Source organism: Leptosomus discolor, chromosome 3, assembly GCF_034619465.1.
Source record: "Leptosomus discolor isolate bLepDis1 chromosome 3, bLepDis1.hap2, whole genome shotgun sequence".
Taxonomy (NCBI): Eukaryota; Metazoa; Chordata; class Aves; order Leptosomiformes; family Leptosomidae; genus Leptosomus; species Leptosomus discolor.
Window position 1 is genome coordinate 68579790 of NC_141393.1, and position 111261 is coordinate 68691050.

Consider the following 111261-nt stretch of genomic DNA (forward strand, 5'->3'; position numbering starts at 1 on the left):
AAAAGAAACTCCCCAAACTGAAAATGACTCTGTGGTACTGAGTCGCAGATGACACTTAGCCACACCGCTCCTTATGGTTAAAACGAGGGCTAGTAAGTATTTACTTCACGGAGCGTCATGGTTATTAACCATGCAAAGACTACAAAGTGCTTTGGAGATGTAAAATCTGTATCAATGCTACCTATTATTGTCAGCTGTGATGTTATCAGCCTCATGCAGTATCAGGAATACATTGTTTTTCAGAAGGTAATTTCTTTTGAAGAGGTCTGGCACCGTGCATTAATGAGGCATCAGTAACAGTTACTGTCCTCCTGGTGATTTTGGTCTTCTAGTCAATCTGCCATCTCATGAGCTGTTCAAGCAAGGGATAAAAAAGACCAAGGAACAAAGGCAGCAATGAGGTTACAGTAATGTGCCTGGCAAGAAACGTGATATTTCTAGAAACACTTCTGAACTAACTTTAAATATTCACCATATATCCATTTCTTGAAGCTTCTTCTAAGCACTGGCAGTGCATTGCTCCACATCCACAGTGTGCTCCAAAAATCACACAATCAAATAATTGCTGGCTGAGCAGTCTTACATGCTCTGCACTACATGTCACAAGCATGCTGCTGTCATCTGCTTGAAGTACAGGTTCTGTCCCAGAAGGAGCCTGTGGACAAATCGGAGACTCCTGAGCCTAACTAAGTGTTGAGTCAACTGGGCAGTTTCTGTTTGTAACTCAGGAAAAATTAACTAGCAGTACTCTATCAGTAGCTTGAAAATTAATTCTGGGAGTAATCTTTGCTCTTCTTCCAGCTCACATACCTTCTGTGTACCAACGCTACACAGAGAAACAGATTTGTGTTAAACTTTTAGCTGGTATTTAGAACATGGCTGGTATTAGTTAAGGTATTTGTTAAGTTCCTAGAACAAGAGGCCTGATTGAGGCATTTGGAGAGTTCTCAAGAATAAGGGACACGTGCATAACATGTTAGGATTTTTATGCTTTTATTGCAATACCAGAACAAGTTGTGGAGCTCAGCTCAGTTGTAGCTCCCCTGGGATGTCTGCAAAGGCAATGTGTAGTGTCCACTAGATGGCTTGTGGCATTGCTGCTCAGCATCCCTATAACACCCTAGACTTCACCTGCATGCATGAAAACCAAGCAGCCACCTCTTAGCCTTAATGGAGAGATTCTGGGGAAAGACAATTTAAAAAAAAAAAAAAAAAAAGAGATAAAAGAAAGATTTTAAAATCCAGTAAAGGCTTCATGACACAAGATAATTACTCTGCAGTAAACATTGAAAGCTTGTGAGTGCTGAGCCGTTTCAAGGAGAACATAATTTCTTGGTGCAACATGTACAAGCACTCATGCTTTTATCTCTGACTGACAGCTCTTAAAATGCACTGTCTGCACAGATCTTTCATGGCACATTAAGTAGTGTTTCAGTGTTGTCTTAAAAGTTATTTTGAATCATTACTATGATTTAAGTTAGAATTTATGTACAGTGGATGCAAGTTAGCTTGGGGTACTCACTTCCTTGTTCAATGAGAGTCCGTGAACATAAAAGCTTTCTGGGGAAGTATGGTTTTCCACAGATTTTGCCCAACAGCACAGAAGGGTTCACGTGCAGCCCTTGACAGTGAAATTTCATCTGTGAATAACTGTTCTTTCTTCCACCATAGCTGAAATAAAAACTACACACACATGCACACACCCTCCCCCAAATGCTGCATCCCACCACCTAACTCAATCCTTTCCTCAGTGCAACCAACCTTTTGTTCTGTCTTTGCTGCTGCTTCGGCATTATCCTCATTCGAACCACTCTTCTGACGCTGCCAGCTACTGGTCTAAACATTGACACCTACCAGGAGAGCAAGCAAATTGAAGGGCTCTGTGCGGAGGGAAGAAAGGGCCTGGATGTACGGTGTTGTAGCAGAAAAGATGAGTGTCTGTATGTAGAGACAGCCAGCTCACTACAGCATCTCGGGCATCCCAATTGTTTTATTTGGTCCTGTGTTTTTGTGCTAGGTACCCTGTGTAACTAACCACCCTCGCGGATCACAGCTGAGTGGCCGATCCTTGTGTACATATCTATTAACTGTGAACAGCAACGCATTAACTGTGCTGAGGTTTTGCAAGAACTGTACTCATCATGGTATAACCCACAGCCTTTTCACAGCCTCCATCAGAGTAAAGCCAGAGATGGGGAGACATGGAATAAGCGGATTATAGGACTTCTTCAGTAATTGTTTTCCCATCTGATGTATTTCTGTAAGTACTACAGCTGCACTGCCCTTCCCAAGCATCTGTTCAAGGCACAAGAGGTTGTAGAAGAGTATGCTAATAAGAACATTAAGGATGGTGTTTGTTTGCCTTTTTCTGTGGAAAATGTTGCCTCTACCAAACAAAAATGATGACAAGTCTTTGCATCTGCTGGGAATTGCAAATTAGTACTCAGCTTGCACAGTGTGATCACTGATAAAGTACATTTGCTGAGGTAATACGAGGTCTCTCGACAGCACTGGTGATGATTCAGGCTTTTAGGCATTCATCTGCAGGTGGCTCAATAGGAGTGTTTTGCCACCAGAGTTCCAGGGTTCCCTTAATTCATGTTTAAGAGACTAATTTTTTTCGTTGCTAATTTGAAATCTTACTAGCTTATTGGACAGCAAGGGGGTTCTCTAGTTTGCAGATGGAAGTTTTTTTTCCTGTGTTTTCTATTTTCTCTCCCTGAGATGTCTGTAGCCAGAAAGCTGACATTTAGATAAGGGATAGCAAATCCTGCAGAGCACAGTACTATACTGCAGTACCTCCACCAATGCCTCTGAGGTCGACCTCATCCCACCTTAGATTCTTCTGATGACTACTGTACTATATTTGAATTAGAATAACCACCATGATGGTCCAAAACAAAATAAAGGCTACATTAGCGAGAATAAAAAAAAATACCCTTATCTTGTTTTTCTAAGATGGGCAGCTAAAATAGGAGGGAATTAGAATCCATTAGACTCATTTAGGTTGGAAAAGACCATTAAACTTCAGCCTTAGCAGTGCTTCCTCTCCATGCTCTTTGCTTCATGTGCTAGTTTCCCCTTATACCTCCTTCCCCTCTGTCTCCTTGCCTGCTCACACTGCCACTCATGCTCAGAACACTTTGCCAGCCAGTGAGTTCCTGGCACCTTCATTTCCCTTTTCTAAAATATACTGAAAACTGTGTCTTCTAAAGTTGCCCTTGTTACAATAATTTATCTCTCTGTGATTGTGCTCCTGGTATTGCTTTGAGCAGTACACCCTTCTGAATTTAGTCTTTGATCTTGTGTGGAAACCTGAGGGTACAACTTCTTGAAGTATTGGTGCTCTGTGTTACAAATTTAGGATGGCAGGGATCCAGCCGTGCTCTGGCCCAGTTTGGTAAATGCCTGTGTACACTGGCCATGGATGGTGTCATGTTCTATGCAGTCGTCCTGAATCATTAAATCACTTTTAAAAGTGAAGGTTTGGTCTAAAATATTATTGTTTCGTCCTACAGAGTCCAGATAGATTCTTCCTTGGCAGGCTTTTTTATTTAATTACGCCAGGATTGTAAGTGATTATCTTTCAAATGACATTGTGTTCCTTCCTCACAGTTATATGGTACTAAATATCTATGCTTTTCAGCTTCCAGCTTTAATGTTATTTCTTTTAAAAAATGCTCAGTAGTGTGAAACTACTCTAAAGAAAACTATAATCATGCAACTGAAGCAGGAGAAAACATCAGGGGTTTGTAAGATTCTTCTGCAAATGCGTTTGTATGTGTGTGTGCGCAGAAAAGACTGGTACCCAAGACAGCAGCATATACATTTGTAATCAGATCTCACTTAAATTTAAAACTTGTTCCTTCTGTTAAACATGCAAATATTTCCATTCTTTTTGCAAATTCTGCCTCTCTGCTCATTACCAAACCTTTCAGAAAAGATGTAAGCCCAAATCTTCCTCTGATCAGGTTCTTAATGTGTTTTGTGTGGTCTTTATTTAGACTGTAAACTTGCTGAAATGTCTTATAAAAAAACAACTACACTGTCTCATTTCACATCCAAATTCTTCTCCCATACCAGCTGTGTGTGTTTGCCTAGCAGCAAGTCTTCTGTTAATGAATGACTTGTTCTCATTAGCTTGTCAGGCTGGATATGTAGCTTGTAGTTCCCACTCACACAGAGCAGTGCTCCTTCCCTTGTAGCTTCTGGTAAATCAAACAATGGGATATACAAAGACTTGTGTCTCTGACCTTTGTACTTGTAATCATTAACTAACACAGAATGCCAAAATAAAGTAACTAGCTGCTGGTTAAGTGTATTTAACATACGCAGAGTCCTATGGGCTGCCTGGCGTGGGGATTGTGGCAGGCTTTACCATCGGCTGCCACTTCTAAGCCTTCTTTAAATGAGGGGGAAATTAGTTCCCTGATCAGCAGAGCCAAAGGAGTTGCACTCGATACATTTGTTTTGTGAAGCTGAGGTCCCAAGTGGATCTCTCTGATACCTTGGAGGTTTTCAAAATGAGGCCCTGAGCGGCCTTATCTAACTTCGAAGCTGGCTGTGCTTTAAGCAGGAGACTGGACTAGATGGGCTCCAGTGAACCCTGCCAACTTAAATTCTTATTCTAATAAAAGTTGAGTTAATCTGCAGGTTTCCTCCATTCAGAGCATTAATTAAGGCTGTCCTCTAAGTAAGCCGAAGTTTTTACAAAACAATATTTCTGGAACCTCCCCGTCTGATTTGCATAAAATTGGCCAACAGGTTCAAAAGTTACTGGGAGGTAAAAGACAGCTGCGGCAGACAGACAGACACTCCCTTCCCCACACACATAGGACAACTGTATAAACCTTGTTTTATTAAGAAAACCTTTCTTCCCTTTATGTTTGTGCAGGAAACTTGTCAAGTGTGCATCTAATGAGGCCTGAAGTCATGCTACGTACTCCCAGCTGCAGCCAACCTGAAATAATACCTCCCCAGAGCCAGCAGCACATTTCATACAGCTGAGGCATTTACTGTGCAATCCGAACTATGCAGAGAAGTTGAGACATTTAGGAGTGAAACCTGGGCATCTTCTTTCTGATAGTCAGAGATTACATCGTTGTGCTCACACGAGCGTATAATTACGTCTGCCTGGTGCCCTGTCTGTCTCTGCCAGCAGACACAGGAGTATGTCTGTTACCTCTCTGTGTCGTCCTCAACTTTCTCATACCCGAGAGCGACAGAAAGGGGAATTTGACCTCAGCGTGCTAGAGACCGCCTGGCTGTCTGCCTTTCCCTTTTTGTCTGCTCTTTCTTAGGATGCAGTCACACTACAGAATTACCTTGAGTCATCTGTCTTGGAAGTTTTTCCCATGGGTTGCTTGTGATAAAGGGCAGACGTGCTAGGTGCATTAATAGTCTGTGCTGCTAGGGGAGACGCTGATATGGCATGAATCCACTGTGGACTGTACATGCTTCTGGGATTTCCCTCTACCTCAGCCAACTTCACATCCCTTCCCCCCTTCTTCTGCAAGGGACCAGTTCTATAGCTTCAGTTCACAAAGCTTGCCTGATCAGCCAAGAGACTCCTTTAGCAGCCATGGCAGCAGATTATTCTGTTTCCTTTCCTCCCAGTTTGCAGAGAACACACCTGTCTTTCTCTGCTTTTGATGACCCTGGAAAACATTACTTCTGTGTTCCTGGGAAAGAGCTGCAAAGCACTTCTATTTTCTGCCTCACAGGGAAGCAGAAACTGTGAAATTATCAGCATCCTCTGTTTGTATGTTCCCTGGAGCTGTCTGTTGACTGCGCAGTCTGAAATAGAGATCCGGCCTCAGGGATTTGCTAATGATGCATTCAGTCTCAGCATGGCACATGCTCATTCCTGGGGAGTTACTGAGTTAGCATTTATAGTTCTACACTTTTTCTCCGACTAGATGAAACTCTCTGATTTTCCTTCATCACTGAGGTCTTGCGTGTTGGATTCTCTTCTCATGACAGCTTCCTTGGAATGCCACCAGAAAGCTTTCAGCCTGGATCTTTCCTCCTAAAATCATAGACTACAGTAGCATCATGCCAGTGATTCTCCCATAACTTGCTGCCTGATCAGCCGGCAACAGGAAAATGAGGTCTTGTTTGACACACTTTCAAAATAATAAAACAACGACTTCTGCGCTGAAGACGGGTGATTGTTGTTGTGGGCACTGGAAGCTTTTTGCAACTGGCTGAATAAGCTTACGAATAGGAAGCAGTCGGTGAGGAAAGCACAAGTGGAAAAACTGTGGGGAGTGAGCATCGCTGTTTGTTTTGATGGTGCTAATGGGGTCCTTACTGTAAAGAAATAGCAGTGGTAAAGGATGAAATGAATTCACTTGAGGTTCACCCAGCTTTCTGGTTCGTCTGTCAATTCGCGTTTCTCCAGCCACTTTATGCAATGAGGGATTTTTTGTGTGTGGGCAAGGGTTGAACTAACAGGAGCACTTCTACCATATTTCATATTAACTTGCTGGTGAAGACAAGACCTCTCTTGCATGACCTACATGCCTGAACTTAGAATCCCTCTCCTGGGCCTGCCATCTTCAAATTCAAATCCTTTAAACAAGCTCAAGTTTTCATCTCCTCATCCATATTTCCAAAGCGTGTAAGCCTCAAGGCACTAGGCCAACAACGGAATAGTGCTGAGCACAAAGATGTTTTTGTAACCACATCAGCCCAGCCCAATGCAGATCAACTGCAGCAAACCCTGTAGATTGCTTCACCTCCCGGTGTAGTTCCATTATAACCTCCCGTTTTGCTAGTCCTCAGCTGATAGCAAAAGCTTCTCTTTCAGCTTTGTAACTCTGACTTTTATTTTATTCACTTTCAGTGAAATGCTGTTGAGAGCTGCCAGAGACTCAGCTGTGACATAGATCTATCTGAATTCAGGGATTTGGAAGTGTTCCTTCATGCTTGTAATCTGCTTCAATAAGCACCGCATTGTACCAAGTCTGTACATTCTTTAATGCTCTACTTGTTGCTATGGTCAGAGGTGCCAAGTTTCAGTACGATTCTTTTGGGAGACTAGACAGAAATCTGGATTTTCTTTCTTTCTGTTTTGTTTATGCTCCTGGCCTCTAGCACTGTTCTCCCTTACCGTCACCCAAAACTTCTTTCCAAGGCAGGAAGGTTGGAAGCCACTGCCCTCTCCAGTCTCTCAACTTGTATAACCAGCAGAAGTCCCTCCTTCGCCTGATTCATTGCAGCAGAGAAGCGGACACATGGATGATTCCCTCTCTAGCTATGGGTTTCCAAAATCAGGGAGAAGCAGAAATGAACAGATGGGAATGGCCTTGAGCAGAGAAGAGGGAAGTTTTTGGCAGGGGAGCTACAAAGGCATGGTGTTATCGGTCCATATCAATCTTGGGAAAGGTTCTTGCAGAAGGGAGAGCAGCAGGACGCGCTGCCTCATTGCCATGGAAACAGCCAAAGAGCTGGCTGGGCAGATTTAGAAATGTCTTCTGCTTGGGACTACTTTCAGTAGATGTCATCTATCTTTGCAGAGATTAAAACAAGGTGGAAAAGAAGTGTCCGACACTGAAAGCTGAAAAGTTTCATAGTTTAAAACGGAGAGTCAATATTCCATGGCTTTATGAAGATATGTGTTCTCCTCTGAAAATATGTCCTGGTTTTGATAGGAATTATTTTTCCCCCAGTCCTCATATTTTTTGTTGTCTTTTCTATTTATCAGTGATCTTGACGAAGGGATAGAATGCACCCTTAGTAAGTTTGCAGATGACACCAAGTTAGGTGGGAGTGTTGATCTGCTTGAGGGTAGGGAGGCTCTACAGAAGGACTTGGACAGGCTGGATCAAGGGGCCAAGGCCAACTGGATGAGCTTCAACAAGGCCAAGTGCCAGGTCCTGCACTTGTCCCACAACAGCCCCGTGCAGCACTACAGGCTTGGGGATGAGTGGCTGGAAAGGTGCCCGGCAGAAAAGGACCTGGGGGTGCTGGTCGACAGCTGGCTGGACATGAGCCAGCAGTGTGCCCAGGTGGCCAAAAAAGTCAATGGCATCCTGGCCTGTGTCAGAAATGGTGTGGCCAGCAGGAGCAGGGAGGTGATCGTGCCCCTGTACTTGGCACTGGTGAGGCCACACTTTGAACACTGTGTGCAGTTTTGGGCACCTCAATACAAGACAGACATTGAGGTGCTGGAGAGAGTGCAGAGAAGGGCAACAAAGCTGGTGAAAGGCCTAGAGAACAACTCTTTTGAAGAGTGGCTGAGGGAACTGGGGCTATTTATTCTTAAGAAAAGGAGGCTGAGGGGAGACCTTACTGCTGTCTACAACTGCCTGAGAGGACATTGTAGAGAGGAAGGTGCTGGTCTCTTCTCACAGGTAATTAATGATAGAACAAGAGGGAACAGACTGAAGCTGCACTAGGATGGGTTTAGGCTTGATACTAGGAAAACTTTTTTACTGAAAGGGTTGTCAGACATTGGAAAAGGCAGCCCAGGGAGGTGGTGGAGTCACCATCCCTTAATGTATTTAAAGGTTGTTTAGGTGAGGTGCTTGGAGATATGGTTTAGGGGTGTACTTGATAGAGTAGGGTTGATGGTTGGACTCGATGATCTCAAAGGTCTTTTCCAGCCTGAATGATTCTGTGATTCTATGATCACAAAGATCAACCATTTTTGGCATTATGATCCCAGCTGCCATTTCAACGCTCCTAGACTTCTCTATGGTGTTCCCCATGTGTCTTCAAGCACACTGGCTACATATGTGACATTTCTCTCTAAGATGTCTCCTCTATGACCCTAAGGATCTCATACTTCCTCAACAAGGCTGATCTGTTCTCACCATAGCACCTCAATGTTTTTTTTCCCCACACCTTTCAAGTCCAATACCTTTCCCACAGCCTCATAATGCTATTGTTGAAGACAGTCTAAAAGATTACAATATATATATATGTTACAGGTTGTGTATGAAAGCCCTGCCCTAAGAACATGCCTCTGTTTCTATGTCTGGGTGTCTGGGCAGTGGAGAAAGCCATGGAATTCTTGCACATTTGAAAAGTGAAAAAGTTGATTACTGCACATAGAGAGTTATTAGTCCCCATAACCTGCACTTTGCAAAGTACAGAATAAGTAGGACTGTACAATTACCTGCAAACAACTGTCTTGGGAATCACCCTGGACCCATCATTCCATAAGCACTGATTCTCTTCCCTGTCCATCAGCAGTCCGCACCTTTATACTGTAACAAATAAAGGGGAGACAACAAAATGGTAGAAAGTACTGGCTTACACTGTTTTCTCCACCTAAGCACCTTAGCGGCTATGGGGAAAGTGATAACAAACTATCTTGTATTTACTTAGGAAAAAGAGAAAGGATGCACATTTCTATGAAATATGGAGAGGAAGAGATTGCTACTACAGACTAGTAAGCAGTCATTAAACTATGTGTAAAATGTCTACTGTTCCACCTGCTGTGTCTTACCTTCATAAGGAAGGGTCCCAGCTGTGTAACTCAGCTGGCAATCTGTGAAGCCACAAGGAACATGTACAGTTGCTACTGGAGGAACAGGAAGGAGACGCTGGCCAAGTTCAGTGCTGCGTTTCCACAAAAATATTTAGAAAGCCCTTATATGCAGGAGAGTCAATACTAGTAACTAGACCTGTTTGTTCTGGAACTAATCTCTCTGAAGTCACCCTTCCAGGGCTGGCTGCACATTTAATGCCATGTGTTCCTGCTGAAACAACTTCAGAGACCTTCTCATTGAGGCAGTTCAATATTTTCATGCAATTTTAATAAGCAGCAGAATATGCTGCAAAATAAATCTGAGATTGGTATGAGCTGGTGTCACAAGGAGAATGATGATAATACATAATGTGGTTGGAACCCAGGTGAAATAGTTTCTGAGCCGGCCAGAAAGCTGCTATGTTGCAGAGGGTAAAAAAACAGTTTCAGAAAACACAGTCTAGCTTAGCAGAGTTAGAGTGTAGTTGTATCTGTACAGACTCAGTACCTTTCATGATTTGATGTTTAGCCAGATTAGAAGGATCTTCTCCTTTCTAAATACACTGAAGAAACAACCTCCTCAATTTAAACAAACAAAACCACAACTATTACACCAGCCCAGCTGGCAAGATTCATTCTATTACTTCAAAATAGTAGGGAAAGGAAAAATTATTTGCTCGTCAAAAAGTCATGCACATTTCCCTTTTCAGCAATGGAATCACAGTGAGTAAGCTGGCTGTTGCACCTCCTGCTCGGATGTGGCAAGAAGCTCGACACTTGAACTTCTGAGCTTGGGAGAGGAAGCTAGCAACCTGCTGGCTGGCAGTAGCGCGTCACTTGGGTTTTTTAAAGGATGATTTCAGTCCGGTAACAAAAATGATGTGATGTTTGAGTAAGGATACCACTGCCCTCTGCCGGGAGAGATGAGATTGCTTCTTTCCGACTGTTTCATCTGCCAGCAAAACCAGCAACTTCATTGCTTGGAAAGTAACTATGCGAGGAATTGCTCGCTGAAGTCAGTTTAATTCCTGCTGCTTCTGTCTTTCCTCCAAAGTTTTCTGATCTGAAGCTCTTTCACCAAATATTTTGAAAACTCTATGCCTCATACAAAGTAAAGAGGAGCAAGGGTAATCACATGCAAAATCTTGACATGATGATAGCAGGAACTGTGAAAACTTGAACTAAGTTTTTAAAAAGCAGTCTTTATGATTTACAAACACTTCAGACATCCTCAGCAATGTGATATCTGCTGGAGCTAGTTTTCAGTTTTCCTGCCAAAATTCAATCATGCATTAGCAGATCAGGCTGAGGTCCTCCACAGTTTCTTGAATTTTTTTTTTTTAACTGCAACACTTGCCTGCCTGAGTTTTGGCCTCAGTCTTACATACACACCATTTTTTCTGGTTATGCAAAAATGTAAGCTCGTTCGTTGCTACATTTATAACCAGCTCCACGTTATAGATCTAACATTACTGTCTTTTTTTTTTTTTTTAAGAAAGGAAAAAATTTAAGTGACCATGTAACAATATTTTTAACCATGTGAGGGAGCTCTTTCATTTAGACATTAGGATGTTGCTATTGTGCATACATATGGGAAATTATAAACCATACTTTTAAACAGCTTATTATGGGACATTACACTTTGCTGAAATACGTCAAAGTATTGAGGCTCTCAGGTGACTGACTTTAAAGCCTCTTAAAGAATATCTAAAGATAGAAGTTTTAAAGTAATTAGTCATTCTGGTCAATAAATGCAGGCATCAGAAACAGCCACAGCTACTTACTCCCTGGGCTGACACCAAAATCTTAGAATAGAAAATAAATTAGAGTTACACAGAATTAAAAGTAGTCAGCGTTAATCACATCTGTCTTGCAGCAGTGCCAAAAGTGGCAGGAAGGAACAGAGCCAGGCACAGATTTTACAGAGGGCTTGGGAAAGCCTCAACCCTCTGCCTCACCTCCCCTGCTGTCCCCACCTCTCCGTAACAGACTGGCCATGCTAATGCCTCCCCAGTGCCTCCCCTGGGCCACGCGGACCCCGCCAGTCATCATGCGGCTGTGCCTGTCCACCCCTGGGCAGCGGGTGTCCACAGCAAAGGCTTCTCCGTGTGCTCCCCCGAGCGAGGCACAAGGCTGGCTCAGCCAGCGGCCACCGTGTCCAGCGTCGAGCGTGCCTACCGCCGCTCAGAGCGGTGGTGCATCATGTGTGCATGGCAGCTGTCAACTGTTACAGACTGCCTGGGGGGGAGCGAAAGGGAGGAAGGGAGCAAGGAAGACAGTCTAAAGGGGGAAACAAGCAGGGCTGCAGAAGTCAAGTTGCTGCCTGGCACTGAGTGGGTGAGGGCAAGCAAAAAGTTGGGGTGTCAGGGCCACAGGTTCCCATGTCAACTAATGGGAACAACTCCTCAGTGATTCAGCCAGGAGTGCTCAGGAATGGTTGTGGTTAGGCAATCGTTGGGCAATGCAACCCGTAGGATTAACGTAAAACACTGCAGAAGATGAAGGTTGCAAGCACCGTGGTGACAAGCAGAGTAAATGATGTAGCTGATGAAACACTGCAGCAATTTGGGCTGATGAAGACAACAGCAGATGATGGGCGTGAGTGGCAGCAAGCAGAGGTGGCAATGCCTTCTTCCAGTTTCTTGTGTAAAGTATGGGAAGAGCGATGGCCAGAGCGGCTGCTTCACTTTTCAGCCTCGGTGAGCTGCAGTTAAACAGAAGGGAAGGCAGGCTGTGAAACAGCTCTGCTAGGGAGTGAGCGAGAGTCCACTCTGCTGCTTTGGCCTGGGAGATTTGGCAAGAAGTGCCGATAAAATCTGGTGGTGCCTATCCACCACCTCTTTAAGGCAACATAAGAAAAGCAAACCGACTAGCACTGAAGGTTACATGCACTTTTCTTTCTGTTAAAGGTATCTCATTTCCTACCACCCAGAGTTAGGGCTTTGCTAATTTGATGAAAAAGTTTAATCAACAATTTGTTGAACATTAGGAAACTTTTGGATGTGGTGGGTTTTGGGTTTTTTTTTTTGCTTTTCCTCTTGCTCACCCAGCCAATGCTGGCACCACAAGACACTTCAGTGTGAATAGCTAGCACAGCATTTTCAGTATGAGGGCACCAGTGATCATGTATAGCCTGACTTGAGAGAACCTCTAAGCAGCACTGTGTTAAAATCGACTTCTTAAGAGCAGGGGCAAAGTTACATGAAAATTCCTGGTGCTATCACACGTGCAACTATTTGCATTTCAGCAGGAATAGGATTTTAACTTTTTCTTTTTACAACAGCTTTCCTATTAAGCAGCATGAAAATTGGGTGGTGGGATAATAGCGTGAACACACATTGCAAACTGAATCTATTTCAGACTTTTCACTCAGTCGCTCTGCTCCGAGTACCCACAGGTTACTTAAAACCACTTCTGAATAGTTCCAGCAGAGTTACATGTTTAAAACATTGTGTCTCCGGTATGTGTTGGTCAAAACAAATTTATTTTATTAACAGGTCTGATAAGGTGAAATGTGATAAAATTGTTTTAATACCTCATCATAGCTTCATAGCTTGGTTTGGGACAACCTTTAAAGATGCACCTGAGCTATCATGCATAGCACAGCCCTGAAGTCGTGAGGAGAAGGAAAGCCACGTACTTGCTGGCGGGGAATTAGTGGCTTAGTTCTAAGTTTAGAAAAACTTTCCCATTTACACTGTGAAATGCAGCTACCAAGAGGTTACTCGAGTGTGTTTGCTGATGTGTTCCTGTGACTCACTGCCTGTCACGAGCCTGTGTCTGCCTGGGGAAAGAGAGAAAGCAAGGGCGCAAACCCCAGTTTTTGACCCTCTGGAGTACAGGCTGGGATTGGAAGGAGACCTCTCCAGCCAGGCCCCCTTCTCAGCTACCCCCCCTTACTGGTGAGCTGCAGCTCACACTCCCCAGGGTAAAACTCGTGAGGGTGAACAGCCCCTTGGCACAAAACCCCACTTCTTGGGGGGACGGGGGTGCTACGCAAGCCGGCAGGCACTCCATTTTTACTTCCCTTTGAAAATACTTGCCCTCGCTGGGGAGAACATGTGTTTGTGCCCAACCCCGGGCCCCGGGGGACACGCTTGTTGAGCAACCCCTGTGTTCCTTCTGAAGGACAAGGACAGATAAAGCCACCGGTCCTCCGGGCCTCCCAGCCTTGACTTGTGTGTCCTCCCAGTTCCTTGAAATAACTTTTCCTTGTGCCGGGGGAGGGGTGGGGGTGTGGGGAGGAGCGGGGGGTCCTCGGGGGGGAGGACGGGCCTGTCCGTGGGTGCTGGCTGAGCCCCCCCGGGACCTTGGGGCTGGCCGGTCACGGCCGCCCCACGTCCCCGGGGACAGGTGCACCTCTCCTCCGCTTTACTTTCCGCCTCAGGAGGACCGGGTCGGGGGGAGGCAAGAGGCCCCCGCCCGCCACGATGCCTGACAGGAAAGGGGGGCGGGGGGCGAGGAAAGGCGGGAAACTCGGAACTGGGGGGGGTGGGGGTGGGGGGGGGTGTGCGCACCCCACGTGCGCCTCACGTGCCGCCTCCCACCCGGCTTCCCGTGGCCCCCGCCCCGCGCGCCCCCTCTGCCTCCCCCGCGGAACGTCTCCCAGCCAATAGGCGGCGGCGCCGCTCCCCCCTCCCTCTGCGCGGTGACGTGCGCGAGCCCCGGGAAGAGGCCCTGTCGCGCGGGCGCGCGGCGGAGGCGGGAAGCGGTTGCGGGCAGGCGGCGCGCGCGGAGGCAGCGGCTCGGTCTCCCTGAGGTGACGCTCCGCGGGGTGAGGGCGGCTGTTCCTCGGCCCCGGCCCTGGCCCTGGCCCCGGCCGGCTCCGCGGGAGCGGGTCCGCCGCGTCCCGCCGCCGGCTCTAGGCCCGGCCAGCCCCCAGCGGCACCGGCGTCCCCCCGGCGCGGTGCTGCCGAGGCGGGGGAAGCTGTGCCCAGAGCCCTTTCGCGGGGCCGTGCGGCTCGGGGGAGGGGGGCAGCGCTCCGCAGGCCTCCGGGTGCCCTCAGGGCTGGGGCTTGCGGGGGGAGGTGGCGGGTGGGTCTCGTTGCTGGCAGGGAGCACCGCCACATAACACTTCCGCGCTTGTTTCCAGGGAGTTAGTGGAGAAGAGAGCTGACTCTGGTCTCGGCTGTGCTCGGAGCCTCGGCGGTGCTTTAAGCAGCTTCCATTGTAATCTGCAGGCTTCAGGGTTTTTTTTTTGTTTGTTTGTTTGTTTTTGATTTTTCCTGCTGAGTGTTCTGAGTGAGTTGTGGAATGACCTTAACTTTTGTTTTGGTACCCGCCTGGGTCGTGAAGAGTTCTGCTGATACCGAGGAGGCAGCACACTGAGTCTGCTAGTTAGCGGTATGCCCAAGGGCCGAAGGAAAGCCTTGGTGATCTGAAAGGTGTTTGGGATAAGGTTGTTATTATTTAGCATAAGCTTTATCGGAGGTACAAGGTGTGCCCTCACCGTGCTACCGAGCCTTTTGAAATGCAAAGATGTATTTCCTATAGGGTGTTGCTTTTCTCCTAAGGCATGCTTATAATTACCAGTGTTTCGAAAGGGACAATGGAGAAACTCATTGTTTCTTTTACCGGTCTTGCCTATAAAATCAGGGAGTTTCTGCTGGGAAAATTGATAATGGGACACATTTGTAGTTCTAGATGTCCTGCAGGTGCCTAGAGTGCGGTGAACAGAGTGACTGTTTGCTAATTATGAGAAGTGACTTCCTTTCGTGAAGGGGGTGCTGAACATTTGGGAGTTATCCTGGCATTGTGTGGTTGATTTAGTTCTAGCAGAGATTAGAGGGAAGGTCTGATGCCCTCTACGCACTGATGTGCTGATAGTTGCTTAGGTACTGTAATGTTATGCCTCTCTTCATATGGAAACTAGACTAGGAAAACGTTTTTATAGATTTCCCCTAGCACAGTTCTTGTTTCTGTGTGAAAAAGGCTTTGTTGTGATCACTTAGCCTATCTGAACGGAATCATTCTTTAAGTTAGTTGCTTTAACTTCTTTTTTTTTTTTTTTTCTCCCACACGTGATTTTTTCCTTCCCTCATCCTGAAACTCTTTATTTTTAACTCCTTTCTGTTAGCCTCTCAGTGAAATACTCCAACCACTGCACTGGAGAGGAAGGAGTGCCTTCTTCACCTCTTGAAGAAGATGAAAAGTGTCCTGAGAAAAGAATTAAACTTGTGGTCTTTGTTAGAGCTGGAAAACCTGCACCTTTACGGACAGGTGTGGCTCACAAAAACAACTTAACTTGGATCAGGAGGCAGTGGAGAGCCTTGCTAGTGGCCCAAGGAGTAGCTTGTTAGGGCATGAACTTATAAGGCAGCTTGATTTCCTTCCTCCACTGTTCCGTAGACCCCATTGTGTGATCAGGAGTGATCTGTTCTTATCCTTTGGTTTTAGGCATCTCTTGTGTAAGAGGAGAGAGATTTAAATGTTTTCCTTCCAGGATCTCCACATAGTTGTAAGCCCTAGGTGAGCAAAACAATCCTTTGCTCTAACATGATGTGGCCATGCCTGTACCTGGAGCCTTGTGGGAAGGTTGGGAAGTAGAAAGAGTAAAGTCTTCATGATAGTAACTGATTCGTGTTTAAAGGCAGGATTGCAGCAGTAACTGCGTTCAGAGCTGGTAGAAGAGGGTATGTCCTGCCAGCTACCTTTCTGTGCTGCTGAGTATCGTTACTGTAGGAAGATTTACCATACTATTGCCTGATTTGTTCTGTTCTTTGTGTAAATGCTTTTTGCATTATGTAAATTTCATAGTATGATCTATCAGATGTTGTACAGAGCCAGCTGGGAAGCTTGTAATTTTTATGGTCTTTGTTTTATAGCTTGTAGACCTGGCTGTGGTCTCCTGAGACAGAGTGAGCTAAGAGAGGCAGTGCTGCAAGAAATGGTGTTGGTGATTGAATTAGTGATTTGGTTTTTTGTGTTGCAAAAGGCTTTTTTCCCCTATGTGCTGTGCTGCCCGAAGGGAGAATGGGAGACTGTTGTACAAGAGAGACAAATACAGGAAGCTGAGTCCTGAAAATGTCAGATCACAAGTGTCGTTTCCCTTTTGCAGAAGTGCCAGCCTCAGTATTCTGAGGAAATCCATCCTTAAATAATGATGTTCTGCCTTCTTAGCTTTTCTACAAGTGCATAAATTTTCCTTGCCTGTCTCTTAACAGCTCATCTGTGCTGGTGTGTGTCTTCTGCTCACTAGCAACAAAAAACGTGTCTGTTCAAGAGTATTTTGCCAAGGTGAAAAAAAGTATATCAAAAAGGAGAAATGTTTGTTTGAAAATGTGGTTACATGCATGCCTGTGTGGTTCTCTGGAAGTCAGTTCTGAAAACTGTCCCTGGTTGTAGCTACATCTGAGAGCTTCTTGAGCTGAATTTCATGGAAAGTATGCTGGAATGTCACTTTGATCAAATCAGAATCTTCTTCTCCCCTTTTCATTATCTGAGAGTTTTCTGTGTTCAGCCTGGCTCTGGTGCTTCAGGTGTTCCCTGCTAGCAGCTCTGTCCCCAGCAATGACCTTTGTCATTGAATCTGGCGTAGTTCAAACCTGATTCTCTCTTCCTGTTTTTCTGTTTGCAATGCAACCGCTGTCTGGCCAAGCAGAGTACAAGGATCTATTGAGGAAGCTGCTCTTTCAGTAAGAATTGAAGACTTGACAGGAAGGGCCTTGGCTCAGGCAAAATAATGTGGGTGATTCTGCAAAGCAAACCTGCCACATCTCTCAGAAGACAAATTTTGCTGTCTGACTGACTATCAGAACGCATTTGCGAGGCATTTTGACCTTTTAAAGATTTCACAAAAGCTTAAATAATTTCAAATACTTCTGTCTGTAGAGAGAGGAGGGAGCTTGGGGAGACATTTTGGTAGTGGTGGGTGAACCTGCTTGGCTACTTTGTTCCTTCAGTGCTTGTAGTAAGGGAGAGGTGATATGATCCACAGTAAATGAGAATACAACCGTGTGCTTAACTTCCCCTGCCCTTGCTCTGAATTCATAATGGAGGGAAGAAAGTCTACCTTTAGTGCCAAGAAGGCTATGTAAATTTATTTTTAAACAATGTAAAGAGTAAATGAGTTTCTTTTGTCATTGATTATCTGCTGTCTCTTTCTGATCTAGCTAAGCAGCAATGGCAGGTGAAGACTGTGCAAGAAAACGCCAGTCTGGCTCCACTACAACCCGCAAGACCCCTGAGAATGAAGAAACGCAGAGGAGACCTGAGAGTGAGAGGTCATTTCAAAATTCAAGCAATGGTGAGACTCTTCTGCTCCGGATTAGTTGCATCTCTGGCATGCAATCTCCTCTAAGGTGTTCTTTCTAGCTCATGGCTCTTGTGTCTTTGCTCTTTCATTTTGTTTTTTCTGCTCGTACAAAGGCTGCCAAGGTGGAGCTCACCGTGTACCAGCTGCACTTCTTCTGCAGTACAGCACAACCTAAACCTGCTGAACTTTCCCTCAAGGGCTGTGTACTGCAGTGCTTACAGGGATCTAGAATAAAGAAAGTGATTAATTGTCATGGGCCAAACGTGTGTGATGAGGCAGAGGTGGTTTAATGCTCTAAATGGTGCAAATGCAACAACAATTTTGAGTAATCCTGGTAAATGCTTTTTCTGGGGACTTCATCTTGCTTCCTTTACAAGCTTGATGTATGTGGCTTCTTCAAGATTGAACAAAATGGTCTTTAATCTACCAGGCTGAGCTGGTGTATCCATCCTGACAGACAGATGGAGGTAGGATGCCACAAAGAATGGTTCTCTGCTCCTATGGGGTTCTGTTGATGTCAGAACAGCTGCCTACTATCCAGTCTCAACCTTGGCTGCCATAAAATAGAGGAATAAACAGTTGGGTTTGTATTAATTTATGTTGTGGTCACCTTAAAAGTTATGTGACTTATAGTGGTTTTGTGGAAGGGTCACTGCTGCCTATGTCGCATCCCTTGAGTTGCAGGGACAGTGGTGTGGTGGTATGAGTGGTTTTGCCTGTGGACTCTGTGGACACTGTGGCTGTCGCTAATTCGTCGATTATGCTGTACAGCGTTCCAGCCCGGCGATGAGGAGGTTAGCGATGAAATTGCAGCTTCTTTCCTTTCTCTTTGTGAGGCAGAATAAGCGAAAAGCTAAACTAGTTTATCACCGTGTGCCACATGAGTATGGGTTCCAAATCCTAGTGCCAGTGACTCAAGAAGTAATTCTTACTGGTATCCTTCTGAATGTTGTCACTATTTCATAGTACTTCTTTCAACTGAAACAGGAGTTAGAGCAAAGTTAAGTTTAGGACAAGTCAAACTTTTTCTTGCAAAAAGTACGTTGGAGAGAAAGCCATCCCACAAACTACTTAGAGGGTTGGGGTTTTGAGCTGTTGGTGGTACTGCTGTTTTAAGAGAGTCAAAGGGGACTGTTCCATTAATGCTCCTGTTAGAAAATTCCATGGAGGTGATGGCTACTGGAAAACAGTTATGGTGGGTTTAGAAACAGACTTCTACCTTTTTATCTATGGAAACATCTTCACTGTTAGGTGTGAATTTGAGTTCTTGCAAGCTTGTGGTGAAGAATAAATATAGCTGTGATAATTAGCACTTGATAGGTGGATGTGCCTGTCTTTGAAAGCCTTTCGTTTTCATACCTCTGAGATGCGGCATAATGTCAGTGCAGGTGAGGTACTGTGGGTGTGTAGCAAGGAAACATTCTGGGGTAGATCTCTTGAAAGTGTACTGGGCTTTAATGCAGGTACGTGCGCCTGGTGGGCGGCTTAGAGCAATGCAGCGTGTTTTTAACACCGTACAAACTACAGTGAAGGACAGTGGGGAGGAATCCTGGTTAGTTAAGACTAGGTGTTGCTTACCTTCCAGAGTTGCTGCTAATTCAGCAGAAGTGTCATAAAGACTTAAGTGTTACCCGTTTTTGCAGACTCTTTGCTCAGCACAGTCGTGGGGACAACATACCTCTGGCCGGGAATTTCTCCATGCAATGGGGTTAATCAGAGTCTCTGTGACACAGAGGTTGAAGCTTTACAAAGTTCAAGTGTCCATGTGTTCTGGATAGTGGCCTCTTCATGTAGTCCAGTATGCTCATGTAAGTAGGTAGGGCTTTTTGTGAAAGCACAGCTGAGGGGAAGAATTTCTCAAATGAAGTCACCATAGACTTCTTTTCTCGCTTTCTTTTTCACTAGCTATTCAATTCTGAATAGCTGTTTCTGAGGTGTTAGTCCTGACGTGTACAAAGGCAGCGTGAGGGTAATGATCTGCTGTGTGGCAACACCCTTTTTATACTGGGTGTTTTGTAGAACTTTAGACAAGGTTAATGTTCATTGCAGCCAAGGGATTCTAGCCAGGTCAATACAGTGTCTTGTATGCAAGTAAATATTGTAGTGTCTTTGTGGCAATTATTTCTGTAGAAGACCTAAATTGCTGATGTGATTTCCCACCTTTGATCCTCCCTGATTAGCAAACATCATCTGCTTTTTAACTTCAGAGTTAATGTGTCAAGGGCCAACTGACTTGTTTCCAGCAGTGTGTGAAATTTCTGTGGAAACTTCTAGGCCATTAATCCCTTCTTCATTAAAAGGCAGATGCATTGGCTGATCTGAAATTGTGTAGAAGAATAATTTTAATCCATATATTGTCTTTAGAGATACATTAGATCCAACTCCCATTTGTGTAGTTTAGGTTATTGTTTTCTTGCCTCATCTCTTCTGCTGAAAACTGTCTCATTGCTTGCTGAGTTCTAAGGCTGAATAGTTTGTACTTGAGTACCTCAAAATTTAAAGCAATGTGGAAATATTCATAGTTTTGAGATTGCCAGAATTCTTCTGTCCCTTGATGTGTTTGTCTTGCAATCATTCAGCCTGTAATTTCACTTTGACAGAGTAGCTGAACTTCAGTCTCATGTGTCACTTCTCCTTGAATTGGCTCCAGTGTCATAATTAAACAACTGATTTGGTCCTGGCATAGAGTCAACAGGTGATCTAGGCAGCAATAATCCCCTGTCAAAAGCCAGGCTTCCTTAATAAGATTAGTCTTAAATATTGTCAGCTGGAGACACATAAAGAAATATAAAACTGTTCTGCTTAATGGGATACTGGTATCAGGCAGTACCAGTTGCAGGAAAACTTACCTGGAATGAGCGTAATAGAGAATCCATGAGCAGATCTTAAAAGGTTGGAGAGGGCATGGCTCTTAAATGTGCATCTGAGTGCCTCTAAAATGCTAAGATTAGACAATTCAAAACAGTAAACTGATGGTTTTGGAGTCTGCCCTTGTTTCCTTAGAAATCAGAAAAGGATTAGAAGTGCCTCTGGAGACTGATCTGCAAACAAACTCTGTGGCATATCTTTGGTGTGAGTAAGCCTGTCTGGTAATGCTAGTCTTAGAAAGGAGTTGCTATCTTCCAATGAAGAGGTTACTATTGATCATTCTCAGTGCCAAAGTCCATGACGCTGCATGAATTGTGTGTGCCTACTGATAGATGTAGGAGGGGGGAGCTCCGAAACAGGGAGCAGTATGGAAAGCTTTAGGGTTTGCTGCCTGACTCACAGCAATAAGTGTTCATTGTCTCAACAAGCTATTTCTTAACGGATTAGAGAATTTGCAATTAAGCTGCTTGAATTGAGTATCTTGGATGTGTTTCCAGGAGATGGATTAAACAGAGCTGTCTTGTCTGAGATGAACTGGATTCCGGTAATTCTAGGCATTCTCGTGTTTTGCAGCCTGTGGGTTTGGTGAAGGCTGAGCAGTTTCTTGTGAAGATCCTGTGGATGTGGTGGCATGATGTAGAGAATGCTGGTGTGTCCTTCTGCTGGTGAAGAGGCTGTTTGGGTGCAATGTCTCTGCAGAAATGACTATTTTAACCAAATTTGTTGCCCAGCTGCAGCACAGTTGCCTATGGCCTATGCGTTCGTTAAGCAGATCAGCTGAGCTCTGGGAGCAACTAGTCATAACTCGCCTCTACCTGCTAAATTGCCAAATAAATTACCATAAGTAAGAATAAGGCTTATTAGCATCAAATTATTAACTATCACAGAATCACATCATATATAAAATAGTATTGGTTGGAAGGGACTTTAAAGACCATCTAGCTCCAACCCCCTGCCGTGGGCAGGGACACCTTCCACTAGACCAGGTTGCTCAAAGCCCCATCCAACCTGGCCTTGAACACTGCCAGGGAGGGGGCAGCCACAGCTGCTCTGCACAACCTGTTCCAGTGCCTCACCACCCTCACAGTGAAGAGTTTCTTCCTAATATCTAGTCTAAGTCTACCCTCTTTCAGGCCGAAACCATTACCCCTCATCCTATCACTCCACTCCCTGATAAAGAGTACCTCCCCAACTTTCCTGTAGGGCCCCCTTTAAGCACTGGAAGACCACTATAAGGTCTCCCCAGAGCCTTCTCTTCTCCAAGCTGAACAACCCCAACTCTCTCAGCCTGTCCTCGCAGGGGAGGTGCTCCAACCCCTGATCATCTCTGTGGCCACCTCTGGGCTCACTCAAGCAGGTCAATGTCTGTCTTGTGCTGAGGATTCCAGAGCTGAACACAGCACTGCAGGTGGGGTCTCACCAGAGTAGAGGGGGAGAATCACCTCCCTCAATCTGCTGGCCACACTCCTTTTGATACAGCCCAGGATGCGATTGGCTTTCTGGGCTGCGAGTGCCCATTGCTGGCTCATAGTCAGTTTTTCATCAACCAGCACCCCCAAGCCCTCCTCCACAGGGCTGCTCTCGATCTACTCGTCCTGCAGTCTGTGTTTGTGCTTGGGATTGCCCCGACCCGGGTGCAGGACCTTGCACTTGGCCTTGCTGAGCTTCATGATGTTTGCACGAGTCCATATCTCCAGCCTGTCAAGGTCCCTCTCGATGGTGGAATCCCTTCCCTCCAGCATGTCACCAGCACCACACAGCTTGGTGGTGTCAGCAAACTTGCTGAGGGTGCACTCGATCCCACTGTCTGTGTCAGCAGCAAAGGCATTGAACAGTGCCAGTCCCAATACTGACCCCTGAGGAATGCCACTCATCACTGGTCTCCACTTGGACATGGAGCTGTTGACTGCCACTGCTACTCAACCATCCAGAGTTGAGTGCGACCATCCAGACAATTCCTGATCCACGGAGTGGTCTATTTGTCAAATCTGTGTCTCTCCAATTTAGAGATGATGATGTCATGCAGACAGTGTGGAATGCTTTGTACAAGTACAGTAGATGGTGTCAGTTGCTTTTCCCTTATCCACCAACACTGTAACCTCATCATACGAGGCCACCAAATTTGTCAGGCACGATTTACCCTTAGTGAAGCCGTGTTGGCTTCACCTCCTTATTTTCCACATGGCCTAACATAGATTCCAGGAGTATCTGCTCGATGATCTTGCTGGCCAAAGAGGTGAGACTGACTGGCCTGCAGTTCCCTGGGTCTTCCTTTTTTCCCTTTTTAAATATGGGGGTTATGTTTCCCCCTTTCCAGTCAGTGGGAACTGCACCAGACTGCCGCAACTTCTCAAATACGATGGATAGTGGCTTGGCAACCTCATCCACCACTTCTCTCAGGACCTGTGGATGTACCTCATCAGGTCCCATGGACTTGTGCGCCTTCATGTTCCTTAGATGGTCTTGAACCTGATCGTCTCCTACAGTGGGCAGTTCTTCGTTCTTCCAGTCCCTGACTTTGCCTTCTGGGTCCTGGGGGGTGTGGCTGGAGCACTTGCCCATGAAGACTGAGGCAAAAAAGTCATTGAGTACCTGAGCTGTCTCCATATCCTGGGTAACCAGATCTCCTGTTTCCTTCTGGAGAGGGCCCACATTTTTCCTAGTCTTCCTTTTGTCATTGATGTACCTATAGAAGTTTTTCTTGTTGCCCTTGATGTCCCTGGCCAGACTGAATTCTGTCAGGGCTTTAGCTTTCCTAACTTTTTCCTAACTTTTCTCTGGCTGCCCGGACAATTTCTCTGTATTCCTCCCAGGCTGCCTGCCCTTGCTTCCACCCTCTGTAGGCTTCCTTTTTGTGTTTGAGTTTGTCCAGGAGCATCTTGTTCATCCACACAGGCCTGCTGGTGTTTTTGCCTGCCTTCCTCTTTGTTGGGATGGCACTGCTCCTGAGCTTGGGGGAGGTGATCCTTGAATATTAACCAGCTTTCTTGGGCCCCTCTTCCTTCCAGGGCTGTGTCCCATGGTGCACTATCAAGCCGTTCTCTGAAGAGACCAAAGTCTGCTCTTCTGATGTCCAGGCTAGTGAGTTTGCTGTGTGCCCTTCTCGCTGCCCTAAGGATTTTGAACTCCACCATCTCATGGTCTCTGCAGCCAAGGCTGCCCTTGTGCTTCACATGCCCCACCAGCCCCTCCTTGTTGGTGAGAATAAGGTCCAGCACAGCTCCACTCCTCACTGGCTGCTCTGTCACTTGGAGAAGGGATTTATCATCGATGCATTCCTGGAACTTCCTGGATTCTTGTGCCAGATATTGGGGAGGTCCTCCATGAGGACCAGGGCTGGTGAACATGAGGCTGCTCCTATCTGTCTAGAGAGGGCCTCGTCCACTTGGTCTTCCTGGTTGGGCAGCCTGTAGCAGACTCCCACTATAATGTCACCTGTCCCTGCCCTCCCTTTAATCCTGACCCATAAGCTCTTGGTCAGCTCCTCATCCATCTCCAGGCAGAGCTCCAGGCACTCCAGCTGGTCACTGACCTAGAGGGTGACATCCCCTCCTCATCTCCCGTGCCTGTTCTTCCTAAAGAGCTTGTATCCTTCCATTCCATGACTTCAGTCATAGGACCTCATCCCGCGAGGTCTCCATGATGACAATGAGATCATATGCTGTATTGTGCCAGATATGGAAGACTTCCCCTCTTTACAGTAGCCTTGCACTAGGTTGACTTTGACAAATAATTTTTTCAGTGCTTTTGGAGAGGGGGCCCTGGAATCCAGGTATCTGACAGTAGTGAAATCTTTCTGCCTATGTTGCTTTAACCTCTTGAGTGGTAAGTCGTCTGATAAAGAACTAATGAAGGTAGTATTTGTAAGCCCTTTCAGAGAAGGGCAGTATTGGGTACAGTTTGTATCTGTGACTTTCTGTGAAGATCCTAAAGCTAAACAGATCCTGACCCTCCTTAGGGGGAAAATGCTTCTGAACTGTGAATGGTGTGCTTGGCTGTTCTGAGAAGTGTCGTCTTTTTTTTTTCCTCTTTTGAAGTACATGTGGTGATAAACTGAAGTTTGTTTGTGTGCTTTTCCCAGCTTTTCTGCAAAGAGGCGTTTTTGTCTTGAATGCTGTGCAGGGATTTAGATAGTAGTAGTCTCCCTTGCTTGTTGCAGCTGCTCAATAATAAGCTTATTGCCACAATGCAGGAACAGTTTGAGTGGCAACGGCTTGGAGTCCTGGGCTCCAGGCAGCCTCTGTGGCTGGGGAAGTCAGTACGGGCTGGAACTGTAACACTGCATGCAAGCCACAGCTTTACTCAAGTGACTTATTCCCACTTGTGCCCTTGGTGGTAATTGCGGACTGTAGTGGTTAAATAAAATGAATGTCTTTTAACACAGTTAATTTTGGAGCGCTTGCTTAATGGAGAGCTGGCAAGTGTCTTACGTAGGAGCTGGGTTTGTTGGATCCCAAACAGCAACACTGACAGTGAGTGGGACGCTCCTCTAGTCATCTCAAATGTCACTTACCTGTAGCATGAAAAGGGACGAGATCCTTTAAGAAAGGTAGTTTGTAAATCTTTTATGAAACTTAAGTTGCTCAAGTTTTCAACAATAAAAAGGTTTCTCAATCTTCAGGTGATCTTTTATTAGCCTGGTTTCCTATGGAAACACAGCTTACATTTAAATTGCTCATTTTATTTACTTCTGACTTTTGAACCTGCTTGGCATTTGGGCTGTGCGGAGGTGTTACATCCTACAAGATCAGTTTCTACAAGCCCAAGACAAGTGGTCAGCTAAAGATCCTATCAATGTCTTTGCTGATGGGAAGAGAACATGACTTTTAAGTGTGTTCCCATGAAGTTACAACTTCTCCCTGTGAGCAAAGCTATTTCAAAGCAAACCCTGCTTCAGTCTCTGTGAAATTTGTTACTATTTCATGCTAGTCTTCAAAGAAGATTTTTTTTTCCTTATAACTTTAAATGTATTTCCCATTTTCTTAAGGCATATCCCATCTTGTTTTCAATGCTAAGATGTGCTTGCTTGTCTTGTGTGGCCTTGGGTCCATTTTTGTAATGATGTTGCAATGCCAAAGTGATACAGAGGGACTGAGTCTTAATTTTCAGTGTCAAAGGAAAACGAAGATTGAGACTTCTGAGCAGTGCACAGTTCCTTTTAGACTCACAATCATGTGATGATTCTCTTCTCAAATGACCTCACAGAATATAAGTAACAGCTTGCACAACAGAAGATAAATGATTCAAGGTGGTGATGAGTTATGTGTTCTCTGGTATTTGTCTTGTGACGCAGCTTGACTTTATGGGGTAATGCAATGTAGCAGAACGAGTTGTTTCAAGGTAGGTTTTCTTCTACAGGAGACTTTTGTTTTGGAAAAGAATCAACAAGCTTAAAGGTGGTTTTACTTCGTTATATGAGATGCATATACTAAAGACATGGAGACCTTGATTTGAAAGCCTTTTAAGAGATGCTGTGTTCCATGTCTAGTCTATGCATACACACTGGTGTGTGGGTGAATAAAGTGATAGGAGGGACACTGTACAATTTTAGCAGTTACATCAGCAGGTCAGAGACTGTCCTCGTTTCCTGTACAACCATTAAAACCGTACATTAGGTATCTGTAAAACTATATACACCTTTAAGGCCTTGTAAGTCAAAAAGGGGGTTTTATTTCTGAAGTGAGCCGCTCCTGGGTAGTTATAACAACTGAGGCTTCAAATGCAAGATCTGACAGGAAATATATGGTCAAAGCAGTGGCTATTTATTTTTAGCTTGGCTTACAAAGGAAATAGTGCAATCCCTTAGGTCTTATGTGTCCTGTCCTCTTTGGCCTTTGGACGGCTTCAAGCAAACTTGATAGTCTTGAAGACTGGCAGCTGGATAAGAAGCACAAATTCTTACCTTTCTACAGGAAAAGGTTAGTTGTGCTTTGAGATCAAAAGCTCTGTCTGGTCTGCTTGCTAGCTGATAAGCACGAAGTGGTTCTTAGCATAGTAGTAATGGGGGGAGTGGGCTATGAATGCAGTTGTGGAGTGACGCAGTGAGGGAGGGGAGCGATTGAGATGATATGAAGTGGATACAGTTCTGCTGCTTGTGGAACAACTTGATTTTTTAATTTTTTTAATTATTTATTAGGGGTGAGAGCAGGGGGGCAGGAATTGGTTTGAGACCAGCAAAGCGCACAAGCTGAGTGGGGCAAGGGACTCTCTAATGGTATCTTAAACTCTTCTCTCAAGTTATTTTTCCAAACTGCTGCTGTTTGGCAAGTGTAACAACGTGGTGAGCTCAGATGCTGAGGTAATCTTTTGGTCTTGGAGGCGAGATGCTTAGCAACCAGGAATTCTATTTTTGTAAAAATGGATCTTTGCAAGCAGCCAGAAATTCATGATGTTAAGCAGTTTCCTTGTTTGCTGTTGCGTTACAAGGCTGCGAAGTAATAGCTGGTGGTGGTGGTCTGTTTGTAAGTCTATAGCTTGTGTAGCAGTTTTTATAGACAAAAAATGATCTTCCTGCTTGATTGCAGGGGGAGGGAGGCGAATTAATGCTGACAACTGAGCATGGCTTCATTGAAGATTAAGTTTTTTGTTTCCTTTAACTCTCTTCCAGTATTGGAATTGGAGTAATCTCTGAAGCAGGTCTATCTGAACTACTTACAACTGGGTGCTCATAACAGCACCTTCAGACTAGCGTTCATCACAGAAGCACTTGCTTCTGTTACAGCAGCGCACTGTGCGTTTGTGTGCGTAGGCCGTGCACGTACGAGGAGGACAAGACGAGGCTGCATTACAAACTTGATGCTGCTGTGAATCTGTCGTCTTGTCACACAACAGCACAACATTGACACCTCTACTGCAAATCTGTTAGCCCATGCTTCACTGAAAATGTTACCAGAGAATCAGTGCAGTATCCTCTTCTAAAAGTGGTGGTCTTAGCTACTGAATGTGAAAGCTGCAGTGCTAGCTGTGTGTTACTGGGTAAGGTACTGTTGTAGCTGTAACTGCCAAAGGACACGCACAAGGCAAGGTTTGTTGCTATGTTTTCACCCTGACTAGTATTTTAGGGGGGTGGATATTGCTGCTTTAATCTTGTTTTTCCTTCATGTGCGAGACTCTCTGTTTTAAGTAACCTTATCTTCTGTATTGTTGTTCTTATTGGAGAAGTGAAACACCAGCTGGCTCACCAGCATGCTACAACCATTGCAGACAAACCTTGTCTTAGAACTTAACTAGTCTGAAATGTCTGATTTCTATATGTTCCTCTTGATGTAACAGAGGCACTCAGATGTGCATAGTTCTTTATGCAAAAGAAAGGTGATATTTGGGGCTTTGCATATGAGCCAATGGTATTAGTAATGATAACAGTCGGATGATGTTCATGATATGGTTAGACCTGACTGTTAGCTTAAGCAATGAAACATCCTGAGGAATACAGACTGATGTCTAGCACTTCTGGAGGATGAAAAGAGTGGGAGCAGCCAGGTTTGAACACAGAATAACTTTCCAACTTGCCTGTCTTCAGAGCTGGTTCCTTTATTTTACAGATAATCGTGACTTGACTGCCTTGTCTATTGGCAACGTAGAGACTTCCAGGCAACCTAATCTTGCGTCCAGTTCGTTGTGTGCAAGATAAAGCTCTGATAACAAATCAACACACTTGGATATGACCTTCTAAGCGTTGTTCTGATTGCTGCTTCAAGGCCGAATATATTTAGGGACCTTGGGAAGATTTACAGAGTTGTTGATGAAAAATAAAGCTTTTGAAAACCCAGCATGTTGTTAGCTGTTAACTGCCTTATAGTGCTGTGATCCTAAATGGCCGTTTAAAATACTTGGTCATAGTTTATTAACTTCTGCAGCTTAGTTTTGAATTTACTGAGACCTTATTAGCAGTCAGAAGCACTAATCAAAAATCATTGACTGAGCTACTGTATGTTGTGCTTTCTGTGTTTTCAGATGTACAACTCGCATTGCTGAAAATGCAACTGTTAAATATTTGCTTTCCTTCCTTAGGCTGGGTTGATGTCGACCATGTGATAACAAGGAAAATGCAGCTAATAGCAGAAGCTGAGGTAAATACACTTTAATGCTCGCTTGTGGGGAGGAGCGGGATAATTGACCCTGAATGTCGTCTGGAGAGTGACTAGTCCTGGAACACAAATGTCCCTTTTCAGTTGTAGCTTGAGTGCAGTGACTTTTGTACAGCCCCCTTTCTCTCCTCCTCTCTTCTGACTTTTCTCAGGAGAGGGGCTATTATCAAATGCAGTTCTGTCTTTCTTGACCCCATCAGGTTGAAGTCTAAAGATAAGAATGAACTTTGAGGCCTGTAAACAAAATGGAACTTCCCTCACCACTAACTGTTGGCAGTGTGATTATCAGCTAGCCTGCTTGCATATTTGGTCTTTAAAATGCTGTGTGTCCTGCTGTCCATTGAATAAAGGCTAGTGTGTAGCCTGTATCCCACAACTTCTGTTGCCCTGGCTGTAGAGATGACCTTCCTGAGCCTTGGTCCCACTCTTCTTGTCAGTGAGCCATATCCTCAAACAAAAAAAAGCACTGGGTATTTCCAACATCACCTGTGTCTGTGTGAGCTGCCATTGTCTTAGCTTATGTTAAGGTGATTTATGCCCAAATTAAATGAAATTGGCTAACAATGAACTGCACCCTGCTTGTTAACCATTGTTTTGTAGCACACATGTTCTTCAGGGCAAATCGTCCTGCACTCTTGCTTCACTTTATTGCAGAGAATTCTGTGGTAAAGATGAAGTAATCTAATTGTGTCAGCCTTATATGGGAATATTAGGGCGTGGATGCTTACAAGACAGAAATATCTTACACCTTTGAGATGTTTTCCTGTTTAAAAGTCTTTTTTTTTTTTTCACCTCTGTAGGTGGTATGTAATAACTGTGTAAGTGTATTTAAATGTCTTCTGCAAAGGATGTACTGCTTTTTGTGCTGAAACTCCTAAAATTCAGCACATTGGAAGGATAGTCAGCTCCGAGTTTTATTTTGTACATTGTCTTCTCTGAGTGATTCTTGTGGAGGACAGGATAGAGCAAGCCTCATATCTTTTCTCTGCAGACAGAATGGCCACTGCAAATCACTTAAGTTGGCAACAGATGCTTGCATGAGAAAGCTTTGACTGTTAAGCATGTTTAGCTTTGTAAGCTCCAGGGAACACTAGTTGGTTGCAAGAGGACAACTTGATCTTGGATTTCTTTCTTCAGGAATGTCTTTTTGTTTTTATTTTTTTTTTTCTAGCCACCAGCTTTGAGACACACTAGTTTGTGCAATTCTTTTCTGCAAAGAGAATTGAAGAAGACAATTAGTGGCACTTTAATTGTTGAAGTTTCTCCTGAAAACACGGGAGCTCAGGTTTTAAACACTGAGTTAGGCAGCTTGCAAATTTGTTAAACGTGCATCAAAGCTACAATAGCAGCTATAAGGCTAAGTAAAAACCTCTATCTACTGCAAAATTCTTGAGAATTCCTGGAGTGCCTGGCTCTTTCGTTGTGTGAACCACTCATCAAAGGCTTGGATTGAAGTTTACCTTCTAGATGATAGGTATCTGAGGTCTAGACAGATACTTGCCTTCTGAAAAGTGCTGGTCACTGACAATGCCTGGTGATTTTAAATGGGATTTGTAGGTGCCAGGTGTTATTCATGCACAGGATGCCTTCATTTGCAGTCCAGTCTGAAAATCTAGTCCTTTGTTCATAATAAACTGCATTGAGAATGGTGTGTTCTGTCACTTGCTGAGGGCTGGATGTTGTTATGTTTCAGTGACTGAAATTACTGAATCTGTTAGCATGAGTAAAATGCTGGTGAACTTTTGTAACTTTCTAAGTGAGCTACAGGGTTACTTTCCTCTGCTTCTCTGTCTTCTCATCAATTACTGGCCAGCTTCTGCCTGGCATAGCATTCTCTTCATACTTGCGCCCTCTTTTTGGTTTTGTAATGATCAGATTCTTTTGTTTAAAACTTAATGGTTACAGCTGAGTGAATCTGCTCAGTTCCTGCCTGAAACTTCAAGCATACTTCAGGAAACTCTTGGTTAAGTACTCTCCATTGGGGGAAGATGTAACAAGGGTGTATCTGGGCCCTGTCCTAGTGAAGGCTGGTGGGAGGTGTGTTGTTTTCATTTCTTTGGTGATGAGTGGAATGCGCTTGGCTTATGGAGCATTAACTGTTGCTCTGGCAATTGCTCAAGTAGATTGCCCTTTGAATGGCAGTAGTAATAGCTGATAATATAGCACGATGTGTTTGTGCAGTTTTGTTGTATGGAATTGCAGTTACTGTAGGGTCTATGCTCTGGCTGTATTTTATTTAATCTAATGAGAACTTGTGCCTTTCTCTCCCGATCCAAACACATGCATATGTTGGTACCAGCCCTGGCGGGTTGCATTAGGAGGAGGCAATCTCAGCAGAGTGCTGACTAAAGGGAAGAGGTAGTTTAAGGAAATAATTTTTGTTAAATTTTTGCTGAGAGGAGATTAGGCTGAAAAAAGGGGAGAGACTTAAAAGACAGGCTTTTAGTAGGAATGAATAGTGCTTTCTTTGGCATGGGAATTTGAAAGCTCCAAAAGGAGCAGGAATTTCTGTTTGACTTGTTTGGTAGGGATATGTGCACGCATGCTGTAAAAGCAGGCTGTGCCAGAGAGGACACCGGTGTCCTCTCTAACAGGTTGTTCCAAAGTACTCAATGTTGGCGGGTTTTCCTCCTGTTTTTAAAGGAACAAGTCCACATCTCTTGCAGGGACAATCCTCTGCCTCCCAGAAAAGCAATATCTAAGAGCAGCCAGCTCCTAAGAACTTCTGTTTCATTAAGCAGTGGTGACACTTATTTATTCTATACTGGCAGCTGCCAATTAGGGGAAAAATGTTTTTATTCAGTTAAATATTAATCTGCTCCTGCTGCTGTGGCTTCTGTTTCAAGAAATCTCTCTGAATCTGACTGGTATGGAACAGGAGGAATGTAGAGGTTGATGCATCTTGACTTCAGGGTCTTCTGGTTTTATGTAGTCTCACTTCAGATTGTCTTGTATTTCCTGCCAGAGAGTTAAACTGTTGTTGCATTAGACAGTAGCATTTTGTAAGAAAACATTATCTACTAATATATTTTCTTAGCCTACAAGTTTTGCTTGTAGAGAGGGCTTTTTAGCTTAGCTTTTTGAGTGATCTACTATATAAAATCAATGCAAGTGTCCTTGAAAAATGAAGGATATATTATGGATGACTAGGGTCCATCAGTGGAAACAGACTCCTTAAAACGTAGCTGTGGAAAGAGGTCTATGTAAGGGGCAAACACATCACTACTGCAGCTTAGAGCTAACAGTTCCTGTTTCAGTTATCTGGCTTTTCCTTCTTTTCTTAGACCTTGAGCCTGTTCCTTTTTAGCAAAAACAATGCTGTACCAGCTTTCTTCAGCACAGTAGCTAGGCCCAGAAGCATAAACACCTGCTGACAAATAAGCTCAAGTGTCACAAATGCCTTTTTGAGGAAACATCACTTTTGTGTACAATTTCCATGCTCTTTCTTTCCCACCTTGAAAATGAATCTCTTGGTTTTTACTTTTCAGCTTTAATCATTAGAAAGTTGATAGCAGTCAGGAATTCTGAAGATGATCAGGGAAACATGTTTCTTCGGCAGCTGATCAGTAGGAAGACTAGATGAAATAATATGTAGTTATCAAGTAGGAAGACTTGGACCATGAATCTGGAGGCAAACTTAAAAAATCCCAGGCAAGAGGATGGTCAGACAAAAGTTACTAGTAGACACTTGCATAAAAAAACAATTAGATTTGAAGTAATTTCTTGAAACTTGCCTATCTCCTGTGCTGAAGATGATGGCTATCTGTCAGAGTGTTCTTGAAAGGCTTATGGTTCAGGAACTTGGGGGATAGCTTTCAGCCATGCTTCATCACTAGGCTTGAGTGTTGGGAAAACCATTTGGTCCCTGAGGACTTGACATTAAGGAACTAAATTCTCGTAAGTCTTGTAAATCACCGTCTTTTGAAGTGCCAGAGATCTTAGCATCTTTCGATTCCCAAAGTTCTCACTGAAATATGGTGAAGGCATGTTGCCTTTTTCTTCCCTTGAGGGATTTAATTTTGCCTGCTTTTTTCTAGTCATAACAATAACACATATGGCACTGTGGAAATCTCAGGATCCTATCTCCTTGTAAAGAGTAAGAGAATTTGTACTGCAACAAAAGGCTATCCAGACCTCAGTGTAGGACCTTCTGCAGAAATAAGTAACTTTGAATATTTTATCATTAAGTTTCTTCTAAATGCATCTAGGTTTAAAACCTCTGCCTGGGGTGTGGGAGATCAGGTCTTTGAAAGTTCTTGAGACTGGCAGATCCAACTATATTGCATACAGGAATGAATTAGCTAGTCTTCAGGCAAGACAAAAGGGATATGAGAACATCTCAGAATTTTACAATCTGCCTTTTTGAAGATGAATTCTAGTCCTTGTCTGGATAACTTATTATTGGGTGGATCAGGTAATGTTTTAGTTTCTACTAAAGAAACTATCAGGTGGAGCGAGTATTGACCAGGGTGGCCTATGCTTTACCCACAGCTGATTATCTCCTTTTTTGTGCACTGTATCAGTGCATTTTTCCAAAAAGATGGTAGAGAGGGGGATGCTCATCTATGATTTTTTCATGCAGCCTTAGAAGTCAAGGTCTCTAGTAAACCAGATGCTTCAGAAGTTGCCTTTGTCTAATAAAACAAGAGAAAGAATATATGAATAGGCTAAAAATGGTACAACTCTCACAACTGGCTGTAATAGAGAAGAGAACCTGTATAAAGCTGTCTGAAGGAAAAGGAGCGTAGGAAATTCAACTGGGATATTTGATCCCCTGAATTCTTGAACTTCAGTCTTGCTGCCTGCTAGTTTTGTGTCTCTCACTGCTCCATCTTAATACTTAGCAATGTTACCCTGTTTTGGTGCTTTAGTGAAAATTTTCTGTGTATTCTGTAATTTCAGTGGTACATGAAAGGTTTCATCCAAACAGCGATAGCAGTGGAAGGGTAGATTTGATCCTTCTTCCTATACTCATGTCATTGAGAGAGCTTTTGCGTTAATGCATGAGAACATCAATGGTGATTGCTTAGCCACAAGTGAATGCTTAGCCTTTTTTCCCTCAATAACACCAGGTGAGCTAAAAAGTAAATGTTGTTTGTACTTGTGTTGTATGCTAAGGATGTAACTCTGGTTAAAAAGAAGAAATATTTCCTGGGGCTCATGCATTGAGTTTAGCTCAACCTTCTTGGCACCGTAAAATATATGAAATAACCTGTTGCTTCAGACATACCTATGAAGATCAGTATGTTTAGTTTGCTCCTCTGTGTTGTGTCTGATAGAGAAGATAAACATTATTCAAAGTCCTCTGGCCTGAGATGTGTGAAACAACCAGGATAAGCCCCGATCTTGTCCAATTTGGCTCCAGCTGTTGGCAGATGGTACAGGAATGTTTTCTTGATGCCTTGTTCTGTCCTGCTCTGGAATAAAAAGGAGTATGTTTTGTGAAAATGTATCCAGAGAATTAAACAACTTTCTGCTCTGATTTTACTCTTACCAGCAATTGAAGCCAGTTTTCATGAAAGAAGTGGACAGTCACTTCACAGAGTTTGTGAACAGTTTGGTGGCAAAGTCAGCACTCCTGGATTCCTCATCTTCAGCCTCCCTCTTCCCGGCTTCCTGCTCAGAGAAGGAACTGCACAAAGCCAAGTCAGTCAGTTTTAAGCTGTTCCTATAACAAGGTTGTGTTTCCTGGAAGCCTTATTTCCTTTCTTGTCTCACATGTTCTCCTCTTTGTTTGCAGGACCTTGAGGGCCCCTCCAGAACATGGGAAGATCTTTACTGCCAGAAGGTCCCTCTTGGAGTGAGTAACTTCATTTTCTATTAAATTGACTGAAAATACCCTTGATAGCAAACTGACTAGCCTTTGCTTTGAGGTACTCTCACCACCACCCCCCATGGTCTTATGTTCAGACCCCTGTGGACTAAGCTGTTTTTCTCTGTTCCTTTCTAAAACATTTCTATTACAGCTTGCAGCTTCCCTGAATGTAAACCTTAATTACAGTCTTCTCAGTACCACTGAGGTAATGGCTAATTATCCTTTGAGGATAAACTGAGGAAGTGTCTGTGTAGACTGGCACCCAATTTATACGTTAACTCTGACTTCCATCTCTTGAATTGGGATGTCATCTTACCTTACTGTGAAACACTTTGAAAGCTAGCATGCTAGAGGTGTGATGCGCTATGCAAATGGCCTGATAGCATTTGAATCTCTCCCTTAGTGAGCTGTTTGAAGTGAGTCACATCAGGACGATCTACCACATGTTCATCGCTCTTCTCATTGTCTTCATCCTCAGCACACTTTTAGTGGACTTCATTGATGAAGGAAGGTAAGAGTGCTTTGGAAAGACAGGGATCAGGGCTGCGAAATACTTGCTTCCAAAGTGCCAGAGCTACATGAAGCTGCATAGTGGTGCAGAAAGAAGGGGGAATCCTTCCTTGGGACATTGTTGGAAGGAGGTTTTTGACTTGATGCACTTAAAATATATGCTGAAATTCCTGTTGAGGGGATATGGTCATTTCAAATCGGATAGCTAGATATTAGGAAAACCCTCCAGATTGGTGTATTCTGTGAGAATTATGGCCAGCACAGTCCAGTGTAACTGCTTAGGGCTGGCAAAAGGGAGGGGTCAGCATTGAATGTGGACTGCTGTAGTTGAATATATTTAATGAAATGGTAGCTTTCAGCTTCTTATGTCTCTTGAAGTAGGACTGGTTACAAAAACTTTAAATACTTCAGCAGTCCTTCCTCTCTTTAAAAATGACAGTTCTGGAACACTGTGCTTATGTTTAAATAAAAATAGAGCTTTTTTTTTTTTTTCCTGGGGAAACATCTTAAGGATATTGGCACAGCTTCTGCTAAGATCGTTCTTTGCAGGTAGCCAGTTGTGAACACAATTGTGAAAGACTGCTTTCCTCATGCTTGCTTGTTGCTTTAAATAGTGTCTTTTTGGCAAGCTGTATCCCATGTACACAAGCAGGATTACATGTTTATCTTGCTGATTATCTGTTCTTCAGTGTACAAAACTAGAGCTGTATCTTGATTATAATCATTGTCCCTTTTGTCTAGGTATAGGAACAGCCCTGTACACTATTGAATATTGTTTAGCTGATCCTTACTTAATAGTGTATGGACACTGGGGGAGAATAGGTATTGGTATTTACCTCTAAGATCGACTAATAGGGCTCAATTCTCTGATTACGTTAAAAAAATAACTAAAAAAAAAAAAAATCATTGCTGTGTTCTCAGCCAGATTTGATTATTTGGATCCAGTTTGCAATTGATCCTCCACATGAGAACAAATGAATAGTGTTGGTGTACTCTGTACTGCCTTCTCCTCTGACCTTGGTTTAGTAGAGCTGCTTATGCATAGGAGTAAGCTCTGGTGACTTTGATAGCCAGTAAGGTTGAATGTCCTTTTGTTTATGTTTTAAGCTTGGTTAATGAACTAAAGTACTCAGTGCACACCAGTTAGACATATTTGGACACTGCCATCTAATGACCCTGAGCCTTTTGGGTGAATTCTAAACTGAATCCATGTGGAATGCCTACAGATTTCACAAAGGAGAGTTAAATTAGGTGTGAGTGCTAGGTGTTAAAATACCTCATGCCTACAGAGGTTGGGGAAAAGCCTCTTTAGGTGTTAAACTCCTGGGAAGAACTGATTCTTAATGTAATAGTGGTGATGTTTTGCAGTGTTCCCCAAAAGCTCTTTTGGACCTGGGTTCAGCAGTGGATCATTCAGTCATGTGCTTGTTCTTAGCAGGGATGAGCTTGAGTGTACTCTTAAAGCACATGCTGATCTTAAAGATGTGCTTAAGCCCTGTGGGACTTGAAGGTAAGCTGTGCCTGACAGCATTGATGGCATGAGTCCTTCATATCTTCATTTCTGGTATGCTTGTGGGTGGTCACTTAAATCTGCTGTAGACAGCCCTCTCTTTCTGAGCTGAAAGTAACCAGTCACTTTTATCCAGACTGTTAAACAATTATGGTCTGGAAGCTTTGCATTTTGTAGCCTCTTAGTAGAGTAGAAGTATTTCTAATGAAATAATGGACACTGAATATCATCTCTTTCCTTGTGCCTTCTAGGCTGGTCCTAGGATTTGATCTCTTGGTCTTTGTTTTTGGAAAGTTCCCAGTTGTCTTCTGTACTTGGCTGTGCATGTTCTGTGCCACAGTTATCGTTCCGTACAACCTTTTTGTCTGGTGGGCCCAAGGCTACTGCAGTTCCTCCCATCGTGTAATCCACTCTCTCTTCTATGGGATGTTGTTCACGCTCTTCCAAACAGCTGGGCTTGGATTTGGACCAACCTATATTGCTGTAACGTACGCCCTGCCTCCAGCTTCCCGTTTTATTGTAATACTGGAACAGGTAGGTCCCTATCACATGTCTTTGGATGTATTGAATCTTGTTTCCAAAATCGAAAGGGTCCTTTCTTCCTAGAGAGTCAAGTGTTGCTTTATTTCATTAAATTAAGCCAAGGCTGTGGATGGATTTTGTCTTTGACTTGAAGACAGACTTACAGGCAGCAAGTCTAATGAGAAAAAGTAGACAGTAAACTTTGTTTTAATGCAGAAACCACTTAGGATTTTACCCTGCATTTAAGATCTTCAGGTGGATTTTTTTTCTGAACGTACATCGGGGCTGAAATTCTATTTATTTCTAGTTGTCTTGTGGATGCTAAATGCTTAAAACCAATTTTAAGAACCTCTTGTGCTGTAGTTCACAGGGAAGCTGTAACATTCGTCTTTAAAAAAAAATTAAAAAGGCCAGTACATAGTCAACAAGTGGTTCCTGTTTCTCTTTTTGTTCCCAGGAAGCAACTGTTTTTGTCATGTAGACAGAACTTTATTGAAAGTGGCATTTTCTTTTTCAGGGGAAGAGTGCAAGAGTGTGGAGGACTGGTCAGGCCATCAGGTTAAAACAAGGATGGTCAGGCCATCAGGTTAAAACAAGGATGGTCAGGCCATCAGGTTAAAACAAGGATGGTCAGGCCATCAGGTTAAAACAAGGATGGTCAGGCCATCAGGTTAAAACAAGGATGGTCAGGCCATCAGGTTAAAACAAGGATGGTCAGGCCATCAGGTTAAAACAAGGATGGTCAGGCCATCAGGTTAAAACAAGGATGGTCAGGCCATCAGGTTAAAACAAGGATGGTCAGGCCATCAGGTTAAAACAAGGATGGTCAGGCCATCAGGTTAAAACAAGGATGGTCAGGCCATCAGGTTAAAACAAGGATGGTCAGGCCATCAGGTTAAAACAAGGATGGTCAGAGATGAGTGTAGGATTGAAGAATTAACTTTAGATTAGCCCTCCTTTTGGTCCTTCAGTGTTAAAACAAATGAAAAACTCTGCTCAGCAGCTGTGGACTATTTATGTAGGGCACCACCTTATTCCAAGGTACTGGTAGTTGCTATAGAACATGTCTAACTTTAAGGAGTCAGTTTCAAGACTTTGAAACATACTGGCCTATTGAAATGGTTGGGGAGGGGGGTTCCTTCAATTTTTAAGTTAATGTTGACTGGTTAGTGACTTGCTGGTGTTATTCAGAGTCCTTGTGTATGCAGTGGTCCTGTGAGTGTAAATGAGATGTGTTTTGACTGTCCTGAGCCATGATACTGCATGTTTCACCTTGCAGTGTTTTAAATTCATGTCAGTGAAACAGGCTTGTGGGCAGAGGAGGCAGCCTTTGCCTTGTAAAAGGTGTAAATTGGAGAGAAACAAAGATGTTGAAGGTGTGCCATGAAATGCTTGATCCATTCTGTATTGGGAAGTTGGGAAAGTGAGAATATTAAGCTGATATTCTCTTGGTTTTACAGGTTCGTCTTGTTATGAAGGCTCATTCATTTGTCCGGGAGAATGTGCCCAGAGTCCTGTCCTCTGTAAAGGACAAGTCCAGTGAGTAACTTGCCCTAACTTTTTTGACAACAGTGCATAACCAGCTCTTGTTTTCCCTCCATTGCTTTGAGCTGCCCTCATGAATTAGAGAGGTTGGATTTGAGCAGGCGACTTTGGATAGGCATGTGATGAGCCTCTAGGATGAACCTTTTCATTTGGTGTTAGGCAATGAGCTAGACTGTTGTTCAGGTCGAAGTCATCTCTGTGTCTTAAGACTCCTTGTTTCTGCTTTTAGGAGAAAAAGGTGTGCAGAGGCTGCCTGCACACCCCCAGTTCAGTGCTCTAGTTGAAATGACAGTAACTGTAGAAGCACAGGAGCTCTTTCAGCAAGGCATGCCAGAGCTGAGCATGAACCCACATGTTGACACAGGCCTTACAGCTTCATCTTCCCTAGGGGGAAAGGAAATGCGCTATCAAGGTGTTAGCACTGCATTACCTATTAGTTGCACTCGCTTGTTAACTGTGCTTCGTGGAGGGGGTGATTCCATGTGATAAGTCTAATTTGGTTTGTTCTCTGCAAGTCTCATACCTTCAATTCCAGACTGAGGGTTTTTGAGGTTACAAGGATTCTATGTTGTGAAAAAGATACTGGGGAAACTGAACCATCAGTAAGCAAAAAGATTGCAAAGAGTTCTTTTCTTTTATTTTTATTTCCACTTCTTCCAGGCACAGTACCTATTCCCAGAATTTCTCAATACCTGTACTTTCTCTTTGCTCCCACCCTGATCTACAGAGACAACTATCCCAGGTAATGTGAGCAATACCAACAGAACATTAAAGTAGCCCAGAAACTGAAGCCAGTGGTAAACATCCCTGGTTGTGATCTATTCAATTTATGAGTTAGAGCTTTCATAAGATGTGGTTGTCAGTAAGCTGGCAAGGGCACGGCTTGGGTCATGAAGACTCAGTCTAATGCTAATAGTATTTTGACTTCACAGTTCTGGTTTTGTTTCTTTGGGAAGTGCACTTGAAGGGAAACAAATTAAGAACTTGTTACTGAGTATCTAGTGATACACAGTTCCTGCAGTAGGCTTGTGTGGTGTTCTGTGTGGTGCTAATAAGCAGCCTTGTCTCTTGAGTTTGAGGAGGCAGGCTGAAGCCTTTAAAACCCAGAACTCCCGAACTTTTCTGTACTTTGCTGGGTTGCACTTTGACAGTGTCAAGTCAGCAGTCCTTTACATGACTATCAGGCAGATCACCACCTCCTACGTAATTGCATAACGCTGCCCTCCAGATACTCTTCCATTTATGGAATTGCCATAGTTGTCCTGCTGTAGTTGAAAGTGAGGAACCAGCAATTTGGGCAGACAACTCTTAGATGCCAGGAGATTACGAACTCTGGAATTAAAAAACCCTTTTTTTTTTTTTTTTCAGAGTGTAGGTCAGTAAAGTCGATAGCTGAAGGGAGGTTTTTGCTGCTTTGAGGTCCAATTTAGATGTGACATCATGTGTTCTTTTCCCTAGGAATCCCACGATAAGATGGAGCTATGTAGCTACCAAGTTTGCACAGGTCAGTAGTGCAGCTTTCTGAAGAATGCACCTTCAGAGATCACCTAAACTGTGTGGCTGAACAGTTCTGCCTTCGGCATTAAATCACTGTTTACTTGGTGTGGGCTTACCAGGAAAGAATACCCTTTAGTGACTAAAAAAAGAAATGGTGATCTTGCTATGCTAATGGTTGTGTCAAAGAAAAAAAAAATCCTTGCTTCAACAAGCCTTTAGACTCCCTTCCATACAAACAAGCTGCGCACGTGTGCGTAGCAATACCCTTGTCCCCCTCTCTTTCCACTGGTGCTGTGTTGTAATGCACTGGCACGGCTACCTGTCTGCGCATGCTCAGACCAATTTTGAAATAATGAGGTCTGGAATCCAAATCTTCAGTGCTTATTTGAGTTTAAGGTTGACCTGATCTTCGCATTTCTGGACGTGAGCTTCAATAGCTAGTTGTGGATGTGTTTCCAAGTAATGGCTTTGCATGACTGAAACTTCTACTGTCAAACAATGCATTCATGTTTTAAAAAGCAAAACAATTGAAAGAAGGGGAAAAAAAAAAGAAAAGTGAAGCATGAAAAGGCCTTTGGCTGCTTGCTTTTTGACAAAACTGGGTGGCAAAGTGCACCTGGCTTACAGCAGTCGGAGTATTTAAAGCAGTGGCTTGCATTTTGACCTCGACTTCTAGAACATGAGTTCATGAGCCAGGGAAGGGATGAGGTGTTTTGACCTGTGAACATCTCCTTTGGGATAAAGGAAAGTAAGCTTTAATATTAGATTTATCTGCAGTAAATATTTTTCAATTATTTCTGCCCTTGTCTTGGACCTAGATCACAGGGTACTTTCCCCACTTACTTTGGCGTTGGCACAAATCTTTTGTGTCATAACTTCTGAGTTGATAGGACTAGTAGAAACTTACAGCTGCTGTCATAGAAAAGACAAGTTGATTTTGCCCGTGGCTGTCAATGTGCTGCAGATGGCTGTGGCTTACTTTCTGGTGGACCTTTAGGGAAGTTTATTAGCAGCAATGTAAAATAAGTTATTTGGACTTGTGTTGGCAGTTGCTGTTCCTCTTCTAGAGCTGTCAAGTGGTGATGTGTGTGTTCAGTGTGCATTTCTCTTAAGGAGTCAGACTACTGCTTTTTTCTTGTAGGTGCTTGGTTCACTTTTCTATGCCTACTACATCTTTGTGAGACTCTGTATTCCTCAGTTTCGCAACAGTAGTCAAGAAACCTTCAATCTTCGAGGGCTGGTCCTGTGCATCTTCAACTCCATTCTGCCAGGTAAGACCCAGATTCATGAGTGATTGTATCTTTATGGAGAAGGTGGAAGGGAGGGGAAGTGCTTCATATGAGGTGCGTTCATGACAGGCAGAGATCAGCAAAGGAGGTCTTGTGGGCAGGCTTCAGCTTTACGGCATTAAACTTTACAATCAGCAGCACAAAACAAGCTTGAGTTTGAATTTAACTGTCTTCAAAGTCAAGTTCTAGGCTCTGTGGCAGCCTTGCTGTTGCCCTCTGGGGTAAGCATGGCCTGGTGTGGTGAGAAACTGAAGTGCTTTTACTTTTTTCTATGGGTAGCACAAAGCTCATCTGTGTCAGTGCCTATAAGAACAGTCTTGACTGTGTTACATGTTCCTGCTTATAGCTGAGAGAAAACACTACAAAATCAGTCTGACTCTACCTTGTTTCTAGGTGTACTGATTCTCTTCCTGGTTTTCTTTGCGTTCCTTCACTGTTGGCTTAATGCATTTGCTGAGATGTTGCGCTTTGCGGATAGGATGTTCTACAAGGTAAGAAGCAGGAGTTACAATTTATAAAGCAAGCTTTATAAAGCTTCTAAAGTTCATTTCCCTAATGAAAAGGAAAGAGGAGGAAGCTGAAGATTGTTTACTGAATGTAGCATCCACAAGGTTTTGCTTGGTTTATGCTGTTAGGGCTTAAGTTTGTTGCGGTGCTGTAGAACAGACGTGATTTCTGCTTGGCAGTCTGAATTGTTTCCACCCTACGCATGAACAGAACCAGCCCCCAGACCTACCCAGTAGCTCTGTTAGCGCTCTCTTTATTCTTTTATCATCTCGGCCACTGCAGTTAGGGATAAAACCAAACTTTGGTATACAGAGTAGAATGTTGAAAGTGCGATGGAATGCATTATTTCACGGTGTAACTTTGTTATATTAGCTTGGCATTATTCTGATCGATGTTTTTCAACTTGATATCCAAAAGACCTGTAGAATGTTTTGTGCTTAATTAGATTGATACTCTTGAACTGTGCTTTCAGGACTGGTGGAACTCCACTTCCTATGCAAACTACTACCGAACCTGGAACGTGGTAGTACATGACTGGCTCTATTACTATGCCTACAGGGACTTCCTTTGGGTGAGTGACAAGCAGATGTATTCTTCTTGTTAATGAAACATTTAACCACCAAGCAAGACAGTGCATTTGTCAAGATGCAACGTCACTGTCCATTGAGAAGCACAAAAATGTCTTGCTTCAGCTGTTGTGGGCAGCCACTGGGCTTTTTAGTGATCCATTGCTTGTTTTCAAGTCCTTAACACGTGAGAAATGTACGCCTGAGACCTGGGAATGCAAGGGTTGACTCAACAGTCTGAAATCGTGTTGCACTGCTTTGATGAGCTATGGTAGATACTTCATGGGTGGACTCAACCTGAGTACTTATGCAGGAGACCAGAAATATGCCTGAAGAAAAACACCTAAAATCCAAAGTACTCTGTAGAGCACTTAGCATTTCATATATGCCTCTTGGCTGGAGCAGGCACTTCTTAGCTCAGGTTAAAAAAAAAAAAAAAAAGGCAATGTTGAAACAAACTAAAACCCTAAAACCACAGCAGAACAGTTTATAATGCTTTGTTCTTCTCTCTTCTAGTTTTTTGGTAAGAAGTTCAAAGCAGCAGCTATGCTATCTGTCTTCACCGTATCAGCTGCTGTGCACGAATATGTTCTGAGCATCTGCTTCGGCTACTTCTATCCAGTTCTCTTTTGCCTGTTTATGTGCTTTGGAAGTAAGTTCCCAGGAGAGAGTATGTGAGTGGGTTGTGGGGTTTGTGGCTTTTTTTTTTAAACAAGGATGCTTTGCCCTTCTAATAATGATACCAGTTATTCTTTAGGCACTGACACACAGAACTGTTTCTTGTTCAAGTGTTGCAATTGTGGGTCCAAACTTTGTGAATGGATTTTTGCAGCTAAGAGTAGCTCAGTAGAGAGAGAGACACACACACACATGCACACACTGGGTTTGCAAGCTTGGGACTTGAGATGGGCAAGGTATTGATGGAGAGGAAGAGAGCTATATATGATATACTGTACATATTTTAATAGCACTGCTTCCTCTTTGCCAAGCCTTAGTTGAATTGCTGTATGTCGGCAGGTTGGAAGTGTTCCTCTTTTAAAGTCATAGTGTAAGACAAGTAATACTTTGCTACTGCAGTGAGGAAGAGAGCTCATCTAGAAGTTTATAGAATCGTAGACTTGTTTGGGTTGGAAGGGACCTCTAAAAGCCATCTAGTCCAACCCCCCTGCAGTGACCAGGGACATCTTCAACTAGATCAGATTACTCAACCTGATCCTGAATGGGATGGGACTTCTACCACCTCTCTGAGCAACCTGTTCCAGTGTCTCACCACCCTCACAGTAAAGAATTTCTTCCTAATATCTAGTCTAAATCTGCCCTCTTTTAGTTTAAAACCATTACTCCTTGTCCTATTGCAACAGCCCTGCTAAAAAGATTGCCCCCATCTTTCTTATAGGCCCCCTTTACTGAAAGGCCGCTGTAAGGTCTCCCCAGAGCCTTCTCTTCTCCAGGCTGAACAACATCAACCCTCTCAGCCTCCTGTGTCCTCACAGGAGGGGTCCTCCAGCCCCCTGATCATTTTTGTGGCCCTCCTCTGGACACACTCCAACAGGTCCATGTCTGTCTTGTGCTGGGGGCTCCAGAGCTGGATGCAGCAGTGCAGGTTGGGGTCTCACCAGAGCAGAGCAGAGGGGAAGAATCCCCTTCCTCGACCTGCTGGCCACACTTCTCTAGATGCAGCCCAGGGTACTGTTGGCTTTCTGGGCTCCAAGCCCACATTGTGTCCAGCTTTTCATCCACTAGCGCCCCCAAGTCCTTCTCTGCAGGGCTGCTCTCGATCCCCTCATCCCCAGCCTGTATTGATATTGGGGATTGCTGTGACCCAGGTGCAGGACCTTGCACTTAACCTTCTGATGTTCAGCAAGGCCCACATGGGCTCACTTGTGAAGCTTGTCCAGGTCCCTCTGGATGGCATCCTGTCCCTCAAGTGTATCAACCACACCACTCAGTTTGGTGTTGTCGGCAAAATTGCTGAGGGTGCACTTGATCCCACTGTCTGTGTCATTGGTGGAGAAATTAAACAGCACTGGTCCCAGTATGGACCCCTGAGGGACTCCACTTGTTACTGATCTCCATCTGGACATCGTAGCTGTTGACCACTACCTCTGGATGTGACCATCCAACCCATTCCTCATCCACTGAACAGTCCACCCATCAAATCCCTATCTCTCCAATTTAAAGAGAACAATATTGTGGGGGAATGTGTCAAAGGCCTTACAGAAGTGCAGACAGATGACATCTGTAGCTCTTCCTTTGTCCACTGATGTGGTCCCTCCATCATAGAAGGCCACTAGGTTGGTTAGGCAGGACCTGCCCTTGGTGAAGCCATGCTGGCTGTCTTGAATCACCTCCCTGTCCTCCATGTGCCTTAGCGCAGCTTCTAGGAGGACTTGTTCTGTGATATTCCCAGGCACAGAGGTGAGGCTGACAGGTTAGAGCTGTCAAGTTAGAGCTCTTGCATTTCATTTTGGGTTTTGCATTAGGGCGAGTTAGAAGGCTCTAATAAACTCTTAGGCCACCTCACTAGCATAACACAAACAATATTGATCCCTAGAGGCATACAGCTAGGCCAGCTTGTTGGTAAACTTATTGGAGGTAAATGTCAGAATCGACTCTCAGTATTTGCTCTACTGCCAAGTGTAATCAGATTTTCTTGTACTATACTGACGTCACAGAGCAGCCTTGTTGCTCCAGAGATGAAGCGAAGGGAGGGAAAGATCCAGTGAAATCAGTTGATCTTTGATTGTTTAATCTCGAGTTTGTTTCTGAATGATGCTTCTCGTTTCACCTCTTTACAGTGGTCTTCAACTTCATCCTTAATGACCGTCGGAAAGGGCCCATTTGGAATGTGATCATGTGGACATCCCTTTTCCTGGGCCAAGGTGTCATCATTTGCCTCTATAGCCAAGAGTGGTATGCCCGCCAGTACTGCCCTATGGAGAAGGTGAGTGACAGCCCTTTCCTGTGGGATAACTGACTGGGCAGGTGGCTTGTCCTTTCTTGCTGTGGGGACAGGACAGAAGTTAATGGCATGAGCCTTTCTGGCAGTGTGCTGTATCAGTTCGTTATGAGTTATTTAGTCTAGAAACTGCCCGGCAAAAGTGCTTTCATTAGTGCTCTTTCCGTGCTCATAGTATTTCACTACTTGAAACTGAGGGTGTTTTTCCCACATTTCTGAGGACATAAGCCACTACTTGAGAGTAGCAAGGCCGTTCAGGCTGTGTGAATGGAACTGCAGCACTTGGCCAGTGAGGTCAGGAGAAGCGTTTCTAGGAGGCCTACAAAAATTGAGCCTGTTGTGCCTTTCCCAGGCTAGACTGGGTGGCAGTGAGAGTTGGTTGCCTATAAATGGTCAATTTGGGGTTTTGTTGGTGTTACTTTCTCTGACTTAACTCATTTTCTTGGTACTGGATTCTGTTCTACATAAAACTTCTTGCTGTCTTAGTTGATTTCAGCTTTAACCAAAGGTATCCTCAGGCAAACTCTATTTTAAGTTTGATTCTCCTCAGTTAAGAGTTTGCCATCATAAATGACTGGCTTGTTGATACAATATGCTACTAGACACAGCATTTACCTGACATATCGGAACTGGGGGTGAGGTGGGTGGCAGGCAATCAGCTTGTGGCTGTAGCTACGCTTCCACACAGTGTTAGTGAGGATAAGAATAGGGTTGCAGGATGTGAAAATGTGGTTTGATCTTTCCTGTTAGAGAAGTTTGACTTCAGCAGACCACACCACAGCCGGTGCCATCTGTCTGTCACTAACTTACTGCCTCTCCTTGTCTTGCAGCCCACGTTCCTGGACTACTTAAAACCGCGCTCGTGGTCATGTCACATGAAGATGTAAAAATGGTATGCTCCGGCCGTGTCATCACAGAGAATCGGCATTGTCCTCCAAGTATTTGGACCAATGACCTAACTCACTGCGGACTTTTTCTAAGGGAAGTTGTGCCTCCTGATTATTGGGGAGAAATTGTTTTTTTTTTTAAATGTTACTGAGGCAAACCAGTTGACCTGGATTGCAGCAGCCTTCGTAGGCAGCATCTACTATGTGCTGTCCCACTCTGAGCCATTTCCATACCAGTAAAACATTGAGCTGAAGGTGGAGTCTACTGGAATGCTACTCATCCAGGGGTCCCCTCACGTTGCTGCTCTTCTGGACAACAGATAGCCTAGTCAGATTTGTTAGTAGCTCATTGTTGGCATCCGTCCATCTTCCGTAGCCATCCCTTTGCAAATTTTTTCTCCCTTTTAGTAATGAGATGTCTGCAGAACTTGTATTCTTTGTGATTCTGTCTGCTGCTATGACGCAGACCAGTGGCCTCCTTGCTCTGAAAACAGCCAAAGTATTCCTAGGTGGCTTTGAACTGTATCCTGTGTATGTTGGCTGCCTACATATTTAAAATGGGCAGAGGAAGAGGGGATTGTCAGTTTACTTGTGGCTACATTGGAGAGCCAGGTTCGGAAGCAGGGCACAGTGTGTGCAGTCTTTATATGACTTTTTACACTGAAAATTTATGTTTTCTCTATATTCATTAAGTTCCCAGCTGACTTACAGAATTTTTGTTCTCTGGAAGCCTTTGACTTGAGGAATAGTTTTTCTTCTAGCTCTTCCTTTCTCTTTCTCCAGATAATTAATTCTTTTAATATAATTAACTTGTAAAAGAGCTTTTGCTTTAATTTGGCAGGTGCTTTGATGTATACAAGTTGTTAAGGCTTTCTTTAGTAAGAAAGATTTGAAATACTACAGCCCAACTGTAAGAAAATGTGATCGACTTTACAAGTACAAAGCGCATTCTCACCTGAAATGGCTACGTCCAGTTCAATACACCAGCAGGTCTTGGTGCCTCTCGCCAACATGTGTTGTGGCAGCTTCTAACACTGTCGGTGGGAAACGAGAGTTGACCCAGCGGCTGGAGTCAGAGCTGCTTTTTCATCTGCCTGTGTCTGCTTTGACGTCAGTGGGGACTTCAGGTGAAGATGAGTTTCCTGGGTATTGCCCTCTTCTTTTTGAAGAGGCAGGACATTCTCCCGTACACACCAATAAAGGCAGAAGCATTACGTGAACTTGGTGTTTCAATACCTATTGACTAGGCAGAGTCCCTTCAGTTGCCTTGTTCTGTCAGATGCTAAGCACAAAAGGGAACTTGCGTAGTATCTGGGTACGTCTCTTTCCAGTTTTACTGGAGCTGCAGCTCCCGTTACTGGAGAGGGCGGGTAACCTGATGGAGGTACTTTAAGTTTGGTCACAGGGATTTCTGAATTACTCCAATGTTCTTTATGGACACTTTTTGGTAACAGCTTTTCCTTACTGACCTACAGCCTGGGTATTGGATACCAGTAGTATTGGGACTGTTGATGGACTTGTTTCCCAGTCCACTTAAGACTGTCTTTTGGGCTTCTGTTTTTACTAACCTGAGTCAGAAGTAATTTCGTGAAAGCTAGGCGATACTTAAACTCTTTCAGGTTTTCAGTTTTCTGTAAGAAGGAATCCTGCTCTTCAGAAAGGACGCGGTATCAGATCAAATTTGCCAAATACAGTGTTTGTGTACACAGCTCTCCTCTGAAAATATCTCCTACTAGAACTTTTTTGTTGAAACAGCTGGTTAATTTCAGAAAGAGTTTATACATGTACTCAAACTTGGCAGTATTAGTATATAAAATCTTGAGAATGAAATGGATTGCTCTGTCCTCATTCAGTTTGATTCATTCTAAGTCTTTCACTGTACCTTTTGTGGGAAGAAAGGACAGAAGTGCTGGAGCCACTAAGCTTCCTTTTTGGGGGGGAAAAAAAAAAAGGCAAAACACCTCACCCTTTGGCCAAACAGCTTTGTCACCCACTTAGTATAAGGGTGGAATTCAGTTCAGGACTTCTTGGTTGTGGTGCTCAAAACACTAATGTACAGCTGTAATTGCACTCAAATAGGGTGTGATGGGTTAGGGACTGGGTTTGTCTTCTTGATGCCTGTGTCGCATGTTGCTGCTGTCTCAGTGTCTGTCCTCAAAGGGAAATCAAATCATGTTGCTCTGGGCCGAGTTTCGGTGTTTCCCTTGCAGCTGGCACCGCCACATTCCTAATAAAAAATATCAGCATTTACTGTGTCAGCATCCTTGGTGTGGGAAGCCTGAGGGCTTGAGCATCTGGCAAGCAAAAGGCAACCAGCAAAGGATGCTCAGCTGTTGGAACTAGTTTTAGTTTTTGACAGGTTGAGGTTTTTAGCCTTGTAGATCAAGGCGTCTGGCAACTGTGCTGTCAGGGCATTAACAGTTTGGATTATTTTCAATTTAGCATTTTTTTTAAATTGCTTTTGAATCTGGGCTTATTTTCATTTTTCTCAAGAGTACTGGAGGGGAAATGCTAAGTCTTTTGTACATCGCTTGTTTAATTAGTCAATTGTACCACGTTTGTTTGGGGTTTCTTAGGCTGTGAGTGCCAGAGCTGGCGGTATGGTGTTCTGGTCAATAATGAGTATGCTAAGGTTCGTAACCTGTCCTTAATAATAATGTGTACTGTTTTCTGTGATTCTTTCCAACACAAGAACTGTGCAGCTTGCTTCCATGGTAGCTCCCTCAGTTTTGAGGTGGGAAGCCTCCAGCTTTGGAATGGCAGCCAGTACAGCAACAGCTCCTTGCTCAATAACATCCCAAAGATCGGTATTAATATGGTGAAATGTGTCCTGGTTTTCATGCAGATAACTGTTCTCAGGAAGACTGAACCTGTGCAGAGTCTTCATGCCTAGTACGTCCTTTCTGTTGGGGTATTTAGCTTCCAGCCTTCAGAGGTGAAGCAGTCCTGCATCTGAGCTGCTAACTGTGTGCCATCGCATGACAGCCGAATCAATAAGACATGTGCTATGTGCTGGGGGGGAAATCCTGATGTATTTTTTTCATATGAAATGGCATGGATTATGTGAATCAGTCCGCCCGCTAAAGGAAAACTGAACTGTTTGAGCTCCCTCCTTCTGCATGTGGATGGGCTGGAAGGTCGGTGGTCCAGCGGCATGCTCTGCGGCATGAGTGACGAGCTGGTTCCTCGCAGTACCTCCGAGCCAGCCCAGTTCAGCCCAGTCTCTTCTCCCTGGGCTTGCAGCTGGGGCTGAGGAGCCACGGCTGCCCCTTCCCTGGTGGCAGCGGGGGAGAGGCGCACGAGCAGCACTGCGCGCGGCTGTGTCAGGCCATGGCCCTGGCACCGGCGGTTCCCTGTACGCAACCTGTACCGTGTTCTGTCATGCGGAAGAGCTCTTTATAATCTACTGTATTACAGCAGTTGAAATATATTTTGATATTAGGGGAGGAAAAAAAATTGTCTTGGCCTGTTTCTTTCTTCTTGGAGGCTCCTGATTTTGGGCATAGGGGAGGGAGGGGGGCTTGGGGCAGAGCGCAAGATACGGGGGGTTGCTCTCCTGGAAAGGTGGCTGCTAGGGGGGAGGAGATGTGGGTCAGCCTTGTGGGGCTGGGGAGGGAAGAAATCTTCTAGAACGTGGGGGGAGAGTCCTCTGTTTCTGTGGCGACGGAGCCAGGGCGGGTAAGGGCTGGCAGGTACGGGGAGCCCCTCTGCTGCTCCCCGTATTGGGGGGGGAGCTGGCCTGCCTTGGGGGGCGGGGGGCTGTAAACCAGTGGGTGCAGGGTGGCCTGAGGCTGCCTGTGCAAGTCTCCCCCTTTCCAAGGGCAAGGAGGGGAGAGGGATGGAGACAGCCATGCTGAGGCAGACCCAAGCCTGGAGGTACCAGAGACTGCTGGAGGGTAGGGAGGAGATCTCCTTGGCTGGGCATGTAGGAAGGAACTTCTACACAAGCCCTTCTTCAGGTCTTAAAAGGAGCAGGGAACGTCAGAGCTACACACCAGCTGGGCAGGGTCAGAGGGGCTTTATAAGCTGTGTCTTGGCCAGAGGCATCTTTGAGAGGACAGGGTGTCTGTGGAAGTGCTGGAGAGAAGCATGAGGAAGGAATTGATAGCTCTTGGAACAGACCAGAGTTTCTAACCTCTCCCAATTTAATGCATATTAAAAGGGAGCAACTGCCAAATGTATATCATGTTGGTGATTTCTGCCTTTATTTTGGGCCTGAAAAGTGTTCATGTGCCAAGAACTTTATGTGATACTTTCCAGCTGTGTACCACATGCTCTAAAGTCAAGTCTTGGCTGTGTCCTCAAACTGCAGCTGCTACAGAACAGTGTCATTAATCTTCCCATCCTTTCTGGTAGGAATATTGTGTACTGCCAAACAGCTGTTAAAGGGGGAAAAAAAGTTTTCTTCTGTCAAGTTTATAGCAAATTTTTGTATTTTCTTTCCAAGAAACCGCTTACGCAGCAAGACAAGAAACTACATGGCAAGGTTGCTCCTAGATTATACCTACGGCCACAAACATGTATCTGAAGGCAAAGAGATGTAGTTAATTAGAAACCACAGTACACAAGGATACAGCTGATAAGGGGGCCAAAATGTTTTAATACCGAGAGCACTTTATAAAGAACAACATATATTGGCAAGACTAGTCAGGGAAAAAAGGCTTCAGGTGAGAATTCATGGAGATTATGAAACTAATGGAAATAAGATTTTTTTTTTTTCTCATTAGTAAGATACTGCTAAAAAGAAAATGTGGTGAGCTTAATAATTTGAGACACACAATTAAATCTCTGTCCCAGTTAAATGTATAAAAGAAGCAGTTGTTCTTGATGCAGTCTGTAGATGGAAAAACAAGCAGCCCCGTGGAGGTCGTAGAAAAGCATCAGGGGCTTCTTCGTAACTGGTGTACCTAGTGTCAGGCGTCAGGGTTTTTTTATTCACAATAAATAATAAAATAATCTCTTAACCCTGTGGAGTACAAATGCAGGTTTAATTCTGCTTCTGGATCATTCGTTACTGCAAATTTCCTTGGCTAAGCATTAAAATAAAATAAACCTTCACCATGCCTGCAACTGGAGTGCCAGTTCCTGGACCAAAACCAGATGGAAGGAAACCGAGCAGTGCCTCCTGGGCAGGCTGGGTCAGCGAGGACCAGCCAGGTAGGGCAGGGCTGCAGGGGTTGTACATCTGACTCTCCGTCCTTCCAGCTTCCCTTTAACAGCAGGATGCTTCTCTGCATCAAGTTTTGGCTTTTTTTTTTTTTTAGGCAATTGCTGGTATTTTAGGGCATTCACCTCTTTGCAGAAAGCTGACTGCTAGCAGTCCACAAGAAGGGAAATGGCTTTACAGAAACATGCAGACTTAAGTTTGTCATGTACCTGACAGCTCGGCGTAGTCACGTGACCAGTGCTTTATCTCCCACAGGTAGAAGGTCACTGTGTTCTAGGCTTCCCTGAAGATCTAACAACTGCTAAAAATGGGATTAGCTGCCTGTGGTTTAGATCCTGCTTTGGGGTAAGGTAGCAGATACCGTGTTGTGGGGGTTTTTTCAGCCTTGTACTTTATCATTGGTTTTGCTTTCTCTTTCACCAGCAGAATAAATGCTGTTGAAATGGTTCTGACACGCTGTTTTCCAGAGATCCCCAAGCTGAGGTATACCTCGAGGATGCTTGACCACATCAGGCCTGTTTCTTCTTCCCTGGAGCAGAGTTTGTTCCAGAAGAGGTTTTCCAAAGCCTGACCTGTGCCAGCAGTTCTCTCTACAGCCCAAAGTACTTAGGGTCCCTGCAAACCACCAAAACCCCAATGGGCATTAGGGTGAGCGTGTTTCCATCTCCTACCTTTTTTTGTCCAGAATCATCTCTTCACTGGGGGTGTGCGTTCATTCCCTGGGCAAAAGGAAAGTTTGCCAACCTCATAGGTTTATCTTACATTGCATCGCTTCTCTGACCGTGCCATTTGATGCAGATCCAAAGTGTCGCCTTCTAGTCCTTGCAAAATGTGCTTGCAGCCTGGTGCTGCTGTGAAGCCCTTGCTGAGGCTGTTTTGTCTGCAGCACCAGTTTCTTTAGCCCCAAGACAGAAATAATGACGCAGAGCTTGTTTAGACAGCCACCCTGACCTCTCCCGCTCCTTGGCACATTTCTCGCTAGGAAGTGATGGCCACGTGTGTCTTGTCTGCAGGGCTGCCTGCAAACCCCAGATCAGCTTTGGCATTATCTTAATCGTCGGAGCAATTTCAGACACCTGACAGACCACTCTGTCAGTTTGACGGGCGCTGGAAGGTAAGCAAGGAAGGGATAAGGAGTCCGGGGTGATGGAAAGATATTAGAGCTGGGAATGCAGAGCTAGATCTCTCCCTTGGTCTCTCCTTATGGTAAGTAGCTGTGCTGCCTGAAGTGGCTGGATGCATGGGCCAGCTGTCCTGTCCAAGACTGGGCTGGAGAGATTCGAGGGAAAGATGTTTCAGGAATAATAAATAAGAGAGTTGCTAAATGAGCAATTCTTGGAACCATCCTTCCAAAGGATGCCAGACTCGCTGGGATGCTCTGTGATCCACGATTAAGAAAAGAAGCTCTTCCTGGCTTTAATGGACTTAGCAGGGAATAGCTTTACACTGCTTTGTAAATAAAAGACGCTTAATGGCACTGGGAGGTGAAAAATGTTTCACTCTTTGTCGGACATTGGGTATGCATGTGATGGAGTATTGGTAACGGGCGTGAAAAACGGTCTTTGGCCAGCGACAGGCAATGTTAATCTGCTGAAAAAACATGATCTCATCCATCTTTTTTGGCCCAGCGGAACGAGTCCTGGCCGTAAGCCTGACTTCAGGCTGAGCAGAACAAACATGTAGTTTAGGCCAGCAGTAAGGGAATGGTTTGTTGCGTGCAGGGTGGGTTGATGAAAAAGCTCTTCCCCTCCGTTTCAGGGATGTTTCTTACCTGTGTGACGTTGCGACTGGCCAAGAAGCTAAGACAGCAGCGACTGGCAGAAGCTCTTTTTCTGAGGGTCGTCGGGACCAGAGAGCGAGCCGTGGTACAGTCCCACATAGCACTGTGAGTGCCGCCATTCAGGCGTTTTCCTGTGTGTATCACTAGCCGGGGGAAGGGAGGTCCTCATACCAGTGTTACCCTGATCCGAAACTCATCAGCTCTCCTTGTGGCTCCAGCCCCCCGGCTCCCCTGCTGCAGTTTGGTGTTAGTTGTTTCAAGCTGCTTTTGGACACAGGTTGTTTCTGATGGGCTTGGATGTGTGGAGCGGGAAAACGAAAAGCAGCATGGAAAGCTGCTACGTGAGCATCCCTCTCCCGGCTGTGTCCTCTTTGGGGAGGAACCAGGAGTTTGTGCACGTCTTTTATGCTGACGTTGCATGATCTCTCTCTTTCCATCCATAGTGAGCAACCCTAACAGATAGGCTGGTTCCCAAGGAATTTCACATCGTGAAGAATGGGAGTTTTGCCCTTGAAGTACTTCGATGAGTGAGTGATTTCTACTTTACAGGCGTTTGTCCTCAGCTGTTCAGAGCAGGGGCATAAAGTGATGAGAGGCTGAGGATGCTGCCCAAATACACCTCTCGCTGTCAGGAAAGGGCGAGTATAAAAGGGGTGGTTGTGCAAATCCCATGCTAACGACCAGGCTGTAGTTAACCCTGCAGAGCAAGGTGACCCTCCTTTTCTTTGTCCCTGCCTCTCTGGGGTGGCTAACAGAGAATTTCCTGTACACTAGTACTGTTTCTCAGGGGGCTTTCAGCAGTTGGACATGAGTGTAGAAGCTGAAGTCTGGTTTGATCCCTTGAGGCAACTTTTGGGAGCTTTTTTCTTACCTTTTTTTTTTTTTTTAAATTTTGATTAGTTTCTCTGTTTTTCTTTCAGAGTTGCTTTCTGCCACAAAGCTGTGTGGCCTCTGGGTAGCTCTTACCCTCACTTTATGCTTGTATAGACCTACTAGCATCTTGAATCTGACCACTTTGGGGTGGGTTTTTTGTTGCTTTTTGTTGCCTTTTTTTTTTTTTTTTTTAGTTGTTCAGGCTGTGAGTTTTGAATTGAGTTTACCAAGCCTTGCCCAAAAAAGGCTACTGAGACTCTTTGTCATTGTTCAGGGATTAAAATACTAAGATTAGGACTGAAATCCTCACAGCTTCTTTGCCAACATGATGTAACAGAACATTATCTTATTATTCAATGGTTTCCTGTGATCAGCCTCCAGGTAGGTGTGATGTGGATACATGGTGCTTTTCTGGCCCCACCAGTAACTTTTAAACCCGCTGGTCACTTCTTAGCTAAGTATGATGAGAGATCTTAAAGGGTTCCTACAGATTTCTGTCCTTAGAAGCAAGAAGGAGGAGCTCCAGCTGGGAGCACAGCTGTGGGAGGTCCAGTTCTCATGTTAGGCTCTGAATGAGCAACTCTGTAGACTCTCCTCTGTCTCCAACCTTCATCAGCTTGTACATGGGACAAAGGGATTGAAGGAGAGAGCAGAATCCCTTAGCTAGCACTGGGAGGATTGCTTTGTAATTGAGTTCTAATGTTTTTGTTCGTTTCAGTAAATACACAACACGGCTTGAACACCATGAAAAGAAACTATGGTGGTTCCCATCCGTGTAAGTACCACCCCGCTTGAAGATGTTGTTGGAAAAAAACAGCTGTTTGAATTTTATTTCCTGGGAAAATATCCCACTGTGCTATATAGAGTAATGATGTGTCTCTTTCTGGTCTGTCAGGAAACCTTTTGGGAGGTTAGAGGTCATCCAGCTGGTGGAGATGATGGACAGCATGTTGGAAAAAGCTGGAGCAGACCAGATATTCAGAGTAACAGGACCTTCACAGATGGATAACCATCTTGTACTCAGAAATATAACATCTTGATTTCCCTAGCGTTTATCCCTGTTGTGCTTAAGGTGCCTCCTAGAAGCAAGTTTCTGGCCAAGCCAGCTGTCTGTAGGTCCTGTAATAACCAGGGATTTCCCCTCCTGAGCTTCCCTCCATCTTCATCTGATCCACAAAGAAAAGTTAGCTTGCTGGTGTAGGAATTACATTTCTGGCAAAAATGCAGAAAGGAATGCATTTGCTGTTATTGCTATGGAGGAATGAAGGCAGTAGCTGTCTTATCTCTTTGTTGGGAGACAGGCTGCTGTGTTACAAAATGGGCCGTTGCAAACCTTCGTACACCTAAAAAGCAGATGTCAAAGAACATCTGTACCTTGCTTTGCCTTATTTTCTGTCATTCTTGCATGGTGATGGGGAAGTATTTTTGAAAAATACAGAGCATTGCCTCAGGAGGTACTCCAGCTGGAATTAGCAGAGAAGCTCCCATGGGAAGACAGTGTTGTGATTTGAAGCAGAGCTACAGGAACCACACTTGAGCTTCCTCACACTCCTACTGCACCCTCTTAGTGCCAAATAATACCAAAGCCACCTCCTTTACTTAGCACACTGTAGGTTCATTGGTGGGGTACTGCAGGATGGGGTTGTTGGAGCAACATGCGTGCATGGGAAGAGGAGGTCTTCAAGATGCTTTTCACCTCTACAGTGAGATGAGTTGGAGGAAGAGAGTCCTGCGTGATGGTGTACAGCCCACCAGTCTGTGCTTGACAGAGTAGAGACCTTTGGGTTGGGCTAAACTGCATTAAGACTGTTCCCTGCTGTTTCAGCGAGCTGTGTGAGGTACAAGAACATGACTGCAAGGTGACCAAAGAAGCAGAAAAAGCTCAAAAGGAGCTAGCTGCAGCCAGGCAGGAGGATAAAGCGAATGCAAAGTTGCTTTCAAAGTTGAGGTTGGGAGATTTCTGTAGTATGCTGGTATCATTCTCTTGGGGTTGTTGGGAAGGAGAGGTGAGGACTGATTTCCTTTTGGGGAAAAGCACTTGGCTGTTTGTGACAAATGCCATTATTTTGCTATAAATCCTGAACTCCTCAAAGGGATATAAAACTGTTCAAAATGTTGCTAGTTTTAAGTCATGAAAGTTGCATTTGCTGCTCGTTGCTCAGGTGCTGGCATTCCCTTTTCTTCACCCCACATTCACAGCCAGGGAGCTCTTCATAGCCTAGCAGAGCCTGCAGCTCTGAACTTCTGAGGGGCCTGTGGGCATCTTCAGATACCAACCACCTAAACCCCCAATTTCTTAGGTATCAGAGTTGTGATGAGTGAGTAGGCACACAGATATACTTACAGGAAGGAAACAGCCAGTCTAGTCCCAGCAGAGCTGTGTTTATACTGACTGGAAACTCACAATGGGAATATGAACAGAAAGGGGTTGTAGGGGCTCGGGGAAAAGGACTTGTAAATTTACAGGCTGTGCAGGAGGCGACTGAGGAAGGAAGGAGGAAGAGGAAATGTCTAAGAAAAGCTTTAGGAATTGGGAGAAAGACAGTAAATTTGAATGAGAAACACAGGTGGGTGTATTTTGTTGTCTTTCTCTTCTAGCCTTTTGGAAGAGCATCAGGAGTTGTACAAGTTACAGAGAAGATGACTGGAAGAGCAAGTTCTGCTGCTAGCTCGAGAGAGAGACATTCGGAGCTCAGCTGTGTATGACCTGGCTCTGAAGGTAGGTGCGGGAGATCAGTCGTACAGTGCAAGGTATAAGCCATCATAGGTAGCAGTCTTGTTCCAAGGGCAGATTTGATCCCAAAGAACATTTTTATTCAATATGACTGGGGAGTAACACATCTCATACCTGCCCTGACCTCATTTCCTGAGGTCTGTTATACTTTGTATGTGTGCTTTTAAAAACAGAAACCAGTTAATTCACACAGCATTTTTGGTTTGGATCTACAGGTTCCATGCAGGAAGAACTTCTATGAAATTAATATTTCCATTCAGAGATGGGTTTGACTAAAAAAGTTTCCTATTCCTCATAATTTAGAATATCGCAGCCAGATTCCTTATACTTCCCTACAAAATACCATTCTTGGTTAATCCTGTGCTTCCTTGTGATCTATTTTGTCCCATTCAAGTTTAAAATCTGTTAGCAGAACTTCTGGAACTGTCTGAGCGATCAGAGATTTAATTGTAAGGAAAGTGGACTAAACCGCTTGAGCTCCATTTCATTGATGGCAAAGCTCCCGTATTATTGTCAGATGCCTCTCCTCTCAGAAGAAAATAGGGTAGATAACTTTTTTCTTTTTTTTTTCAGATAATAGACAGAAACCAGCTCACAATTGTTCACAGGCTCTATGTTTATGGAAAGACACTGATCAATGTTCTCAAGCATTTCATGGTCCTCTTGGCCTCAAAGGTAGGGGCCTGTCTGTGATGGGTACCTGTTCAAAGTGTGTGTGTGCCTGGTCCAGGTAGCTCTATAGTTCTCAGTAAAACATTTGGTACTTTGGCTGTTATTTGAACTTTCAAATCTAGGTCTAGTTTCAAACCAGCATTAAAATTTGAATGAGTTCGTTCTCTGCCTCTCTTTCTCTATTTAATCCATGTCCCCTTTTCTCTACTACAAACTTCTTTTTTTTTTTTTTTCCCCCCAATTTCCCATTTTTCTTTGTGGCTTTGTCCTCTCTCCCCATTCCTTCTCCATAAAACCAAAACAGATCCAGGCTGGTGTAATTTTGGCCTCATAGGTATGGGGCTGCATGGTCTCTCGGTAGCATACAAGCAACAAGTAGTCAGGCGCTCAGTTCTGACATGCCTGGGGAGGGTGAGCCACCCTAGTCCTGTCTCAAAGGGCTTGTGAGAGCTGTGCTGTGGTTTTACAGACATTTCCCAGATTTCTGATATGTACATATCTCAAAATAACTAGGGCAAAGGGAGAATTCCTCTGACTTGGATCAAAATAATCACAACAGTCCCTTTTCCTACTCTTTTGCCCAACACCTGCAGGACACGGGAGACCTGCCTGATCTGCAGGAAGAGACTGAGCTGTTCAGGGAGGGCTTGGGTCCCACTGGAGCAGAAATAGAGCATTCCAAGGAGTCCAGCCAGAGAAAACTGAAAATTGTCTGCAGCAGCCTCAACAAGCAGCTTCAGTACTTCCACTGCAGTGACTCGTGAGTGGCCCAGAGGGTCCAGGGGTGGCAGTCAACTCCCTCAACCTTTGCCTCGTGACAGTAGGTCTCACTGGCCCAGTGCAAAGCACGCACTGACTCTCACGTGCGGTGGGATTCTGTGCAACTTTCATGTCCCTCACTGCTCTGCTTTTCTGCTCAACACGTGTATTTTGATAAACTGGTCCGTTATAGTAACGCCAAAGTGATGCTGTAGGTTTGTGGTTTAATTCAGTGGAGCAAGGATTGTACCCTCCTGCTGCGAACCAGACTGTCCTTTTTGCAGCTGTCGTTGCTATAACAGAATTCTCTTTACTTTGGTTCATTTTAACTTGAATGCACGTGCATTGATGCTTCAACAGAGCATTCCGTTCTCTCATGTACAGATACAAAATGAGACTGAAGTTTCAAATCCAAAGTAATTTTGTATATTAAGGTGATGATATTTTGCAGGCTTTTTGTTAGTTCATTGTGATATGTTAAAGAAAACAAAGCATAAATTCAAGTATAAAATGCAGAAAGGCACACAGTGCATGCCTTAACAAAAGACATCACTTTGTAGATTTCAATCCTGAAGTTAATAATGTCTAAATTTTCAGTATGTGCTTGAATTTGGTTTTCATCTTTGCCCAATGTAGCGTATTTTCTTAACAGACACCCAGTGTTTGTGTTATGTGGAGTGAGAGAACAAAAACCCCTGGTTGAGTAGGGCCTGGTGGTTTTCACTTCTTTTTCACTTTACAGTTTGTATCACAAACTTGGTATGTGTAGAGTATATCTTGATTCTCGGTTTTACACTGGCTACTAAAGGAGTTTTTTTTTCTCTCAGCTCTCATCCCTTCTTTCCCTCTGTTTTAGCTCCTCTCTGGTGAATGAAAAGCTACTGGATGAAATCCTGCAAGATATCAAGAATTTGATAAACATAAGATTTTGGGGGATTGGATGTTATTGAGTGGTATCTACTCAGCAAATTACCACATGTTAGCTGAGCCCCAGTGAGCATCTATGCCCCTCACAAACGTGAATGAAAACACATCAGCTCAAATCTTTTGTGCTGGAGCTTAAGCTAACAGTCTACGCACGGGAAGTTATAATTGGCCGATACCATGGTTCAGCCAGTGCGTTACACTTAGTCGTGCATTTGAGCACTGTGTGACCTTATCAGTCTGGTGACTGATAAATGATATTAATCCATAGAAGCGCTCAGAATTGTCACCAATAAGTTTCCAATGTATTGTGCTATCTACTCACTGCAACATCTTTATGCTCATGGGTTCCTCACACTTCTCTTACCTGATTTCCATCACCTTCTGTTGCAGCCAAGACGTGGTCCAACTTTTGAGGGCACGGCAAGCTTGCTACTTTTCTTTCAGATGCTAAAAGAAGACCAGCAGGAGGTACACCTAAGAAAGCGGAAAGTCTGAGGAGCGCTGCCAGCCTGCAGGAGCGCTGGACAGAGCTGGGACAAACGGTGCTGAACCAACACCGGGACTTTGCTGGAGTGTTGCCTGCACAGCACGCTGTCCTGGAAGAAATAAACCAAAGGACACGTGAACTCTACCGGCAGTACAACGTAAGGATAAGTAGGAATAATGGCAAGGAATGGCCAATTGTGCAGTTCAGTCTTTCCTTGAGGATGCCAGGAAAGTAGCAAGTAATAAAGGAGCAGCTGACATAATCTGTACTGACCTTTTCTAAAGCTGAAGTCTGACCCCCAGGTGTGTGCTGGGAATCAAGAGCATTCAAGGGATAAACTTCAAGAAACTTGACTCACAGTCACACATAAAAAGAATATCTAAAATTTTAAATGTGATACAGTGCAAAGAACACGCAATGACAGAGGGAAGGCAGGTATCATGTTCAGAGGGAGTGTGGGTGGTTTGTGATCATGTGGATAACTTATGGAAAAGAAAATAAATGTAAAATGAAAGAATGGATGTCTAAAATGTAAAACATCACTTTGAAGATCATTAACTAGATAACACTGTCTCAGAGGGTAATACGTTTTTTTTTTTTTAGTACCTCACCACTAATGCAAAGTTATCTTAATCTAATCTGAATTATCTTGATTAAAAAAGTATATAAATAAATGTTTTCTATGCTGATATAAAGTTATCATGTCCTGTGTAGGATAACAAATGATTGTTGGGTAATTTGCAACTAACCTTCTTAACCTTTGCCACTGCAAGACCTTGACTCATTTCTGATTTCAGAGTTGTTTCATTTTTGTTTTTTTAATCATCTTATTTCCTTTTAGCAGACTAAAACTAAACTGAACACATGCTGTCAGGAACTGCTACTCATGTTTATTAAGCTGCTTCTCATACTGTCATCTTATTCTTTCACTCAGGGTTATCCTGCACTTTTCCCTACAGTACTGTACGCTACATGTTATATTTCAGGCTACTAGAGGAGCTGAGATAGAAAAGGAAGTCTGTCCGTCCTAAGAGACAGCTAAAGGAAATATTTGTTTGCAGTCGTTCTCATTAGAAAGTGAGAGAAAGAAGAAGGAATGGGGCCATAATTGACCAGACACCAGCATGGCAAAAAGTTAACAGCAGACTGTCAGAAGCCTCAGTAGTTAGTCATGATCTGAGCAAGAGGCTAGGCAGCACAGCACAGACATCTGATCCAAAATGGCTTCAGCCAGTAAAATTCAGAAAAGGGATTAGCTTATTTTAACAAAGGCTTTGGGAATTGGACCATAGGAAAGGTATTCTCTTGATCCATACGTTTTGAATGGCTTGGATTCATTTTTGCCTTTTAATGTAACGGCCTTTCAGTAGAAAAGACAAGGTATACCATCTCTGTACGCTGTGTCTCCGGTAAGAAGCGGTGAAAGCAAAAGAAATTATAAAGAATAGGTAAGAGACAGTACTGAGAACGTGGTAATTTTGTCCTGTAAGGCAATGGCACTCAGTTACCTGAAGTATTTATCTTCTAAGACCTGGTTACCTGATCTCAAGCAGCATGTGCCAGAAATACAAAGGGTTTGGTGTTTGATAAGGATTAGAGATGCAGAGAGAACAATGAGATATGAGATTGTTTTAGACAGGAGATATAAGTGAAGACTTACATGAAATTTATGAGGTTTGGTTTAAGGTCTTTACTTTTATTCAGTCTTCCTTGATCACTTCTTAAAGCCTTCACAGTGCGCCTTCTTTGTGAGGATAAGATGGTTTTGACTCTGAAATTGGCACTTGGGACTAGAGTGACCTCTCCAGTGAGCTCCAGTTAGGTCTTCTCTTTTGCTGGGAACTTGATTAAGTTTGTAAGAGAAATACAATGACACAGACAGCCTTCCCAAAGCAAGCCACTATTTAATAAGGATCCAGAATACTGGGTAAGGTCTAATATGGCCAAACCACACGTAGGCAATCAGAAGTGACTGTTCTCTCTCATCCCATGCCCTTCTGGGTCCCACCTCTTTTCTTCTTTGCTCTTAAGCTGATGCTGCATGGCAGGAAAACTTAAGTAATATCATTCCTACTACTTCTTGGCATACTGGTCATTAAAAAGTAATGCCTGGTTGTGAGGCTCCCATCGTGTGCTCTGAAAGGCTCCATCCTGCAGAGAGTAACCTCCTCCCTTTCTTACCAGTCTGGACACCCCAACACTGCTTCATTGCACTTCTCCCAAAACAGAGGAGAAGTTAAGCAGTTTTACCCCACAGCTGTACAGTGGGAAAACAGAGCCATGCATCAAAATAATTGAAATATTAAAAAAATTGTCATTATCTCCATGTGCTTAACATGCTAACTTTGCTACAAGATGGACTTAAAGAAAGCTTAAACGGTGGATATCAAGAGCAAGCATTGTCACATTTCAAGCATATTCCCCAACAAACAGAGAATATCCATCAGCATGTGCCAGATGAGCGAATGAACAAGTAACTTACTACCTTGTCCAGGTATTTTGCACATGTGTGCATGCTGTATCACCTGCATCTTTGAAGAGTCAAGTTGTAACTGCAAAGCTGTTTTCAAAAGAGTTGTATGAAGCCTTTATGCAATGAGGCAGCCAAATCTGCCAAGAAGAGAAGGAAAGTCAGGGCTTCAAATCAAGCCTCTTTTCTTCCAGGTTGCTTTGAATTTGGCGCTTACTAAACAGCTCATTTTCAGTCTTAAGTGTAGCCAGTTCCCACACAGGCTGTTCATCCCTCTTGGCATTCCTCTTTGAATTCAGCTTTGTTTTTGTTGGCTGAAAGAATTGTAATTAAAGGTTCATATTTTCTTCCCCTGCAGGTACAGCTAGGTTTTTGACAGCCTTGGTGAGAAGCATGGAAGATGCAAGGTTCTGGCATGTATGAGACTGAAGTGCAGGTATTTTATCACAAGAATCCTGCGTGGCTCACTCAGGTGGATGCAGTGATGAGCTGTATAGGCTCCAGACAGTTGCATGAAGCTGAGAGTGATAAGAAACCACATTTCCCATAAGGACAGAGGTGTTAATTATGTCTGGGCTGGCCTTGTACATTAAACTACACTTGTAAGAAGAGAGAAATGTTCTTTTGTGGGGACCCTGGTGCAAGAAACTGGCAGTGGGATAAATGTGACCAGCTGAAGTGTTAAAATGATTGGAGACTGCCTTTCATTTACTTTGATTTGGCAATATCTCTGGAAACAGTTGGTGGCTTCAGTATCACTCCTGGAACACCACCATTTCCCTCAGAACTGCCACCTGCTTTGGAAATCTTGACATTTGAAGAAAACCCAAAATATGTGATTCATTTACAGTTAGATTTGTGGGGGCATATTCCTACTCGTGGTGCTCCATTGTCTTTGGCAAATATCATCAGGAAATAATTTATTTGCAGAGCATGTGCATAACATATATGTAAGAGATTACTTGTAAATGCCAAGTTTGCCCACACCTATAGCATTAACAAAAATACCCGTCTCATGTTTCTAGCACATGGAGTACTAAAATGTGGCATTTTCCTTGAGTTGGGAAGGAAAAGGTGTCTTTGAGACAGGAGATCCTTGGCCCTGGTGCACTACAGGTCACTTTGTTTCTGGATTTGTTTTTTTTTTTTCAGGGTGGTACCTAGAGAATTTTTTCAGATGATTCAACGATGGCTTCTGTCCATGAATAATGAGGTTGAGAAGAGCAATGTGCATTTGAATGAAAAAGTAAGTGCAAGCCTGAAACTGCTAGGGATAAGAACACCGTATCTAGTATTCAGTCTTTTCTTTAATTTCCATCTGGCCAGAGCATAGTTGTGAGGAATGCTTGTTTCTCTTTCGACACTTTCTTTCCTGTTTGAGTTGAGATGTGGTGTTTGTCTTGCAGCCAAAGAGCAGAGGAGAACTCTAAAAATAGCTGTAAGGTCTCCTATACAGTACATGAACACAATTTTATTGTTTCATCTTCAGTAAGCATTTCCTCTGGAATAACTTCGGTAGTTCCTGTTCGGAGAGCTGTTGTGGCTGCTAGCTGTCAGTGGTTGTACTTCTTTCTCCCAGGATTGTAGTCTAGAGGCTCTCACTATGCATTTTTAAAATATTCTTTAAGTGTGGTGTGTGATTTTTGATTTGCTGAATTCTGGAAAAGGGGAAGCACCACGGGGCTGATAAGCAGCATATGATCTAAACAAGAACTGGGAGAAGGATAGATCCATAAGGGAAAAAATGCATTTGTAATGGGAATGAATATGGGAGGCGAAAATGGTAAAAACAAATGTTTCTGTCATTAGGTCAGTTTGCAGATTGAATTAGGTAGGACATTAACTTATGTGAAAAGCACTGACTTCACGCTACTTGGCAAGACCAGTCATTTATTACTGGTTTAGATTTGCTCTGATGTTTTGTGCAGGTGACTGAACTGCACAGAAACCTGACCTTGTGGCTGGAGAATTTGCTGAGACACACGACAGCAGACCACTTGTCCTGGGAGTGTCCCCAGTGGCAAGAGCCAGACACCGAGATGGACAAGGAGCTCAGACTTCTGAGGGCTCGTAAGCTGCAGCATGGAGCTGAAGAGCTGGTTGCAGAGATGGGCAGACTCTCTGGTTCTATAGTCAGGTATCAGCAGAGGTTTTCAATTTCATCTAAGGGGGCTTTTCTCAAGAAAAAATTGCATAGTGTGTTGAGAGATTGATCATGGTGACAGATCCCATCAATTTGGTTATCCTTGGATCTTTTCCCAGGACTTAAATGGGCCTTACCAGAATTTGTAGGGAGCCTAATAAGATAGGAACACCTAAAGAGAATAGCAGTGCCTGCTTTATAACTATACTGCTGTAAAACATCCCAGCATCTGTGATTGCAGGGGCTCTGGCTGCACTTCTGAGGATGACCTCCAGAGGACATGAGGGCGGTACCCACAGCGATCTGGTCACCTGGAGCAAAGCAAAGAGTCAGGATCTGTGCTCACACGTCCGCTGTGGGTTAGTGTAGCACTGGCATGGACAAGCTGTCCAGGAGGTCATTCTGTGAGTGAGGCAGGTGAGGACTGCTCTTCTGGAGACTTCTCTAGCACAGAGGTCTGCAGATAGCGCCTGTACCATGGCTGACAGCAATGGGCTCCTCACTGAAGCGTCTTTTCCAGCCAAAATGATTCTATGATTCTAGCATTTGAGGCCACTCCTGCAGCGCTGATGGCATTCTGCATCTCTGCAGCTGCTGCTGCGAGATTGTCAAAGCAATCAAAAGAAACGGTCTGAGATGGATTTAGAACCTGATTTTGAGCTGGAGGAGTTGAATAAGGTCAAGGTAAAAGGTGCCTGTGTTTCCAGCTGTCTAGGTCTGGGATAGATGAGACTGCGTTTGCTTTGTAAATGGTAGAGGAAAAATATATGTGAGGGATTCAAGGAGGAGGAAGACTCCTGCTACATCAATGGATTACCCTGGTCCCCCAAGTTTCCTACTGAGTGACTCTACAGTCCTGGAAAGCAGATAAACCTGGGTCAGGTCATGTTCAGTTTTACTATTTTCCTTACCCTATTTCAGGTACATATGTAAGGGCTGTCCTGAGAGATTTATTCCATATGAGTGACAGTAGATTCACCTCTGGTTTAAAGCTTGTCAGAGCCATGTACATCTAGACTTGAGCAGTGCTTAGGAGTTCCTGGAGGTATTTGGTGTAATATACCTTTATGCAGATGCAGTTGAAACTTTTTGCAGTCAACTGACCTACCTGCCACCTCCTTATTCTACACTTGCAGGTAAAGCTTTTAATTGCTATAGCTGTCATCACCAGCGTTTAGCTGAGCTTTGCCTGTGCTTTAGGAATGCAAGAGATAGACCCTTGCTGAAGCCCAGCGCTTCCTTGAGCACAGGTCAAATGGCGTTGCTTCAAGGAATGCAAGAAGCTTCTCTGCAGGGATTGGAAATACTTGTGCTTCTGTTCTGCATTACCTTAGCAAGTGAAAAATTAACTCCTGGGGTTTACACTCATTTCTCCCCACATGGGCTGGGGCAATGGCTGTGAGAGAGATGTTCTATGCTGGCCTGAGGAGGAGCCCGTTGAAGGAATTAGTTGGTGGGAGTGATCAGCCGGTGACAGATGCCATGTCTGAAAGCTTGGAGAAATATGTCTTCCTTTTCCTTTGTAGGGTGAGGATGGAAGGGTCCAGATAGCTCCCTGGAACAAAGACAGAAATGTGTAATTATTTAACTGACTGAATGAATATAATAACAGCCTTTTTTTTTTCTGCTCAATAATCCCTGAAAAATCATTTTCTGTTATGTCTTCCCAGGCTGAGCGCTGTAATTGGATTCAAGCGTGTAGTCTTCTACTTTCAGAGATCCAAGGCACTCCGGTCTCCTTTCTGGTTTTAGAAAAACTGAGAAACCTCTTTGGATTGGAGGTGTATATAGACTGCATTTTCTGTTCTAGGTTGAACCCATTTGAATGAAGGTCTGCTTCAAAACTTTTCCTTAAAAAGTAGCTACAGTTCAGTTTGAGAGGAGGTTTCACTTGGAGACTTGCATGCACTCAACACGGCAGCTAAGAACTACAAGGCGCTATGACTGTAAACTGGTTAAAAAACACAGTGCTGCTTGTGAGGGCAGGTCTAAGGCAAAACCAGAGCTTCAGTGGAGCTAAGTGGTTTTAGCCCACTGGTACATCAGTTCCCCATGGTGCATGATAGCTTTTGCTTCACCCATTGGGGTGGACTTTGGCTGGAATCCTGGTAGTTGGCTTGTCCGGGAGATCAGGCTGAACTTCTAGTTTAATTCCTCACATGGCTAGATAGATGTCTGAGACTACCTTTGACAATTAGATGTGTTTTACAGATGGTTGGGCTGGCATTGGTCTGCTTTCATACAAAACAGGTTAAATTCAGATGAGGAGGAAATGGATTTAGATTTATTGTCTTGAACAATTTGTTTGTATCGGTTCTGAACTCAGCCCCCAAGCAAAGTGACATCGTTCACGACTTTGTGTACAGCCAGTGCTGTAGCTTGTGTCCTGCCTCTCTTTTTCTCCCTGACATGGCCTATACAAAGCAGATATGCCACAGTGAGTCCTGCTTACGTAATATTCAGTAATTAGTATATTCATTTGTGATTTGAAATATATTCACACTCAGGACCCTCCTAACTGGCTGAAGTCCAGGTCTAAACACATGCAAGAGAAAGTCAGAGACCAGTTATCTTTGCCTGGGTTATTTGGATGGACAAAGGGACCGCGCTGCTCACCTGATCCTTACGCTGCCTTACAGGAATTGCAATTGAAGCTTAAGCTTAAGGACATCATTTCTTCAACTCAGGAAGAGCCTGAAGCTGAAGATGTCAACAGCAGTAGGAAACATGTAACAGAGGGAGAAACAGTAGAAGTAAAGGAGGAAATTGCTCCTATTATGCAGGTGACTGTAGTAGCTGTAATGTGCTACTTTCCAGCAGGGCCTTTTTAATTATCGCTCAGTATATGTGATGTGAAACATGGCCTTACAGCTGCCTTGGATGCCACTAGGCTAGAGTTCTCTCCTATTTTCTTGTTACTTTTCTGTCTCAGCAGCAGCCAGGTGCTGGTATGGATTATCTGACTGAGGTCAATGAAGATACTGCAGACATGGTCAGATATGTAGGACATGACTCCAACATCCACCTGAAGTCAGACATCGTGTTGGTTAGAGGGGTAGAAGTCTCCACTGCACCAATGGTTTTAGCCTGTTGGCAGAGATTTGGAGCTGGGTTTTAGCTGTCTACTCAGACTCTGCTATAAGACCCCCTTTAACACTTGTATCAGATCTGCTCATGCAGTGCAAGTTGCTGGTGTTCTCTCTGATCTCTCTCTTCTTGCAACTTTAATCATTAGCACAGTTACCACAGCTGCGATTTGTTCTCCTGACCCCCGTGCATTATGGCCATGGACGCGGGAGTTTTGTGGGACCAGTAACGGATGATGTGTGTACCAGGACTATCTGCAGAGGCTGTGATGGTGAAAATGGTTTGGTGCTCAGCACATGGGAGGAGTTGAAGAGGATTCAGAGATTCAGGGAGATCCCACAACAACAGGGAAGCGAGGAGTTCAGATTATTTTGGCCTCCTACATCCGTGTTTTCTCCACTTATCTTTGGGATGGTGCTCTTTGGCGATGGTGCTCTTTGGCAAAGTTGCTCTTCAGAAGTCACAGGGCCTGCCTTTTGCAGTCATTCCCTGGCCAGTCAGTCATCCAGAGTGGAGCCTAGAGGAACAGGAACTGTGAGTCTTCAGCAAACTGTCACTGGATGGTCCACTCCTTATGTGTGCTGCATTGCTGAATGTGCCTTGCTTTAGAGGGGGACAGCTAGTTCAGAGTGACAGTGGGAGATGCAGGAGCATTTCTTTATGGACTTTATTTGTTTTACAGAAATTAATCCCTGGAAATCACAGTTGCCTTCCACAGCTTAGAGTAGGAGTCTTTCAACAGTGACTTTTACAGAAAAAACCCTGGTTGTCTTCTTCAGATGAAGAAAACTGACTTACGCATGTTGGACCCCATGAGGAGCTGCCTCTTTCTGTTCTCTAAATATTGTTTTGGGATTTTTTCTGTTCCTGGTCAGGCTACAGCTATCTCCAACCTCTGCAACCCAGTGTATGCATCGGCAACCCAAGACTATGAGCCAGTGAGACTTTCATGTCTGAGCCAGAAAAGCATTTTAGTCTAGTTTTAATGCCGAGATTAGTTCAGCACGTGAACTAGCCTCTGATTTTACGTTTTGCTGATACTGAGCTCTTGTCTGAGTTGTGGCTGTGCACTGAGACACCAGCACCAAACCAGGCACATGCTGCAGAGGAAATGCAGCATTGTTGGTTTCACGTTTACTTATAGAAGGTTTTGCTCTTCCCAGCTAGCAGGAGATGACTGCCACCAAGTCGTCAGCTCCGTTTTCTCAGAAAGAGTTTGAAGCCTTGGCAATGCTGGAACATTTGCAAGTGCAGTTCCTCTGAGTACTGGTGGAGGCATGAGCGGGCAGGGTTTCATCCCAGGCAAGTGCCTGTTCTGCTCTCTGATAAGGTTCTGTTTCATCCAATATCTGTTGGCTTGATTTTGGGCTTCCTTCCATTCTGATTGTCTTGGGCCATTGACTGTGATTTATGTTGGCTGAAGATATGACCCACGTCAGGTCTCCTTCATCTGTGTGCAGATTTTCCAGTTTGTGTACTCATGAGGTACACTGCAGAGGTACTTATGGCTGCTTTCTGCAAGACTTCTTAATACTCCAGGTCCTGTTAGCACTTGCAGAGTGCTATGTGAACGCAGCTGAGCGCTTCCAGGGCCTGCTAGTGCCCAGCAGCTTGGTAGGTACAGCCATGCGGTGTTGTGCCTAAGTGTGGGGAAAACAATGAAGGGGGACACAAGTGGCTCCACACGGAATCACGTTAAGGTTTGTGTTTGGTAATGACTCCTTCCGTGCCTAAGCAGGCTTGGGCAGCCTGAATTACATTCCCTTATACTTCTTGTTTTGTCTGTGGGCTTGCATAATCCAGAGTAACCCCACCTCATGAGCCTTGCTAATAGAATTGACTGTGCTCTGTATTTATCCTTGCACAATGAAGATCAGCATCTCATCCTTTGCTAGCAACCACTGAGTTCTAAAATTAATTCAATTTGCAGGGTTTACATAGATGTGCCATGAAGTCCCTTAGAGATCTTTTAACAATGCCCTTCTCTGAAACCATAAATGTGTTTTATAGAGTCAATCAATCCTACTGAACGCTTCAGCTTTCTGAATCTTTCTTTTAGGTATCCTGCCAGCAGCTGCTTAGATTTCAGATTTCAGCATTATCTTTGCTTCTGTGTTCCAGAGAAAGAGGTCTGTCCTCAGAATGCAGAGGAGAGATCTGAAGATTTTGAATAAAAACTGGAAGAAGCTCTGCAGAGAATCAAACAGCTAGCGAGTGAGCTGGAGAAAGAGGGAAAAGTCATCCCAGAGGCAACAAACAAAGGCAGGCAAGGTCAGAAGAATCAATATTCTCAACCCTCTCCCAGACTCAGAGAGGGAAGCAATCTTTGAGGACTCCTTGTTCATCTCCTGTTTAGTGAAGGTCCCTCTCCTCCTGGGCACGTCCCAGGGTTTTGTCTAGACTGTGTCAGAGGCCAAGCAAGGAGGTTTTTAACATGATTCTGGATCAGGGCAGAAAGAACTGCTGAACGTGGTCTGGTTTTGAGATAAAGTAATTTTGTTTGGTTTTGACATAGGACACAGTCTATATCTAGGAGACCACTGTAATGGACTTCATCTTCCTTGTGAGTGTTCTCTGTTACAGTCAAGAAGATCTGTTTAGGATCACTGATTTTGGGATAGAGAAGAAAAAATGTGCCGGGTCCCTTCGCTCTCAGAGGCCAAGACATTTCGTGTTTATAGCAGAGGATACTTGCTGTCTCCAGGAGTTATGTGAACACTGCTGACCTACTGATCCTGCCCATACAGCGTGGCAGTGAGCTCCTTAAGTTGCATGTTTGTTGTCGATGAAAGCATTTCCTTGTGTCCTTTCTCAACTGGATCTGCACAGGTACAAGATGTGGAGAAGCAGGAAGAACAGGAATTAAAACTTCTTCCCTTAGTCCTTCAGTGTATCCTGTCTCTTTGATATCAGAGTGGGAGAAGAGGCTAACTTCTTTAAGAATGTGATACCTTGGGCATTTATTTACTCTGCAGTATTTTAAATGGCTTTGGTTTGTTGTTTTGTTTTTCTTTCAGAAAAATATTTCCAAAAAAGCGACTCAGAAGTTAGGGCCTGCTCAACTCCCAAAGCTTCTACCTCTGGCCAGTCCAAGGGATCCAGAAAAAGCAAATATTCAAGAACAGCAATGTCTGAGTAGTTTCTTAGTGCCCATTCATAGTAGCATCTCACCCCCAATCCACTGTCTTACTCCTCATCCACTATCCCATCTTCTCTGTTCCATCTCAGCATTTATGCTGTTCTTCTAGCTGGCTCTATAACTTCCACATCTGTCTTGCTTGTCCTCTACCTCGTCCCACAGCTCTAACATCTTTACATCTTGTCTTCCTTGTAATACCATTGCAACCTCAACTTTTTCCTTCCCACATCCCTTCTGCCTGTGTGCTCTTCTCCCCTCGCCTTGTGCTTGCCTCCTGTTCGTGTTTATCAATCTCTTCTTGCTGATCTGTCTCATTCTGCCTCGTCCCTGTTGGATCATGCAAGTAAGTTGTTTGCACCTCTTTCCTCTTGTATCAAGGGTTTTTTTTCTCAGTGCCAGCATGGCCTGGTTGTATTTCTGGTAATGGGTACCTTCTTCATCCTCTGGGCTTCAGATGATCCAGTTACCAGCTGACTAGTTAGGAAGAAATTGTACAGAATGGTATGGAAAAAATCTTGTTTATCTTTGAATCTTCTTCTTTTGAAGGTTTTGTCCTACTTTCAGAAAGCATGAAGCAGTCTGAAGCTGAGAATGATCCTAAAGGCCTTTCTCAAATTGCTGCCACTGGAGAACTACCTGTAACCAAGGTCACAAAAGCAGACTTCAAATGATGCCAGTTCACCCTCTCAGTGAACTGGGATGGCACTTAAATGCTCCAACTCCCTGTGGATTCTGTGTTTGGCATCTGAGCCCCCTGTCTCCCCATCCACAATACCCCTACCGTCTCAACAGGCCAACTGCCCAGCGAGATGGCCACCCGGGACTTCTGCCTCTGTCGTGTCCCCAGCCTGGGGCAATCAGTGCAGTTATAAAGCTCTGCAAAGCCAGCAGAGCCGCCTGGGTTCGGCATGACTCTGCAATTTGACGCAGTCTCAGCTTGGAAGAACAGGCAGTGAAACTGTCAGGAATCACATTGGCTCAGACAACCCCTGCCAACTCCCCTGGGGTAAATCCTGTTTTGGCAACGTCATATATCACTAATCCTGAAGTACATTTTTAAATTATGTTTTCCTTCTGTCAGGTTTTTGAATGTAATATCTCCTGAAGGTAAAATGACAAGTTTCTGCCAGCTCTGTATATGTAAAAGAGAGAAGATCCTGCAGGAACAAGGTGTGCTCTTTGGAACTGAGGATGCTATTAGCTATAATCTGCTTTTTCTGTAACTGCAGGAAAGTTGCATGTTTGAAAAAGCTATGCCTGACTCTTGCAGATATGAGTGCAAATAGGGTAATTTGTGTGCCCTGATATAGTACTGCATGTCTTTTGACAGTCATTTCTGAGGCTAAGTGTTGTTTCTTTGAGACATTATCTGTAGAGGTATTGGTCCTTGATGTGCCAAGAAATCTTGGTCTGGATGGATCATTTTACACAGAGTTAGAAATGCAGCCAGAGAAGTGTTCAGAGAAAGGATCATCTGCAGCTGTCTGTGTAGTATTACACTGTTTTGATCTAGGTTGAGAAACAGGGACTTATTCCAGCAGCACGAGGAATAACCAGAACTGGCCTTAGAGAAGTAACTACGCAGCTCATGCTCGGCACCGGAAGATTACAGAGCTGTTTCTCTTCCTAGAGCTAGTTTACCATGAGCGGATCACTACTGAGATCTGTTACAGCCACACAAGCAGGAGCCACAGCCATCCTGCTGCCTTGACCTGAGAGGGTTGCCATGGCAGAATGATTTGGATGTGAGGTTACACCTGGAGCTCAGATGATCGTGCGGCCACCAAGAAGTTCACAGGTGGATTTTTCCCACTTCCTAGCCACTTGTAAGGGGGCTGATTCTCTGGGTGTCCTTGCCATAAAAAGTCTGGCAAATACTTGTAGAGCAAATATTATGGGAGCACTGAGTGCTGAGAAGGGGACTCTGGGCATCTGAAGGGGATGGTTAAATACAGAATTTGTGGTACTTAGTAGAGGTGGGATCCTTGTCCTTTACAGCAGTATTAAGCCAGGACATACAGGCTGTCCTTGTGACACAGCTGCATTTAACAGAAGTATTACTGATTATGTGTGCCAATGTGTGTGAGTGTTACCAGCAGGCAAAGAGGGGTGGAAAAAGATGAGTGAAAATACAAGAGTGAGCGACTGGCTAGGTTACCCCTGCTAGGCATGTGCAGGATGGCCAGCTACTGTGTGGGCAGTTAAGAGAAGGGCCACAAAGTGCCCTCTGTCTTGGCCTCTACAGGCCACCAGCAGCAGAATGTTGGGCCTAGGAATGGCTGTGCAGGGGAGGTCTGCTTTGAAGCAAGGGGAGATGCTGCAGGTCAAGTAAAAGGGCAGAAGCAGAGCTGACGTCTACCCAGAGGGCACCAGGTTCAGAGAAACTGAGCACAGTGGTATTTACTTTGACAGTGCTCCCTATCTTTGCCAAGGGAAAGGATTGCAGTATCTGGAGGGTCCCGGTCATTTCAAATAACTTTTGGCAGGAAAGATATATATGAGTTTTGAGGATTATAGGAGTTTTGAGGACTCTGTTTGGACATTACCAGGGCAGCTGTAGCAGGCAAAAATATTACTGTGCTCGATGCTTTCAGCTGGCTTTTCCCCAGCGGTGCTGGGTTCCCCCTTGTCAGCTCAGTGGGAGTTGGTTACACCGATCGTCTTTAAAATTTTTAGATGGCCACAAGCTCAGACCTTGTCCTGCCTCCCCCCCCAGTGGAAGCGAGCGGCAGCACAGCCTGCCTTTCCCCTGCGCAGCTGATGTGCCTTCCAGGGAAGTGCCAAGCCTTAAAGGCTGCCCTGTCCTCCTCCTCCTGTTTTAGAACTAGCGCTAAACCCCTTGGATGCCTGTGTGTGTATGTACGTGCGCATGGGTGGTGAATGAAACCCCACATCCAGGACTACGCCGTGGGACCCAGCTCGTTCCTTCCTTGCAGAACCACCAGGCTGGCAGCACCCACCAACCTGCCTGTGTACTGAGCCCCATCCTGTTCCCCCACCTATTGTCAGGCTCCCACCCCTGCCTGCTCGGCTGTTCAGTTTGGGGATGGGGCATTTAAGTGCACAGGGGCCAGTCTGTCCTTGCTGCCAAGGTGATGGGGCAAGATGGGTCAGACCCCAGGGGCCAGGCCCTAGGGTGTCAAGGTGCATCTGGCCCTGTGAAGCAGAAAGGACAGCACCTCTCTTCCCTCAACGCCCTGCTCCCCGTGCTCTGTATTTTCCCCTTTCCAAAACAAGCAGAGGCTTCTTCCGTGTACAAGCCACTTTATATTACAGGCCTGGGCTGCCTTCCCTCCTGCTTCCAGGCCAGGACCTGCTAGTGGGCTGCCAATAGGCCAGCCTTCTTGCTCCTCTCGGAGCAGGACTGACCAGGGTCAGTGTGGCAACTAGTTCAGGGACAGCTCTTAGAGCATGGGTGAGTCCTTCTTGTCTTCCGGGCTTTCTGGGAGTTTCGTGGTGTCTGTGAGGAGGCTGCTTGCTGCTGGAGGGCTGTGGGTAGCCAGAGGGACCAGGTTCGTGGCATCCAAAGGCAAGGGCAGGATGAAAGCAGCAGGCTTCTCTGCGGTAAGGGAGTGCAGGGCATGGAGGTAACGGAGCTGAGCAGCAGCAGGGGCACTGGACAGGATCTCAGCTGCCATCCGCAGGGACTCAGAAGCAGCCTTTTCCCCCTCAGCAGCAATCACCTACCAAGCAGGGGAATAAAGAAGGTTTCTGTGAGGCTGGGAGTTAAAGGGTCATGGACTGTTCATTACAGAGGGAGGCTGCCACCATGAAATTCCCAGGTCCAGTGTGATTATAACATTCCTGCTCTCTGAAGACCACAGCACGTATTAGACCTTTTGATGCTCCCGAAATTCTAACTTGGTTTTACTAGGCCCATTGGGGCTCACAATTGGACATACCCTTGCTGCAAAAACATGGGAGAGGGCAGCCCCCCAGGCTAGGCTGTGGGAGGGGTGCTGCACGCCAACCTTATCCAGGCTCTTGAGCAGCTCAGTGCAAGGGATGGAGACCAGCCTGGGTTGAGCAAGGTGCAGGGTACATGACAGTGGTGAGAGCCCAGCACTGGGCTCCTAGAGGAGAGTGAAACCCTGAGAAAGAGATCCCCATGGGGATAACTGTGTGCCTGGGGATAACACCAGACCCCTTTGTGTGTGTTTCTGTCCTACTTGTAGACCAGGTACCAGATCTGGCACTCCACTGGGCTGGCCCAGATTCCTGCTGCAGCTCCCCTTGCTAGACACAGCTCTTGAACAGGAATTAAAGGAAACATGTCTTCCCAGAGCTGTATCCTTGTGTGGCATGTCTCAGGGACCTCGAACCAGGGGTGGGGAAGGAAGGAGGGGTGCCTTGGAAGGAGATAAGTATTCAGAGTTGGCATACCCGCACTTTGGCCTGTCTCTGGGCCTCCGCTTCCACAGCCAAGGACTGGCGGATTTCAGCAGGCAGCTGCACGTTGTTGCTGTGGTAATAAAGGACAGGGATTAGCTGGACTCTGGGCTCTCCTGGCAGCACTGGATGGTCAATCTGAGGCTTGGAATGGGCTCATCAGTCAGTCTCTGCAGAGTAGTTCCTTGCTCCCTGGGTGTCCTTTTCATGTCTCCCTTTAGCCTTCTACCTCCATTCCCATCCTTTTTCAGCCTGGTTTTCTAATGACCAGTCTTGCATGATCACTACCCAGGAGACAGACCTCTCTGTGCCTCTGAGGCTTAGGTCTAAGCTCACTCTTTGCAAGACAGCAGAGCATCCACTGGGAGACAGCTCTCAAGGCATGCACAAGAATTTCCTTCCATTCATAAATTTATTCATTCACCACTTGGCGCTCTCTTCCAAGGCCCTCTACATGATGAGCGAGTTCCACCTTTCTGCATGTGCTTCTGAGTGATAAGCCCATCCCTGCCAGTGCTAAGACCCTGGGGCCTTTGATGTAGGATGGGACACAGAGGGTTTGGTGCCTGCTGCACCTCCTGGGCTACCAGAATTGGGTGAAAACTCTGCCTGCAGCAGCAGTAAAATGGTGATGAGATCCTAGCTAAGGATCCTGCCCTAGCTGTCAGTGTAGGAGCAAGAACAGTCTTTGCATGTGGAAGTTTTACATGAGGCAGAGGCTGAAAGGGGCAGGGAAAATAGGAAAGCGGGAGGTGAGGCTCTACCTTCTGCAGAATAGCTGCAGGGAGAGAGCCAGAGGCAAAGCAGGAAGAGGAGCAGGCAGCATTGAGGAGGGCAGGACAGGTACCTTCAACTTCCAGCATTTCCTACCTACATTTCTGTTCTCTCCACTTTGATCCCCCAGCAGCCTGTGACTGCATCCAAAGCCACCTGTGAAGAGAAATATTTTTAGAGCATGGGGAGAATGCCAGCCCTGGCCTAGGCCCCTTACAGGGAGTAAGACAGTGCAAGGACATTAATTCAAGGCAGTTAACTGCAGGACTGTAAGGCAGATTTATTAGTTTTTGTGTGCTATTGATTGAGGCCCCTCAGAAATAAAATTACTTCCCTCACTTTACTTCCAATTTGTGTTAGCCCCAGGGATTTAGCCTGATTTAACCAGTCCATACTTGTTGAAGTGTGGAACCAGTTCAGTTCCATAGGAACCGTTCAGTTCCTGACTGATATCATTATCTGCATGTGTCGTGGTCACAGAGAACTGCTGCTGGAGATCCCATGTATACTGGGTTTATGGCAACTCACTCAAGCTGCAGGATACATTTCTTGTGAGAATCTCCCCTCTGGGGTAAATACCGAAGCTGGGGTGTCAAAGCTCTGATGAAGCTGGTCTAAGTGATTCCTTCACGCCCTTCACACCATGCTGTCTGCTACACACCATGGCCACCTGTGGGGCCCACACTGTATATCCTTTCTCTAAAGTGATCTGAGTCAAAAAAACAAACAGAAGAAAAATTTCCCATTTTTCTGTGAAGGAGATACATGTTGTTACTGTACCCTTCTGCAAACCAGTGTCTGTGACTTTGAGGGACTGATCACCTGAGCTGCTTTGTGGAGCCTCAGTTCACCCCTTGCTCTGCTGTCTCCCCCCCTATGGAAGCACCTTTATCTCCTGGCTAATGCTTTTCCTCTCCAAGAGAAGTTCAGAGAAGGCTCGATGTGCCAGGAGGCGCTTTGTGGTGGTCTGCACCAGCAGCTGGATGGCACTGGAGATGCTGGTCAGGGTGGTGAGGAGAAGAGAAGCGTTCTCCAAACGGTAGTAGCAGATAGCATCTATCTCCAAGGTAACCATGTCTTTGGTCACGACCTAAGCAGAAGACATTAGGGGAGATGGAGATGGTTCTGACAACGCCAAGGTAGCACGAAAAAGCACATAGTTAAGAGAATGATGAAGACTAGCTGGATGGTTAAGTCTTTGTAGTTTCCACCTCTGCTATTGATTGACCATGGATAAACTATATAACCTCTGGATCTCAGTTCCCTGAGCAGCATCTTTGTGTCTGTCGTCTCAGTACAGCTGCTGAGCTAGGGACTGTGAGTAGGTCGTCATCCTATGCTGTGTTTCCCTGCCCATTGCTGCCTGGTCCATTGCTGTTCTGAGAGCACAGGCTGCGTCCTGAGGCGTGTGCTTGGTTATTTTATCTTCTGGTGGATTTGCTGTACACCATGGGGGCGAGCCTGGAGATGCTACTTGTAACGGGTCTGCATGGCAAGGTTTTGGTAGCAGGAGGGTTACAGGGGTGGCTTCTGTACGAAGCTGCTAGAAGTTTCCCCTATGTCAGATGCAGCCAATGCCAGCCGGCTTTAAGACGGACCCGCTGCTGGCCAAGGCCGAGCCAATCAGCAACAGCGTTTTTCACCTCTGTGATAACGTATTTAAGAGAGTGAAAAAAAATTTGTTGCGCAGCAGTAATTGCAGCAAGTGAGAGGAGTGAGAATATGTGAGAGAAACATCCTGCAGACACCAAGGTCAGTGCAGAAGGAGGGGGAGGAGATGCTCCAGGCGCCGGAGCAGCAGTTCTTCTGCAACCTGTGGTGAAGACCATGGTGAGGCAGGCTGTCCCCCTGCAGCCCATGGGCAGTGGAGCAGATGACTGCCTACACCCCGTGGAGGGCCCCCACGCCGGAGTAGGTGGGTACCTGAAGGAAGCTGTGACCCCGTGGGAAGCCTGCACCGGAGCAGGCTCCTGGCAGGACCTGTGGCCCGTGGAGAGAGAGAAGCCCACGCTGGAGCAGGTTTGCTGCCAGAGACCCCGTGAGGGGGGCTCACGTTGGAGCAGTCAGTTCCTGAAGGACTGCACCCTATGGAGGAGACCCACGTTGGAGCAGTCAGTTCCTGAAGGACTGCACCCTATGGAGGAGACCCACGTTGGAGCAGTCAGTTCCTGAAGGACTGCACCCCATGGAGGAGACCCACGTTGGAGCAGTTCATGAAGGACTGAACCCGTGGGAAGACTCACGTTGGAGAAGTCATGGAGGACTTTCTCCCGTGAGGGGGACCCCACATTGGAGCAGGGGAAACGTGTGAGGAGTCCTTCCCTGAGGAGGAAGAAGCGGCAGAAAACAGTGTGATGAACTGACCCCAACCCCCATTCCCTGTTTTCTCCCTGTGCCACTGGGGGGAGGAGGGAGGAAAATTTGGGTTTGGGGTTTATTGGTAATCGAAAACTCACTGAACTTCAATGTATTCCTCACATTCCTTAGTCTCAATGTTTTGTTTGTGAACGAGAATGTCCTGCTTCATCAGTCTGACAAACTTTTAGCAATGCTTTTAAATTCATTAACTTCAATTAATCAAAAAATTAATATAGAGGGGGAATGTCAGCCATACCTGATGGAAGGGGATCTCTAGGGTTTTGAGGCGGAGATCTACCTTGTGATACGTGTCCAGACAGGGAAGGAAAAAGAAAAGGCCTGCGGGAGGAAAAGAAAGGCAGCTACTGATCATCAGAACCACACAAATTGTCTCTCCTGCTCTGGAGAACGGAGGAGGGTTTGGCATGCAGAACTACAAAGGAACAGCAATCCATAGGCCCAAATTCTAAGGCTGCTTCTGTGACGGGGAAAGCAATTAGAAGCTACTGGCCCTTAAGAAGAAGGGAGCAAAGGCATCCCATCTCCTGTATGGCCGTGCCTGCTTGGAGGGCACCTGCATGCCATCTTTGGTAGAGCACGAAGAAGAGGAGTGATATGGCTGGGGGGAGCTCAGCAGATGTCTTACCAGGCCCTCTAGCTCTGCCAGGAAGGAGATGCCCAAGTCGGAAGACAATGGCTCTCTCATACTCCCGCACTACCTGCAGAGGGAAACAAAATCGGAGCTGGAGAAGAAGGTGTAGAACTGGGGAAAGGGAAGTCTGTTCTGGGAAAGCCCTGCAAAGGGAGGCTTTCAGGACGTGTGAGCTAGCGCAGTCACCTGTCACTGAGTCCCTTTACCCCCACAAAGAACCTGGCTCAGAACGGCTGGCTGGCCTTGTGTGTGAGCACCATCAGAGCAGCCCTGTGACAGCTGACATTTGGTGAGAGTAGCCCACGTTAGAGCTGCTCAGGGTTTCCAGCGTGAGGCTGGCATTCTGCTTCCTTATAGCTTGGATAAACTTCAACACCCTGAGATAAAATTTTCCATGTTGGTTGTCTCCCTCTAAGGGAACCATGTGTGCATGTGCTCACATGTGTAAGATCTGAGCCATAGTACTGACAGTCATTGAGAACAAGATGCACGTGAAATTTCCTGAGAAGTGGGAATTAAAATACGTCTACTTGTAGCCATGCTGTGAGTCTGAGAAAAGGGGAGGGAGAGGGGAAAATCTGCTATTAATAGGGAGATCGGGGGTTGGAACTAGATGATATTTAAGGTCCCTTCCAACCCAAACCACTCTATGATTCTGTGATCAATCTCTCAAAATTTCTAGTGCAAAACCTATTTACCCTGCTGCTGCAATGCAGCCATCTCTGGGCTGGGTAGGCTGAAGATTATGTTTGAAAGTGAACGCATCTGCAATTTGTTTTAAAAAAGAGAAATCTAAGCCCCTGCTTGCTGGTATTGCAGCAGGATTATCTGATAGGCAGTGGTTGGACCCCTGTGCAGCCCTCTATGGCAGCAACATGTGAGAAAGTATAAGTCAAAATTAACAATGAGTTGAAGAAGTGTAAACAGGGCCTTAGAGCAAAAAAGTTTTATGCTCATGTCTGACACATGCTGAACCAGTGGGTTACACACATCCACATCAGACACAAAATACTAAACCTAGAGAGGCCTCATGTCTATTCTTACCTTCATGCAGAACCAGACAGAAATGGGGAAGGTCATTATGACAAACAGGAAAGACAAGATGGTCAGAAGCCACTCACAGATGCCCAGGCCCGGAGACTTTACACCTAGGGAGAAATCCAACATGACTGTGTTAGGAGAGGACTGCTCCCAAAATACTGATGGCCTGAAAAGTGCCTGCACAGGTCAGCTTGTGTTGTCCTTTGCCCTGGTGTATGTGAACAATTTGGCTCTCTCTGGAGCTGGCTTAAAGAATACTCCCTGCTCCAGGTGGCCAGGAGTTGCCAGGATGGACTGACAGATTTTGTCTCTGCTTTACTGGCAGACATCGAGCCATGATTCTCCATAGTGCCTTGACTAGAGAGCAGCCTTTAGTTTGAAGACCTGTGGCCACCAAGCAGTGTTGAGAGGCTTAGACTGGTCAACTTGCTGGCTGAGCTGGGATCCCAGAAGCTTATCTGGGAAGATAGCTAATGGCAAAGAGAAAGACTGTAAATAGGAGGTAGCTTTCAACATGCATAGCCTGAAGTGCCTGAGAATCTCAGGTCCTTTTGGAATAGGATTTTAGTCACATCCCAGCTCCCTAATGCAGTGGGACCAAGCCACTGGTGCTGCTGAAATCTCCCTGTGCCCTACAGCAGTCACACCAAGGTGCTGAAGGCTGACTAAGGTGGTCAGCCCCAGATGAATATTACCTTCTACATCTCCCCAAAGTGAGTGTGGGTCATCTTGCTCTGGATGCCCTTTGTTGTGCTCCTGCCTAAAGGAAAATCCACAGCTATGGCATGAAAATGGGTAGATTACTTCTGGGTGTACCTAGACCCAGAGGGTGGACCATGTTTTCCAGCAGCGAAGTTAGCAATCCTGCATCCCTCTCACTTTGCATCCCTTCTAGCCCTTCCATCCCTGCCCCTTTGCCTTTGGAGCTCTCTGCAGAGCCACCAGGTCCTGAGGGATGTTCAGATCTTGAGAACCTGCATGATCGCTAGAGCTCCACAGTACTGCTCACTAGCTGGGATTCCTGTAATTGAGGCAGAAAGAGACAGTTGTGAAAAATTAGTTCCCAGAGAGACAGGAGCAAGTCTGAACCTTCCTGTCACTCTAGGGCAGCAGAGCTGCTGGCATGGAAGCAGACAAATGATGCTGGCTCCTGTAACAGACATCTGCCATGCTTGGGGTGACGCTGGGTCCAAAGAGGCCCAGCCATCTTGCCAAAAGTCTCACGATGCTCCTTCCTATCGTGGCAGGCTGGGAATCCACCTACAAACACATGGCCTAGAGGGGAGCTGCTCTTGAAGGCTATCCAGAAGCAGAGCTACAAGTGTGCACGTGAAGCACAGTTCTTCCCTGCAGTGCAGTCCTTTGGGCTATGAACTGGCACTAAGCCTAACTCCGTCCACCTAAAGAGCGACAAGCAAGAAAAGGAAGAGAGTACAGCACGAGTATAACTGGAGAGTAGCAAGCTGAAGCATGAAGGATGCTGGGGATGTAACCGCTTGTTATAAAGTTCATTGCCTTGCTAGACAGTGCTGGTCAGCCTGGGCTGACTGCAGAATCTGGCTGGGAGGCCGGCTGGAGTCTCCTATATTGTGTCCTGAGGATAACCGTCTGTGCAAGGTGGGTGTGATGACAGTCACCGTGCAGAGAGAAGTCATACTGTGACCCACACAGGGTCAAAAAGCCCACAGCTTTCCAGCCCCTTCCCTTCTATAAGCCATACCTTCCTCTTGCCGCTCGCTGTCCAGCAATGCCATGGCCTCCGTTTCTTCATCAGATATCACATCATCCACGTCCACCACTGTGGATGTGTGGACCCTATCACCAGTTCCTGCGGTGCTCTTGATCTCCTTTGCATTCTCCTGCTTTATGTCTCCCCTTCCTTTGCTGGCTTCTCTACCGCTCTCCCTCTTCTCTCGTTTGCTCTGTGTAGCTGGGGACTCTCTGCGTCTCCTATGAGACTCCCTGGAAGCGCTCCGAGACCTCTTATCCATCCTTATCTGTGCCAAGGAGTATGCAGCTGCCTGTGGGATGAATTCATGCTTGAATTTATTACTGCAGGCAGGAAAATCAGGCAGGGGAGGAGAGAAGGGGAGGTATCAACTCAAGGAGGCTTGTTTCAAATGTATCACAGTCTTGTCAGACATAATGGACAGTGAAGTGAGCAAGCTGTTTCCCAGCTGCTCTGCCCCCATTTGCACACTGCTGTGGAGGTGGGAAGAAACGTTAGACCTGGACAGAGTGGACTCCAGAAGGACATTCTGTTTGCATCTTCCTGTCTTTGGAAATAAAATACAACCAGAAGCACTCAGATGATTTTTAGTAGATGCTTTTCTGCAAAGTTGTTGGAAAGCAACCCAAAAGTAACTGTCAGACATGTGGCCCCCGAGAACTCAAATGGTGATTGCTGCCCAGAGCAATAAACACTCAGGTGAAAAAACTTTACTGGTGAGATCGGTAGAGAGGGTGTTGCGGCGAACAGCTGGGCGAGCAGCATCACTGCTCTCTAGAAACCCTTTGGCTGCACAGTAGTGGGATACTGGTAGCAAACTCCCTCCCTCTAGGGTCACCTCACATTTTAGCAGGGGGGGAAATTAACTGGTCTCAATTCAGCCATGAGTTTTCAGTTTCCTGAATGGGTGCAAAGCATGAAGGCCATCGCAGGGCTAGAGGTGTTGCATCTGTCTTCTAAATTGCCAAAAGAGTTTGTGGGTAAATGCCTCTGTGGTTGCCCACAGCAGGAGCGTGGCAGAGCAAACATAGGAGGGTTTTTTTTTCTCATGCCATACAGCATGTGGTGACATCTGTAGAAATCCCTGCAAGAGACACTTCTAAAGTGTTTTAAAGTCACTGACCGCATTAAAGAAACCAGTATGTGGCTAGAAATCATACCACAGCAAGATAAGGCTGGAACATAAAGCGGTGACTTTCCTGTCAGCGGGGCAGTGCTGAGCTCAGGGATGCCCGCTCTCTGGTGTGGAGGAGCAGCTGGAGGGAGCCAGGAAGCCAGCTGGGGAGGTGCTGCTCTTGTTTTTTCACAGATTCCTGTTTTATTGGAGACTTGTGGCCCACCCAGAGTCAGGATATTGCAGGCAGGGAGGGCAGGAGCACCAGCTCCCTGCTTTCTCTGCTTTGTCGTGCTGGGTGCCTCGTCAGCAGGTCACTGGGGAAGCGATGGATGGAGAGGGATAATGGCAGAGGAGCAAAGTTGGGTGGAAATGGGGTGTAATTAACAAATTCATACAGTGTCTGTATTTGCTTTGGAAGTGCTCCAGAGACCTTTTTCACTTTGTGCTTATCACTTGGCCAGCACGGGGCAGGGGGAGGTGGTCTCCAGCTGCTGTAAAGGCAGCTGGTATTTTAAGGAGCAGCAGTAAATGGTGGCTCAGGTCTGGTTTTGGCCGGGCAGCAGTGACTCTGGTCAATTTCTTGTCAAAAGCACCATTTCTATTTAACACCTACAAACCTGCTATTCTCTGGTTCTGTTCAATGTTTAATTTGCCCAGTGGCTCCCAGCTCCTCCACACCAACTTTTCGCTGCTACCTTGGGACGGGGGAGATGAGTCGAGGGCACATGCTGATGGTTTCCAACCTTTGCTGTCCCAAAATCCACAGCCTCAGCCTCCCCTTGTCATATGGAGACATGTCCCCATGTGGAAATCAACCGCACCGTTGAGAGGGTTTCTCAGACGACTGGAAACGCTTGGGAAAATAGCCATGGCAGCGCAGTTCACCCTGCTCTGTGGCCTGGGGAAAGTCACCCAGCATCTCCACTGTGGATCTTCCTCTCAGGTGGGACTAAAAAAATACAAGGCTACTCTTAATTATGTTGGTGTTTGGGTTTAAATATTGTCACCTTAAAGGAATTGGTCCTTTTTTTGTCCATGACTCTTTGGCAATGCGCTCATTCCTCCTGTCGGAAGGGAAACACGCCTAACGTTTTCCCTCAGGAGAAGGCAGGGGCAGCAGCTCGGTCCCACGGCACAGGCTGCCTCCCCGGCGCGGCAGCGGCAGGTCGTGTCCCCCCCGCCCTGCAGGTCCCCTCGCCGCCCGGCATGTCCCCCCGCGGCCCGCCCGGCCCCCGGCCGCCCCAGCGCGGCGGCGGGGAGGGCGCCGAGGCGAACCCCGGCCCCGCTACCAGGCGGGAGGGCGCTGCGACACCGCCCCGCCCTTGCGCCCCGGAAAGGCGGGAAAAGGAGCGCGCAGGCGCAAGGGGTTCTGTGAGCGAGGCCGGGCGATGGCGCGGTGGGTGCGGGCAGCGCTGGGCCGGCAGCGGTCCCCAGGGGGTCCCCAGGCGGTGGTTTAGGGGCACAGGGATCTCTTTAGAGGGCAGTCACCCTACGGGGGAGAGGGGGGAACCCCCAGGCCTGGGTTTAGGGGTGTGGGATTTCTGTGAGGAGCCATGAGCCCAGGGGGTGTGGGGGATCCTCAGGCAGCAGTTTAGGGGTGCAGGAGCTCTGTGGAGTGGCAGGGCTTTAGGGGCGCATGAAACTCGGGATGCAATGCTTGTAGGGGCTTGATCCCACGGGGACAGGCAGCGAGTGCAGGAAGGAGTCAACTGGGGACCGTGGGTGCTGGGGGGGGCAGCAGCTCCAGGGGCGCAGGCAAGGAGGTACAGGGGTTGGTGGGTAGTGGCGGTTGGTGAGCCTGTCTTGCTTCCCTCTCCCCCCACCAGCTTTCCGTTGCGAAGTGGTGGAGTCTTTTGCCTGTATTTGAGCAGCTGCGGTACAAGTTGTTTTCTGTTTGCTTGTGTTTCCCTTTTAGTGCAAACACATCAAAGCAGGCAAAGCTTATGGAGGTGCTGAAGATGGAGGTGAGATCGCTGCTAATAGCTGCCAAAGAGGGCTTAACCCCGGCACAGCTGGAGCAGGAGTACATGGCCATGATTGGCAGGCCTCTCCCTCTACGTGACCTGGGCTTCCAGTCCACCTTGGAGCTGATGGCAAATATGTCCGAAGTTGTCAGAGTCTGCCCTTCTGAGAAGGGCACTTTTATCCTCAAAGGTGAGGTTTTGTTTCCTTATGGGTGGAGGGGTTGTTTGGAACCACATACCGTTATGAAGTGAAGCTCCAAAACGGGGATGTGCAGGATGAATTCTCAGAGCTGTAGGTCACATATCTCTGTTAATTCTTTTTCTCATATAGCTCTGTTTAATTTCTTGGTTTTGATGTTTCTTCCTGTATTTTGATCTGCCTTTTAATGATTTTTCCACTCTTTCCTCCTGAAAAATCACACAGGCTTCTAGTTATTTTTATACATTTTGCATTCTGCACTTAGTTTAGAAACTGCAGTAACATTTCTTATGGGTACACTAGAACTGGTAAGCATAGCTTTTCCTGTAAATGAAGGCTACAGCAGGAGCCAAAACCAGGGATGGTACCTCTTGGGAGAAGCCGGAAATGTTTCCCTGCCTGACCCCATGGGAAGTTTACTCTGTAGCAAAGAACCTTTTTCCTTTCCTTTTTCTTTGGGGAGGAGCTGTGGAAACAAATGATAGGTGCAAAGAATTTTTTGGGAAAAGTGAAATTTATTTTTTTTTTTTTTATAGAATGCTACAGTAAGACAATATAAAGTTGTTTAATGGGTGCTTTGTAGTGGGGGTTTACTGTGATTCTGGCTAAGGGGAGCAACAAAACTCGTAGCAGCTGGGTTTCCTGTTGTGATCCTGTATTCAAGAATTTGACCTGCCTTCCTACCTAGATCTGGATTTATAGGGATAAGGGTGCAGATTGGCTGTTAAAAATGGTTCAGTCTGGTTTGCCAAGGGAGAGGAAAAGTGGTTGCCCTGCTGGAAATCAGCCACAATTTAATGTGATTGCTTTTGAAGGAGACACCTGCTTGTGAAAAGGATGAAGGGAAGAGGAAAGGAAGGAAAGGAGGTTTGCCTGTATAGAGCTTTTAATGGTTTGCTGTTTTGGTATCTAACAGTTTATTTCTTTCTGTTGTAGCCATTGCAGATAAGACCACCAAAGAGATAGCCAAACTGGTTGCCAGACAGAAAAGTGCTAGGGCACGGAAGAGTGCTGCTGTGAAGGCAGGTGCTGCTTCTCCCTCTAAGAATCGGCAGAGTTTCCGTTGGAGGGGCAGGGCTCCTGTCCTGCCAGCAGCAGTGAAGGCTGAGCTGCAGGACCTGCTGAGTTCCTCACCAGTTCTGCTCTGCAACTTTGATAAGGCCTTCTTCAGACGCTTTGGCCAGAAGTTCCAGTACATGCAGTATGGATTTTTCTCCATGTTTGAAGTCCTTAGAAGCGTGTCTGACATCATTGCAGTTGAGCAGACAAGAGGAGGTTCCTTGTTGATCCTGAAGAAGGACCTGGCAAACAAGGTAGAGAAGGAAGAGGTGCCGCAGGGTGAGGCACAGGAAGAGGTGCTTCAAGGTGAGCCAGTGTGTTATTTAACTGAAAGCATGTATCTGTCACAAGTGCTGTGGCCAAGCAGCTGTGTTTCAAGTGGATGTTCCTGCATCCCTATCAAAAGGGAGTTGTCTTAGCAGCAGAGAGCTTAACTGGAAGTTTTCTACAGGTTGCCACCATTTTTTGGTATGAGGCGAAAGAAGGGATGTTTAGCCCATTGCGTGTGGGACTGCAATTTCTAGATATTCCGGGCAATAGATGATAAAACTAGAAGGATAGTCTGCATGTCTGCTTCACTGGCTGGTAAAGCCTTTCCAGTGCACTTTTTGACACTGAGGATTTAGCTCTAGTCTGAACAGTGCAGCTACAGTATTCCACAAAAGAAAACAGAAAAAAGGGCATATGTCCTCAGCGTTCCCATAACAGCTATGAGAGAAAGCAGCAAATTACATACAGTTCCTGCCAAATTCCTGACTTTTCTGGGGAAAATTCATTTTAGCACCATTTTAGCAATTGATTTAACCCTTAGCATGCTTACAAGAGCAAGTGTGGTTTGCTTTAATTTATTAATGATCTGAAGGATGCCTCTCAAGTGAATCCTTGTGACTGTGGTGGCTGTGAATGCTACAAGAGATGAGGGAACCAGCAGCAGTGCTTTCAGACTTTCATTTTCAGATCTCTTCTTTTTCTGCTTAATATGTAACGCTGCATCAATCCAACAAAGAATAACAGCCAAATTATCATCTTTGTAGCAACACCTGCAGTTGAGGTGCTTCCTTTGGAATGGGGCTGTGAGACAGAGAGCTTCCACCTGACAGCAGAAGAGAAGTCAGAGCCAGTGGAAACACAAGCAGTAGGTTTGGGTGATGGCCTCAAACAAGTAAGTGGCCGGACAAATGATCTGTAGCTTTTTCGTGTCTTAGTCCAGGGGGTGATGCTCTTTTTACTGCTTTTGTTTATGGTGATGTTTGTTTTTGATGGCCTGCTGCTTCCAAAAAATTTTTTTACCTATTTTATGAATCTGGAGGTGACCAAACTCATATTGACCTGGTATATAGCTTTATATGCCACTCAAAGTAGGTCTTTTTCTTGGCTCTTTCTGGTCTTGAAATTTCTGTTGCAGATCATCCAGGGTCAGTTAAGTGTGATCTTGCTCCCTGATAATAGTGGTGATACCTTTTGGTGTACTTGCTTGTAGTTGGCCTTTAATCTTTCTTCTGAGGGTAGCTGTGTGGAATTTCCCCTGCTGCAGTAGGCAAGGCTTAAGTGTCAAGCAGCTATGTGACAGAGTTGGAGAGTGGTCCTCACAGACCTCCATTCCTGCGGTCTCAACTCTGCTATTTGGTTGGACTTTGGAAATTTTGATTTTGTTTCTTTGGGGGTTTTTGTCTGTTTTGTTTAGCAGTGTATTTTCAGAAAGGGATGGAGAACTTTGGTGTTTTGTGTACTGATGAACTTGGAAGCCTGGGACTACGAGTTGGACTTTGTGTGGCACTTTGTGAAACATACTCTTTAGAGATTTTTGGCGGGCCATTCTGATCCTTTAAAGAAGTTTTAGTTTGGTGTGATGAAGTTCACGGGGAATTCCTCTAAATCAAACAAAGTCTGCTTGTGGGAAGCGTGAAAAAGGAGGAATGTGGTCCAGGTAGCCCCAGATTTTTGTTCTCGTGTGTCACAAAGGGAAACTGTTTAAAGATCCTAGTAGGATAGATCTTGGAAGGTGTTTGTACAACTGGTATTTGTCATGAAACACCAAGTTTGCTGTTTTGTTTTAAAAATGCCCTAAAGAGGAGCAAGGACGGTTGGAATGTGTAAGTATGGCTGTGCAGAGAACGCTTGTTGATTGGGATACTGCAAGGTAGAGGGGAAAGGTGTGACCAGATCCCCACCCTCCTGCAAGGTATTCACATAGCTGGTCACTAGAGACTAGTAGTGGAAGTGTTGTAAGGGACAAATGAGGGACAAGGGCTGATTCAATCCACTCGGCCCTGAGAAGGGTAAAGTATATAGAGCTGCTTTTTCTTGCCGCCCTGAGCAGAAGGAAAGGTGTCATCCCCACCACTCTTGGCAGCTGCCAGCACAGCTTAGGGAGTTAGCCTTGCAAGCCATACCTCGTGTAAGCGTAGTTTTACAGTGTGTTCTGTTGGTTTATCTTTTTATAATTTTGTTGCTTTTTTGTGAATGTGTTCTTAAGTACACATCTTCTGCATCTTTCAAAGAGATGTCTGTTGTTGCCACCAGTGTGTGACCTGGATTATAAAGATCATGTGCACCCTTAACAGTCTGATATGAAGAGCGTTCTCGGAGCGAAACTGTCCCTTAGAAGTGCCACTATTCACAGGCACTTCTTAGACGAAATCCACAAAATGCAAGGGGTTTTAGAGGTGATGCTGCTGCTCAAGCAAGAATACCCTCAGTTGCTCTTCAGCTCAAAAAATGTTAACTCACTGTTTAACTCAGTGCTTTAGTCAAAATTTTCAACTCAAAAAAGTTCAAGATCATTAGCCCTTGCTCAGTCTGCAGCTTCGTTTCAAAAATGATCGAAAGAGCCAGTATTGCAAAATAACATTGTTTGCAGTTGAATTTAGCTGTATAGGCAATGGGGTGTGTGCTGGAAGACAAATTTCCCATGCATTGCCTCATGTACAATGCAGTGGTGACTTGTAGCATATTCACGATGCATAAAATTGAAATAATTTTTACTTCTGATGATTGCAGCAGTGCTGTTTGTGAGCACAAAAGAACGCTCTTGAGGCAGTGAAAGTAGCTGATGTCTCATTAAGGTTCCCATCCACACTAGTTCAAGTGAAATAATGTTTTCAGCAGTTAGAGAATAATGCAGAATTGTAAGCTGTGCTAACAGCTTGCTCATGTACAAATTTGTCTAGAGTGAGAAAAGAACAGAATTTGTAGGTTTTGTTTGTTTTTATCCTTGGGAAGTAGCTCTAGTGTGAAAGTGAGGTGCATTTGCAGATGACTCCAAGCTGGGTGAAAGTGTCAATCTGCTTGAGGGTAGGGAAGCTCTACAGAGGGATCTAGATAGGCTGGATCGATGGGCCAAGGCCAATTCCATGAGTTTCAACAAGGCCAAGTGCTGGATCCTGCACTTTGGCCACAACCCCCAAGCAGCACTACAGGCTTGGGGAGGAGGGGCCGGTGAGCTGCCAGGCAGAGAGGGACCTGGGAGTGTTGACTGACAGGCGGCTGAACATGAGCCAGCAGGGTGCCCAGGTGGCCACAAAGGCCAATGGCATCCTGGCCTGTATCAGGAACAGTGGTGTCAGCAGGAGCAGGGAGGTGATCATGCCCCTGTACTCGACACTGGTGAGGCCGCACCTCGAACACCATGTGCAGTTTTGGGCCCCTCTCTACAAAAAGGACACTGAGGTGCTGGAGAGGGTGCAGAGGCGGGCTACCAAGCTAGTAATGGATTTGGAGCAGGTCTCGTATGAGGAATGGCTGAGGGATCTGGGGCTGTTTAGCCTGGAGAAGGCTGAGGGGAGACCTTATCGCTCTCTACAACTACCTGGAAGGAAGGTGTAGCAAGGCAGGGGTCAGTCTGTTCTCCCTAGTAACAAGCGATAGAACAAGGGGAGATGGCCTGAAGCTGCACCGGGGGCAGTTCAGGCTGGATATTAGGAAGAATTTCTTGACTGAAAGGGTTGTCAGGCATTGGAACAGCCTGCCCAGGGAGGTGGTGGAGTCACCATCCCTGGAGGTGTTTTAGAGACAGGTAGATGTACTTGGGAACAAGGTTTTGTGGTGTTGGTAGAGCTAGGACAAAGGTTGGACTCCATGATCTTGAAGGTCTCTTCCAGCTGAAACTGTTCTATGATTCTATGATTTGTGCCTTCTGTTGCTTTGAATCCTTTTCAGTTAGTTTTGCTGGTTCAGCCATGTACTCTTTCATGGGCCTGGAATATAAAAATAGCATCTTTTGGATAAAATCCAACAAACGGGGCGGTTGTGTTTGGCTTTTTTTGGTGTGGGTTTTTGTTTTGGTTTGGTTTTTCAGCAGTAGCCATTCAGTACTTTTGTCTAAATATGTGACATGATTTCAATTCCTCTCCTTTATTCCTTGCAGGAATATGAGCAAGGTATTTTTGTTGCACCCCTCTTTACACTGGAGGGAAGAAAGAAGGAAGAAAGAGAGAGAGAGAGAGAGTGAAAATGAATGCTTCTATCACAGGGAAAGTTTTAATCCACGTTTGTGCAATTTGTTGGGATTCTCTGATATTCTGTAATTGACAGGTCCCCAGGAAAGCAGAACTAATTTTTTACCTTAGTTGTGGCTTTTCAGTGCATGACAAGACATCTGATTGCCACCTTCCTCTTGTCCCTTTGTAGCCTCAAGATTTGGAGCAGTCCCTACTAGACAAGTTGATAATGACACCAGAAATCCCTCCAGATGCTGTTCAGGACAGAAGCCTTTGCAGTTTACCACCACTGGTGAGAAGGTGCATGGTGGGAGTCTTTGTGGAATTCATAGTCTCTCCGAGCCAGTTCTACATCCATGTCTGCAGCAGGGAAACGTCTGATAAACTGCAGGATATGATGATTGAGATGAGGTGCGAATATGCTATGCTGATTCAGTACTACTACCTGGTATGTGTGTGTTTGTGCTGATGGAGCAGGGCACCCAGCCATTAATTGTGGTCACTGCTGGCTTGGTTACTTGATACAGAGATGCTGGTGCTGTACTGAAACGTGCTCATAATGCTTACCCATTCTTTCTAACTAGCAAGCAAAAAATTATGGTTAATAGCAGTTCACAGTTGTTTGGCTGTGTCCTAGACAGTCCTAAACTTTAAAAGCCTGGAAAGGTTATGGAAAGGAACTTCAGAGTTCCTTTGCACCTCCCTGTTGGCTGTGCTGCTGTTGCTAACGTGCTTGGTTAAGATTTTTGCTTCCATCTCCAACGCTTAGCAAAAAGCAACAGGTAGTAGGCCTTTGTCATATCTATATTTGAAAGCAAAACCCTATCAGCAGCTTTGTGTCAGTTACATTATGCATTTGGGATTCTGTTCCGGCACGACAGTGCTACAATTGCTGTTAATCGTGTGCCAAAGTAAATGCTTGATGTCCGTGGGGCACATGTAATGTGTGATTACAGGCTCTGCAGACAGATGCCGTGTATGTGAGCCACTACTCCAGAACCCAGTTCTTAAGAAGCACTGACATGTCTAGAATGACTAGAATGACTGTATTTGGCCTCTGATTAATCCCCATTAATTAACTTTTTGTTGGACCCCAAGAATATTATGCAAATGTTAAAAGTTTGAGTTTGCATTTTCTATTGTCATTTCAGTTTAAGTGTGGCAGAACAGAGATGTAAATGATCTGTTAAAACAACTCCTGAAAATTCATGTCGTGGGGACTTTGAGAAATCAGGACTGAAGCCCTTTATATTTGTCTTTCTTACTCCTGCATCCTACCAAGCACGGTTTCTCATTATGCTCTTTTGCAGACGGTGTTACTCACATAAACTGGTTTCTGATCGTTACATCATGCCTGAGTCTTCAGTACGGCCTGGACAGCTTTGCTGTGTAATGGTCTCAAAATGGTGGTACCGTGTTATCATCCACCGTGTGATCAATGACCAAGAAGTGGAGGTGTTCTGTGCAGATTATGGAAACCTCGAAATTGTTCAGAAGTCTTGTCTGAGATTCCTCAAGTAAGTAAATTACACATGGGTGACAGAATTGCAGAATGGGTGAGGTTGGAAGAGATCTCTGGAGGTAATCCTGTCCAACCTCCCTGCTCAAGCAGGGCCATCTAGAGCAGGCTGCCCAGGACCATGTTGAGACAGTTTTTGATTGTCTCCAAGATGGAGCCTCCACGACCTCTCTGGGCAACCTGTTCCAGTGCTTCATCACCCTCATGGCAAAGATGCGGCTTTCCACCTGGTCGGCCCCTCGTGCATGGTGTTGCTCTTCCCCAAGTGCAGGACTTTGTTGAACTTCGTGAGGTTCCTGTTAGCCCATTTCTCTATACACAGGGTCCCTCTGAAAGGCAATGTGACCTGCTGGTGTGTCAGCCACTCCTCCCAGTTTTGTATCATCAGCAGACTTGCTGAGGGTGGACTGTCCTCCATCATCCAGATCATTAATGAAGACATTGAACAGTATTGGACCTATTGTTGACCCCTGGGGCACACCTCTAGTTCCTGGCCTCCAACTAGACTTTGTACCCTGATCACCACTCTGGGCCTGGCCCTTCAGCCAGTTCTCAATCTACCTCACTGTCTGCTGATCCAGCCCATACTTCACTAGATTCTCTATGAGGATCTTGCAGGACACAGTGTCAAAAGCCTGACAGAAGTCAACGGAAATGATACCCAGTGCTCTCCCCTGACCTAGGCCAGTCATTTCATTGCAGAAGGTTGTCAGGTTGGTTAAGCATGACTTCCCCTTGGTGAATCTGTGCTGGCTACTCACCCTCTTGTCCTTCATGTGCCCGGAAATGGTTCCCAGGATGAGTTGCTCCACCACCTTCCCAGGGACCAAGGTGAGGCTGACTGGTCTGTCCTTCTTCTGAAAGACATCCCAGCATGCAGATTTCCCAGAAAGGATCTGGGGTTTTATTCCAGGATGGTGCCTTGCAGGCATTTCCTTGCTTACATGCTAATGCTTGAGGCGACTTTAAGACCTGTTTTGCTGATCATTCCGGGCCCTTTGCTCATCAGCCCGGTCCATCACTCCCTCACAGTGACTTCAGGCTAAATCCTTTCCTGTTTCTGCCTTCTGTCCTTAGTCTTTTCTCTTGCTGCTTTCTGTTACTTTGGGGCAAGCTCCCTAATCATCCTGAATGAACATCAGTCCAAGTGGGAGGTATTTGCAGTGTCAGAGGTACCTGTTTTCCTCTGCAATTCAGTACCTTTTCCATATTTTCTTCTTCCCTTCCATTTGCCTCTATTCACGCTTGGCCATTGGCATTCTTTGGTTCAAAAGTCATTGCTCTATCCATAACTTTGTAATCATAAGGCATTATGATGGGAAGATGCTTGGGCAAAGGAAGGCGTAAGGGATCAGTTGCTATTCCTGTTTCTGCTGTGCCCGTTCTCTGGATGTGGAGTGTTTTCCAAAGCTGCTGTTGGGTTTTATTCATAAGTGCAAAACCCAACACTTGCCTCCCTACTCCTAAGCTGATTTTAAAACGCAGGAGAGGAGGAAGTTCTGCTCTTCTGCCTAATTTTTGCTCTGGTTTTGCTGTAATCGTGATGCCTTTGGTTTGTATTGCAGGTGGTGCTACTTGAAGCTCCCTGCTCAGGCCATCCCGTGTTCCTTGGCATGGGTAAAACCCGTGGAGGTATGTGTTCATACGCAGTTTTGTTTATTGACATAGGTATGAGAGCTATCAAGTAGAGATTGGCTTTTTCTCCTGATAAGGGCAAACATTTGGATTAATTCAGGTCCCGTGATGTTTACAGCAGAACTGCTTTTATGTTCAGCAGCGTACGACTGTGTAAGTCTCTGTCTCTGCAAGTTATCACCCTTCTATTGTCTGTTTTCCTTATGATCAGAGTATTCCTGCTTGTGTTGTCACAGAAACAGAAAGCTACTGTTAAGCAAATGAACAAACTTGCTTCTTCCCCTGCACGTAGTTCTCCAGGGTCACTCTGAAGCCTTGGTAGCTCCAGCCCTCTTGTTTTAAAAATTTCTTCTGTGACAAAGCTTTAAGTGAGTTGGTTTGATGCAATCAGCATAGCCAAAGAATTATAGGTGTCATAAGAAAGTCCTCTGTGCTGGGAAACCTCCTGGTCAAGAAGCCTGAGAAATACAATCTGAAGGAAAGCATGTGAGCATAGTTACTTCTTCTACATTCTTTTAGGAAAGTTATTTCCTCTGGTTTTTAAGGGTTAAAGTGTTGCAGTTTTTATTGCGATGAGGCTTAGCAGCTTCTTAAAACATTCTGACACTTGTAACGTTTATAATCACATGATTCCAGGACTTAAAAAAAAAAACAAACCAACCAAACACCAACGTGTTTTAGGCATTATGGTAAAATCACTAGTGAATGCCATTGAATGATGTTTGGAAATAGGTATTTGGGGTGTAAAGGGCATGCCCAGTGTAACTAGCATTGCAGGCTTTGGGATAGTTTGATTTAGTTCAGTGTTGGGAAGCTTGTCTGCCTGACTTTCCTGTGTTTGTCCCTAGCCTCATCTAGCTTAATTGCCTTTTTGACAAGTGCCCACAAGGGAAAGTGTCAGGCAGTGGATGTTTATAGTAACTTTACATTCTTGTTTCTTCTTCAGGGTACGTGGTCCAATGCGGCAACTCTCCTCTTCAGGAAGCTGTGTGGCTCCAACCTACTAGTGGGCCTCGTGGATGAGTATGTGAATGGCATTTTGCATCTCTTCTTGTGTGACACATCCACCAAGGAGGACGTCTACTTCCACTGTGTCTTGAGGGATGAGGGATATGCTGATGACTGCAAAGAGAATGTCCCTTCCCAGGTCAGGAGGGAGGTGTGCGCTGCCGAGAGGAAGGGCAGGGAAAGGATTGTTTGGGTGGCTGTAATGGGAAGGTATTTAGCTCGAAGCAAGTAGTTTTGTGAAGAGCAGAACTGGCATTCCCTGCTTTCCTGTAACTTGCCGTTTTGTGACTGCATCCCATGGTGTCTAACTCTGCAGTGAGAGCTTTCTTGGTTAAGGTGGAACCCTATGATACAGCAGTGAGATTCTGGTTTAGGAGAACAAATTCTTTTTATCCTGTCTTCTAATAGTGAATGAGAAGATCTTGATTTTTTTTTTAAGTTGATTATCTCTAGAATTGCAGCTTCATCCAAAGCTGTTGCACACCTTGTATAAATAATACAATTACTGCAAGAATTTGGAGCTAGCTTGTGGGTGGCGTGCTTCTTCATAAAACTTATTAGAAATTTGCTGAATCCTTTTTGTTCTTTGTGGTAGTTACAACATGGTTTTCTTGACTGAGGTTTCTTTATTTGTTCCTAGGGATTCATGGAACTGAATCCTTTGGCCTTGTACGTTCAGCCCAGTGGACAGCAGGAGAATGCTGAGCTGGTGGAGCCAGACCTTCACTTGCAACAGGAATCTCTAGATGCAGATGGTGAAACAGCAGCCTCAAAGCTGGATGGGGATGAACTGTGTGACCAGGTTGGAGTTTGACTGTGGCGTAGCTGTCATCAATGAAATCAGCTCCAAGGGTCGGTAGACATGTAGTTTTAGTCCCATGCAGGTTTTTTGTAGAGCTGGCTTTTTGCTTTTATCAAAAGCAAGCAGACCCGTAATATAAAAACAGTTACACGTGGAGCATTAATACATCTCTAGCTGCTTGTCTTCTGATCCTGTTGCAGACTTCAGGGAGTCTGTGTGCTCAGTGATGTCCCTAACCTCCCATATGCACCATAATTTTTCAGTTAGAGAGAGAAGGGACTCTGAGAACTCGGACCAGTACCAGATTCTTGAGATCAGTTTGACTTAGCACTTTGTTTTGCACGTCCAGGAGCCAAGAAGTGATGTGTTTTCCTCCTGCATCTCTGGGGTTTCGCAAAGGATGTGTAATAACTCGGGGTCTCATTTAAATGTGAGAAAAGACCAGAAGAACTAGTGGTGTATTATTTGCATTAAGGGTCTTGCTCATTCTAAATGTGTCTGAAAGGAAGCGATTTGCAATCCTGGTTGTTGCAGGGGATAAGGTTGTAAACGGCTACAGTTTTAATAAAAAGATAACTCTAGAGTGAACGATATCCAGATCCAGGTGCTTTACACCTTTGATTTTAGAGCACATTGAAAAGAGGAGCCCTTTGCTATTTAACAGATAGAGAAACAGAGAACGGAGGGGTTAAGCAGGGAGTAAAACTCATGTCTTGAATGCAATCTAATGTAGTGCCATTAGAAACACCTGGAACACTTGTCTGCAGGTGACTCTACTTTTCTGTGTTACTTAAATTGTGGTATTTTCATGACACATTTTACTACAGGGGCCAAAGCGCCTTTCAAGTAAATGTCAGGTGTTGAAGTGTTCAGCAGCGGGCCTGCTCCGGGGCTGTTTTTCTGACAACTTGTAAAGCAGTCATTTTACCTAGGTTTTGTTTTAGCCAACTGTGTTTCTGTGCTAGAGGAACTATAAGCTGTGTATCGTGGACATTAATGGCCTTACACTGTTGGTATATCGTCTGAACTGAAGGGCACAAACCAGCACCTTAATATATGTATTTGGAAGAAATTAATGTGATGAAGACTGCAAATCTGAGCTTATTGTGATTTTTGGTTTGGTTTGGGTTTTTTTTAAAATGGAAAATTTGGAGAGTACCCTGACTGGTTAACTGTAGCAAGATCCATTTGTGTAAATGTCGGATGTAGCTGGTGACTTGGAGACTAGAGGAACACAAATGCATCCAGGTTTTGTCATGTCTGATTTCAAGGGTCGTCTTAGAATCCTTTTCCAGAGATTGCTGTCCTCTAGATCTCTCTTTGTGTAAGACTTTAAACATTTCCAACTCTGCTGTTCTGTTTAGCTGTCCAAAATGTTTTCTTCTCTTTCTTGGTGCATCACTGGCATGATCATCAATGGCAGTTATCAAAAGGCTTAAAATGTTTTGAACTGGAATGAAATGTGTCTAATATGACCCTTGTTTACTGCTTAGCTAGCATTTTCTGGTAATTCCTCTTAAGCAGCAGGGAACTCCCTTTGCATTGTCCAATCATAGATTTGCCTCGTCATGATTAATAACTGTTGTTTTTCTCCCACCCTCTTTAAGCACAAAATGGCTGGACACTGTGTTGCATCAGCTCTGCTACATTAGGACACTTCTCCATGGTAAAATTTCTCAGAAGGCAACAAGCAATAACCAGAAAACATTGCCTGAATAAAACTGTGCTTCCCAAGTGATAATTTCTCTCCTCCACAGTGGAACTTAGTGACAGTTTCTTATTCACAGTATTTCCTGTCTTTCATGTTCTTTCTCTCCTTTCATAGTAGCCCAAGCTTCTCCAGGTAAGAATGTTAAAACTTCTGAGCGAAACAGAAAAGCTCCTTTGCATTTCTCTCTTAGTTAATCTCCAAATGCTATCATCTGTTTGCTCTGTAATTTGCTCCAGCGCATCCTGCTTTCTTCTACCCATGCTAGCTGTACTTTTTCTTGCTTTGTACGTCTCCTTAGCAGTGGCACCTGTCTGCTAAGAAGGAGACACAGGATGATGTGCAGCCACTTTTGAATGACGTGAGTGTCCCAAGAACAACAGACCAAGACCCTGTACTGGCACAGGAGGATACAAATGAAACTCCTGCAGAGCTGATGGCAGTGGTTAAGGTAAGGGCATTTTTCTCAGCTATTGCTGTTGAGAGGAGTTGTTCTTGGGTTTAGATTATTTGAATAACCTTTAATCGCTTTGACATGTATTTTTCTTAAAAGCGACTGGCAAAGAAATAACAACTGGCTGTTAGCATGGGCTCAGAGCTATGCGTTTTCCTCTTTGCTGTTGTTTCTGGTGTTACTGGTGATCCACTAGTGCTCCACTGGCATGTCAAGAGTATTGTGGAAACAAGACTGTTTCAGCTCTTTATAGAGCTTCTTCATTCCTATGCTTACCCTTCATTCACAGTCCTGAGAGTTACTGTGAGGAACTGGGAGTTACTGTGGGAGGGTCCCGTTTTAGGCTGTGCTTTGAGGCATTGTGTAGTGCTGGTGGTGTAACTTTGCTTCTTAAATAGTGGTTAATGATGAGTCTGACAGCCTGCAGCGTGGCATTTTGCAAACACTCTGCTCTGGGTTCAGCAGGGAGCCCCTATCACTCGGGGTTTGCTGAGCCACAGGAGGCATTGCAGAGCTGGAAATGGGAGTGTGCCTACAAGGTTTTGGATACCCACAGGACCTTACAAATCTGAAGGTTGATAATGGCTGAGACAAAGCACTTTCTAGAAGGATGAAGGGGAAAGCTGGTTCTTGAGTAGTCTAGAGCAGAGCTGGAAGAATTGGTGGCTCTGGGAGATGTTACCTGAAAGGAATGGAGAGAAAGCAAGCTGGAAAGAGAGGGCTTGAGAGAATGAGAGATGAGGAAAACTTCTTGTAGCAAGTGTGGGGAGAAAGTACGATGAGATGAGATGGCAACAGGTGGGTAGATAGCAATAGGGTCCCTGTGAGCTGACTTAAATGCTCCCCTGTAAGTATTAAACTCTGTGAGTTTCGAAGTGTAGGAATTTCCTAACTGGATCAAAGAAGTCCTGGGCTGTGATGTCTGTTGCAGTGTTCAGAGGAAGTGACAACAATTTCCACTAAGGAAGACAGTGGGATGAAAAAATACTCCTGCCTGTAGACATTAAGGGGGGAAAAATGCACTAGTCAGCTAGTTATGAGGACAGACAGGAGGATTTTCTGTCTCTGATTCCTGCTCATCTCTTGGCCTCAGGGGTTTGTGGTATTTGCAGCATCACCAAGTGGTATTCCCTCCTTTCCAGTTTTCACTGCTCATGTCTTCTGTTTCAACCGTGGTGTTCGTAATTGTGTGAATCGGGAGGAAGAGTAGATACTGCCTTACTTCCTGCCCCTCACAGCACTCTCTAGGGTATGCTGTCTCGGTTGCCTCCTCTGGTAAACTGAAGTCTCTCTTTTTCTTTTTCTTTTTTAATTATTTCCATCCCAGCTTTTTGTAGTGCTAACAGACATTCTTTGTGCCCACCTTGCATCCTGTCTGTTTCTGCTTTGCCTTGGAGTGGCAGTGGTGCTGCCTGCCCCCCAGCAAGGATGGCATGGCTGGCAAGAGGAGATAATAATAATCTTTTAACCCTGGTGGGTTTTTTCCCCACTTGTCCTAAGACTCTGGTTTTTACTGCATGTTAGGCAGGAGTTTTCAGTGGACTGGTGGTATCAAGCTGAGTAGTTGGTTAATTGGATTCCAGTGATACCTGTCATTCAAATTATTCTGTTGTGGCATCCTGTCAGCACAGAATTTCTGCTGCCCAGCCATGTAGCTCTCCTTGCTGCTTCAGGAGTGCCTCATGGTCCCTGTGTGGAGGCCCGTTTAAATTGCTTGAATATGCTTGTGTAAGAACAATTGTTTTATTCTGGGCTAATCCTCTGAACACACTCTCACCGAAGGGTGAAGCACCTTTGCATGGTAATTCACCCCTTCTGAAGATGGATGCCTTTCTTGTGCTGCCTGGACAACAGAAGAAGCCTAGAGAGCAAGCACCTGATTTTTTAACACCTATGGTTGGGCAAGGTGAAGTGCTGCTTATCTGTCATTTCACTGTTTTTCTCCTCCATGCTGATTTAACAAATACAAACATTAGCTCAAGTCGCTGCCTATGGCTGAGAAACAGGTGCTCGTCCCTGAAACTTAAATTTAATTTGTATTCTTAAGCAAAAATGCAGAGGGACTTCCTCTGACTCAGTTCCCACTCCCTTGCAGAAACTCCCTCTGTCATTGCCATCATTTGCTCTGCGTGGGGGGCTGCTGAGAGATGAGCCAGCTGTTAATTCTTTGCTAAGACGTGGTGATTTGTATCCTGTAATAATCTGTCACTCTTTTCAGCTTGCTGTGCAGGAGAAGGTGCCCTTTGGCCAAGGTTGTGAATAACTGGTATTTTTTTTAAATCATCCAATTGCTGACATTCCAGTTCTTTGTGGACTATGGGAGATAATAAAGATCAGGGCAGCTAATGAACCCAGTGTGTACTAATCACACACTCTCCTGAGGATTTTTATATATATTTGCAGACACCTCATTCTCTTGGAGAGTCCTCAGTGCCTGCTGTCTCATTCAAGTCAGTGGAAGACTTTCACACCTCTTTTACCTACTCCGAGCAACGAGCAGAAATGAGCCAAGATGACCCTGATCAGATAGAGGGATTTTCCAACAAGGCCCAACTTCGTGAAGCTATACATCCCTCCGTTCTGCTTATGGCAATGCCGTTTGTGCTGCACAACCGTAACAGTACGAATAGATTTGTCAGTAGAAGTTAACACGGCAGAAAGCTGAGCAGCCTGTTACTGTGCTATGAGTCTTGCAGTCACCATTAGGTATCCTAGGGCTGGTGCTGCTGCTTTGCTAGAACAGATGGAAATGTTGGTGTTTCTGTGGGATGGAGATGTGACAATAGTAAATGGCTGGATGCAATGGATTGATTTGACCTGTGTGCAGCAAAATGGATTTCTAAATGTTTAATGGGAACAAATGGGTTGAGATTTATTTCTCTCTGTTGATTTTTGTTGTCTTTTCCAGACTTTCTGCTGCTTTCACGCAGAAGTCTTTTGTTTCTCTGCTCTATACGTTGGCCTGTGTTCACTTCATACTAGGAGTCTCTCAGTCTCCCAACCGTAAGGGACAAAAGCATTTTTTTAACCTTGTAAGGTCCCTTTGTGGGTCTTCATCTTCCATCTTCCAAATGATGAAAGGATTCACAACACCCATATGAGAGTTGCCTAGTTTACGAGGTGAATTTACTTGCCAAAGGCAGTGCCTGTTTGTTCCTTGGAACAGAGTTGTCTGCTCTCTGTCTGGAGTGGAGGCCCAGTTCTCCAGACGGGAGCTACTCAATTCACATCTGATTTCCCACTTCTGCGGAAACTGGGGTGAGCACTGGGAGGAGAGGGAGGGAGGCTCTTGGATTATACCATGTCAGACTCATCAAATAGGTGTGCAGTAGAAAGTCCACTTGCTATGACTTGGTAAGGTCCAGGCAAAAGGGATTTCAGTCTAAACTGAAGCTCTTGGAGTTGCCAACATAGATAACAACTTTCTTTTCTGTGTCTCTCCTTAAGCAGATGGAGAGGAAATGAAGAACAAAGATCTTCCTGGGAGTCCTGTGGTTGGCCTGTGGAGTGCCAGTGGGCTGTCTGACCAAGGGCCATCTCGGAAACCGTATGTCCCTCCTGCCACCCTCTCTGCCGTGTTGGCAGCTGCACACTTGGCCACTTCCAGCGGCTACTTCCAGTGGCTCCCCAGCCTGAGAAAGAAGGTTTGAGAAGAGGGGAGAAGCTGGAGCGGCTGCTGAGGAAGGTTGCCGAGAGCAGCAAAAGCCCTCTGTATGTGCTGCCATTTTTCTTTGTTCAGAAACATTTAATCCCTTGAAAAAGCTGGAGTCTAACATCTCAGATGTGCCCAGTATGTGTGATAACTTTCAGGAAAATAGTTTGGTTTTGTACTGATGTTGTACTGATCTGTTGCTCTTTAATGTCATTACATTAAATGTAATGTTCAGCAGATGTTCAGGAGAACATCTAAGTGTCACATTGTGTTACGTATCCTTTAGGAGAGGGAAACTGGCTACCTATTCCTTCCATCCTTCAGTGCCTGAGCAGTTTTGACATTGCGTGGGGAGACGGTTTTGGTTTCTAACACCATGAATGCTCTGCACACTCCTTGCTGTTAGGAGCAGTGGTTGTATCCCGGCTCAGGCCCCAGTCTGTGGAAGTGCTGGTAACTTCCAAAAAGAAACCTCCTTCCGCCAGAAGAAGATGCTCTGATTTGTTGGTGTATTAGGATGCCACACATAGGAAACGTCAGGAATCCCGTGCTACGGATACCGAATGAGATCTATAAAGAATCCAGTGAGAAAAAGCTTGAAGCTTGTCATTGGCCATATTTATGTAGCTCCTTGCCTGCGGCAAGAAATCCTCTTGGGCTTGAGTTTATTAATGCAGAGAAGAGCTGTGAAAATACAAGTGCCCTGGTTATGAATGCTGGCATTCAGCTGGTTTGCTGCTACCTAGACTGTTCCTCAGGTCTTCAGGGCCTTCAAGGGCCACTCTGTGCCCACCTGTAACCATGTCAGAGGTATGCTTCACTGCAAACCACTAAGAAAAGCTCAAGGTAGGGTTTAACATTAATATTGGAATGGATAAAAGTCCAGTCTAAGGAGTTTATTGGTCAGACTAGATGATCTTTAAAATTGTGTTCTGACCCAAACCATTCTATGATTCTATGACTATTTTAATTTTAGCATTTAGGGGTGGGTTTTGGATGTGAAAGGGCTGAAAAATGTAGGGAGAGAAAGAAAATCTGGCGCTCATTAGGAAATGACCACACAGAAAGCTAATGAAGGAGACAGAAGCGGAGAGGTGAGGAGCTATGACTTGACGAGGGGCTGTACAACCCTGCCAGGAGCTTACCTGACTTCTCTGGTCCCGTGTTGAGGCCAGGGGGTTGCACTGCACGGGTGTGCCATCCAGCGTAGGGAGCGACTGAAACAGAGCTGCCGTTGCTCGGGGCGGTCTGGGCAATGGGGTGCTTGTCTGCAACGCCACCCTCTCTGCTGCAGGAGTCCCTTTTGGTTTCAGGGATGTGAGGGCTGGGGTGGGGTGTCCCGAGGAGACCCTCACGTCCTCCCCTGCCTGTCCCCGGGCCGTAGCGGGGGCCGGCGGGCTGGAGGAGCTGTCACCCTGTCCCCGCTGCTGCCAGGTCGCTGCTAGGTGGCGGCCAAGGCCAGCTCTTGGCGGCTGGGCTCCCTTCAGCCTAAAACTTCTCTGGGGGTCTGGGAGGGCGAAGGGGGTTTGGAGCTGAAGAAGACCCTGCTGGGTGGGCAGCGTCCCCATGCCTTGCTGGGGCTGCACCTGTCCCCCCTCCCTGCCTGGGGCACGGTGGGTGCTGCGGCTGCCTGGGGGTGTAAATGGGAAATGGGTCCCACCGCTGCTTGGCATGGGCTGTCCCAGGAAATTGAGGATGGGGAGATGCTGTGGGTGTTTGGATGGGGACGGGGGGGGGGGGGGGGGGGGCACTGGGAGCTTACATGTGTGCAGAAAGGGAGCAGGCATGTGCGTGGGAGGGAGCAAGTGTTAAGCTGCACCCAGGCATCCCCTGTGACTTGGGAGCTCTGTAATCTGCCAGGTTTTGGAGGGAGGGAGCGTATTCTGGGCTATTACTGCTGCACGTCACCCTTCTTGCACGTTCTGCCTGGGTACCTGTCGGAGGCAGGGTACAGGGCTTTGCTGTGAGTACCTTTTCTGATGTTTAACTGGTCAGGATGGGGTTTTTTTCCCTGTGAGTTTTTGCCATTCACATGTTGTCTGCAAGTGCTTGGTTAGTTTTCCATATTCCTTTCAATCAAGAGAAAAGGTGTGTGAAGACCTGAGCCTGGACCCACCCCAACACCTGAGGGACCAAAAACCCACCTGGAGCCACTCCCCTGCTCCAGGGTGACCTGGGCTCATCTCCCCAGCTGTGCCGTGGCATCTCCCTTCCCAGAGCAGCTCAGGTCACATCTCTCATGCCTGGCGGGTCCCTGTTTGTAGATTTGTTGCTTAAGGCAGTGAAAAAACAGAAAGACGCCTCGGGGACTGGAAAGTGATGCTGTATTCATGTCCCTGCTCCAGGGCATCGCTGTGCCGGTACCAGGCGGCGGGGAAGGAGAGGTGGCTGTGCCAGGTGGCGGGGTAAACCTGAGCGAGCTGTGACCCAGCCCCACAGGGGGGTCTGACGAAAAGGAGGAAGGTGTTCTGCCCTGTGACAACCCTGTCTCTGCAGGTGTCAGGTCCCAGGAGGGGCCAGGAGTGTCCCCGTTCTCCTTGAGGAGCATCTCTATGGGTTGTGGGGGGCCCTTTCACTGGGGCACCTGGTGGGTGGCCCTCATCCTGGGGTGTGCGTGCAAAGGGGTCCCACTACTCCAACAGAGAGCAGCTCGGGGTGGAGCTGCTTTTCTCTCCTTTGTCCCTAGTTTTCACTCTCCCCACAGGTATGGGGCAGCTGTGCTGCCGGCGGAGGTTATCGACTGGCGGTCCCCGGGAGAGAGGACCAACATGTTTAGAGCAAATTAAAAATTGAAAGGCGGCGCAGCTCTGCAGCTCTCCCTAAAAGCCGGGGTTAAGCAAAACGCCAGCGAGGTGTGTGCTCGGGGGACTCGCTAATGGACTTGGGTGACGTGTGGGGTCTGGGGTCAGCGCTGCCAGGTGGGTGGAGCTGGGGCGGGTGGCTCTCCTCCCTGCTGGCATGGCGGGAAGCAGGTGCTGGAATTTTGGTGGTGGAATCAGGGGAGTCCCCTTGGCTGGGGCTTCGCTTTTTTTTCTTTTTTTTTTTTTTTTTTCTCAGGGTAAGGTAAAGTGTATCCATAGACCCTGGCAGGGCTTAGGAGCACATGGATAAATCTCCACATTGCTTTTTCTTAGTGGAGCTGGACCTGGACTAGCTCAAGGAGGACCCCGGTGCCCCCCAGCATGCCCAGGGTGTGGGTGGGGCTGGGAAGGGCGAGGAGTGATGCTCTGGGCAGGGATATTGTTTCGGGGGGGTTATGGAAGAGTTTCTGGTGGTGTCTGTGGGCAGCTGCCTGGCCGTGGTGGTAATCGGGTTCTTTGAGTTCTAAACGGGCTGTCAGGAAGCGTTTGGCTGGCGGGGAGGAGGCTGGAAAGTGACAGCTCGCTTCAGATGAACCAAGTGCTGCGGAGGCAGCCGAACGCCACCCTCTCGGTGCCCCCATGCGCGGCCGGGCTCGGCAGGAGCTGAGGTTGGGGTACCCGAGCTGTGTGCCGGGGACACGGGGGGTCCCAGGCTGGCACACAAGGTGGCTGCTGTTGTGGTGGCTGGTGCTATCTCAGCGCGGTCGAAATTTTCCAGATCGATCCATTAGCCCATCCCCTCCCCACCCCTCTGCGTTTTTGAGTCAACCCATGCTTTGCAAAGTGGGGTTCGATTCAGCAAGTCTTTTGGGCTTAAAAACCAAAATCAAGTGCTTCTGACCTCAAAAACATTTGTCTTTTTATTTTTAGATGTTTTTTTCAGATGGAAATTGAATCTTTTCCTGGTTTGGGGAGGATAAGAGTGCACTCAACCCTGCATCAGATTGTTTCACTTGACCCACAAGTAAATGCTTTTCTTTCCTCTGACCTGGAAGGATTTCTTTTCCTTTCCATTTGGCAAGAAAAAGGAAAAAGCCAGTTCTCAGTACAGGTCACTGCAAAACAAGGTCTGGATCTGGAGCTAGCTTTTCAGCCTGAGCACTGTGCCAAAACCCATCAGCTCTTCCCACTGGTCCCTGGAGTGGCTCCCTTTTTCTTGCAGTAGAAAGCCCCACTTTTCAGTGCATTTTGCTGGGAGCAAATGGCTGCCAGGCGGGAGAGCAGCCTCTGGCCGCTGAGTTTCGGATGAGCAGAGATGGGCATGGTGCTTGTGCCGTGCTGGCTTTCGGAGGGTGACTTAGCAGCCACCCCCAGCACAGTTCATGCAAGCTTAACCACCACTCTCTGCAAAAGCTTGTTTGGGTGGGTTTGGGGGAGATGCTGAGATATTCCTGCTTGCAGGAAGGAGCATGAAGGAGACCTAGGGCAGCAGGACTGCTGGAACATCCCTCGGGCAGGAAACGTGGTCAGCACTGCCTTTCAGCTGAACCAGGGCTGTGCTCTGGGGCGGGTGGGGCTTGGTGCCAGCTGCAAGGGTCTCTGTGCACCCTGTCCTGCAGAAATAGGGGCTGCGGGTGTCCTGCTGAGCACTGCTTGCATCCAACTGAGTCCTCCCATCTCCTCTCCCCTCTCCATCTTGGACCCAGCTCCTTGGGTGTTGTTTCCCGTATCAGTGGCACCGCTCCAAGCACAGCACCCGAAGGAGAGGGGGAAGGGGGGGTCCTTGCAGGTGCTGTGTGATGCCTTGAACTCACAGATGGCGAGAGGAAGAGGCGAGCAGCGCATGGCATGTGCTGCTCTGCCTCCAAAGTTTAGGGCAGTAAAAGTACCAACCCATGGGGGCCAGTTGGAAATGGGGCTGTTGCTGGTGAAACCCTTCACCAGTGCTGCCAGGGAGAGGAGACTGGCTCCTTCCTATTGACGTTGGGTTGACAGGGCAAGCGAGGAGGGCTTGGGATGGACAGGGTTCCCCCCGGCCCCTGCTGCCCTCACGCTGCATGTGTGTGGGCTCCTCATCCCCTCCCCACTGCCAGGAGGTTTCTTTTCTGGTTCAGCTCTTCCAAGGCAGAAGCTGATTGCAGAGGGTTTGCGATCTCACTTGTGCTTTTAATCCCACTGCTGTCAAGCTCCATTAGGAGGTTTGGCATCATCTCGCTACCTCTGGGGCCGGGCCGACGCTTGCCCAGCCTGAAACGAGGACAAGCCTGGGCTACGCTGGAGTGGGCAGGGGCCGGTGAGGCAGGGATGATTTAGGGGCCGTTGCCACTCCCACTGTCCTCCCGAGCACTTCGAGCTGTCGGGGGCGGGGGGCTGCAAGAAGCAGTGAGACCAGCTCATTTTGGTGACCTGGTCACTTTGGGAGCAGGATGGAGAGGATTTTGGGTAGCAGCGAGCACCATTCCCCAGGCATTGAGGGGGTGTTTGAAAACCTTTCAGCAGTGCAGCCTCAGCTCGCGCTCTTCTCCATGCCCGGAGCACGGCTGCGTTTCGGTAACCCACTCACGACCTCCCCCTGGTCCCGTCGCAGCACGTGCAGCTGTGTTCACGCTGCGTGCAGCTGGGCATCCCTCCCCGTGCTGCTGCATGCGGCTCCCGGTGCCTTGGTGGGAGGCAAAGCAGCAGGAGAAGGTAATTGTGAGAAGAGGCACTAATGGGCCAGAAACAGGCTGAGCATCCTTCCCAGCCTCGTAAAATGGGCAACGCGGCTTGGCAATGCGAGGGGAGGGTGCTGTCGCTCCTCCCGGCCACCGGTGCCCCATGAGCACCTCTGGGGATTTCCAGGGTGGCAGTGCCTCAAGCACACGTGCTGCAGGGAGGCTGGGGGCTGCCCTAGGACCAGCCTGGCTCATCATTGCTCTCCTGAGCTTGTTCACAGCAGTTTTGCAGCCCGGTCTGCCCATGGGCTTGCAGCTGCCTGGGAAGGAGCTGACATACAACCAGAGCATGAAGAAGGGCAGGAAAGATGTGAATATGGAGAGCTGGAGCCTGCGGGCTGGCTGGGTGGTCATTGGGGTAACGTCTCAATTTTCTCTGGCCTCTCTGCCAGCTGTCCTGAGGAGAGTAGAGCCAGGCTCATCTGCCCATGGCCGGCAGCAGCCAGTGTTTGGCAGGGTCTGCTGTGTTGGTTATGTCCGGAGCATGGTTTTGAAAGGCTTCTGTGCAGCCAGGGAGGCTGGGGAGGCCTCTGCTGCAAAAAGAAAGAGGCGAGAAGACCTTCTGGGAGCTGCCACCACAGTGGAAGTCTTCAGCCGTACCCTGTGCTGGGGCTTAGGGATGATGGTGCTGGTTGGGGTCAGGTCAGTACCTCTGCACCCCCTGCCCCTTGCTGGTGGCTCCTGAGCTTTTCTCTTGCCGGTACACGAGCCTGGCTTCGTCCCCGTGGGTTTGCGCCATACTGCCGTGTCACATAGAAGGCCCAAGGCTGATCCTTGCGAGGATGCTCTGACCGAACTGCAGAGCTTGTGTTACCACAAGCCTGGAGAAGCGGTCGGTGCACATGTGGGAAGGTACCACTTGGCTGGAAAGAGTTCATTTTCGCTGTCTGTCTGTCCTTCCCGCTCCTCTGAGCATCATTCAGACTCCCCCTGGGACCAACTGGCTTCGGTGGGCTTGTCACCACACCCCGGCTGGCCCAGCTTGGAGCCTCATGAACCACAAGTCCCACAGGGCATGTTTTCCCTACAAACCCAGTGCTGCGGCCCTGCCCGTGGCGATCGATGAGCCTCTGCCAAGCCAAGCAGGGCTGCGGCTTGGCAGGCAGAGACCCCTCAGCCGATCGATGCTCCGCGCTGCCCAAGGGAGTCCCCAGCTGGTGCGAGAGCCGACCTGTATCACCTTCCCGCAGCCCCTCTTCCCTAACCAGGGCCTCTTCCATGGGCACCAGGGTGAGTGAAACCCCCAAGAGCTTCTTTTCCTTGCTGGAGACCTGTTCACACAGTGCAGCGTTTACTTCCTGGCGCCAGGAAAAGCTGCTTGGCTCCATCAAATATTGAGGTTTTGTGTTTGTGGGAAGGCAGAAGGAAAGATGCGGCTCGTGCCAGCGGTGCACCCGCTAGCGATGGGGAGAGTGGCAGCTCTTTCCTCATGGGACACCCGCATTGGCCAGGGAAAATCCCGCCTCCTCATGGATGCTGGGCAAGGGGGGATGTGAAAATCACTAGGTTGTTTTCTTAATTTCTTCAAGTTTTCTTTGGGCATTGCCATTCTCAGAGCCATCCCAGTGGATATAGCTGGTGCTTTTGCCCCAAACGTTCCCCCTTTCCCCCCCTTTATATCCTAAACTTGCTCAGATGCCCTGCAAGGAAGCCTGCTCCCTTTGCACAGCTCACCCTGTGTCTCCCAAGGAGGATGGACGCAGAGGAATGTGTTTACTCAGCTCAGGGCAAACATCCCAATTTTTAGCTGAACAGTCCAAAATGTGACATGGGATGTTTTCTCCACATCTTGACTATCTCAGGGTAAGGTAAAGTGCATCCACAGTCCCTGGCAGGCCTTAGGAGCACACGGACAAAGCTCCACATTGCACAGTTGCCACTAAACAAGGAAAATAACTAAGACAGATGGTGAGCAGCCAACAACTCCTTAACCGGGTGCTTAGAAATCACAGCACGGGGTGGAAAAAAAAAAAAAGTCTCCCCTGACTGCTCCATATGTGACTTTAAGTGGCTCATAAATCAGAAAAAGCAGCCGTGGCCGGGGGCTGGGAGAGCCTGCTGTGTGAATACCGGCGGCAGCCGGGATGCTTTCTGGGTGCCTGGCTTTGCACGTGCCGCTGCTCGCACTGCCGACGGCCGCGAGGGCCCCTTGGCACGGGGGATGTGCAAGGCCTGTGCACCTCAAGAACTGCACAGATTTCTCCTCCGTAGCTTCAAGCTCTGTGACTGGGTCCCCTCCAGCTCTCCCACTGTTTCCCATGCCACTGGGATGGGGGTACTGAGCCAGCTCGAGGAGGGAAGTCAAAGTGGCTCTTGGGCAAAGCTTTTGCTCCTATGCTGATGCTCTGGGAATGCGATGGGTTAATATACACTGCTGGCTAATTGCAGTCCAAAGCTGTAAACCCCCACCCGGGGAAGGGAAGGGGAGTATTCATTGTGTCTCTGGATGTAAAATACACAAGAGCTGAGCTTTAATGACATTTATCTTTGTTTGGGAAGGAGACAGCATAACTCTCGCCTAACGACATTACCCAAGGCTCGTTCCGCCTCTCCTCCAGCACAGAGATGGATGCCACCGCGGCGGGCAGCCTGTGTCCCTGTGTGTCTCCTGTGCAGCGTGGGCAGCCTGGGCCCTTGCCACCCAGGTTGGAGCTCCTACATGGTCTCCTGTGATGGAGAAGGATCACTTTTTTGGGAACACAACCCCACTTCACCAGCTCGTGGGGAAAACCACCATATGCCCCATTAAATTGGTGCACCGGCACCATGGCAGGTCTCTCCTCCAGCCCACAGGGATGGGGGGGATCTGTGCAGTCCCCTAAACATATCAGATTTGGGGTGTGCAGCTGCGCAGAGACCTCCTGTGATACTGATGCACGAGTATGTGTGATCCCTGGGTTGCACATCGCATCGCTCAAATAACAGGGAGAGGTCAAGGCTGCTGGGCAGCTCCTGCTGAATGTTTCTTGTGCGGTTGGGATGCTTGTGCAGGCAAAAGCGAACCCACCGAGGTGTATAATGACTAATCCACATCTGGCAGGAATGCACCGCGGAGGGAAAGCTGTGCGTTGACTCTGTGCTCCCCAGAGCCCTCCCCAGGGAGCAAGCAGGCTTGGGAGCCTGCAGCGATGTGCTCCCATGGCCGCCCTGGGAGGGAAGGAGATGCGATGAGGGCATCACAGCATCACGCTGAGATGCTGTAACCAGCTCTGTGCATGCTCCTACGCTCCCAACCAGAAGTACAAGAGGGCTGAAGGTTGCTCTGGTTATCTCCCAGGGTCCTTTCCATGACATCTGGAGCACACAAGGCAGGGAAATAACTTCAAACCAGGGAGGAGTGGGCTGGATGCTGACAGGAGTGAATTTTGCACTGTCAGGCTTTTTCTGATTGATACAGCCATCCCAGGCTCCACTAAAAATGACAATAAAAGCAAGATCCAGCGTAGAACAAAACAAATTCCCATGCCAGCAGCCACGCATTCAGCTCCTGAGCATCCTCCAGCATCAGCATTTTGGGCCAGTGGAAACACTTGCCGGAACAGGAAGGAAATTATCGATGTGCTGAAGTGCATGGGTGTAAGGTGTAATAACGCAAGGGCACCCGCAAGCGCCGGGCTGCGGGCACACTCTGCACCTCTGCAGTGTGGCTGTGGCTGTGTGTGCACACATGTGGAAGTCTCGCAGGCTTTGCATGTGCAGACATCGCTGGAGAAGGACCTAAACAAGGATTTGCTGCATTATTTAGCGAACATTCATCCTAACGAATAAGGGAGTGAAGTATCAGTGTGCAGTAGTGAAGTCTGCGGGCTTGGATGTTTTATGAGAGGAAAACCAGAAGGGAATAAAAGTATTTTATGGTTTTGTTTTAAAACCAGTCAGTAAAATCCTTTTCAGCGCTGGGAAGAAGGAATCTCATAAAATTCACACGAGCTTCCCAGGCTGCTATGAGTTTCGCTGCAATACTTATAAGCTTTAAAGTCAATTGTACACGTGGGTACTGCAATGTCTGAGGGCTGCGGAGGGTGAGATTCTGGCAGGTTTACGATCCCTGTATTGCCAGGGTACCTGCGCACCCAGGCAGGGCCTGGGCAGGCTGAGCTGCGCCAAGCTGCGTGCAGTGCCTTGGAGGCGGCAGATACCGAGATGCCAGCGAGGCAGGGGTGCTTTGCGGGTGCTTTGTGTTTCCCTCGCCCCAAAAGAAACTGAAATAAGACCTTGAAAAGTATTTTGGATCAAACTGCTGCTCGATTTACCAGCAGTGCTAACCCCAAGCACTCCAACCACGCCAGCTGGGCTTCCCAAACCATGTGTTTTATTTAAAACGGCATCGACTGAAAGAACAACTTTGGGTTTAATTTTCTTCCCCGCTGCAGAGCATCTGGCGCTCCCGTTTCTGAGCTTTTCCCAGCCACCATGAAGGTGGGAATCCCACATTATGTATTCTTGTGGTCACCCGTGCACTTCTTTAAAAATAATGAAACTATGATAGGCTTGGAGTGGGGGAGGGAAATGAGACTGGCAGCAAAATCACGCGAGCTGATAACCCTGCTCACCGGAGCGATGCTGTTTCACGTTCACTTGGTCGTGATCTTCTGCAGCCCCTGCCTGCTTTGGGCCAGAGTCATGGGGGTGATGGAGGAGCACATTCTGGATCTGGGCAATTTCAGCCTGGCGTTAGCCAAGTGACTCCTTAATCCAAAAGAAACTCTTTTCCA

At 46.1% G+C, this 111261-nt stretch overlaps 3 protein-coding genes across 3 annotated transcripts; 2 read left to right on the plus strand and 1 right to left on the minus strand.

The window, feature by feature from the left end:
• The first annotated feature begins 17599 nt into the window (after nt 1–17599).
• SOAT1 (sterol O-acyltransferase 1) lies at nt 17600–46294 on the plus strand. The gene is made up of 15 exons (XM_086463105.1): nt 17600–17723; nt 28611–28669; nt 34185–34333; nt 34428–34487; nt 34906–35013; nt 36774–37056; nt 38505–38583; nt 39250–39331; nt 40048–40093; nt 41228–41357; nt 41769–41866; nt 42355–42453; nt 42965–43100; nt 45247–45392; nt 46238–46294. Exons 1-15 carry the CDS (start codon nt 17600–17602, stop codon nt 46292–46294), a joined length of 1656 nt encoding a protein of 551 aa, XP_086319231.1.
• Nucleotides 46295–73936: 27642 nt separating this feature from the next.
• NPHS2 (NPHS2 stomatin family member, podocin) lies at nt 73937–81737 on the minus strand. Its single transcript, XM_086462820.1, has 8 exons — nt 81467–81737; nt 79750–79853; nt 78700–78772; nt 78310–78392; nt 76582–76785; nt 75796–75851; nt 74916–74994; nt 73937–74215 (listed from the first exon to the last, which is right to left on the minus strand). The coding sequence occupies exons 1-8, from the start codon at nt 81735–81737 to the stop codon at nt 73937–73939; spliced, it is 1149 nt and encodes a 382-aa protein (XP_086318946.1).
• Nucleotides 81738–83460: 1723 nt separating this feature from the next.
• Nucleotides 83461–101029, plus strand: TDRD5 (tudor domain containing 5). The gene is made up of 13 exons (XM_086463043.1): nt 83461–83535; nt 83694–83929; nt 84508–84746; nt 85692–86093; nt 86849–86976; nt 90444–90664; nt 91564–91770; nt 93338–93404; nt 94354–94554; nt 95056–95217; nt 97227–97376; nt 99870–99999; nt 100830–101029. The coding sequence occupies exons 1-13, from the start codon at nt 83461–83463 to the stop codon at nt 101027–101029; spliced, it is 2418 nt and encodes an 805-aa protein (XP_086319169.1).
• The last annotated feature ends 10232 nt before the right edge of the window (nt 101030–111261 follow it).

Excerpts from the sequence above, each read along its gene's own strand:
- NPHS2 (XM_086462820.1), bottom strand. The coding sequence starts at position 81,737 with ATGGATAAGAGGTCTCGGAGCGCTTCCAGGGAGTCTCATAGGAGACGC. Across the intron at positions 78,773-79,749 it reads CTGTCTGGTTCTGCATGAAG|GTAGTGCGGGAGTATGAGAG; the intron begins GTAAGAATAGAC and ends TTCCCTCTGCAG. Across the intron at positions 76,786-78,309 it reads TAGAGATCCCCTTCCATCAG|GTCGTGACCAAAGACATGGT; the intron begins GTATGGCTGACA and ends TCTTCTGCTTAG.
- SOAT1 (XM_086463105.1), top strand. The coding sequence starts at position 17,600 with ATGGCAGGTGAAGACTGTGCAAGAAAACGCCAGTCTGGCTCCACTACA. Across the intron at positions 17,724-28,610 it reads ATTTCAAAATTCAAGCAATG|GCTGGGTTGATGTCGACCAT; the intron begins GTGAGACTCTTC and ends TTCCTTCCTTAG. Across the intron at positions 42,454-42,964 it reads CCTACAGGGACTTCCTTTGG|TTTTTTGGTAAGAAGTTCAA; the intron begins GTGAGTGACAAG and ends TCTCTCTTCTAG.
- TDRD5 (XM_086463043.1), top strand. The coding sequence starts at position 83,461 with ATGGCAGCGCAGTTCACCCTGCTCTGTGGCCTGGGGAAAGTCACCCAG. Across the intron at positions 83,536-83,693 it reads ACTGTGGATCTTCCTCTCAG|GAGAAGGCAGGGGCAGCAGC; the intron begins GTGGGACTAAAA and ends GTTTTCCCTCAG. Across the intron at positions 86,094-86,848 it reads GAAGGAAGAGGTGCCGCAGG|CAACACCTGCAGTTGAGGTG; the intron begins GTGAGGCACAGG and ends TCATCTTTGTAG.